Here is a 121,896-nt window from a genome sequence, read left to right as displayed (position 1 = left end):
ATGAAGATGCTTTATCAAGGACCTCCATTACTCTTTTGGTTTGCATAAAAATAATTTTAAAAAATAACTGAATTGTATCACCTGTCCATTGCTTGGTGAATGTGTGAATTTCCATGGATTTTCCACAGTCTGTTCCAGAGCCCCATGGGCAGGATTTGCTTGCCCAACCCTTGTGATACAGCTGAGAGCTGGAGGATGCTTCCAGCTGAGGGGCAAGAAAAAAGCAGTGAGGAACCCCTTGGAGTGAGAGAAGCCCACACCTGAGCGCAGGGAGCCCTTCATAAATTCCCAGGTGGAGCAATTCTTGTAGGAAAGGCCAGTGCTGGAGGGTAGAGCCAACAAAAAGCACATGAAGTCAGACACCCCACACTGCAGCTAATGGCACAGGAGGAGGGAAACCATGGCTTCAGGACAACTCGGGGCTTATGAAAAGAGAGTTTTGGAGGCTCGTTTTGGCAATAGAACAAGGGCAAGCTCAGGAGTGGGGGCACATTGAGACTCCCTGGGCCTTGTGGGGCCTTTGGGTGGAGGGACAGAGCCCACCCAGGTTTGCTGAATTCATGCTCCCCCTCTCCCTGGTTGGAGTCCTTGCCTTGTGGCTCTTTCCTCATTTGGTTTTATTTTATCCCTATAACTTCTCCAATGCAGGTCTCTGCAGAAAATTATGCAAGTCTGTTTGCCAGATTGTTGTCTGGAGGTAAGGGGAGATTATGATTTTTCTCTGGTCATTGGGCTGTTGCTATTGTGGGAGAAATGTATGTGAGGAACAAAATTCTCTGCTAGCAGGTGACTGTGACAGTCACTCCTGTGGTTTGTTGCTCAAAGACAGTGAGGCACCATGGTTCCTGCTGTGACTCAGGATGCAACACTTATGGTTTATGGAGAAAAAATTTGATTTTCACATTTTCTTGAGTACTACATTTACTATTTTTAGTTCCATGCATGATTAAAAAAAAAAAAATTCTAGTGGATGCTTTTTTTAAATTTATTTTTTTTTTAAGTGTCAAGCAACTGGCTACCGCAGAGAAGTAGCAGTTCCCTCAGCTGGAATGGTCTCTGTGGTTGCCATGACAGTGACTGGCAGGATCATAACACAAAGGTGAGGAGCCTGTAAGTTGAAGGAGGCCTCATGTAGGGTTTGATTGATAGAAAAAGTGATTTTTAGCTTGGTAAGAAAGAGTGTGAGCAGCTCTTCCACTTGCCCCTTGCTGGGTTCCCAGGGCCTTAAGCCCTCTAGCAAATAAGGAAGTATTTGCCCAAAAGCTATGAGAACAGAAGCTGATCTAAGAAAAAAAACCAAAAAACCCAAGGAATTCTATTTATTTCTGAAGGACTCAAAACTGGGAAACAAAAAAAAAAAAAAAAGAAAAAAAAAGAGAAAAAAAAAAAAAAGAAAAAGAAAAAAAAAAAAAAGAAAAAGAAAGCAAGCTAAAAATGGGGTCAAGAGGAGCTACTGATTCCAGAGTCTGTGTTATACTGTGGGCAGCTGTAGCTAGGAGGATATGGGGCTACTGACAGATTGGAGCACCCTGACATTTGGGGTTTGGGTAGGATATTTGTCTCTTGGCCAGTTAGTCTGACTGGTTAACTCTACTTTTTACTGTTACTCATTAGAGAGAGCCCTGCAAGACCAGGTTGACGCCACAATATTTCTGTTCTGATTCCCACAGTTGCTTCTTACCCATGTTTTCTAGGGGACTTTCTAAGATACAAAGCTGCTGCACCTATGCCTGCTGTAATTAACAAATCTTAGTTCCCAATTAGTGGCAAAGATTAGTAGACTGGTAAAGTTCACTGGAAATGAAAAATCTCTGACTGAATTTTTATTACTATCACGTTCTAATTGTCAAATCTGCTGAACACATGTATCAACCACTAGTTAGAATATGTTTGTAGGTCTAATATAATATTCCCATTACCAACTAGTGAGTTCTTAGGGGAAAAAAAAAATCAGAGGAGAAACTGGAAGAAATACTTTTATGACGCTTTGTTTATGCTGTGTTTAGGCTGTAACTGGTTGTGTTGTTTCAGGCCTATAAGAATATCTCAGTTCTGTGGGTCAGTAAAATGTGGGGAGAAGAGTGGCAGATATCCTTCTGCTGTCACAGGATCACTTAGGTTGGAAAAGACCTCTGAGTCCAGCCTGTGACCCAACACCACCTCATCAACTAAACCATGGCACTGAGTGCCACATCCAGGCTTTCCTTAAACACCTCCAGGGACAGGGACTTCACCACCTCCCTGGGCCTTCCAAGGTCTAATCACCATTTCTGGGAAGAAATTCTCTCTCATGTCCAGCCTAAACCTCCCTGGAGGCAGCTCAAGGCTCTGTCCTGTTGTCCTGTCCCTGGTGCCTGAGAGGAGAGGCTGCCCCATGGCTACAGCCTCCTTTCAGGCAGGATGTGATTTATATGATGAATAATTAATTAATATGATTTAATATGATTAAATATGTATTTGATAAACAGCTGGAGCCAAGCTATCACTATATTGTACTAATACTCCTCTTTTTATTTGGCAGCAACCAGAAACCCTGGTTTCTAACCATGAATGACCCAAATCACAACATAAGATGTTTTTAACAGGCAAATGAGTGTGATTTCATCAAAAAAGGTGAGGAACAGGGAAAAGCTAAAAGGATTTTTCCACTATTTCCACGATGTAGCTGGAGGTGTCTATGTGTTACACCTGCAGCTGGGATTAGATATTCAGGAGCTCAGCACTCAACAGTGATAAATTGCATTATCAAGTTGTCTGTTCTGCCACTAGAAGCCAACAGCAGGAGAAGCCTTAAAGGCCTCAGATGCCTGCTCTGTTCACTTCTCTGCTGGACTGTCAGTCCAGAGCAAGTAGGAAATGGCCAAAATTAAATGCAAACTGACATTAAATTCACACTTTTAGAATACTGTAGGCTAGGTCCAATTAGTAATTACCACTTATTTATTATGAACAAGTAGAATTCTAATTAGGCTGATTCGAGCCTCAGCTACTCCCTCAGATTGGATTGGCAATTAAGGTACTTCTTGTTCTAGTAATTATGGTTTACCATGAAATTACTCTCCCTTCTACCCCCAAAAAAGCATCGAATTAGCCATGAGTGGAATTATATTTATCACCGGCCCCTGTGCAGTAGAGACATTGCAAATAAATACAAACAATTAGAAAAACCACTCAGAGTGCTGTGCCAGCACAGTAATTAGGGTTTGAAGGCAGGAATTTTTGCGGAAGCCAAACTGGCTGGGTTGTCATTCAAGAGTAGCAGCCCTGAGGGTGTGTCCCAAGCCTCCGGCTCTCCTGGTCCCCTCCCAGGAGCCAACCCAGCAGGAGGAAACATGCAGAGAAGAGAGTGTTCTACCAACATGATCCTGGAGCAAGGAGCAAACTTTGTGAATTCACCAGTCTGGTGTTTTCTGAGATGTCACAGTGACCCCAGTGGGTGCCTGGCAGATGACCAAGCCAGAGCAATACAAGCCTGCTGCAGGGTATTTCAGCAAACACAAGTGTAAACAAAAGGATAGCAAGCATAAGCTAAACCTGAATTCTTCCCTTGTCCAGAGAAAAAAAGAAAACTAACTTCTTTTCTGAATATTTGAATTCTAGTCCCTATAGCTGCAGTTGTTATTTCAGTGACAATTTCGAAGTGTTATGCTCTTGTACAGGCTGATGCATAAATCAGCTTCTGACCTCTTCTCTCCCCTTTCCCTGCAAAAATGCATTTGTTTCTGGCCCCGTAGCCAAAGCGTAGAGTTCTGTGCCCCAGAGCTTTGGACTTTCATAGATGGAATAACTATCCCCCTTCATTATCACATTAACATTGGAAGGCCATCTATAAATCAGTTGGGTTTATGTATCATCAGTAGGGGATCATGGACTAAATCCTAGTCTGTGTAGGTTTTAAGGGCCACTTAATTTTTTTAAAAAACTTTTAAGGTAGTAGCTTTACCTCACCCACTGTGCTGAAATAGTGGACATTTTATGCTTCAATTTGTTTAGCCATCCAAATATGCATGAACATATTGAATTTCTCTTAGAACATGAAGAATTGTTCTTAGTTTAAAGTGTTAAACTTCTTTTAACTACTGAAGCAAAGAAAAAAATCGTCTTTGATTTGTAACTTCTCATACCTTGACCACCTTTAGATCTGTGTTAGCAGGAGTAAGAATTTCCTCTCCCCAAAGGCCATCTCACCACAGGAGTCAGTCCTAGGCCTTCAGATAACTGGGAGGTTGAGGTTTTTCACTAATTATGATATGTAATGATATATTTTCCAATCTCCTAGGCTTCCAGCAGAGTTAATCCTGCACAGGGTCTTTCTTTTATGCAATTTGCTCTCTGCTGCTGTTTCTTCCTAGGCAGTCAGCACACCTAAGGACTCCAGCTCACTTTGGAAGGCAAGTAATTCTTACTATAGTAAGAATTGAGGACTATGTAATAGATTTGAGTAAGAGATTGAGGAATGTTTCAGAGAGAATCCTTCCATAAACTGATTCTCCTGCAATAAAACCCACTGGCACAAGGAAACCTCTTTTTTTCTTTTGTGTCATCTTCCACAGACTTTTGCCTGGCAGCCTCCTTCCATGGGCTTATACCAGCAGGGTGTTCTTACTTGAGAGGCATTTGATTCAATGGTTTTGTGGAGTAAAAATCTATTGCCAAATATAAAGGATAGAAGAAACAAAATTAATAAGAGTCTTACAATAGAAATATTCACATTTGTACCAGTGAAAATCACGTGTACTCCCATCTGTGCATGCCTTAGATTTCATCCAAGAGGAATTATTTCCCCTTTTCTAGAAGGTAGAGAAAAATAGAAAATTAACTTTTGGTACATCTGTCATGTGTAACCACCATTCAGGGATGAGTTACTAATACATTGTTAGCTACTGTTTGCAGGACAAGGAAAAGGAGCTGGAAAATCAGTTATATTACATATAGTCTTCTCTGGTTATTTTCATGATTTTTATCATTTGCCAAATATTGTAAAGTAATCATTAAGGACTGATATTGCAATAAAAGGATTATTTCTCACAGTAATCTGCGGGGTCTTTTTGTCTTGAACACATGTACATAAATTTATTGAAGAGTGAAAACTCTGCACACAAATTGGTCTTCCTGTGCCTTAAAGCATTTAGTTTTCAGAATAAATAACAGGTTTGGAGAAAACACCTGGATCCTCCATTTGCTACCTCTAAAATGAGCACAAGAAAGATAGAATAGAGGCAAAAGAAAGGTTTGCCTGTCCTCCTTATGTCTGCAATACAGTTACTGTGGGTGTCAGGGAAGAAAGGAAGAGTTGTAATGACTCTGTTCTTTCTGCTGCTGAAACATTCAGAGGAGAGCAAAATTTACTGACATATTTTGGCAAAAGAAATGTGTTTCTTTGAAATGGAGGATGAATTATTCTCTCTAAAGTAATGTGAAGTAATGTGGTTTTTTTTTTATTTTTTTAAACTTTTTAATAGCATACTAAGTTCCAATCATGAGTCTAAGGCAACTCTTTTTTCCATTTCACTTAGATGTGATTTTTGATCTTGAAAGGCCTTAATAATACAGTGAGGAATGCGATTCAGAGATAGGCTGTGGAAGTGAGTGGATTCTGAATGGCTGAATGAATAATAAATAAGTTACAATTATTAATAAAAATACTTGCCATTAAAGGAAAATAGACTGAGAATGTCCATAAATTCCCTTCAGCAGACTTATATAATGTACGATTCAAGCTATGTTGACAAAAGAAGGCTCATAATCATTTGTCCACATGTCTGTAAAATATGACATGATAATTCTTCCTATTTCAGTAAGAACAATCTACCATGCAGACAGCACAGAATAGAACATTTGTATCATAGTAACTCAAACTACCAATTTAAGTTAGACAAATGAAAAAAAATAGGCTCCAGCCCACACACTGTGGCCTGGCACAGAGCAGCATCCAAAGATGAATGCAGATGATGAGATTAATTTGTTGGGCCCTTACTTATCACCTAGAGGCTGAGGCTTCGTATATTCTGAGGTAATTTCCTGATGCATGCCCAACGTGCTATTTCAGCTTGGCTCCAGCCAAACAGGGCAATTTACTGCAGCCAGAAGGGGCCAGAATTACCACATCTCACGTTATTAAAATGCACTCACAGTTCAGCTCTTTGACACCTGAGCCTTAGGTCTGCCATGGGCTTCTGCTCAGGCTGCCATGGGAAAGGTCTCTTTCCTTTGGTCCATCTCATGCCTGTTGCTTTTTGTCCCTGTGACAGTTTAGCCAAGAGGATCTCACAAGCTCTGGTGCACCATTTTCTTGTTTGCACTTATCTGTGTGCTGGTGTTTGAGCATGTGTTCTCTTCATGAAAATTTGGTGTGTTGTTTGACACAGACACATTCCCCAGTGCTGCAGAAGCTCTCCTGCACGTAGGGTCAGTCTAAGGGACAGAGCTGATAGGCTCATAATGCCATGTGCCACAATTTTCTTAACTCTTTTCCTGATGAAAGTGTGGCCTGAATCAGCCTGGTGCCTTTAACAAATACCTTAGAGAGTTGCAGCTTAATATGATTCTTTAAAGGCAGCCAGCACTCTTCTTCTGCCTGGGAGGTTCTGCCTGGGAGGTTCTGGCAGTCCCTGCAGGAATCCTTCACTTCCTGCTGCCCTTCAGGAGCCACGGCTGAGGCAGCTCCATCTATCAGCCAGAGGTGCCTGCAGAGTGAAAACAGAGATGCTCCATCATTTGTCTTGGGCAGACACTGGGAGCTCTGTCTGCAATCACAAATTAACATGAAAACCTCTCACAATTCAGTGTATTATTCAGAGTAAACTCTGTATTATGCAGAGTTTGGGGTTATTTTAAACTTAAGTGACACAATCTGTGGGGCTTCTGTTTCCCTGTGTGCAGTCCCTGGCATGCTGTGTCCCTGATGATAGAGTACATCTAATAAACTTTTTATTTTTATTTACCAAAAATGGATTGTGTTTGGAAGTGTGTCTATCACACTACCTCTCTCATTTCAGTTGGAATTGTTTTTTCCTGCAAACTGCTATTAAGAATCAAAGCATTCACAGAGAGAAACTTTTTAAAGCTTGACTTGTTGGAAACAAAATCTTGTCTAGTATTCAGAGCCATTCTGGGTGTTCCTATGTGCAGCATGTGATTCCATAGAAAGATGAGCAATTTACTTACACTGAACTAGTTAGTATTGAGCTTTGTGATATGAAAATAAGATATGGCTCTGATGACATTTGAAGTCAGTGAAAAAGCTTATTTTGACGTCATTGTGGTGTTTCTGCATTTCTTTGCTCATGAAACATTCTTCCATGTTGTACATTTAAAATCTAGTGGTAAATATTTTCTGCTGAACTCAATAATTTAATTCTCCCCAGCAATACTGCTGGTCGTTTATCCACCAGGCTTGCATGTGCTTTTGTTTTACAGGACACAAATAGCTGCCCAGTCCTGGGAGCAAGATAAGATGCAATTCTTTGAACTGCAGGAAGGACAACACGAGTGAGTGACAGCAGCAAACCCGTGAGACTGGGGGAGACAACTTTAATTTATTTGTACAGCATGCACATGGAAGGGTCCTTACCTCCTGTTTGGGTAATGATAAATGACAAGATGTCGACAGTTATTAATTAAACTGCCTGCCATAGCAATGTACATGATGATAAGACCTAAGAAATGTGTAGCATTCCTCCTACCCCATCATGAGAATGAGGCCCCGCCACTGTTCTCTGGCACAGCAGAGATTAGTCTAAAGCATCAATATTCCACTACAAGCTGGCTACCTAGTAACTGCCTGAACACAGGGCCCTAAAAATTGAAACTCTCCCTCATGTGATGTGTAGTAATTAAACTTCAGCATTCTTTCTGCAGGAAATGTTTCTCCTGTGTTGTTCCCACAGATTGTGCTACAACAACAGTTTTTGCCCCATGAACTATTAACCAATTATGAAGGGATTTTCTCAGTCTGCTTTAACTGAGGATCAAAGACAAACCCCATTTTTTTTTGCCAGATATTGTAATTTAGGACACAAAACACCAAGCATGCACGGGACTCAAGGCTTTGGTCAGTCAAACAAAATGGACTTAGTCACTCAGATCCATTTAAACTTTTCTGATTTGCCTCGCCAATATTCCAGCTGCTTTTCTTCCTTTACAAATACATTGCCACGCAATTTCAATGTATTATCCTATTCTACTTCCATTTATTTCTTTCACATCTATATCCTTTATGTGTGTGCTACTTGGAGCTCAGTATGTCTATATACTGCCCAGTAACTCAGAGTGAAATTTTTGAAAATAAACTAATTTTAAATTGCCATGGGCTGCAGATGTAAAGAATCCTTCTGTTATTACTGCTAAATATATTTATTCTGGCTGATTAGTATGGCTTTTTAGCCTTTGATACGTAGATCTTTTTTTAAACTGCATTAATGCAATCTGGGTAATTGTCCTTTAAGTACTGTCTTAGGAGCCAGATATCAAAAATCAGAACAGCTCCACAGAAACCCATATCAGTTGCAGTTATCTCTTGGACATTACTTTCTTCTTACTTAGGTTTTTTTTGTTGTTGTTGTTTGTTTTTTTTTAATTTATTTTTTATTTTTTATTTTTGAAAAAGTTTTCTGAACCAGCCTTTCACCAGACTTGTGTGTGAGGTCTCCCTGAAGAGCCAGGTCCAAATAAGTTTGACCATAACTGTCATTTTCCTAAAGACCACCCATAAAAAACGTTTGCATGAATATCCTTTGGCCTGTGTCATTCTATCTGCACTCTAAATATATATTAGAATTTATATTTCCACTGTTTGCAGAGAAATACAAGTAAATTCAAGGTCCTTTCGTATGTCTATATGTAACACATACTCCAGAATAATAATGGTGTTTTTCAGTAAATACAGGGTGCTTTCACTGCTGACCAAACCAGAATTATAGATTTGAGGGCTGTGTAGCTTAAAAGTAAATTGGATATGGGCTGAGTTTATTGCTCACATGCAAACTGCCAACTCAGACTGTGCTACAAACCAGTTGCACACATCCAATGGTCCCTTTGAGGTTCCAAACCCCCCAAATAATGAAAAACTAGTTCAAATCCTTCCAGGTTAGACGGACAGCACTCCAAATAGAAGAAAGGGATTTGTCTGAGGGGATGATGCTTGGATTCTGAAATTAGGCCAGTTTTCCCACTAAAGATGCCTATTCACTTACTCCTATCAGTGGACAATGCTCTGTTGAATATTTGCATTTTTAACACTTTTCATTCCACAAAGTCCTGTTGTTCACTGCCAGTGCAAGTTCAATCCTTAGACTGATTGTGAGTTCTCAACGCCATAGTAGAGATGTTACTGGAAAAAAAACAGTTCTAGAGAAAAGTATCTTTTCCAATGGGCACATTTTTGACTCCTAGGAGGACTCTGGACACCTCTGATTTAAAGAATAATTGATTTATTTGGAAGCCCATACTAATTGGTGATCAGGCTTAAATACACACGTATTTTCACTGGAAGTCTATTCCATTGTTTGTCCTCTTCCTCCCATCTTCAATAATCTCCTAACAGCACTACTTTTGTTTCTAGACATGCAGAAATTCAACAGGAGTGAAAAGTTTCTGGTTTTGAATGCTACCCTTAACCTGAAGAACAATTTTAGGAGAAAACTATCACTTTTAAAACTAACTTCTCCTGCTAATTTGACTAGGGAAAAAAAATAAGGCCCTGCAAATAGCAAAACTCTCCAAATGGGAAAGTAATTACCTTAAATTAAGCCTTATTTCTGGTTATAAAAAAAACCCCAACAAAACAACAAACCAACAACCACCCAATTCTAAAAGCATGTTGGGCAGACTGGAAGCATTAGAGTTAAACACTGGCCAGTTTATAGTGAAAGGGAAGGAAATAGACAGGAGGAAGGAAGGAAGAAGAGATTAGAGAAATTGAGAGATGTAAATAGTCTCAGAGGAGCCACCGTGTCCCAAAAGCTCTCCTAAGGGAAGTTTTTACACCAAAGAATCTGGAGGTCTGAATGAAGAGTGACATCACTTATTTATTTAGCCAGAGCTGAGCTGTTTTCTTAATTGAAATAACCTCCCGCTGAAAGCATTAAATTGTTGGTGGAGTGATAATGATGTCTGTTTAATTCAGGGGCTTGATAACCATGAAATAAATACTCTGTTATTCCTTGGTTTGAGAGTGTATTTAAATTGCCTGGAAAGCCATGAACTAGAAAGCTCGAGCCTCAGGGTGAATGCCCCAGACAGCCTGATGTGGGAGCCTTCAGTGGGGACATACATGACTTTGGATTTGTGACTCAGTCAAGGGTTTGGGACTCAGGACTCAGTCACGGACTTGGGGCTACTCTCCTTTGAGATGAAAATGATGTAATACCCTTCTGGACACCAATGTGTTCTCAAGTTCATAAGAAAATTCACAATTTCCATGTAAGGTGAGAGCTCCCAAGTGTCATGACAGGCCCACTGGTATCAGCTGTAATCTAAATGGCCAATATAGGGCAAAAAAAAAAGAGATTCAGATCACACAGTGCCTCACCTGGGAGGGCTAAAATGGATGTTTATGGCTCCAGAAGAACTTAGAGCAGACTTCCAACACCTAAATAGGGGCTACAGGAAACGTGGACAGGCTTCTGCATCAGGGATTCTGGGGATAGACTGGGGGTAATGGATTTAAACTGGAAGAGGGTTAGATTTTAGGAAGAAATTCTTTACTGTGGGGGTGGTGAAATTCTTTACTGTGGGAGGTTGTCCAAAGAAACTGCAGCTGCCCCATCCCTGAAAGTGTTCAGTTTATCTGTACACCATGATGTGGTAAAGGTGAGATGTTTGTGTTTGTGTTCTCTTTGTGTTTGTTAGACATTTACTTCAGAATTAACAGGGCATGTGCTGATGAGTTTTACCTCTATTCAGGTTTTAGTGATTAGTTTTATTATCCTCTTTTTACAGTAAGAACTTGTTCTCATAGAAGAACAGTGAAAGCTTTTAGGATTGAAAGAAATAACCAGTTCAGGATATGGCATCAGAAATGGTTAACAGAGACAGAAGAATCAGCATTACTTCCTCCCTTTGGTCTTGAGACACTGTGTCTGTTACACTCTACCCAGAGTAGAATTCACTTTGGTGAATAGTATAAAAGAAACCAGCAAAGCTCCATATTCCCAATTCAATGAAATGGCAACAAGGCACTATGAGCCTTGTCCAGGGAACTCTGCTGCTTGACTCTCCAACACTGAGTGTTAAACACTGCTTCCACAATTCTGGGAAGAGAAATGTCAATCCCTTGAAAAAACTTTGAGTTGAATTGTGCTTTGATGGCTCCAGGACTGCAAGGGGAGCAGCTGCACTGTTTTAATGTAACTAAATGACATTGGCTGCATGTGCTGCAAGTTCTGCAGTTTGTGCTGGCTTTATTTTAAATGCTGAGTTATTTTAGAAGTGGACTTCCATTACTGGCCTGTCAAGGGGAGTTCCAGTTTATCAAATTTCAGGTTTCAGCTGCACAGCATGTTCAATCCAAACTCCAGCTACATATAAATATGTTATATGATAATTTAAGGCTTTCAAGGCTGTTTATTATAGAAAAGTTGTTCTGTGTGCCCATATGCTGCACTAATTTGAGTGAAACAAGCTAATTATAAGTTGATGTCATATGGCTAAAAAAATACATGTTTATTCCTGCCGTATTTCACATTGCTGACTTTCTCAGCCACCCATGTGATGTGTTTTCTGGGCCTAGGACTTCACTGGATAAAGTTATGCTCTTTATTGTGCAATTTCTAATTAAAAAGATGAACCTTGTGCAAAATCTTTGGGGCCTTGTGGGCACCAGCAGGATCCTTCTTCTGCTGGTAGGTTTATTTTTCACTGAATAATAGCAGAATTGTATTTTTGCCAGAAAAAGAAATGAAGTAAGTGACTATTTTAAGCCAGTGAGTGTATTGCAGAGAATGTGCCACGGTCTACACAAATCATTGGAAATAAAAACGAGGGGGAAAAGCAGATTTGGAGAAATATGAATTCTGTCTGAAAAAAAGTGACTTGGCTGCTTTTCTGAGGATTGCCCATTTTGGCATTGCTCAGTTCTGACAGGCAGCTGGCTCCAGCCAAGGGAAGGTAAAAGCCGTGACCTGTTACTACTTCTACCTCACAGCATATAAACAATGCACAGTTGTGCTATTTTATTGCAAAAATGACAATGAAGTCATTCGCTCTTGTTAGAAGAGTTTATGATTTCTAAGAAAAACTATCTAATGCTTTGGTAGAAGGAGCACACAGCAGGTTACTGTCCATTCCTTGAAAAGAACTGAAAGTATGTAATTTTGTGTAAAAGACAAACTCAAATTTCCTACAGACACCTTCTCAAACCCACAGTTAGGGATGCTATCTCCTCTCAGATTATGCACACCTATATTAGAGGTTAAAAAATGGAGGGTGATTGCAAAAGTAAAGGAATAAATGAATAAACAATCCCAAATTCTTCTGAAAAGAACCCACATGGATGTGGGGGTGGAGGAGAATGTGGCAGTCTACCTCTGAAACATCCTATATTATGATTTTTCCAGCTGTTAGTAAAACACTGTTTCCCATTCCTCTGCCGATAACATAAATTGCAAAAGTGGTGGTTGGAGGTGACTCTTTCAGGAGTAAGATTACAGAGGACCAGTCATATCTGCAACTGCTCATCTCACCCACCTTGAAGCTCATTGGTAAAACCAATGAGAAGTCACTGCAAACTGGATGTGTGTTAGCAGGAAATACAGCGGTAAAAGTGCCCCAGGACTCTTCACCCACTGGGATTCTTGTAAAAGCTTTTATAATCTGCAAAGAATGAATCCTTGCATTGTGGGTCAGAGAAATGCAAGATTCTGAGAGGCAGTTTAACAGCAGGAAACGTTGGCACTTTTGGTTGACAAGAACTGTATGGGACAACGTTTTTTGGGGTAAGAGGACCTTTTCTAGGTGAAATATTTGGGAGAAAGACATTACTGGTTCCCCTGAAGCAGGCCTGCTGCTTCTGAATTGCCTGAAATCCAGGATGAAGTCTGAGATGAAGTGGAGCAAGTCTCTTTCACTGGCTAATCACAACCAATATTAAAAAAACAATATTTCATTGACTTTAGATGCTTGAGAGACTGTGGAGCAGCTTTCCAGAGAACTGAACTGCTTTTCTCCCTTCAGCAGTGCTTGCAGGTGCTCATACTGAATTCTGAAAATGAAGCCCCAAGTGTCAAATTCATGAAGTCAGAGATAAGTCTGGAAAATGTTGTCGCAGTTGTGACAATGGTTTATTTTGGGTTTTTATATGATGTATCAAGTAAGGAAATGACAACTTATATACTGTGTGTCTTGAAAAAGCTGCTCATCTTTACATCTGCACTGAAAGACCTGCATGCTATATGCAGCCCAGGCTCAGTTTTCTCTGACTTTATTGGAAAATGTTTCTTAAAGACTAAATGAAAATGAGCATAGGTCTACAGTACCAAACTGTAAAATATTTAAACTGTTGCTTGGCAGCACTTGCAAGGGGATTCCACACTTCTTCTTTTTTCTTTCTTTTTTTTTTAATAAAAGAAATCTGAAGCAATCAGATTTCAATCAAGAACTCTTGATTGACAGGTCACAGATTTACTGTTTGCTTTGGTGGCTTTATCTGGCTGTGAACATACGAATCAGGAAATGCCCAGGGGAAGCAGAAATGAGAATAGGGAAATAATTCTGAGCTACTTATCTGCCCAGGAAGACCTTTTCCATGAGAAACATCCTGTACCAGAGCAAGGAGTTCCAGGATGGAGTTTCTTTAGGGATGTGTAGGTTGTTGGAATTAAGAATCTCAACAGTTTTGACCACAGAGACTGGACTTGGCAACCCTGACTCTTCTGTAGATCCCTGGCTTTGCAGGAGATCAGCTTTATACGGTAGCTGAAAATCAACGAGTCTTTCTATAATTAATCATTGTTTCTACTTTATTAACAATGTATTTAAAATTAAAAATAACAGACTACTATTTTTAAAGCAGTATTACTTCTCGTTCTCTACAAGGTAAAATATTGCATAAATAATTTCTGGAAAAAAATAAATACGTAATTCACTCTCTGAAATGATACCTTTTCTCTCTAGGTTCTGGTCCCACATAAAATAACTGAAAAATCTATCAACATTGCAAATTTCCACAGTTTATATTAATTCAGCATAAATTCTACAGGCTGTATAAAGTATGTGACAATTCACTTTCTAACAATATTCTTTAATGTAAAAACACAAACATTAGTCTGAGTGTTGAGAAGCTAAGTAAAGGAAAGTTTCTGCCAAACAAAAGACTTATCAAAGCTGCATGTCCTAAAGATTTTCCTAGAGGAATTCATGACTTAGCAGAGGCTCACTTTTAATGCAGAACCACCACCTTACTCCCAGAGCTTGGTTTGCACAGTTTTAGTGCTACAGAGTGTGTGGCCAGATAATCCAAACTCTACAGAATAGAAAATGTAAATGGACGTATCTAAGCTGATATTAAAGTCAAACGTGTTCTAGGAAATAAGGAATAATCAGCATCTTCTATGTTAAACTATGTATAATGTTAGCTGTTTACAGGACAAACATCAGTGAGGTTATCTGGTTTGAGAGGAGCATCTTTTTCACAAACCTGCTCCGCTTAGGAGAATTTGTTGAATTGTCCCTAAACCAAATCATTGTTCCTAAGTCAATATGGTTTTAGTTGCCAAATCTCAGTTTTGAATTTGTCGACCCCATAATCTTTGAATTAAAAGTGTGAAATAGATTTGTCACACTTTTACTTCCGTTTGGAGAACACTGGTGTCATATTTTGATTTCTGTGTTTGAGAGGAAACACCTGGTGCATGAGGACATCTGACAGTGTGTTAATTTTCCAACAATTTGACTTCATTCACCATATCTTGAAATCCCTGCTACCCCTAACTTTCTGTGGCTCTCTCAGAGAGTGCTAACTCTCCTGGTGCTTCCCTAATTGCAAGTTTGTCCTGCATCACTGCCTGGGAAAGGGATCTCAGTATTCTTTTCACATAAAGTGAGTGGAATGATTTCTAGCAAAGCGTGATTGTCACCACAACAGCTTCACTTCCCTCTGCCTTCCTACTCGCACAGGACACACAAACTCGCATGGGCCACCAAGGGGTTCCTCAGCCACCTCCAGCTCGCTTTCTCTCATTCTCTTATCAGACCATAAGTGCTATAATCTGATCGATTTTTGCTTATGTGAGCCTTTGACCCAGCTTAGCAGAAGGAATTGGAACCTACTGCAGTCAGAACATCATGCTGTGGCCTCTGAGTGCCTTTTTGATGGTTCAGAAAACATCCAGAGCTGCCAGTCTGTGTCACCCAGAGCCACCTTCTAATAAGCATTTTCCAGCTCGTGCTGGTTGGATTTGGCGCTCCTGGCTCGGGACAGATGCGGCTTCTTGTTCTTCTGGGGCCGGGCGCTTTCCTTGCCGAAGTCCTTGAGCTCGGACTGGTTGTGGTAGCGCGTGTAGCGCTTGCACTTGCAGGACGTGGCCGCTCGGAATTTGTAAGTCCGAGTCTCCTGGTGGGGACAGGCCATCAGGACGCGCTGGGTGCGGGTGTGTGCGGGGATGCAGCGGTAATCCAGCGCGTTCTGCCGCCACCACTTGCCCCTGCCGATGGAGTTGGGCAGGAGGTGCGAGGGCTCGCACTGGCCCGAGCACAGCAGCTCCTTGACCGGCTTCAGGCTGCGGCACGGCCCGTCCGTCACGTAGCGAGTGGTGCGCATCTCCCTGCAGCTGAACTCCGCGGCATCTGCACACGGGGGACAGAGAATTCCTGTTCATTCCTTAATCCCAACCTGCTTTCCTTGCCGGCTTGGAGAAAGCACCCACCAAACCCCCCCGCCCCCCGCCCTGTCTCCCTGCGCTGCCAGTGGGAAGGAGGAACGGGTTGGGGGAATAAAGGTGTTTTAAAGGGCTTATTTTACTTCTCATTATCCTTCTCTGATTTTATTAATGATAAAATCACTGGTGTTTTCAACGGCGTATTTTACGTCTCATTATCTTCCTTTGATTTTGTTAGTAAAAAAGTCACCGGTGTTTTTAAGGGCTTATTTTATTAGTAATAAAGTGACTTGTACCTCTAAGCCAAGCCTGTTTTGCCCTTGGAGTATTTTTCTCCTTCCTTATCTCAACTCATAAACCTCCAAGGGTTTATGAGTTAAGGCAGAAGAAAAACAGCTACCTCCAGCTCAGTTTATCTCATTCTCTTATCAGACCATAAGTGTTAGAATCTGATCGATTTTTTTTACTTTTCCTCTCCTCTGCCCAGCTGTGGCTTTCGTGGGTGTCTGATGCTGGGCCAGTGTCAAACCACGACAGTTCCTGCAGCAGATCTCTCTCTGACCTAGATACAAGCTGAATGTCTTGAACAGCAGATTTTTCAGGGGAAATATTTCAAAAGGCTCACTCATGCAACTCCTGACTATTCAGTTACTCCAGTTGTAAGATCCTTGAATAACAATGTACAAATTAGTGAATAAAATCCACCAGGTACATTTCATGTCAGTGCTGAAATGGAGCTTCTGGAGACCAGCCCCAGCAGCAGCTGGGAATTTTTGGCAATATTTTCCTGGCTTCATTTACCTGTGGGCAGCATCTTCCCCCACTGCTCTAGTTTAACTCTTATTGACTTCAGATGTTGACTCCAGATTTAAATTCTTTTGCAACAAAAAAAGTGTTCCTGAAATGATTTTTAGCTGGCATAATGTGTTCCGGATTAGAGAAATCACAGGTAGCAACAGCACTAAGGAATTCCCACTATTCAGCTTTTCCAAGTTTACTACTCTCTGTAGTAATTCCACATCCCCCATAATTCCCCTCAGAGAGCTAGAGGCATCTTCTGGCTATTAGGAACCTTCCAGATTTTTTCCTCTCCTTTTTTTCAATGGATAACTATAGCCAAATGAAACAATAGAAAATACAAGATTTCTTAGCATTAAGTATTTCAAAACTTTCCATTTGTAGGAAAATAATTTTTCCCAAAAGCGTCTCTTTTCCCAAATGACATCCTTGGTCAATTCACTTGTTGGGAAGATACAAAATTTGATTTTTAAGTGTTTATCAGACTGCTGCATCTAGATAAACACATTAATGTTCTTTTCTTAGTCAAAAGGACCGTTTCAACTCAGGAACACTACTTGTGGTGGAAGCCTTCAAAGGTGAGCTCCCAGAGAAGGCTGTGTCTGTTAGCCCCATTCTCCTCACTGTGTACAAGGTTTAGTTCAGCTAAAAAGAGAATTCTGACCCTGAGACATTAGTGACAGAAAAGTATTTGTACAGACATTTTAATTTTTGGTTTTGCTGTGAAGTACAGAAACAAGACTTTTAGTGCTCAGATTTATATTTGTCAAAGTATATTTATATTTGTCAAAGTACAGCTAGCAAGATTTCATTTTTTAAAACTTTGAAGGACTGCATTAATGAAATTAAGCAGTCCTTGTCAGCTGTGACAAAAATACTGGCAACTGAGCTCTATGTGTACTTTAGTCTAACACTCCCAAGTTCCCCAAGCATCTATGAAAATTATGTCTGTAAATAAATAAATGTGTTCAATAAGGTGTATTGTACCTCCATAATGCACAGACAGTTAAATATCCAGGCATTTGCCTCAGCTCTACAGGTGATATTATGTGCATTTATGTCCCTTCCTGTAAGTGTGCAGGTGCAAAATCCCTCATGGTCTGGTGCATATGTTCCAGAAAGGTCTGGCCACTTTGGATCATAGTTTTGATCCAAAACTGTGTTTTAAAGATGCCACAGTAAGTATGCAAGACCACTGTGTATCTTACACAGCTGCCCAGTCTCCTTCAGTCTTTCATTTCTTAAGTTAATGTGCTTTCCACTTTGAAAAATCTGCCTGTATCAGTGGGGCAGGTTCCCAGCTGATGTCAGAGTAGTAAGAGCTTAAAAACTGAAGGTATTGAGAGGTGAGAGGAAAACCAACCTGCTCTGACCTGGTAGTTGCTGGGGCTGCCTGGGAGGAACAGAGTGCTCCCCCTCTTAGGATTTTAGGAACTCTCAAAGGTCACACTCTCAAAGGCATTACTTTTGTTTTTCTTTCTTTTAAAATATTGTTAACCCTATGGTTTTAAATGCCTTAATGACAGCTGCAGCAGAAATTCACAACTGCCTTCCAGTCGTGCCGAGAAAAAGGAGGCTGGCTAAGATCTGCAATGCACAAAGTGGAAATTCTAGGTTTGATCTGTGGCTGTGTTGCTCTGTGCTTTATGCTGTGTGTCTGGAGGACCAAGCTTGCCCTGTTTTCCAGTGGAAAACTTTTTTAAAGCTACCTTTCTCTGCTTGCTGTTAGCTCTCCATCTTCTGTCTCTCCTCTAAAAGCTGGTGTCTTGCATCACTGCTAAATTAGACTTTTGGTCAATGTATCAGTGACAATGTATCTTGAAGCATTTTTGGCTGCTGGAACCTGACTGAAGATCTGTCTGTTAGCAAAGGACAGCGAGCAGCACACTTCTCATCTAGCTGAACACAACCTCCATGTGCCACTTTTGATGTGTGATCTCAGTCACAACTGGTGTGGATGTTCCTAAATATTACAAATTTATATTATTGTCTCCACTGTCAACTCATTCCCCCATCCTAATATTAAAGAGGGAAAGAGAACTGGTCATACTTCCTCACAAAACACAGAGAAGTCTTAAGTAATATCTGCTACAGGTTTTATTTCTTGGAGCTGTCTGCAGAGAGCAGCTGGGCAGAGTAGCAATGTTCAGCAGAGAGAGATGATGTTTGCATCAGTAAACTCCAATATATTCTTTCTAATGTTTATATTCATACTTCTTCAACAGATACTTCTTCAACATACTTCTTTCAGCAGATGTAAATCCCTATCACTTAAAACAGTTGTGTCACACCCAAAAGTGTTAATAAACAAACATATATGATAACAAGTATTCTTTACCAATTGTCTGCTCCGATCTAAAACAATAATATTTTTCTTACCGTTAAGGTCTGGAGTTTGCTGTATGTGTCTTCCTCCATGTTTTGCCTGATTCATTGTGTTGTTGTTGCTGAAAGTCGGCTCCATCGGGGTTTCTGTATTTTCAGTGATCTCAGGAATGATTTCTGTAGCATCATTTTTAAACATCTGCCAGCCTTGTACAGGCTGAAATGTGATTTGTGTCACGACACAGACAGCACACACAGCCCAGGAGATCTGCATGGTGGCAGCTCACAGATCAGCTTTTCAGCACCCTGACAGTCTCAGATCCCAGGCAAAGGCACATTATTCCCCTTTTTAAAATCCCTTTTAGAACCAAGCCAGCCAATGACTATACAAAGTGGGAAGGGCCAGACAACTCATTCATCTCAGCTTTTGTCAGTGTGAAATAAAATGGGTGTGTGGGGGTGGGTTGGTGACAATATTTTACAACTTTTATGCGAAAACCTCTCATATCTACCTAATTTTTGAGCCTGACAACAAATGGTGATAGACAAGACTACAATGAATAGCAACCTGACAAGCCTTTCTGCAGTTTATTTCTAACAATGGTGTAATTAAAACCTGCTTCTGCCTCCATCCATATTTGAAACTTTGGCTGTCGTCTTTTCCAAGGGTTTTTCAGACTTTTTACATTTTGCTGTCATTATTCCTCTTCCCTTTGCTCACTGTATAAAGTGAGTAAATCCAGAAACTGTAGCTCAGTAGTTCTGCTTTGCAGTCTCTGCAGGGAAATCATTAGGGTTAGGGCAGCTTTTTTCCTCCCCTTTCCAAAACAAGGAGCTCTACATTTTGTTTCACAAATATACTGGAAGAAACAGGGAAGAGCTTCATTTCAATATGAGAAGTTGTTGTGTTTACTTTTTCTTAAATATAGTTTGCTTGGAATAGGTTTTTAGGTTAAACAGCCTGAATGTTGTAAATTATAATTTTTGATGTGCTCCTTCTCACATTTTTAACTCTTGGAAGAACCACCTAACACACGTTTGCATTTGCTTTAAGTTCATTGCATAGTCCTACTTCTGCTGACATTCAGTGAAGTGTTGAATACAGGACATTTGCTCATTTTAAACACAAGAACTTGGCCAGACTGATTTCCAGCCATGATATAATGAACAAAAAGAGAAAAATGATGACTTTAGGTCTAGGGCATTTATACCTAAGATGTATTCATGTATCATGTTTCAAAATCTCATCTATGGTATTCTTCCTTGCAAAAACAAGATGATAATGATGAAAATATCATAATTTCTGTGTCCCAAGACTACATACACTTTCAAGTGATTTGCAAATGGTGTTAGGCTAAATATATTAATCAGAAAACATCTCAGCCTTTAGGAAGGTTAAGATACCACACTGAGCTTGTCACAGCTACTGAAAACAAAATGTTTGCTTAAAGCAGTACAGGGACAAGTGTGTGTTACTGCCATGCTTGTCACAGACTTTCTCCTGAAAATATTTCCTGTGGAGGAGATTCAAAAATGATTCAGTCTGACTTTCCCCAATGACTGTAAGACTTAGAATGGTTTGCATTCCATCCTGGCAATTCCCCTGATGGGGTACAGAAAAGAAGGGTCACCAAATTTAAGGTGTAGGTGTGTTGTCCCTTGGTGTGCCCTGGATGATGAACAGCAGCAAGGACCTGGGGACATTTCACCCCTTCATCCACACACACAGACACACACAGAGAAACACAGACACACACACACAGACACAGACACACAGAGACACACACAGACAGACAGACACTCCCATCAGGTGTACCACGGTACTGGGGCTGAGCTTCAGCTCCCCTGCTCTCTGCAATGGTCCTTCCCTGAAACACTGGCATCTGAAATACATCGTGAGGTGCTTTCCTTCCCAGTCTTTTGCTCAGCCAAAAATTAGGAATCAGCACTCTCAAAAGTGTTCTCCTTTCCAAATACTCCAAGTAATGTCTAAAAGAAATCATGTGTAGTGTTTCATACTACAGTGTGCCCTTATTGTCAGTTCCCTTCCTCCTTTGCTCCAGGCAACACCTTAGGCACCCAACCATCTCAGAAAGTGCTCTGTTTTTATGGAGGAATGCAACACACTCTTTCCTTTCTACAAGATTTTTTGTCTCCTCAGCCAGTCAGAACATATTCTTAACACATTCTTTAATACAGACTGTATTAAAGATACAAAATAATTTGCTTCCAATATGCTGATTATTTTTTCTCTATAATCATCATCATCATCTGTTAAGGGTTGAGTTTGAAACATCATCATAAGTGGCACTGATTATCTTTCATTAACTTCCTCCTTTTGTCAAAGCAGTTAATGATGGCCTCACAAATACAGGAAACCAAACTCCCAACTATTGCAAATGTTCTTCAAAGCATAATTTTGGTTACTTACGTGTAGTAAATCTATTTTTGGCTTAGAGCTAAACTGAACAAGTCGTGAAGGACTTGAAGTCCTGAAGGACCAGGAACTAAACAAAGATTTTGGTATTATTTTTGTCAGATAGGAATAGCACCATGTGTGGCTATTCTCCAGCAGAGCCCTTGTCCTAAGTGACATCACAGCCCGTGGCAGCATGGAGAACAGCTGGAGAGCAGAACAGGAGAGCAGAACAAAGTGCTGGCAATCACTGAATCCTTGTTACCCCTTTCCTGCCCTGTTTAAATGCCTTCAGAATTGTATGTATCCACCAAAGCTCAGTTTCTGTTAATTTCTTTCCATGTAATGTCTGCCTAAAGAATATTTCCAGAAGCTATTGCTGTTGGTGTGAGCCTACTAGGGAGAATCTCATTTAATCAACTGTCACATAAAACACAAAAATCTTCTTGATGAAGCTTCTCTCAAGTACTTAATCTCCTGTATTAACTGTCTTAACATTTATCTGTATAACCTACTTGGAGAAATAACACCAAAACGATTTCTGAATGAAAAAACAGAAGCTATATTTAGCCTGTGGTTTAAAACTTCTTGTCCATAAGCTAGGAGGGCATCCTAACAGATGCCAGGAATGAACCCAGATCTCAGACATTCAGAGTCCTCAACTACAAAATCATTCTTTCACGCACTGGAGCTGCTTGCCTGCTCACAGTCCTTTCAGCAGCAAAGCAGACATAGTCTGTGCTGCAGTTCCCTCCCAAAATTGGATTTTTGTACTGTTAATGAAGCACAGGAGAAAACCAGGAGAGTTATCAAGGATAGAGTGTTGTCAGAATGAACCCTCACTACCAGCGTGGGACTGATACTGGACTCCTCATATTCAGAGCTGAGCTGCTGTTCTCTGAGCTGAGAAATTCCATCCTCAGTCACGAGTTGTGCTTTGCCCATAGCCAGGAGCCAAAATCCCGAGGGTCAGAGCTCATGGGATGAGATAAAGACATTCTTATAGGAAATGCAAAAGCCATGCACGCAAGCAAAGCAGAGAGACGCATGAACTCCTGTGGGCAGTAGGTGTGTTCAGCTGCCTCTGGGACAGCAGGACCCCAGCATGTGGAGCTGTTACTGGGGTAAGTAACACCAGCACTGCAGGCTTTGTGTGCTGAGCCTGCTGCCAAATGGGCTGAACATCCATTTGGCCCCTTGGGCTCAGCTGTCTCAGGGGTCTCCCCAGGGTTTCCCACCCCTCAGCAGAAAAAGCCTCAGCTCTGTGTCAGCCCTGCACAGCAGTAACAAAAACATCTCTGTAACATCATCACCGTGCTCAGCACAAACCTCAAACACAGCCCCCCAGCAGACACTGGGAATAAAGTGGGAATACCTCAGCCCAAAGCAGTGCTCTGTTCTAAGCAGGAATCAGAGACACCAGGGGAGCAGCTACAAGGAGTTAATTGGCAGCTGTTAATTGGCATCTGTCAGGCAGCAACTGACAGAAGGAGAGGATACAGTCTCAAGCTGCACCAAGGGAAATACAGGTTGGATATTAGGAAAAAGTTTTTCATGGAAACAATGATAAAGTACAGGAATGGTCTGCCCGGGGGGGTGCTGGAGTCACCATCCCTGGATGTGTTTAAGACAAGACTGGATGTGGCACTCAAGGACATGGTTTAGTTGAGGTGTTGGGGCTGGGTTGGACTTTATGATCTTTAAGGTCTCTTCCAACCTGGTGATTCTGTGAATTCTGTGACTCTTGTACTTAGCCTGAATCCATTGCTGCTGCTTTCTTAACTCAAATCTCTCTCCTGAAACCCTGGGATTGCAACACTACAATGCAGGTAGACACAACTAAATCAGTTTCTGAAATTGGTTCAGTCACTTCAGCTTCAGGTGCTCTCTGCCCACACCTGGGCCAAAGGGGCTCTGCTCAGCATCCAAGCCCAAAGTTGTACAGGTGCAGTTCCAGCTTCTCTGTGGACACTGCCCAGGAATTCAGTTTTTGACATGATCAAGAACTTTGCTTCTCAAACAGTTGTTTTCTTTTGTTTTCCCATGATGCAGCCTTTCCCAATCAACTTTCAGCTGTCTCAGAAGAATTCTGCAATGTCACATGCTACAGAGTGAATACAACAGTCTGAATGCTGTGGTGTGATCTCCTGCAGGAAGCCAACATAAACGGGTTTTTATTGTTCTCCTATCAGAGACTGATAAATCATTCTGGTGGCTTGTCTTTTTCAATGATAAAAATACCTCGGATTCACACAGCAGCACAGCTCAGGGATTCAGGGATGACTCTCCAGGAAGAATAACAAGCCTACAGCTCCATCTGGTGAGTCAGGCAGCCAGTGACATCAGCACACAGGAAATAAAATCAAAACACCAACACTTGATTATTTCCAGGATTTATTTGCAGAAGAAATTACAGAACACTAATTCTCACCAGCAAATCCTTATGAGATACCTCTCAGGCTTGTTGTATTTCTAGTTTTACTCATTGGTGAAGCCCAGAAAGTAATTTTAGAAGAAACTTTTGTGCTAAACTAAGAAAGATTCCACTAGATAGTCTCTGTGCTAAAAACATCATAGTAAACTAGCAGAACTAATACAAAAAATAATTTTTTTTTCTTTTATTGAATAAAAAATAAAAGTCTTGCTTCTACTTCTGGCATCAGAGATTTAATTAGTTCTGGACAACAGAAGGCAGCTCAGTGAAAGTATCTAAATGATGAAAATAAACATTGCTAATATTCTTTCTGCTGTTGTTCTTTGCTGAGAAGGAGGAGGATGTATTTGACACAAATTTGTTTTTCAGCTCAGAAACATGCATTATTATTATTACACACAGTGCTCTTCATCTCCAAGGCCTTTTATGAAGATGAATTCTCACATCACCAATCATAATTACTGTAAAAGAAAAGGGTGTCCCATTTTAATACAGGCTTAGCACCCAAAAATGGAATTACAATACAATGTTTTGTGGCTGCTAGTTCTGCATTCAGATGCCATTAATTCTAAGCTTGAAATAACTCCATGCAATGTTCCCTTTTCAGCACTGCACCATTCTCTCATGAGGTGTTTCTGGCAGTACCTGTGTGCCAGGTTCAACACTGAGCAACACTGTAGTGTCACTGCAGGGCCTAAGGATGAAGAAAGAACTACAAAAGGTTATGTTTGCTTTTAGTCTTAATTTTCAGTTACAGACTTCTTTCCTGTACTTCTTCATCAGCTAAGAAAGTTTTAATTCAGTGTGAGTAGGTGAATATAGTTTTACATCTACCATCATTTTGTACATCTGGACTTTATCTTTGTTCCCTGTTGTAAAATATGAGTAGCTTCTCACCTTCTCTCTTCGTCCCCTCTCTAACTTCACTAACTCTTAGGAACAAAAACCCCAAAGTCATTGCATTTTCCTTCACTGAACTAGACTTGGCATGGTAGATATCTCTGTTCCATGACAGATGCATATTTTATAGAGACACCATCCTTCTCCACAGTACTACCACACAAAATTTACCACACTCCTATTCAGGATAAACACATTAATGTCAGTCCTGATTAGAGGATATTTTAGTTATGGCCAGGTAGTTTCAACTCCAAAGGCAGAGTGTTGCTGTTTGCAACAAACAGTTCCTTCAAAATGTATCTTCCTAAATTTACATCCTTGTAAGGAAGATCTCACAGCAAAGGGCAGGTGCTCAGCAATTTCCAAGGAATAAAAAGTTCTATTTCTTCCAATACATTCTCAATTTCATATTACATGGAAAGAAAGCTCTCATTCCCATGTTTTATACAATCTTTCCTTCTACAATCAGGAAGAAAAATTTACAAGTATACAGCATATCACTGTGGATTAGAGGCACACAAGATCTTCCTGGCCAGCTAAAATGGGCAGAGGAATTTGCAGCGTAACTGGACTTGGAGAGCAAGAGTGAGAGGAAGGGTATGATCCATTAATGGAGCAGTGATCTGACATTTTAACTATTTTTAGCCTGCTCTAAAAGCAGAAATGGATTCATTGCTGAGTTGCCTATCAGTAATTTTAGATATGATATACTGTCTCACTTTTAAAACCAATTTATAATGTTGTCTTACGCCTCTCCACCCTCATATTAAAAAACATTTGCTAAATCAGCTTTGCTATACTGAGACAAATGGGCCAGAGTAACCAAAAGAGTGAGCAGTGTCCCATGAAGTAAAAGATTATCTTGAATATTAGAACACATTCCCCTCTGTTTTGATTTTCAGTATTTCTTGACACTGACAATTACAGAAACATCACCATAAGGAAAACAGACTCAATTTTAATAAACCATTCTGGTTCCAATCTGACAACTACCAACATTCTTACAACCTACCCAGGAGTAACAAAGGTCTAATGCCCAATGGTTTCTTGCTCTTCAATGGACTGGAATTTTGATTTCCAAGTAACAGGTGAAAGATAAAGTGCATCCATGTGAATTTCCCTTATTTTTCCTTATAGTGCAAATAGGTGTTAAGAGTACACAGTGTGAGACAAGACAAAAAAAAAAATCAATGTTTATAGTAAAAATTTTAAAAGGGTAATTTATAAATTAGACTGCAGTATGAAAAGTCAGCACTGTAGAAAAGGTATTACTATTTCTATAAAGTCATTACTCCTATGTCACACAACATGAAATTATTAACTAGGAATTTTGAAGAAGCAATTAATCTAATCCTGATTAAATGGATCAATGGGAGAAAGCAAACAGGTATGTAATTAGCTAGTGGAAGTGACTACTGCTTATTATAACTGAGCCATCCTGATTCAAAGCAAGCACTGAACACTGACTGACTGTGGAGATGTGACAGGGAACACCAGGCAGAGTGTTCCTCATCTGTCACTTGAAGGACGCAACAGAGAAAAGGCTCCTTGATGTGGCAGTTCCATCCTGTGGAGCTCAAGCAGAATAATCACCTCTGCAGTTTAACTTCAAGAATGTTATCTTGCTATAATGCGCCTCCACCTGCCACTCCCACCTCTCCAAACCACACAACCCCAACAAGAGGAGTACAGCAATGTGTGCATGGCCTTTGGGATTTCTGATCCTGAGTAGACAAACTACATCTGGGATCACACCTGTTACTAATAGTGATTCTGTTTAAAACAGTGTTAAGATTTTTTATTCTAGAGCTACATTAAAGCACAGGTGAGAATGGAACAGTCAGCCTGGTATCTGATGGTTTAATCAGCAATTCCAGTTTGCAGTGGGAGCTCATTTGCATTAACACAGTGCTGTAACTCACAGGTACATTTACACACTAAGTCAGGCAGAGTGCAAACAATGCTCATTTCTCCCAACACTGCAATGACTCATTTAATCTGCAGTAAACAGAATCAAGACATCATTTATTTGAATAGAACATAAATATTTCCTATACAGCGTGGTACATTACAATGCTCATTTCTATTTAATGATACCATGCAAGCAATCCAAGAAGTCAAGAGTGTTCTTCTGCAAACTGCTTTGTAAGCACACCTGTGCTGGAAGTAATGTGCACGTGTGGTCATTCCATTCTGTGCTACTGAACAGTGACAGTAAAGAAGAGGTAAAGACACTGTAATTCCATACAAGTTTTGAAAGCCATTATATTAGGATATTTAGGACTTAATTATACATCCACCACAAGCACTTCTAAATACTAATATTATTTCTTCCTTGTTCAAGTTCTTCCCTCAGCATTTGCTCGACATTTTTTTCTAGCATGATTTCGAAATAAAAATAAAAGAGCATTTGATAACAGACTATATCATGTCCATTGTAACAGCAAGAGATAAAAAGCTATTCTTGGAAACACAGTGTGCATCAAGCATGGGCTCTGAATAGCTTTACTACCACACTGTGTATTGCGTAAATCCACACAAAACACTGCACGCACTTCACTTTCCAAGTGAATGCATCTGTGCATTTGTATATATGCTTCCCATTCCTTAAAGCTCCTACATTCAAACTTTAGGCACCTGAACGCGTGAAAAAGAAGCTTTAGAAATTACAGTGCACTATTAAGAGTGAGTGAAGAGATGTGTGGGGGCTTTTGGGAACTGGTGCTCTGGTGAGATTAAACACAAAGCTTAAATGAATCACAATCAACGTCAACGCAAACCACATATGCTATGGAGTCTGCAGGGGCTCTGAAATACGTGAGAAGACAGCTGTTATCACTGGAGTTATCCCTCCAAAAACATGTTTATGGCAACAGCTCCCAACAACGACACCCTGAAAGACAGTCCCAGAGCTCAAGAAGGATCCTTTCACTCCACAAGCAGGAATTCTGTTTCGCTTTTAGCCTGGTGGTTGCAATTAGAGTCTCTAAAGCATCCTCTGAAGGTCTGAGAATGTCCAAAGCAAACGCCGCAGCGCCGTGTCCTAGGGCTGGAGCTTGCCCTCCTTGAGCAGGCGCTCGTTGAGCTGGCAGAGCTGCCGCAGGAAGCCGTCGTTGGGGCCGATCTCGCGGTTCTGCCGCACGGCGCAGAGCGCGGCGCGCACGCCCATGTGCCGCCGCAGCATCAGGTACGCGATCACCAGCGTGGGCGAGCGGCTGTAGCCCTCCCGGCAGTGCACCAGCACCTGGCCTGCAGGGACACATGGCACAGCTCGGGTGAAAGGCAGGAACAAATAGCTCGGCCTTTGTCTTGGGTTGCAATGCAAGAGGGAACCAAAGTTTGTATTCTATTGCCAGCTGTTGAAACCGGTTGGGGAGGTGTTTTCTTATCTCTCGTATAACCCACTCCTCATCATAACTCCAGGGGTGAGGGGTGGGTGTCTTCTGTTAATGGGCCAGTTTTCCTTATCTCTTCCACAAACTATCCCTCATAACTCTGGGGGCATATCTTCTGTTAAAACCAGCTGGGGCAGTGTTCTTTATCTCTTCCAGGACTTATCCTCCCTCCAGGGGATATTTGCTGTTCATGGGCCATCGAGGCTCACTGCAGGGCTGATATAATTCCATCATCCCATGGGGAGATGCTCCACCCAGGGGGAGGAGCCAAGAATTCCTATCTGGATAAAAATCTGAGATTCAGAATAGCAGCACAGCCTCTTTGCACTGGATTCCCAGAGGAAGACCAGACCCATCTCACCACCACTGGACCCTTCTACAGCATCATCTCTGCTCCAACTGAACCACATCTGTCACTCCAGGAGGACTTGAGTGGACTGCTCCTAAAACCCTGACCAACAGGGTGTCAGGTTGTATTCTGACTCTGTCAGTGTTTTCTTTTTTTTGTTTGTTTGTTTGCTTTTTTGTACTACTACATTTTTATTTTCAATATTCCTAGTAAAGAATTATTATTTCTATTCCCATATCTTTGCCTGAAAGCCCCTTAATTTCAGAATTATAATAACTCAGAGGGAGGAGGTTTACATTCTCCATTCCAAGGGAAGCTCTGGCTTTCCCTGGCAGACACCTGTCTTACCAAACCAGGACAGGCATGAAGTGTATTAATATTGGTCCTTTCACAGCTGGAGAACTGTGAATTCCAAATGCTACATGTTGGAGTTGGAAGAAAGGTACTGTTCACTCTGTTAGTAGCTACACAGTCTGTGACCAAGGATAATGCAAAAGAAAAAACCCAAACAGGTTGCATGTCAAACAACCTCACTAAAACCTATTTCCTACTGTATCCCAAGAGTCAAACTATGTCTGTTTACTGCACTTCTCCAGCCTCTGGTGGTTTTGACAAGCTTTGCCCCTAAAGATGACCAGTACCAGAGAGCAAAAATAAAGGAAGTTTAAAATACCCTGAAAACAAATATGCTGTTTGCCATGTACTGCATCTCTTCAAAGACATCCAGCCTTTCTGCTGCATTGCTGCCAACTGCTACGCTAACTCAATGCTGCAGCATACCTGGCCACTTCTCTGGCTATTTATGAAGCCACATTAACCCTCAAGTAGGTGAAGCTGCCTACTCTGCAGAGACAAGAGGCAGAAATATCTAACCATGCTGTTTGTCAGCACCAATAAAATGCTTCCAGCTGATTGATTAGGGAACTCATTCTACACATTAGGTGGGTTGTATTGAGTTTGCATGGCAACACTTTGGTGGTGGTGGTGGGGGCACAGGGATGTCTTCTGTGAGAAGATGCCAGAGGCATCCCCTGTGTCCAAAGAGCCAGAGCCAACTGGATCCAAGAAGCACTTGCCAAACCCAACAGTGACAGTGGCAGCACCTCTGGCGTAACATGTTTAGGAAGGGGGGAAAAAACCTGCTGAACAACAGCAGGTGAATGAGAGGAACGAGAATATGTGAAAAAAACTCTGCAGACACTCAAGTCAGTGAAGACAGAGGAGGAGAAGGTATTCCAGGCACAGGAAAGAAGATTCCCCTGCAGCCTGTGAGGAAGACCATGGTGAGGCAGGCTGTCCCCTTGCAATCCATGCAGGTGCACAGCAGAGCAGACACCCCCCTGCAGCCCATGGGGGACCCCATGCCAGTGCCAGAGCCAGGGACATGCCCAAAGGAGGCCAGGACCCCATAGGAAGCCATGGAGCAGGGTCCTGGCAGGACCTGTGGCTCCATGAATAGAGAAACATGTGCTGGAACAGGTTTTCAGGCAGGATTTGTGAACATGTGGAAGACCTGCACTAGAGCAAAGTGCTCCTGGAGGACTGTGCCCCATGAAAAAAGGGATCCATGCTGGAGCAGGTAATGCAAAGCTGCAGTCTCTGGGAAGGCTTCACATTGGAGAAGCTCTTGGATAGCTCCTGTGGGTGAGACTGGAGCAGGGGAAGAGAATGAAGAGGAAGGAGCAGCAAAAATGTGTGATGAACTGACTGCAATCCCCATTCCCTGTCCTCTTGTGCTGCTTGGCATGAGGAGGTAGAGAAAACAGGGAATGAAGCTGAACATGGAAAGGAGGGGAAGAGGGAAGGTCTTTTAAGGTTTGGTTTTGTTACTCATTCCCCTACTCTGATTTGACTGGCATTAAGTGAAATTATCTTCCTCAAGTTGAGTCTCTTTTGCCTGTGATGGTAATTGCTGGGTGATCTCCCTGCCCTTATCTTGACCCAGGAGCCTTTTGTTTTATTTTTCTCCCCTGTCCAGCTGAGGAGAGGTTGGGCTGGCACCTGATATCCAGCCAAGGTTAACCCACCATGTGGGTAAATCCTTCAGCAAGGTATCCAAAAATAAAAAAGCAGGCTACTGCTCTCTTTGAGAAATCTAATCTGATTTTATTGTTTCTCAGCTTCTTCCTCTTTGACCTGCTTTTCCAGACACAGAAATTCTCTCCTTTCCAAATGTAGTGGGACATGTGATGCCAGTCTACTCTCCAGAGTAAATTGTTTTTTGAGACAAGAAAACAGCTGAACCACACACACACACACTCTTTCCATAACCACATCTTGCTTTGAATCACACCAACAGAAATCCTGTTATCACATTTGCCTTAAACAGCAAAAGCTTCTCAGCTCAAAGTAAATCACTAGCATGGTAAAAGAGCTAAAACAATTAATTCTCAACATTTCTTGAGAGCCTGTAGTCATAAATTAGCAAAATTTAGAGATTCTTGATTATATACATGGAAGAAAATTGACTTTTCAGCAAAGGGTCCAAAGCAAAAAGGTTTCTTGCCTTTCTCTGTGGAAGGCAGTGTCTGAAGGGCTGCCTTCCAGACCTGCAGGATACCCTTCCAAAACTTCATGCATTGCAACACTAAAATGAAATTGAAGGAGAATACTATCATATTCCTCTTCACTATCCTTACTCAACACTTCAATGTCAAACAAAACTAACAATTTGCAGTAGCCAGTTAATCTTAAAACTGGCTCCAACATCACCCAGCTCCAAAGTTCTTAACTTATCACGTTAAAAAAACACTGGTGGGCGTAGTAGACAACTACTAAGACTGAAAGAATCAGCAAATGGAAGTGCTGCAAATTCAGATTGACTCTGAATTTACAGACCCTGAAACTACTGAGATTAAACTGAGCAGATACAGTCATGGCACAGCAAACCCTTCTCTCCTCTTGCAGCCTGTTTCAGTGGGTCACAATGCTAACTGCAAGAGCTGCATTCAACTTTTAGAATTTTTCATCCTCCACCAAACTGGATGTAGAATTTATTTCCATCTGTCAAAACCCACAGCACAGCTCCAGTACCCCTTTGCCCATTTCAGAGAAAGAACTTCTAGAATTGTGGGAGTTCTCATTCCTCCTATTCAATGCTCAGTCACGAAGCAAGAAAGAAATTAAGCCTGTGTAGAAATAACTGGAATGTTGAAATAGTCAGACAACACAAACACCATCTGGCCCACTCCACTGTGTCCTAGGATTTCTGCTCTGAGGAAACACACTACAGAGAAATGTGGCAATAAACAACATTGCAAATATAACCTTCAACTTTCCTGCAGTCCTAGGAAATGAAGAGGCAACCAACACATAAAATACTGTAATGATTTAATGTAATAAAAACTGTAAGGTGACAGCATCTACCCTTACTGTGCATTTGGAAAAAACCCCTTGTAACAGGTTATGTGACTATTCTTCAGTGCTTGTATTACTTGTATCACTTCTGCCTTTAAACTGTAATTTCTAATGTCCTTAAACAACTTCTAGACCCTTATTTTCTAAAAAATATTTTTAATGTGGCATAACATTTCTAAGGAAAAATAAAAACATTTCTTCCCAGAAAGAAACTATAATAAGATGCAGCAGCTGTTTCCCATTTCAAATCATCCTTACAGTGACAGACTTCCCTTTGCCAAGAATTGGAGATTTACATGTGTAAACATGTACGTGTATAAACACAAGACCAAGCTGTCTCATTGTGTATTCTTGTGTCTTCGATTCAGGGCCTTTATGTGAATTTTCCACTTGGTTGTTCTGTTGATAATATGAGCAAAGAACCATTTTAAACAGCAAACCACTAAGAAACACACGCAGTGCACAGAAAACACGGTAGAAAGGTATTTCAGTTTGCCTTACCATCCTTCTGGGAAAGGGCTTTGTCAATAAAATCAGCTGCCTCCTCAAAATAGCGGCTGAGGTTAAACTCCTGTGTATCGTTAGCTTTAATGCCATGGTATCTGATGCCTGTGCCTTCATAGAACTCTGCATTAGTGTTCACATGCATGAATGATTTCCCCTCTGCTGCATTCAGAACATGGGTTATCCCCAGACGCTGCAGCCTCATAATGTTCTTGGCTATGAACCTGCATGACAGAAAGTGTCAAGAAAATGATTAGAATTTGGTGAATCAGCTCAGTATCTAGGTATTGATAACCAAACCCTTTGATTTTTCTGTTAGTAGATGCCAAATATACTGTGCCCAAAAGTGAATTAGCTACAGGTTATAAATTCACAACAATATTCAGAGCCATGGTCACTACTTGTGCATGAGAGAATGCTGTTTTCTTGGACTGAGGAAAGCACACATGAAAGTGAATCTGCATCTGTTAGACCCTGCTATGGCCTAAAATTGTAACTTTCTGAACATAAAATTCTGACTGAAGTAGGAAAAATATTGGAGATGACAGCACATTAACCTCTAAGATTAACCATTACCCACATAAAATAATTCAAGAACCAGTTATAAAAAGCCTCTGCTGTCAGGTGCCAGTCATGCAGAACTTGATAAGCAGTACTTGCTACTTTAGCAGGCAGACCAGACAAACTGACATTTTAAGGGGCAATTTTAAGCACTGTGAAACAGCCCTGACTTCTTATCAGGCCACAGGAAGAAAGTAACTGAGTAAATGTTCCTGCATCTTCAAAAGACTCATCTGAGGGCTACAAAGAGTCCTATGCCCTGTGCTATTCAGCACCTTTGAAGTCATGGAAAGATCAGTCAAGGCCGTCAGAGGTCAGCAACACAGAGGGTATCATTCAGTCTTTGAGACTCAGTGTTTTCAGCACAAGTGTTACAATTTTCAGTCTTAGCTGCAATCAGTATCTGAATGTGAAAGAATCCAGATGAGTGATGTTTAAGATGCTAAAGTGCTTAAGAAAGCATCCAGTACTGGTCAGCTAAGCCCTTTCCAACTCCTCAGTTTTTCCAAAAATTGTAGCAAAAGCACCAGCTTCCATCTTTAGGTGGCTAAAAGAGTGGTGTACCCTATTAGTGAACAGCCAAGCTGGATGCTACATAATAATCATGCCTTTCAGACTTGATGATGACAATTAATTAGATCCAGTAACAATGCCATAAGCTTTGATAAAAGCTCCAGGATGCAGAATGGCAAACAACCCATCTGCTCAGTAACACAAGTGACCATGCACAAGTCTCTGCTTGTGCCCTGGAATGCAATCTATAGTAAGAGGAGATAACCATTAAGTAATATCAGGAAAGAATTGACTCCTTTTTGCCATAAATCCACTACTTTTCACTCTGACTCTGATTATTTCCTTATTGCAGTTACAATATTTGCCTCACTTTCCTGGGAAGAAAAAAAAACCAAACCAAACCCATATGTTTTATCACACTCTGTGGTCTCCTAGTAAAATCTAAGCCCCACTGGTCAACATCAGCAGAATGTGACAGAAGGTTTTAGCTGAAGGATAACTCAGCTCTTGCACACTTTGTGAAAAGAGACAGCCTAGACAGGTTGTTTTTAAAAGCAGCTTTCAGTATGTGTCTAACTGGATATGGATTTTGGAAAAACTCCCTACAGCTCAACCCATAAATTGCAAATACAAGAAGCCTTAGTATTAAGCTGAACTCCAGATAAGCATTTGTGCAGTATCATTCTGGACAAGTTTTTGTGAGATGGCAATGCATCCAGGGCTTTTGGCTGGACACTTAAACTTAAAATAAACACCCAAATTAGTTGGTTTACATCTATATGCATCTCTGAGTCCATTCACTCACAATTTTGATGTAATTCAAGGTCATGAACATCTTGAGAATTCCTTTCTTCCTGATGACTGCACGCCCTTTAAATTCTAGTGTAAGCAGATGAAGACTTATGCATGACTGAAGCTTTTACATTTTCTGCTGTCTGTGCCGAGCAACTATGGCAATGAACCAAATATTTGTAAGACTTCATTACCCAAACAAATGCTGACAGATTTTCCATCTGGCAGGACATCATCTGTGCCAGGGGAGAAGTTTCAGTGTCTGGAGAATTCTGTTTTCAACACAAAAAATCCTACAGAGCAAGGCCAAACCAAGAGGTGTTAATACAGCAGTGAGTTCCTATGCTTAGTAGGGTGAGAATATGGTTTAATTAATATTATACAGATCAGCATATATCTGACTGTTCAGCATCAACAGGAACTCCCATCCTGAAATCAAGGTGGAATCTGGCAACAGACTGGCTTCCCTGGAGGCAAACTCCTTCCCACTGAATGATCTTTGCAGATTTTACAGATGATTTTCTTACACAGCTAGAGGTGAAAAAGAGAGAATTTGTATGCCATTTGTCTCTCCCTTTCCAAACAGTCCTTGGATCTCTCTCATCCTTAACATTTCATTCCAGCTGCATCATGATGGATGTTGAAATGCTAGCTCCTTCAAATAGCAGAGAGATGCTAACATCAGCTTCATCTGGTTCCTGAAAAAAAACCACAGAATCTTGTCCATTCTCAGTAGGGAAGATTTAGAGCTCCTCATCCTGTGAGTAACACCAGTAAGAAGTGTTTCTTTTGACGTGAGATAAATTATTTTACCAGCCACAAAACACAGGTTTTGGAGAACCATTCATCAGCCATTAAGGATACACGAGGCTATGAACTACTGGCATATGGAATTAGAAGCAAATAAACCAAGTTTTTAAGGGCAAAAAATGCCAGCCTATTAACCCCTTTTAATTTACACTGTCCTGTCCATGCAAAATTGTTTCCTTATCAACACTTCCCTTACAGTCACTAAAGATAACATTGATTTTGGGAGAATGCCTTCCATACTCCTTACACCACACCTGCACTTCTAGCACATTAAGAACAAAGAATTGCTTCATGGGTTACCCACACACATTAAAGCAGACAGAAAAAGTAAGACTGGGCATTAAAAACCAGAACATTTTTACCAAATACTGTTCTGGAGACATGGCCAGAATCGTTACAGGTTTCAGGCATCTGCGAAAAACTCCACAAATAAATTCCCTGGGTCAGCAGGTCAGAAATCCAAGCCTGCTAATTTTCAGGCAAAAACCTGATTTTCACATGGGTGCTCTGGATAAAAAGCCTCCCACCCTCCAGTGTGCTGACTGCTCCCTCTTGTCCCCATTTTTATGTCACCTGCAACCCTGGTAACAATGAATTCTGTCCAACCCTTCTGGTCAGATTCGGATATTACACTGAAACACATCTCCACTTATACAGAACCACAAAATGATGTGCACTTGCAGTGCATCCCAAATTGTTATTTTGTGATTGAAAAATACCAAACTGTGCTAGTTTATCACCTATTTATGATTCTTGTTTTAGGAGCATGACATTTTTACTCATCTTCACAAATTTTGTCTAATCTTCTTGAGAGGTCAGAGTTGCCTATGGTAATATGGAAACCGACAATTTTCAAAATATTTTATCATTTTATCTCTGTATTTTCATTAATTTTGACTTCCATGTATTGCCTGGAAGATCAGTTACTTTGGCTCTGCCTGCAGCTGAAGTCACTTGATGGACAAACTGTTATTCTACACTGTGGCCCAATTTCATCTCATCAGCCTGAATGTCTCCACGTTGTCACTTTTATCTAAAGATGAGTTAGCTACTCTTAAGGAGAGACAGCAGCACTGCTGTGCAAAATATTTTAAAAGGTAACCAACAGAAGTTTCTGAATCTCACTCAGAGGTTTGAATTTTTTCCTGTGAGTTCAGGTTCAAATTCTAATTTTTATATCATATACTGGCATCCCAATGCCCCTCCTCTGGTTGCTCTGTGAATTTTTATTGTAATAAAATCTCTGTTGCTTTTTATCCAAAACGTGACCCTATCCTGCACACAACAGGAGCACAAAAGCAGGACATGAAGCTTGAAATGATGTTAGAGATTCATACCGTTTCAAAATTATTTCTGATTTACAAAAAATCCTCTTAAGAATTAATATTATTTCCAATTTGAGAATATCAAAGTTCACCATGCAGTGACTAAATCTTAATGGAAATCCATCTATTCAACTGGACCTGAGCATTACCTTAACTCTCTATGGATGCTTCAAAGATATTATTGCCTCTTAAGTCTTGACAAATCAAGTAGATTATCTGTTCCAATTGTGAAATAGTTTTTTCAGCTACAAAAGTTTTTCTAGCTGCCCTCCACATTTTCTCATCATTCTTTTAGAAACACTGACAATACAACTGCAAGTTTTCTGTTTGTCCAACTAGCAGCTGAACTGTTCCTATGCTACAAACTGCACTGGTGCTTCAGATATTTTTGGTCACTTATTACATAAAAAGTCCTTCTCAACGGTCAAGATTTCCACTAGACAAAGATTTTCCACTGTGCAACTTATACATTCATTATCTGTTCCTAGACACCCCTGCATTTGAACATATTACAGTCCATACTCTATAATTAAAATAAACTCCCGAACAATGAAAATGACTCTGTAGTAGCTAACTACCTTCAAAGTTACTTTTAAATTATTTACTACACAAATCAGCTTGCAAGCTATGACTTCCTTTTTTTTTTTCCCAGGTAACTGATACAAATCTGAAGGAAATGTGGGCTGTCAGACAGCAGACTGGCTACTGAATGATTTCAGTCCCATCTCTAGACCCGCATGTCCTGCACCAACGGGCAGTAATTGTAAAAAATCCAAACATAATTTGGATTGGTTTAGGAGTAAGTTAGTGACAAGCTGTGATCTTAACTTGTATTACTTTAGGAGGTGCAAGGCTAAAATAGGAACAGGGATCCAGTATACTGCACATGTATAGAAAACCCCCCCCCCAATTTCACTGGGAAAAAGTGTACAAAGATGGACAAAGAGGGGAAAGAGAATCTGCAAGATAGGACAGGACTGGAACAGATAACTGAAATAAGGATGTAGTGCAAAAAAATAAACCCCAGAGGGCCCGCAGAGATGCAGCAGGTCCCGTCCTGCAGCCTGGCCCGAAGCGCCGGGAGCTGCTCGGTGACCGCCCTGAGCCTCAGGCGCGGCCCGGCCCCTCCGGACACGGCACCCGGCCCGGCCCCTCCGGACACCGCATCCCGCCCGGCCCCTCCGGACACCGCACCCGGCCCGGCCCCTCCGGACACCGCATCCCGCCCGGCCCCTCCGGGCACCGCATCCCGCCCGGCCCCTCCGGACACCGCACCCGGCCCGGCCCCTCAGAGCACCGCACCCCGCCCGGCCCCTCCGGGCACCGCACCCGGCCCGGCCCCTCAGAGCACCGCATCCCGCCCGGCCCCTCCGGACACCGCACCCGGCCCGGCCCCTCCGGACACCGCACCCCGCCCGGCCCCTCCGGACACCGCACCCGGCCCGGCCCCTCAGAGCACCGCATCCCGCCCGGCCCCTCCGGACACCGCACCCGGCCCGGCCCCTCCGGACACCGCATCCCGCCCGGCCCCTGCGGACACCGCACCCGGCCCGGCCCCTCCGGACACCGCACCCGGCCCGGCCCCTGCGGACACCGCACCCGGCCCGGCCCCTGCGGACACCGCACCCGGCCCGGCCCCTGCGGACACCGCACCCGGCCCGGCCCCTCCGGACACCGCACCCGGCCCGGCCCGGGCCTGCTCCGAGCCCCCCCCGGCCCCGCTCCGGCGCACTCACGCGTTCCCCACGTGGATGCGCGGCACCACCTCGTTGCTGTGCGCGCTGGGCAGGCTGTAGCAGCCGCTGCTATCAGACAGGAGGTCGTTCAGCTCCTCCACCGAGATCTGGTAGTCACCCATGGCCGAGCCTCCGCCAGCCGGGAGCCCGTCGGCGCTGCGGCTGCAGCCGGGCCCGCTCCCGCCCCGCCCGGCGCCTCAGAGGCGGGGCCGCGTCGGCCGCCGGGGCCGGGCCGCCCAGAGCAGCGGGCGGCTCCGGGGAGCGGCGGTGGCTGCGCGGAGCCTTCACGGCGCGGGATGGAGCCCGCGGGCCTCACCCTGAAGCTGCTGCTGCTCGGAGACAGCGGCGTGGGGAAGTCCAGGTGCCGGGCGGGCCGTGCGGGGCTGGGGGCCGCAGCCCCGGGCTGAGCCCCGGGTTTCTCTCCCCACAGCCTCCTGCGGAGGTTCACGGACGGCGCGTTTGAGCCGCGCCTGAAACCCACCGTCGGTGAGCCCGGATCCACCCGGGGCTGGGCTTGCTCTTGCTGGGCTCCGGAGCCGGAGACGTGGGGGGCGGCAGGAGGCGGCTGCCAGGGCAGGTATCCGGCAGCTCCTTCTGACGAGTCTCCCCTTCTTCCGCCTTAGGTATCGATTTCAAAGTGAAGAAAATGGTGCTGGAGGGCCGTGCAGTAACGCTGGCCATGTGGGTAGGTCTTGTTCCATTCAGATGGGGCGTGTTGGTTTCTGAGAGACGTGCGAGCTTCAAGAGCTCCTTTTTGTGGTTTTCCTGCCACTCCTTAAGCATTTTCTGCTGTTGTTTTCTGACTGCTTTCCTTATTCTCACATCTTAATATTTCATGTATCCTTGCTGCTCAGGATAATTTTAAACTTGCTCATATTGTTTAGTTTAAAATACCTTTTTTGTTGTTGTTGTTCTAAATGTATTTTATGTTGTGTATTTGGGTTTTTTTTCCCCTCCCTCTGTAGGATACAGCAGGACAGGAGCGCTTCAGAACACTGACTCCCAGTTACTACCGAGGAGCTCAGGGAGTTGTTTTAGGTATGAAATAAATAGAAGAATAGCATGATTACAGAAATTGTGGTCTTTATTTCTCCTAAATGTGCATGTCCTTGCAAAAGGAGGTTATCCGAGATAATCAGAGGAGTAATTATGGCTTTTACAACATTACTGCTCATTAGCTCAAACACTGAGTGTGCAAAACCACTGGCAGGAAATACTGCTGCTTCAAAGTATTTTAAATTGAAAAGAGATGTCATGCTGCAAGCTGTTGAGTGGATGAATTATGAGCTTTGTAGTTATTACTTGGGTGGTTTTCTGGTAATAAGGCTAATCAGGGGTTGTGTTGTATTCTTTTCCCCATGATGTTTTTACTTCTTTCTTTCCCTAGAAAGTATTGCTGTGATTATTGTGATTGTGGTAAGACTTGAGGTTTGTACACAGGCAATGGATAGCTGGGCCCTTTCTGTGTGACAGCAGCAATTAGAAAACAAAGGGATTCTTCCTTTCAGGCTTTGTGAAGGCTAATCTTAACTTTGCTGTACAAAATACTCTCTCTATGATTTTTAAGCCTTAGTGATTTATGTAAATGCAGTTACTGAGTTACAGCGCCCAAAATTAGCTTTAAACTCAGTCCATGTTTTTAGCAGCAGTGTGTGCATATACTTATAAATAAATTTAGGTGACAAAATACCTGTTTTAAAATATTCTGTGTGGCCCAATTCAGCACAACCAACAGGTAGAATATTTCTTGTTGGTAAATCTGATTTTCACTGACAGAGCTGCTTGTGTCCAGTAATCCTGAAGTGACTTTGGGTGAGCACAGCCCAGTGTGTTCCAGCTCTGGGAGGAGTGTGTGGTTGATGCCTCTTTCTATAGTTCCCTAATACCATTTATTTTTTCCAGGCAGTAGTTAGGAAGTGTGAACTAAGTTCTGTCACAATGAAGGAAATGCTGTCCAAGGCTGTTAAACTCCTTTTCCTCTGTTCTCAGTGTATGATGTTACAAGAAAAGACACTTTCACAGGACTGGGAAAATGGCTGAATGAGCTGGAAATGCACACCACCACCAGCAGCACTGTGAAGATGTTGGTTGGCAATAAAACTGATAAGGTCAGTTTGGGAGTGTATTTACATTCATTAAATGCATTTATTTTTACATTCTTCCCTGGATTATTTATTTATCACCATGTGTAAATGTGAGGTAGGTGCTGTAAGTAATACAGCTGTTGTGTCAGGAGGTAATTTCCTCTGCAACTGAGTTGGGAAGGCTCCCCTTCTGTCATTTTAGAGTCAGATACTGTTGAAGATTTTAACAAAAGCTTTCCTGGAGAGGCGCAACTGATGATATTCCATTAAGATGGTGCAAGGGTCTGCCCAAAAACTGCTAACACTGAATTTACCTGCAGCACAGCTGCTGCTTTCTTTCTGACCAGACTCTGTTTGCCAGCTGCCGGGGAAGGGGAGCTCAGCTCTTTGGATGGCTGCAGAGTGTGCATCATCCCTGTGGCTGTGAGGTGCACTGCTGGCTGTTTCTGGGCTGCTCTGACACATTTAGATGCCTTTTGCATAGTGAGGTGCTTTGCTCTTGCCTTGCAATGAGAGACTCAGTGTGTCTCTCCTGAGCTGGGTTCTCCTGCCCCTTCCCAGTGTGCCCAGTTTCAGAACCTTGGACGGGGTTTTGATTGACTGCTGGGCCTTTCTGCTGTGGATCTTGTTTCTGGTTGATTCAGAACACAGCAGCACGTTCATTTCCTGCTGATTTGGCACATGGAATGGTTCTTGGGGCTGTGTTGGACTTTGATGATCCTGGTGGGTTCCTTCCAGTTCAGGAGATTCTGTGATTCTGTGCTTTGATGTTGCTGCTGTTGAGTTTGACCCCCTAACAGCCAGCCTGGCAGTGAGCTACAGAGTGGGAAAATCCAGTTGATTAATACATATTACAGACATTTTTCCTTTCAACAAAACCTCTTTTCTGTAGTGGGGCTTTTCTGGGTACTTTTTAAAAGTGGCTTATTAAGTGTAGCTTATTTCAGTCACGTTCTTCATTTGTCTCTGCAGCCTGACCGTGAAGTAGAGAGAAAAGAAGGGCTGCAGCTTGCTAGGAAACACTCACTGCTTTTTATAGGTATGGGACAAAAACTTCTGTTTTCAAATGTTTATTTTGGTATTGCCAAGCATGAATGTACAATTGTATTTCAGGTTGATGGGTTGCTACCTTTTTTTTAATGTCTAATTAATATTCCTTTTGCTGTAATTCATATTCAGGGATGTAGGTTTCACCTTCTGCATTGACTGCAACTAGAAGCACTTTTCTCTGAAACAGATTTACTGCATATACTGTACAGGCATGAATTCTATATTCTCTTGAAACCAGCAGGATTTTTTAATTCAGAGCCCAGAAGACTGAAATTTTCCTCCTTTCTGATGGCTGCAAGGACCTTGGCTGATCTTTCATTTCCAAGTTTCTGTTGCAGCCACATAAAAGACAATATTCTTAGAGTAACAGTAAAATGTGCAATGTGAAGATATAAAGGTGGGGAACAAACTGAATTTCTAAAGAGAAAGCTTCTTGAAGATTTCTGGGAGAAACTGAAACACTCAGGGGACAACATGCAATTCCCTTTGAATTCTTTCTCAGCTTTGTTATGGAATAATTATCTTCTAGATTTACTGTCACAACTTGAGAACAATTTCTTTTTCTCCATTATGGAGAAAATGGGGAACTGTGGATTTCTTTTTAGGCGGAAAAATGTGATAGTTCAGACTGGGATGTATTTCTGTTTATCCTATTCAACTTAAGTGCACCTTTAAGAGAGAATGGAGCGGAGGTTCACTCATTAAAAAACCTCCCATCTTCTCTCTGGTCCCAAAATCAATTTTTACTAAGTAGAATATACTCCCTGCAAATAAGATAAAATAATATTTTCCCCCTTCCTCCAGAGACCAGTGCCAAGACAGAGGATGGAGTGCAGCAGGCCTTTGAGGAGCTGGTAATAAAGATCCTGCAGACTCCAGGTCTTTGGGAGAAGAGCACGTTCAGGAAGGGAATCCAGCTCATGGACTCTTCAGCACAGCAGAATAAAGGGTTATGTAGTGCCCACTGTGTTCTTATTTAAATGTACAGGTGGCTGTCCTGCCTGACTGGAGGGGACTTGGACCAAGAAAGGGGTGGGATTCCAAACACCAATCTGTGCCATGTTTGATGTGCCATCAGTTGTGCAGATCCAAAACACAAAGTCATTAGCAAAATACATTTTTATTCATTAACAAAATACAGTTTCTCCTTCCCTTTTGCACATCTGCTGTCTGCAGGTATTTTTCTGGCTCTCAGATTGTTCACTATTAAATCATAATGCTGCTTAGAGTATTGTGCTCTTGCTGTTTGACATTCAACATGGACTGTTGCTGGAATTCCTGCCTGAGCATAAATAAGGTGGCATTCAATTCTGGAATATTACTGAGAAGCTTCTCTTCCTTGGGATGGCCTGGGAGGCTTTTAGGCACCCAAATCACCTTAATGTAGTTACTCATCAGGAGTTAACCTGAGCAGTGGACAAAGTTTCCTGATTTTGGATGGTTTTAAAAAGTCAAAATTGCTCCATGTCCCCAGACAGTGAGCTGGGTCACTAGTTAATTTCAGGGTTGAAGAGGATGCATCTTTTAACACCTGTCAGGAAAACCCCCAGTTCCTCTGCAGGACACTGTAGGTGACCCTGTGCTGTTCTCTTTGCACTGAGGATCAGGGAGGAAATGCACTTACCATTTTGGGTGCCCCACACCCTGGCTGTGGTTTTGCAGTCACTGCGGTTCTCTGCAAACCCACAGCCTCATCCTCTTCCAGCAACCACAGTGATAAAACTCAATGTCATAGGAAATGTGCTGCCTGTGGGAGACTTTCCACTAGGGTGAGTCTGTCACCAGTCCCACTGTGAAGTTGCCTTTTTGTCTTTTACACTTTTAATGGCAATACTGTATTTTGCTAACTTATATTAAAATAACTACAAATTTAAGGTGTACCTTGTATGTAATTTGTGCCTTGCTTTTGTTAATGCCTATTTCTACTATTAGAGTATGTCAGATCATAAAGCAAACATACAGCTTTATTTACTGCTAGTCATTCAAAATATTGTAAGATGGTACGATAGCAACCTTGTTTAAATAAATCCTGACCCTTAGCCTTTTAACTTCTGAATCTGAATCTTCTAAATGTATTTATGTCTTGCAGACTATAAAAATCTGTTTGTAACCTGAAATACAGACCTAGGGTGAGATCAATCTGGCCATTTATTATTTTCATTAAATGACTTAGTTTGAAATGCTGTGAAATAGTTTTTAAAATATTTCACTCAGTTTTTCCTGGGATCACGGTATATCTGTCACAGGTTGCCTCTCCAAGAAGCCAAATCCCTTTCGGTGGCTGTGCTGGCACATGGTTACAGAGGTGACAGCCCATTGCATGTGGAGGAGTCCTTGTGCATTTGCTGAGGCCACCAGGCTGCAGCACTGACAGTGCAGGGACCTGACTGGGTAAAGTTCTTGTTTTTGTAGCAGTGGGAACAGAACCTCAATTTCCATAGGCAGGACCAGACATGAAAATTGCCATTTGGTAAGGATGGGTGGGAATGATTATTCCACACAACCTTTTGGTCTTGACGTAATGTAGATACAGTAACACTGGTATGTAAGAAATGTGCTTTTAATATGCAACTTTTAGTTCTGCTAAATGTCATGGAACAAGAATAACATTATAGTGTTTAGATATAAGGAACAAGAATGGTACACCAAAAGGTCTTGTTTAAAGGGCACAATACACAGGAAATATTAAACCTCAGCAGGCAAGTGAAAACAGGAACTGGTTACAGCTAACATGCACCTGTACAATGCTCTCCCCTTAAATGCCCCAAGTATAAAGCACAGCTACTTCCAGAATCATCTCTGCATCTTCCTAAGACCCACTCAAAAATACTGTATATTCAAGTCTCCTCAAATATATACAGAGTCATTTATCTATTAGTTTTCTTCTTCAGGCCTGTCAGATGCTCTGGAAATCTTTACCAGATTTGGAGCAGAAGTAGTCACAAATGCTGGAAGGATGATGATTTTGACCTGTAGCTCCTCCTTTTAGTGCCCTTTTTGGAGCTGTTCCATTGGTGTCAAGGCTGTGTCCTACCAGGTAGCACAGGCAGAGATGTTTTGCAGAAACAAAGCAGCTTCGCTGTCCTTTTAGAACCCTATGCAGCCGTTTTCATACACATAAAAATCTATGTTTTATGAGCTGGCCAGTCATACAGGTCCACTCACGGGTTGTTTAGCATTTCTGACTGGGAAGTGTGCATAAGCTGCATAAGCTGTGGATGAGCAGAATAATACCTGTGACCTGTGCAAGACAACTTGGAGTGCTGGGGAATGTGATGGACATACAAAACCCCCTTCTAGAGCTGGCCTAGTTTTTACTGCCTAACAGGAAAGGATTTGCAATTAATGCTTCTGTGCGAAGGGAAGCATGTTTTGCTGGCCAGGCAGCCAGATGAATTTCTGAGTCACTGGCATGGTGTAACCACCCTCCAAAGAACACTTCTCACCCAGCTGAAGGAGCCTGTTCCCAACTTCATTCTGAGGTTTTAACTCCAGCCACAAAATCTGTGGCTAGAATTGTGGCCAAAGGGCAAACCTTCCATCTTGTCAGTGTGTCAGCACAAAATGCTTTGGAAGTGTGGGACCCTCTGTGAAACATCACTGTAAGGAAATGCACTATTTCCAGTCTAAAGATCAGTAAAAGACTGGACTGGCTTATTCAGTCTGAGTATTGACTTTAAATGACAGCTGCTATTCAAAATTTTGACTCAGAAAGGCAGTGTCAGCTTGTGACTTTGTTTAATCTTTCCTCATACAGTCTTTATTGCCTTCTAGGTAAGACCTGCAGTTCTGAAGCAAATTCAACATTGTTCCCTTTTCTAATTCACTTATTTACAAAACATTTTTATACAGTCTTTCCCTTAAACATGGCAACAAGCTATGACCTAACCCAGCTGACTGGCACCCAAAATGAATCCTTGTTTAGTTTATCTAACACAGTCTTCAGCTCATTACAGGCACTCTGGAGATCTTCTTTCACCAGTACAGTGTCAATTAAATGGCCATACTGCTCTTCAATGAATGCTGCTGAATTAATAATTTCCTGCTGTTCTTCATCCTGCTGATCAACACAAGATGTTGGTATGAAATTTACAGCATGTCCTTCTGGTTACCAGCACTTTAAAATATATTAGTACAATGAGTCATTGCTGTGAGAACATGTAACAAAAGCTCTATCATTAGGAAAAGGTATAGAGGATATTAAAACTGAGCTCAAGGAGCAGAGTGCTACTGGCAGCTGTTCCAAAAAATGCAAGGGGCCTCAGGGAAGGGGGAAAATATGTTACAGGAGGGACATAAAATGGTGATACTTCATTTTATGTAGTTAGAGTTGCTGTCTAACCCATGATATGGGAACCACACCCCTCAAAAACTCAAAAAGGAATGCTGCATACACTGTCCCAAGTTCAGTATTCTTGGGGGCTTACACAAAAACCAAGTGAACTAAGTTCTGTAATATAAATTTAAGTTTGGGTTACCGAAAGTAATGACATTATGCACTCTGTTCAGATTTACACATCACCAGTCTGCAGCTGATCTAGGTTTGATCCCCATAAGACATCCACATAGTGTATTTTGTGTGTACACCATTAAAACACTGGCTGACACTGGTGTGGGAGTCACTTTGGGGAGATAAGAAATAGCTGGCTGCCATTACCATTTGATCGGGCTGCTCATCAGAAATGTGAAATGATTATTGGTTTATCTGAGTTCAGATCATCAGAGTATCATCATCAATGATGTACCCGGATCCATATGGAAGACTGGCACTTGGCTTCATGTTATTTTAAAACTTGACTTTATAAGGAATCAAAAATTCCATTCTGAAGTTCCATCTGAAAGGCTACAGGACCTACTTAGTGCCCCACTTTAACTCTTGTTATGGATGAGGAGCTCTTTCATGTAATAGAACTGCTAGCTCAAATACTTCTTTCATGTCTAAAAAGAAGAGGTTAGAAGCTGGAATACTTACAAGAGGGGATGAGATTTCTTCTGACATGTGAGATTTTAAGACATGTTTTTTCTTTTCTGAAATAAGAGGCTTCACAAAGATAACATAAGGCTTAAACTCAGGAGTCCTCAAGTGCTTTACTGCCTGTGAACAGATGATTTTTGTTATCAGACTTCTTTTCGCTACAAGTCAGTGGTAGACTCAAACTGGTTTCAGTAGTTCCACTGGTACAGACTGACACACTGTGAAGTCCTGTGTCCTACGCATCTGACCACAGCAAACTTTTGCTCTACAAACAAAGGCTCATGCCTGTGTCCTGCCCAGCATACAGGAGTGCCTGGAGCACAGCCTGAATAGCACTGTGATTCCAAGCGGCAAGGACATGGCAAAAAATACTGAGGAAAGTATAAAAATCCCCTGACTCCATGGGCAAGTTATGGTTTGCTTCGCCTAAGCAGCCAAACACTGCAAGTTTCAAACTTGGAATTCATCTGAGGTAGTGCCACAAGCCTTTTCCTAGCCCAGTTACAAAATCTGGATCAAATTTTCAAGTATTAACTCACAACATGGAGGTAAATAAGAGCAGGTCTACTGGCACTGCTCACAATGCTCCTGTCCTGGGGTGATTCATGGTGTTACTGTATTCTGTATCTGCACCCCAAAATTGGTACTGTATTTCTGAGATCCTACAAATGACAGCCTTGGGTGGGTGTGGGTGTGCTATGGTCAGGGCTTTTAGAATCAGAACTAGAGTGAAAAAACCAACTCTGTTCTAAGTATTCTCTCTAGGACTTGAGCAGGCTGGGACAGGGATGCATATTAGTCCTACAGCAAGGGAGAAGTCCCACAGTGAGGATTTCTAATGAGACATCCAGGCTGTACCAGCTGGACACGTAGGATGCTTTCCCAAGAGCCCTATTCTGCTCAGGCAGCAGTAAATCATATTTCCATTCTTAAAAATAAGCTGCAGAACTTACTTCAGGTACCACATCCACCAAACAAACCTTCTTTTTGGCCATCACAGACCGGATTGCCTCCAGGCTTGTACCGTACAAGTTTTCTTTGTATTCCCCGTGTTCCACAAATCTGAAAAGTCAATACATTTTTAAATACCATCTACAAAAAATATTAAGAATATTTAACTTAGAACACTTGACAGCTGTTTCCTGAAGTCACTGCAGTCAAAGAGGGAGGAGAGAAGCAGAAAACCAGGGGTGGGTGGGGAGGGATTTCATTTTTTCCACTTTTTTTTCCGTCCTTGCTTAGTAGCAATTCTTCATATATCATGAATAGCTAATCAACACCACTGACAAAAAGGGGAAGAAGAAAGGATATTTTTCACAGAAAATAGAACAAAGCTGGCAAGGAAATGGACTGCAATTCTCCCATCTTTTGGGAGACTAGTAAAGATCTGAACTTTGAGGAAATGTGCTCGGGCTCACAGAAAGTCTCGTAGTACCACAGGTTCACTCTAGCACACACTTTCAAGGAGACTTGTGAATAAAACTTTTAACCCATCATATTATACAGAGTGAGCAGGCCCAACTAAGTATCTGTTACTCTCACTAGATTAAATTCTGACCAATCATAAGACTTATGCAGGTTTAAATCCTAACTTAAGATCCTCCTAGTAATCTTATTCCTAAATTGCTTCCAGCTAAATGTTTGAGTTTGCTCTTAGTGTCCAGGCTCAATAAAGAGCTTTTTACTTAGAAAGCTGAATCCTTCTACTACGCCTTGTCCAACTTGCCACCTGATTTTGTCTCTCATGTGATGTAAAAATGAACAAGCAATCTATTTAAATAGTCAATTATACTAGTATTTTAGAATTAACTCACTTGTTTTGCTGCACATCTGTCTCAAATGATTGCTTAGAAACAAAATTGTATTCTACTCCCTCTCTCTCATGACTTTTCCTTGACCTTGTGGTATCTAGAAGAAAAGGAAAGCAAGACATGGGAGACATATCAGCCTTTGAAAACGTTTTCTCCACTTCGTTCCAGTCACATTTTCACAACTTTTTTTTTTTTTTAACTGCAGCTGTAATGCTGTTCTCAAGAAAAATCACCCTCTTTTTAACACACCATGTTTTGGCTGACTTTTAAGATACTAGTTTATCACACCAGCTCTCTTTACTACTCACATTCCATTTTTTCTTCCTGTATTAAGTTTTTCTTTTAACAGACACTGAGAAAATGCAAGCTGCACATTCAGGAAAACACAATTAAAAAAAAACCCCACTGAGCTGACAGAGTTCTAAAATGCAGATGTGCCAAGTTACATAATGATCTATTCACATATTAATGGCAAACATAGCATATTACAAGATAAAAAATTCAAAGTACTTCAGAAATATGCATATAAGCAATAGTCAGAACACAAATTATCATTAGTGCAGATGGCACAACTGCACTAATTTATTCCATTTATGGAACAAAGATGCAACAAACACAAGTCAGTAAATTTTACTTACGTGGAACTGCAACACCATACTCCTGGGGGTTCTCTGACACAACTTTCTGCTTCAGCTCACTTAACTTGGCCCCCAGACAACCTAATAAAATAAAATAAAATTAAAAAAAAAAAAAGACTGATAGGTTTCTGTGTGAAATGAAATACTGCAGAAAATAAATACATCAGTTTCACGAAAAGAATATGGTTCAGGAGTGTGCTCGAAGAAGGCTCTTCATGAGAAAACTCATGACCTGTTCTGACAAATTCTGCTTTGAAGATCACCAGGAACAAATTTAATTCTTTGAACAACTGCTGGACAATCACCTGGCAGACACTAAATCAGAAAACCTGTGATCTCAGCAGTCAGTTCTGTGAGATACCCTTGAATTTTAGGGCATCCTGAGAAACTGGCTTAGCACAAGGCTGATAAGCTGAACTAAAATTGCATGCAAAATCTTGTTAGATAATTCTAACATCAGCCTCTTCATCAATAGTTCTGACAGCCTAAGTAAACACTGGAGTAAAACCCAAAGGAAAGTGAATCAGAAAAATGAGCACTAGTCCTGCATCATTATTTTTAGAAGGACTTCATGAGTTTGTTATTTTCCTTGGTTTTTTTTTTCATGTAATTTAGAAGAGTGAGTTCTGACAAAACCCAGAAAAACAAAAACCCACCAGAACCACAAAACCCCCCAAACCAAACATCTAAAGAAAGCCTCTGGAAGTGCAGGACGAAGAAAGAAGGAGAAATGTGAAAAATTTTGAACCAACTGGGTACCTTACCAATCAAAACCACCAGCCTCTGCTGTTCACCAGGCTGTTGCTGATATTTTGTGACTTCTTCATATGTCAGGAACTCCGCTGCATCTGCCTGCTCTGCTTGCTTGCCTTCATTCCCATTGTTCTCCTTCTCTTTACGACTTAACCTAAAGCTCCTGCGTAACCCAGCTGTGCAGGAAACAAAATACACTGACATGTTCCCTCTTCTCCGGGTTTTCAAGCTTTTCAAGCTACAAGTTATTGTCTTCAAATGTGAGTTATTCCCACAAATTTTGTTTAGAGTCAAATCAGTGTATTTATGCTCAGATTACAGGAGAAATGTTTGCCTATGGGATAGAAAACCTAACACCCAATTTATAATTAAATCCCCCTCACATAACTTGAGCTGCCAAGCATTGGTTATGCCAAAGTCAGGTAAGGCCTCTTCACAGAGATAATCTAGTTTATGAATGTATGGGAAATTAATTTAAATAGTCCAGTTTTGATTTTTTAATGTGGAGGTGGGGTTTTTGAGGGGGTTTTATTTGGTGGGGGTGTTTTGTTTTCATTTTGGTTCTGTGTTTGTTTGGGTTGGGTGTGCTAGGGTAGAGGAAAAGGGTTTTGGTTACTCACCTATGTAGTGTCCATTGAAATATCCTTCACAGTCACAGTCTTCTGTAAATTAAAAAGCAAGGAAGTGGGGGTAGGGCACAGGGGAAAGGAGAGTGAGAGGGAGGAAGGAAATATCTTAGACAATGTGTGTGATACAAGTCTGGCTCATTGGCAAGGAAAGAAATCTTATATCCTGCATTGTTTGCACGTACATAATCATTGCTGATACAAAAAAAAAATACTTGCCTTGGCTAGTGGTTTATATTTGAAAAAAATCCTTGACTTTGATATTGAACTAAAGAATTTTATATCTTGGTATTTACAGTTCCAAGAGTTTTTCCGCATTCATGACATTTGATTTGTGCTGCTGGTAAAAGTATAATACTCGGGCTTAAGTAAAAAAAGAAGACTCCACAAACACAGAGCTCTTTTTTTTGAATGAATAACTTTATAAATGAGTATGATTATGCAGGAAAATTGCCTGTTCTGATATTTCATTACCATTTGGGCTTGAAAAAAGGGGATCAAAAATTACAAAGATGAACCCTAACCCCCTACATTTTGACCAAGTTAAATTATTCACTGCTTATTAATTCTTTATTAAAAAACAAAGTGAGTTAGGAGAGCACCTACCTTTGTCAGAAGACTGATCATCTATAGTTAGCATGAAAGGCAGAGTTGGGATGATATTAAAATATGAACAAAGCATTGAGCAAAATTAGAGAAAATGGAAAGGAAGGTTCTTCTGGTTTAATTTGCTTAACAGGCTTTTCTATCTTAAAAAAGTACTGCAACACAATACCCTTATCAACTGATTAAAGAAATTTGGGATGAAGTGTAGTTATTATGATAACCAGTTATCAGCTTAATTGTCTCAAAAACATCTGAGATAAAGCTTAAACAGCACTCCTCATTACATGCCTCCACTCCTAATTGGAGTGTAATGGAAACTAATTTGGAAAAGCTTCATTTAAATCAGTAATGCTATTTTATAACTTGATTGAGCATCTTCCCTCCTTGTAGCACAAGAATACCTGTATCTCATCATGCATCAAGGTCAGAAATTCTATGACTCAAAAGGAACCATTTCCAGAATCTCTGTCTACACGCGGGTGGCAGACCCAGCACAATCCTGCCTGCACAGACACAGTGCCTGTCCTCAAGTACCCAAGAGCAACAGAAACACATTTTGGGATAAGCACAACATCTTCTGCTTTCCTGCATTTCCTAGCAATTTCCTCACAAGCAGAGATTGTGTGAATAATTCAGTGACAGAGACTTCAGAGCTGTAAACAACAATCACTCTGAAGTCTACTTAAGACCACCCCTGTAACATTGAGCCTGACATACAGATTGTATTTCCAGCTCCAGTGATTTTTATCCTCCTTAAAGCTACACTTTATTTTCATACTAGTTTAGTTTCATGCATTCATATAAGAATTTTGAGAAGTATGCATTAGGTTATTTTTGCAGCTTTCAAGTTTCAAACCATAGAAAAAGTGTGAACACTAGCAAATTTAAAGGCATCAAGTATGTAAAGCCTCGTGTTTCTCAGAGCAGGAAGAGAGGGTCAGCTATGATTTTTGAAAACCACAGGCACTAGCAACACTGGATAAAGCTCAAACCCAAATCCTCCCGTGGCAGCTTGTGTCCATGCGTATCAACCAATGGCAGATTGTATTCCAAATATCAATCAGTGGTGAAACTCACCCAAACACATCATTATTGAAATAACAGAAAAATACTGAGAACTCAGTACCAATTAAAACATCACTGAAAGAACAGAACAGACTTACATAATGGTTTCTTCAGAGTTCTGGCATTCTGCAGAGTGCCTGTTGTTCTCCTGTAAGTCAGTCGTCTGAACAGAAAATAATTCTATTTTAGATATGTAAACTCAGAATTAAAGAGAATTTGTAGCATGTTATACACATAGCATGGAGAATAAAAAAATGAAGCAGTGTTTTTTCTTAAAATATTTAAAATGTCTCTGATTCAACTATTGAAAAGGCTTTATTTAAAACTATGACAGTCTCAGATTGTTACTGGTAAGGGAACGAAAAGAAGATTCTAGAACATTTTATGCTTTCATATATCAGAGCATAGAAATCAATAGTTAATTAATCTGGTTTTTTTCCTATTCCTCTTTTGCCCACATAACCTTTTTTTGCAACATTAAGAAAAGTAGATAACCTTTGACCAAAGCAGTCATTGCAGCTATGCATATGTAGAAATTATCCACCTTTTCCTAGATCAATTTGAAGTTCTCCGTTATTTACTAGTAAACAAACCAAATTACTCAGCTTGTGTGAAAGTAAGAACTTGTAACCTTGTAAGAACAAAGTATCAAGTAAAATTTTCTTCAGTGTTAAAATCACAAACCAGATTACAATTCCTATTTGCTCAACACCTGTGTAAAAGCATTTATACAGTCACTCAGAGCAAACAGACACTGAAGCAATTTTTATATTCCTATGTACATCTTTTTACATGTTTACAATGTCTAAAAAATTAAAAAGACTGCAGTGCAGCAGCATTTTTTGACATATATGCATGCCCAGGGAGAAGGAAACAGCTTTTGAGGCAGAATTTGCCTGATGTTTCAAAGGAGCTTACATAGTGGAGCCAAGACCTCCATTAGAAACCTTATGGAAATCATGCAGGCCAGCAGCAGCATCAGACCTGTTCAACTGTTAGATATCCCCCCGTAACACCTACAATCCAAAGATATTTATAGTGATTTGCTGCAAGAATCACAAAGTGAGACCAGTGGCTTAAAACAGATTCCTTCTCAAATACAGGAGTTCTGTACTGTAAAGACAAGAACTGAGGGATATTTCTGCTTTAGAACGTACATCTGTCTTGCTGTGAAAACAGAGAAACTTCAAGCTCTAGAAGGTATCCCAGTCTCCAAGCTAAATACTCTCTTATGAGCCAGAAAAAAGATTAGATATTATGTGCATAAATTCAAAATAATAAGTATTTGGAAGTACAAGACTGAAATACAGTCAAGATGGTTAAGAGACTGATATTCCGCATTTCATTTCATACATGTTTGTTTAATAAGTGCTTCTGTCCTCATGCTACAAAGCATTAAGACAATACAAAATACCCAAATCAAGCCAGGAAGTTTATTATATCATTGGAGAAGATGGAGCTCTTTTAGCACTTTCCCCTGAGCAGCTGTATTTACCCTGGCATGACTGTGCCCTTCATTTCCTGTGGGAAAAAACCCAGCATAAAATCAATATATCAATATAGTGACACAGTAACACACGTGAAAGAAAAATAAAATCTGTAATCTTTGCTGACAAACCTTTCTTGGAACTGTTTGGAGGGGATCAAGCCTGCTCTGAGGTTGGTGTCCCCAACACGCTTGGCTTGCCACCAGGTGGGGTCATCCTGGCTGACAACCTCCAGCACGTGGCGTCGTTTAAAGGGCAGCCCGGCCTCCTGGCAGGGAATGGCTCTGTCTTCTTTGGGGTTATAGCAGAAAAGTGCCCTCATAAACACCTTTAAAACAAAGTTAACATGTCATTTCTTCCTGTCCTATCTGGAATTTCAAATATTTGCCTTTAAAAGGCTTTGCCCAATGCTAACAGTGCTAACTACATATACACGTTATCTCTCCTTCAAGCACTCAAAAATACAGACATCTAGCAGCTTATGCAGAAGAATAAATTAACTTTCAAGGGTTATATATATATATATATATATATATATATATATATAAAATACACAATATACTCTGTATATATAAAATATATATATTTTATATATATATTATCTATCTATCTATCTATCTATCTATCTACCTATCTATATCTTTCCAGCACATACTCAGTAATTATATATTAGAATTGTGGAACATGAGACTCAAATGACAAAAGTTCCAAGAAACACAGATCACAATCTACATTAAGTACAAAATGCAATAAAGAACGGTTGAACAAAAAATAAAGGGAGAAAACAATAAAAATATTTTAAAATGAAAAGGATTTATGGCGAAGTTGCCCAGTTGTAAAGGCTGTCCTTAAAATGTTCCTTTAATGCATCAAAATCTTCTATTCAACTTTGGATTTGTATCTTAACACTATTTAACACATAACAGCAGAACCACTTCAGGAAGTGATTTGTGGGCTTCAAGGAAAAATTCAGAAACCAAAAGCAGGGAAGCAGAGACTGAGAGAGGAATCTTATGAGGGACCAGTCGAGCATTAAGTTATTTCAGATCAGGTAGGGCAGATGAAGTGGGCTGATGGGGTCACATGGGGAATGCAGCTCTGTAGAGAGGTCCATTTTCACTCAAGTGAGTGGCAAAATGCCCAGAGATAATGGACAGATTGCAGCTGCCATGGTGAGAGGAGACAGCAGAACACTAGATTTAATTACACGAACCAAAAAGAAGAGGCAGGATTTCAGAAATGCTATAAAAGAACATGTGCCAAGGTGGAGAGGAGAAGAGTCATGCAAGTAATTCTATTGAACAGAAGGGTACTGCACAAGAAAGCACTCTCATATCTTTGCAGCTCAATTCTGTGTCTGTGGCACTTCCCTTTGGAACAGCAGGAATGCTGCATTTACAGAGATGTAAAGATGTGCTCCAGCACATACCTTGCTGTCTTTTAGACGATCTTCTTCTTTGATGGCTGGAATTATCTTTAATGTTATCGACCCTCGAGACTGAGCCTGAGGAAAACAGAAAAGGTTTTTTACTTTGACAGCAGGACAAGGATACAATGCAGACTGTTCAAGCTCCAGTTAAGCAGCTTGCAGCTGTCTCCTTCTCAGAACTCTAACACACCTAGCTAATCCACTATTTAACTGCAGTACAGAGAATATCAGGATGTTCCAGGACTCCACAACAGTGTCTTGCTCATGGAGAGATCCACAGTAACTACTTGGCTAAAATACATTATGACCTGAATAAAAATTCCTTCGTTTGCTTTTAGCAATTGCATTAATTTCTGGGCTACAGTTCACAAGACATTAAATACTTCTGAGGCTTTCAGTAAAACACTTTAATTTTTGCAGACTAATCATTTTAAAGTGCTGCTTTGAAAAATACTGCTGTGTTTTCTCCATATAGTGGCTAACTTGTTTAGAGTCAAATGTAAGCATCTACAAAATAAACACCTACTTTCACTCTAGAAATCTTTTCTAGGAAATTCCAATTATTAGTTACAGTAAACTAAAAAGCACTTCTGGGTCTTTCAGAAATCTAGAATGGGTTTATCTTATCTGTTTTAGATGCCTTATTTTGCATGAGATGAACTGTCGTAGAGACGCCTGCAATTTTGCACAGATTAAAAAGCAAACATAGACAAACATTTGTAGCTTTTCTACAAAAAATAAACTATGAAAAGGAAAGTGTTATACTTCAGGCCTTAGCTCACATGGGACATATGTAATAAGAAATTACACAGGACAGATAAATAGCAACCCAAAATCCCAATGAATAAAACTTTACACACTATTTCAAAGTGGTTTTGACACCCCCAGGACCCCCAAGTTAAAAGCAGTCATGGGCATTACTTGGGATTATTTGAGCTAAATTGAAATTAGGTGATGGAAGCAATGCCAGGCTCCTTAAGAGTCCCTAACTCCACTCCACACCGAGACAAGGGGAAACCACGCCACAAGAGGGAAGTCAGGGATAAAGAAGCATAAGAGCTACAACACTTTCTACCAAGATTTGTGGGTATTCATGTTAGAGAAGCCTGAAGCAAGGAATTGCTCATGTCACCAGGAATCTGCTGGTAAAGAACAGGCTGACAGCTCTACTGAATACAGGGACAAGACTCTCTTCAGCTTCCTAACACACCAGATTATGAATCATCTTCTAGGAATGCATTTATAATTTGCAGTTTGCTTGTCATAAACAAAGCATTAAAGGGAAGTTCTTGACAGAGCAACATGTTAACTTTGTATTTGTATCTTACTTGGTACCAATCCAGTTCGCAGAAGTTTCTGAAGTCAAAAGGAGAAGACTAATCCACTGGGAGAAGAAAAACTCTTAATGCAAAGACAAGCAGGGATTGCATCTCTTAGCTCTATATTTTAAACTCATGGTTAAATGTCATCATCTACTGTAATTACTAGATCACCAAACAGAAAAAGATCTTGAAATGAAAATCAGTGCAGACCAAAATCTGACTTATTTCTTCTGGCCGTTTGTGAAGCACAGTAATACCATTGACTTCTCTTAGTTCATCTCCAACATGGACAAGACCTGAAAAGATGGTAAGGAAATTAAAATAGGTCTGGAGACTGGAAAGCACCACTCCTCTGATATCCAGCCTAAGTCATTAGCATGTACTTCCTCGCCTCCCTCATCCAGACTGATGGATTTAGTACCAAAGCCAAATGACTTTGTTGGAAATGTGCCTCAGAGCCTCCTGCCTTTATCCCTTATGGCACTTTTTTTCCATGCAGCACACTCTCAAGGGAGAGCAGCACACAGGCAGGCAACTTGTGGCAAGGTACTCTGGAAAAACACTATTTGGATCAGTATTAAGTATGCAAAACTGAAATAATTTCATGAGTGTGACCAAATCTTATGAAGTCAGGAGACACACTGCTGACTGTAAAGGCAGGGATGACATGTCTGTCAACTGATATCAAAACTTCATACTCAAAAAAAGAATGCTAAACTATTTTTTCTTTTAACAAGCCATAAAGAGGCTCTACAAGATTTAGGTTTGTTTACCCAGTTCAATAAGAAATGTTTTACTTGTCAATACATAGCTACTGTTAGCTGACATAAAAGAATTTCTCAGTAAAGCAAAGAGAAAAAAACCCACATGATACACTGAATAAACCAAGCTACTAATTAAAGGTAAAAAACATTCTTTGGTTTCTTCTGAAGCTCAAACATACCTCTTCCATCTCTGTTTTCATTTTTTCCTAATGGCTATTTTAAGAAAAACCATGTGTAACTAGATTAGCAGATTACTGATGTAGTTCAGAAATGCTACGAGCATGCTTAGGAAACTTCAGAGGTTTACAAAATGTAGAAATGTGCTACTGCAATCATACCACTGCGATCAGCTGCACCACCCCTCATGATCCTTGCTACTATCACAGCTCCTGTATGTTCATCTCTTCTGATGGTAGCTCCCTGAAATAAAACATACCCCCCACCCCAAAAAAATGTAAGAAATTTGCCCTGAATTCAGCAACCAGTGAAATAACATGTATGCTATTATGTCTTTTAAACTGGAATTAATTTGTTCTATGGATTTCCTCTTTCTCCTTGATGATTTCCACCATTATTCAAGTTTTGCCCATGCCAAGTGAATATGGGAAGGTGCACCCACCTTCCTTTCTGCTGACTTTGCTAAGTGCTCACACTTCCTGCATTATTGTGGTCATCAGGTCACTCAAGTGTGCAAAACAGCTTATTGAAACAAATTCTTCCCCTTCTGAATCTTTGTACAATACAGTCAGCATTTTTATATGTAAAAACAACAGAAGCCAAGTAATTAAGATTTTTTTTTCCCTCCTCCTACCTCTCTGCTGGCAAGACAAAGCTTTAATCAGGAATTCTGTCACTGCTCCCTTCTACTACTGTGATACAAAAAAGCAGATTTATTTCCCAATACAACTGTTTTTCCTTAGGAAATCAATTCTTCCATTTCCATTTTTATAAAATTAGCACCTTGACAATATAATGATTACATACAGGTATCAAACATACTCTTACCATACATCACTGACTTTCATGCAAGTGAATACATTAAGTCATTGAATGTTAGCTACAGTATAAAAATAATTATTACCTATCATCAGCATAATTGCTTCAGCATATACAGTTTCTTCACTGTTTCCTGTGCTAACTGGCATTATAAACTATGCCCATAAAGCATCTAAATGCAAAATTGTGAAGCTTCATTTATGATTTACCAAATTGTTTTTTATGTTACTTTACAAGCATCAGAACACTCCAAGTTTCTGAAGGCTATTTGATGACATCTTCAAGTATCTCCTCCATACTCACAATAACACTCTTGCACTACAAAGTTTTATGACTAGAGATGGGTGATCTAATATGTACCAAAGGTTCTTTATTTTTCACTAGCCGAACAATTTTCACTGATTCCTCATCAAAATCATCATCAAAATTATCAGGTAGAGGTGGAAGAGCTGGGTCAAAGTTCTTCTGTGCTACAGTGTCATGTACTACAAGCATTGCCTGCATAAAGGAAATAAAAACCAGTAATTAAGTGGAGTAATACTACAAATCCCATTCTTATGTTTCCAGTATTACAGAAAAATTAAACTTCCCCCTTTTTACCCTCAACACAAATCCTCCCAAAAATATTTAGCAATTACCTTACCCATCATGTAAACTATATACTGGTATATGTCAATATTTAAAATAAATCCAAGCAACAACAAAGCTCAGCCTAAAAAAACCTTAAGTGGACTAGGAAAAGCAAGAAGGTATCCTTTTCTCTTTTTCTTTTTGGGTCCCTCAGAAAACAGGAAGGAGGGGAGGAATGGAAGACAGCATGGTGCATTATGCAGGAAAGCTGTCTCCTTTCAATTTCCTTCACATCCTAAAGTCTGTGCAGGAAATCCCAGTGAAATAGAAGTTTGGAGGAGGTTTTTCCTTTCTCCTAATGAGGCTTCTATATAACTTTTGTGTTACAAAATGTTCTATTACAGTTCTGCAAAGGCATTTTGTTACGGTCCCCCATGTGGTTTTTACCCTGAGATGTGGTGTTGACAACAACTGAAGCAGCTCCTTTTCTTCATTATTCACTGGTGCTGTCTGCAACTCTTCTATTACCTTTAAAATAAAAATTCACAACCTCAAAATTAAAGGAGTCTGCCAAACAAGATCATGTATTTACATTTCTGTTGAGTGTTTGCTAACATCTATCATCCATCAAATAGTCTGTATAGATCAAAACTGATCCCAGTCCATAGCGCACAAAACCTGAAAGAAACCAAAGTTTCTTCAGCTATTTTTATTAGATAGTACAGAAGACAGCATTAGGAATCAGAATCATAATCCCTAAATAAACATTTTAAGAATTATTCCATCAATATAATTTCAGGAGCGAGTTCTGAAATTTTAATTTCTATATGGAATATGTAAATGATGCCTGAAACAGCACTCTTGTCCTTGTATTATTTGATAAAAGACTTTGCAATTATCTAATATTACCTGTGTGAAATACGCAACATAACTTCCCTCGCTCCCCTGCAAAACCTCGCCACCAAAACATGCCTTGGAGTCTCAGGCCTTTTAAACAAAAGATTAGAGAAATAATGGAGGCACTTCTGCACTGGGCTGATCGGGTGGGATGAGAGATAAAGCAAGTGAGGGAGGGAGGAGGAAGGGAAAATGGGTTGAGGCAAAAGAGATGTCCTTACCCTCTTAAGGGTTCTAAACAGGGAAGACATACAGTTCTATAAAAAAACTTCTCTGCTGTTCTTTAGATGGAAATTTTGTATGACTTGACAGGTAGCAAGGCTGAAACTTTAGTGGAGGTGGTACAGTGTGTGTGGGAACAGGGAGAGGGGGTGTGCTGCAGGTTAAGGTGGGGCACTGGGATCTCCTGACTTTGAAAAGGGAGATATTCCAGCTACCAAACCTTCCAGTGCCCCTTCCTATACTATGGTAGAGAACAGCTGCACGTAAAGAGCCAGCAAATGCAGAGGAAATTTCACTTCACAGGCATATGGCATTGTGTCACACACAAACCTAAGACACAACTCTGCTCTGTGAACAGACTGGGGGATGAACTGATTGAGAGCAGTCCTTAGGAGAACGACCTGAGGATCCTGGTAGATGAAACACCAGCTACATGATGGCAACGTGTGGGTTGCAGTGAGAAAGACAACTGTGTCCCAGGCTGCAGGAAGAGAAGCAGGGGCAGCAGGGCAGGGAAGGTGATCCTCTCCCTCCTCCTGCTCTCATGAGACCCCCTCACCTAGAGCAGTGTCCAGCTCCAGAGTCCCCAGGGCACAGACCTGTCCTAGTGCATCCACAGGAGGATCACGAAAATGCTCAGAGGGCTGGAACACCTCTCCTATGAGGAAAGGATGAGACAGATGGGATTGTTCAGCTTGGAGAAGACAGGGCTTGGGGGAGGCTTTACTGCTGTCATTCAGCACATAAAGGAAGCTTGAAGAGAGAGAAAAGCTCTTCACCAAGGCTTGCAGTGACAGGAAACAGGGCAGCAGTTTTAAATTGAAAGAGAGCAGATTTAGACTGGATGTAAGGAAGATTTTTTTTTTATGATGAGGCTGGTGAGATGCTAGAACATCTGCATGGTGAGATGCTGGAAACAAGGCTGCCAAGAGAAGTTTGGGATGCCCCACCACTGGGAATGTTCAAAATCAGGATAAACAGGGCTGTGAGCAATGTGACCAGGGGAAGGTGAGCCTACCTGTGGTGGTTAGATGAGATCACCTTTCAAGGTCCCTCCAACCCAAACCACGCTGTGTCAACAGCAAAGCTGCCTGGGCTTTAAGTCTGAATATAAGACTGAATGCTCAGCTGGGATAGACTATTGTCAAGACAGGACTGAATGCTTTTTGCAGCCCCTCCCTTAGGAAGGCCATTAATAATATCCTTTCCTTCTACCTGAAAGTGTCCATCTTCACTAGACATTTAATGACTTGGTATTTCTGAGCTCACATTTCCTTGATTAATCATGGCCAACAGATTAGAGAGACAGTTGGGGAAGATGAGAAATGTGCTCACATGTAGTACAATTGCAAAGCTTTGATCTGTTAGAAAAGCAGGCATAAATAATAGAAAAATTATGAGACAAGAATTTTTACTCACATCTTCAACTAATCCTGCTGCACTATGTAGAACAGGAGTTGGACTCTGTCTTTCATAATGACGAAGTTTTTCATGAATCTGAAAAAAGATTATTCAGGGATATTTCTACAGAGAGATACAAAACTTTCTAAACATAGCTACACTGGAGTATTTTTATATTTAAGGAACATAATTTATCTGAGATGTGTCAAAAAAATAACCACTCTTAGGGTTATTTTTGTTTTGTTTATGAATCTTTTAGTTTTCTTTTTGCTCATGGTAGTTTCAGTCAGTCAGAAAACCTGTAAAGACTTTAGGAGCATAATGGAAAAAATGGAAGTCATTTCACACTACTTTTTAGCTATGGGGCACTGTATCTTCATTTTAGCAAGAAGAACAGAAAAATTTGTTTCTGAGCAAAATATGCTTTGGTCAGTACAGAATTCTTTAAAAAGTTTGGCAAAGTAAGTGATTGATAAATCAAAGGAACAGAGAAAAAGTAAGCTGTAAGGAGAACGTACATAAATAAATATAAACTTTTACCTTCATCAGGTAGCTGAGACTCCTTTCACTGAAGACATCCCTAAGGAATCCCATTTCCTCTTTATGATTTGAATCAGGTCTTAGCTGAGATGTCAAAAGGGCCAAAGTTTCATGCAAGCCTATATTTAGATCCAGGACAGAACAAAAACATTGTACACAGCATTTCTCATGGGACCTTCTACTACAGACTTAACAGTCACTGCATTTACTTGGGTACCACATTGGTGATCATCAAGTTTGCAGAGAGACTCGTGTTTATCTTGTGTTTATCCACCACTCATTTTGCAACACTCCATAAGCAGCAAACACAGCATCATATTAAGGCAAAAGCTAACAAAGCAATATATATATTTTTTAAAAAATTACCTTTTACATGTCCCACTTCATGTTTATTACACTTTGTTTCCAGAACCCTTTGTTTCCCTCTCACAAACTCTGAAGTTTTAGTGCCAAAGCAGACTCTCAGAAAGACTGAATGTCCTCCTTTGTTGCACAGGTAGCAGCTCTACTTCCCCAGCAACTTTGCTTACAGGTGTTACCCTGCCCTTCTACCTCTGAGGCACATATAAGAAGCCAGGTCTGACTAGAGGAGAAAGGACAGGTGGAGATTTCCATTGTGGTGGAATCAAAGCTTGTGGCCACTATTCTAGAAAGTGTTTAAATCACCAATATCCAAATTTTCCAGTACACAGGGCCAGACAAACACCAGATTTCTCCTGGTGAACCATGCTGGGGAAGACAAGACCAAAACAAAACATGAAAATAAAAAAAAAAAAGAATAAAAAAAGGGAGGGGGTTCAGATCTATTCCTGTGGCTATTCTCTCCATGAACCTTAGAGAAGATTTGGATCCAGAAGACTCAGACTCCTGTTTAACACTAAGCATCATTTAGAATGCTTAGTTTACTTTAGAAGCTAGTAAAGTAGCCTTGAACAAAGTCACTTCTTTTAAGTTAAAAGGAAGAATATTACCAAAGTTTACCAACCCCTGTTCAGAAAACATTAAGGAGTGACACAGCAAGCAGCAGATCTATATCGGATGATCTTTAATAAACACTGTTACACTGAGAGGTCCAACTCTGCCTACAGGAGCCTTTCAGAATATATTCAGGTCTATCAGAATGTATTGAGGTGCTCAAGGGTTCTTAAGAAACTGTTTCCTGACAAATTTTATTAACTTTCACCTTTTACACTCCACCTTCCTTCTTGCAGGTAATCGCTAAAAAACTCCAGTAGAATTATCTTAATTCTATTACATTTTACTCCAATTTGAATTAATTCTATGTGTGAAGCACCTATGATGAGATTTCAGTCAGAGTTCTGCTGAAAGCATGCAGCTGAGTTACCTGAGTCTTCTGAAAGCACTGGCATGGCTCTGTTCTCACTCTCGGGGACAAATGTTCAATTTAAACCAACAGGATTGGTTCTTCTTTCTGGACTGTGATTCAGAGGCAGGCCTGAAATGAGCAAACACAATACCTAAGCTCAAGCATGCAAGAAAAATGTCAGACATGTAAAAATAGCAATTTTTCACGTCTTCAGTTTAACCTGAATCGAGCAGAGTTCTGCAGTTATTGTGCTATGCAAGTAACAAAATGAAAAATACAAGGTTATGTAACAACCATACTGTGTCTTGGATAAAGCTGAGGCTAAAAAGATTATCTGTCAAGATAGATAGTTTTAACAGTCTGAATAACTGTCTGAAATAACAGAAGAGATGTTTAATAGCGCTGGAAAATATCTCATGCAGAAATAGAGCATGCAGGAAGATGCCACATCACAAGATGTTCTGGGGCTTCCTAAAGGGACATCTCAAAGAAATGTCCATGTCCTGGGATCCTCAGGAATCCCATGCTACAGCTCCATGCAGCTCATTAAAGCTGGCAGCACCGTCACTCTACCAACCTTGGTCACAGGTACTAAGGATGTTATAAAAAATAAAGCTACTTCCACTGCTCAGAAATTGCTTTAGATATTTCTCTTGCAGATTTCTCTCCTCACTGAGAGCAAATTACTCCAGAGCAATTTTTAAAAAAATTTTTTTAAAAATAAAATAGAATCAATGCATATAATTGCCAGTCCAAGATGAAACATTGTGTTTCAGGGCACTTATAACCTTGTTCATGCTTATAAAATTCACTGGACTAATATTTGCATAAAAATAAACTTCCATAACAGCACACATACTCCAACTCTTAGCTGAATACAAAAAAAGAGGGATGCTCCTAGTGTTTCTATTTGTAGGGAAGTCTCTGATATTTTGATTGTATGAAACAAGTTTGATGGTCTTCCAATTCAAATTTTCTTGACTAGCTGCCTGAAAATGCCATAGTACTGCATGGCAAATTAGCATTTACTTATTTAGAATTTTCTAGATTCCTGAGTTTCCCTACACAACATAGTGAGATACTAAGCTCAATGGTCACCTGTGTTTTACACCCTGTATTTTCTACCACTACAATTAATTAATCCATCCGGGCATCAAAACGTAGCTGGAGTTCTCCAAGTAAATGAACTGAGTGCTGAAATTTCACTCTAATCCATGGGTTGTGCTCCAGTGCAATACTATAACTTTATTTAAACACTTTTATTACCTATTGCTTAGAAGAAATAAACATTTCACTCACAAACACACACTTCATGCCAAAAGAAATTTACGGGCAATTCATTCAACTGCTTTGGTTCCTTGACTATGGCATTTCATTTGACACATTTTAAAATCTCCTCAAATTATTAAGAAACAACTTTAATTGCATTCTTCATCTTTGCAACCATGTGTACTTCCTATGTCAAACCTATTTCGCATCAAACCCCATGATAAGCCAAGTTATTTTCCAGATTCTTAGTGAAAAAACAGCCCACCCGGGAATCTGGAAAACACACATTTCAGCATCTTAAAAACCTGACAGCAAACTCAGGAGCATCAGAATTAGTCGAGTTAGGCACAGCAATCAAAATGGAGGCTTCCCCTAGAGGCACCTTCCATGCTCTGTAAAAACCCCGTTACACAAAACTGCTTGGAATGAACACTCCAAAGAATGAAAAGCATTCCATACCCAGGGCTGGCTCTCAGAGGTATTAAAATCAGCTCCAGTACGCGATATTTTGTAAGATGGGTCTCAAAACCATGAATCTGTCCTCTCATTGTTGTAGTATCAATGGGCTCAAATATACTTTTCCTCTTGAAGAATATCTACCTAAACCTTAGTTCGTTTTTCACACATATCCTTTTGCCCAGCTGCTCCCAAGACTGAATGCCTGAAGCACCTTTCTTACCTAGAAAAAGGGCTGTTAATATTTGGAAAGGGCTAAATAAACTGAACTGATGCTCGCCATGGGGTCAAAGTAGGAGACAGAACAGAAGCTAATGTGACTTGGCATATCCCCATTAACTTGCAGAATAAACCTATTGTGGTTCACAGCCTAACACAACATAAAGCTTCTGTAATCAGATTGTATCATTCAAAGCTGTAGCTGCTTTAAAGAAAGCAACCGCGGTTTAACATTTTACATCGTCCTGGCGATTCGGTCAGAAGACACATCATTACTCGGGCCATAGGTGAGAGCTGATGGCCACACAGGATTTCTCCTCCTGTCTAAACCTGAGTGAAGCTCTTCCGCGGGGTACCGAACCTACCCTAGAGCACGGCAAAGGACACTGCTCTGGTGGCTGAGCGAAGGAAGCACAGACAAAACCGCACATCGTTCCCTGCTGGGCACCACGGGGCCGGACAGCTCCCGGCGCGGCGCTCGGGCCCCGCACAGCCCGGGCAACCCTCGGGCTCCGTGGGCGCCCGCCTGACACCCCCCGGGCAGAGCATCGGCAATCCCGGCAAAGGCTGTCCCGCCCCGGAGAGAGCTTTATGTGAGCTCCACCGAACCCGGCAGCCGGTGATTCTGCCGGAGGTGATACTTGCGGGCCCAGACCTCCTCAGAGCTCCAGCGCGTACACAGCGAGGTTCCGTTCCGCACCCCCGACCCGCCAGCAGAGACAGAGTCCCGCCTGACCTGCTTCCCGAGCCGCGCTCGGCGAGCACACTGCGGGCCCGCATCCCACGGGGCCGGCCGGGAGCCCGGAGCTCGCAGCGGGCCCCCCGGCACACCCGGCACAGCCGCGGGCTCCCTCACGCCGGGCCGCGCCTCGAAGGCAGCACCGGAGCCCGGCCCGCTCTGCCGCAAAATGGCGGCGCCGCGGCCGCCCCTCAGCCCCCGCCCCGCGCCGCGGGCTCGGCGCTGCCCCGGGCCCCCGATACCTGCGGGAGCGGCCCGGGCTGGGCTCCTGCGGCGCTGGAGGCTGCCCCGCCGGCCGCGGAGCTCCCGCAGCCTGGTGCGCACCTCGCTCATGCGCCCTCAGAGCAGTTCTACGCACGCCTCCCTCCCTGCCTCCCTCCCTCCCCGGAGCTGCCGTGGCCTGCGGAGCGGCCGGGCTCGCTGGGGCCACCGGAAAGCGGCTGGATCGTCCCCGAGTGGCGGCTCGCGGGGAAAATCGGGTGGTCAGCGCACCGCCACGGTTAGCGCGTTCCCCCAGCGCTGCCGGCTCCGGACGCCGCTTTCCCGGCGGAGCTCCGGGCGGAGCTGGGCGCTGCCTCGGCCCGGCCTCCAGAGACCCCTCATTGAAGTCACCCTTGGGGACTGCCGGGAAAACCCAAAACGCCAGAGGCTTATGTCCAAAAAGGACTCCGAAGAGGAGGAGTTCTACTTTATTCGAATAAAGGGAGAGAGGCCACCGGGGCGCACGCCCGCGGGGTTTTCCCTCTCGGGGTTTCAGGGCTCAGGCTCCCTTTATCCACGCGTTGCTCTCTTCCATCTCCCCTTGCTGAGGTACCAGGGAGGTGCTGCCTTCCCGAACCGCCTGCCCCAAATCCTCCTTTGAACCTGGGCATTTTGCCCCAAAATTCAGAAGATCAGCCTTATGCTTGCCCTTGTCTATCTCAAATTCAAGCTGTCTGGGCCTGGTAACAAATCTGGTGCCCAAAGTTAGTAGAGACATTAAGACCCATTCCAAAGGGTCTTAACATGGGTTAACACCCATCCCTTCATCAACCATCAAATTATTTGTAAAGACATTGGCACACACCTTTCCTCTCAGGGCCGTTCGCAGCCTCTGGTGCCCTGGCTGGCAGTTTCCAGGGGTGCCGTGGCATTGCAAGACTCGGAGGACACTGCACAGAATTTCCGATGGTTTTTTTTAGGAGGATTCATCCCAAGAGGGCACAGCCTTGAAGCGTGCACAAAAATACCGTGCGGCTAATCGCGCTGGTGGATGTTTGGTGCTCAGGAATCGAGGGAGCAGAACAGGCTGACGGCACAGGACATGCTCGAGAAGCCATCCAGACCTTAAAGGTGGAGACAAAAATCTGCACTCAATGAAGGGGCTAACCAGCAGACAGACAGAAAGTGAGGGTCACTAAAAATCACAGTGTGGCAGAAAATCTGCTAGACTCTACAGAGGTAGGTAGGGGTGGGGTTTTTTTGTTTTGTTTTGGTGGGTTTTTGTGTGTGTGTGTGTTTTTGTTTTGTTTTGGCAATACTAAGTAATAATTTTAAAGTATAGCTACACTGGACAGTCAAGCTCTTAGGAGTAAAACATCCTTTAAAAATATATATGTGTATGAAGACTAGTCTGCAGCACAGAACATTACTCTGAAAAGAACAACCAAGCTATTCATCAAAGTATTCACTAAACGTGATGATTTTGTGCTCTGCAGAATAGGTAAATAATATTTTCTCCCAGGTTATTCATAAGTGATGCATCACTATGGTGATAAATGTCATTATTAAAGACAAAGTAGAAATGGTTCCCAGTATTCTAAGGTTTACCTGAACAAAAAATTATGTGAAAGAAAATAATATTTTCCATCTTCCAAGATATAAACAGAGGTGCTTTCATCTGCATCAATCACTGCTGTGACTGTAAAAGTATAGGAAAATTGCTAAATATGTCAAAATAGAGTGACAAAGACATACAGAGACTTGTCACCAGGCACCTTGGATCATTGCTAAATAACTTTTCATTTAATTTGTAAAAATTCATATATGAATACAATTTCTTTAGTCAAGTCACAGTTACACAAGTAATTGCTATTTCTTCTTGGAGTTGCCAGTTCTACTTCTTGACATTGCAGTTCTTCACTGCAAATGGTTTAAGGTTTTACCATGGGTGGTGTTGCAGGTACAGTGGCTGCAATATTACTAAATGCATATAGGATCAGCTGTCAAATGAAGTTGATCATTGCAAAAACAGCCAGTAATACTTTACCAATCTGCTGCAATTACCAGAAGAAAATCTAGCAAGCTATTTCTTGTGTCCTTTGACTTTTTAAAATTGTGGCAACTTCTATGTATTAGTTTACAAGTTAACAAAAAAGAAACAACGACAAGAAGGAAAATCCCATGAAACCTAAAGTCTGGAAATCAGTTTTCACTTCCGTGCACTTAGAGATTTAAATTTACTCTCCTGTGCTCTGATGGCATCATTGAATGCAAATGCAGTTCTGTAACACTGAAGACCATTTTCATTGCATTGCAGTTGGGGGGTTATTTAAAAGACCATCTTGAAATTGGGGTACTGCCTTTGTGATTTGTCAGTCATGCAGAATAACCCTATTTTCTTACAAAAATGGAGAACATAAAATTCTGTAGGTGAATGTGTTACCCTTTCAGAGGCTGCGCTTTCTCATGACAACTAGCCTTGCAAGCAGAAAGTACACAAATATTTCCCAGGTAAAAGCATGTCTTTTGTCTGAAAGTTAAAAAAAATCCAGTTTCGGAAAGAAAACCTGTCTAAAATCTAGGAGATAAAAATCTCTGAATCTATGATTGTGTTTTCCAACTCTACCATCAGGCTGAAAAGGATCCAAAACTCACAATCAGGCAGATGAGAAGGGGGGAGGGAAGGGAAGGGAAGGGAAGGGAAGGGAAGGGAAGGGAAGGGAAGGGAAGGGAAGGGAAGGGAAGGGAAGGGAAGGGAAGGGAAGGGAAGGGAAGGGAAGGGAAGGGAAGGGAAGGGAAGGGAAGGGAAGGGAAGGGAAGGGAAGGGAAGGGAAGGGAAGGGAAGGGAAGGGAAGGGAAGGGAAGGGAAGGGAAGGGAAGGGAAGGGAAGGGAAGGGAAGGGAAGTTAGTTTCCAGCTAAATCACAACACTATCAAGTACAAACTGCAGTGAGAGCAAGGCAAAATGCAGGAGTTCAAAGATTCAAGTTTTAGCTTTGGTACCCATGGCCTTTTATGAATATAACCCTTAATCTCTCAGTAAACTCCATCAGCTTTGTTCAGCTTGTCTGAAAGGCGCCTAGTTAAACTGAGATTTATGCCACTGACAGAAAATAAACCCCAAAATATTACCCTCTCCATATGTACTTAAAAATGCTTGTTTATACTTTAGCATTTGGTGAAAATACTGAAATTAAACTTCAGGCAGATGAATATTTTGTTCAGTTCCCAGTCTAGGACTTGAAGCAAAACACAGTTGCCATCTACTGCAGACTCGTCTTCTAAAATCTCAGTAACTGCAGGCTCTGGTTTTGTAATGAAAGTGCTCTGCTGAAAATCAGGAGTTGAAATTACTGACCTGAATGATAATACTGTTCATCTACAGCTGAGAATTAAAATACTAATTATTTTTGAGAGACATTGAAAATAATAAATGTGGTGGAGGGGAAAATTAACAGCATAGCCCCATTTTGAGGTTGTAATGCCTTTAAAATTTAACACTGCTGTAATATGTCTACCAAAAACAGGAGAGCTGCATTGTAGTCGCTTAAGCTTCCAGGAAAGGGTCCTTGGAACAGCTTCTCTGTGTTAAGCAGGAATGCCTACACATAATTACAGTCTAAATCCGATGGACCGGGCTTTCCTATGGTAAAGGCTATGGTTTACTTGGAATACTTATTTTACGTGAAGTGCGGACTGAGGATTAGGATCTTTGCATTTCTTTGTGCCAGAGATGACCTGCCGCACGATTTCCTTTTCAAGTTCCTCCTCTCAGCGGAGGGCTCGGTGCCTCGCACATTGTCACTGTCACCTCCGGCAGCCCAAATGCGCTGCCGGGCGTCGGGGTGTCCCGACCTGTGCACGGCGACCCTTCGGCCTCGCCGAGGGTCCCTGAGGCGGAACGAGGCGTTGACGGCACACGGCTGGCAGCAAAAAGCCGCCGGCGATCCATCCCCGGACCCACGGCTGTGCCCCCTCCGGGCCCCGCCACCCGGACCACCGAAACCCGGCTCGGCCAGACACCCCCGACGCTGGACCCGCCCCAGCCCGGCTCATCCCCCGCCCCAGCCCGGCTCATCCCCCGCCCCACCCGGCTCATCCCCCGCCCCAGCCCGGCTCATCCCCCGCCCCACCCGGCTCATCCCCCGCCCCAGCCCGGCTCATCCCCCGCCCCACCCGGCTCATCCCCCGCCCCGCTCCAGCCCCATCCCTTCTCTCCCCGCCCCGAGCCCCGACTCTCCCCGCCCCAGCCCCGTTCACTCCACCCCAGCCCCGTTCACTCCACCCCAGCCCCTCTCTCCCCGCCCCCGCCCCAGCCCCAGCCCAGCCCAGCTCTCCCCGCCCCAGCCCAGCCCGGTTCTCCCCGCCGGCTGCTCGGTCCTCCCGCCGTCTGTCTGCCCGTTCAGGCCGCGGCTGCTCCGGCCCTTCCCCTGCCCTGCTGGCGATCGAGCAGCGCTGGCAGCTCCGCTCCCGCTCCGGCCCCGCGGGCATCCCGGTGCTCCCCGAGCCCTGGGGGCTGCTGCGCTCCGGCAGCGAGGTGCGCTCACCCTCCCGCCCCGCCGCATCCCCGGCGTGCCCGCGGAGCCTCCGGGCAGCCGGCAGCATGTCAGCCGTGCGCAGGAAGTTTGGGGACGAGTACCAGGCCGTGGGCCTCGCTCGCTGCAGCGCCCGCAGAGAGCGGCAGCGCTTCGTGGACAAGAACGGGCGCTGCAACGTGCAGCACGGTAACCTGGGCGGCGAGAGCAGCCGCTACCTCTCCGACTTCTTCACCACGCTGGTGGATCTCAAGTGGCGCTGGAACCTGCTCATCTTCCTGCTGACCTACACGGTGGCCTGGCTCGTGATGGCCTCCATGTGGTGGGGCATCGCCTACCTGCGCGGTGACCTGCACCAGGCGCACGGTGACACCTACAGCCCGTGTGTGGCCAACGTGTACAACTTCCCCTCCGCCTTCCTCTTCTTCATCGAGACCGAGGCCACCATCGGCTACGGGCACCGCTACATCACGGAGCGCTGCCCCGAGGGCATCGTGCTCTTCCTCTTCCAGTCGCTGCTGGGCTCCGTTGTGGACGCGTTCCTCATCGGCTGCATGTTCATCAAGATGTCCCAGCCCAAGAAGCGAGCCGAGACCCTCATGTTCAGCCGCGCCGCGGTCATCTCGCAGCGGGATGCCAAGCTCTGCCTCATGTTTCGTGTAGGCAACCTCCGCAACAGCCACATGGTGTCTGCCCAGATCCGCTGCAAGCTGATCAAGGTGAGACCGCCGCAGTGGGTGGCACAGGGCACCTGGGTGGCGGTGGGTGACACGGGCAGGGGTGGGCATAGAGGGCAGGTAGCGTGGGGATTCCCCTCTGCAGCCGCTGCTGCTGTTGCCAGCGGGCAGCTCTGCCCTGCCCTGCCCCGGGGACAGCCGTGCTGTCCCTTGGCACAGAGTGCCGGGATGTCACTGGGGCAGTGAGAAGGACTGTGGAAGATTTTGGTGGAGCTGTCCGCAGCAGGAGCCATGGAAGAGCCAAGCAGGCTCGATGTCTCATCAGAGACCTCCCAGGGGGCATTTGAGTGCATTGTGAGGCTGGCAGAAACCCAGTTTGGTCGGGATGGATGGATGTGTCAGGGTGCAGGACAGCTGCAAGGAGGGGAACTGAGGCATGCTGCTTAGGAGATGAGGGATGAAGCATGAAGCAGTAGGTGATGGGGCAGTGGTAAATATGAAAAGCTGTTTTCTTTCTGTTCTGTGCCAAATGCTAGACCGAGCTGTTAATTTTTCTTGCTACAGAATACTACTTAAAATGGAGAATCTGCTAAGATTTAAAAAGAAGTTGTATATATATATATATATATATATATATGGGAAATATATGGGAACAAGCTGTGAGGAGTTACACTGGAGCAATTTGTGTAGGAATTGGAAAGCCAGCTGAAGCATGGTTTTTGTTGCTTTCTAGCAGAAATTTCCTCTAAAGTATTTAATTCTGTCATTCAGAATGGAATGCAGGTCGAAGTGGAATAAAAGTGGGGTCACATTGTGTTTTTACAGAGAGGGCAACTCATTTTCTTTTGAAATAAGACACCGAATATACAACCTGATGTCCTTTCTGCTGACAATTCTATTGTTACACAGATGACTGGGACAGAAAACTGAAGGACATTTGATGGACCTGCATGACCATTGTGTCTTAGGGTAACTGTTTTGTAGGTCAGACAACAAATCAGTGAGCAATTCTTTGATTTTTTTTTGTATGATCATCATGCCCATGTGTTGTCTTCAAGCTGCTTTGTGACCTCTGACAAACACAAGCTATGAAGAGAAGAAGATTTAAAATCGAATGTGCAGTAGCTGCCCCCTCAGCCCTCATTGAAAGGCATGGTATTAGTTCCCAGGTCTTTCTGTAAATCCTTGTCACTGAACTGGACACACCATTCTAGGAGCCAGTGCTGCCTGTTCAGATCACCCTTGAATTTCCATCAGCTGCTTTGAAGTAACTGTGTATCCTATAAACTCAGGTTGAGTGTGCCAGAATTTGCTTGCTGTCTTCAGCAAAACCTCTTTGTGCTTTGAGCTCTGGCCTCTGTACCTCCCTGCAGTGCTGCCAACAGCTGATCTTGCTGCACTTTTGCACCTGATCAGGGAGCCAGAATTTTCTTTTGTGCTGGTGTCACAGTGAAGGAATGTGAAGAAACACATCACATTTTTGTACTTGAGCTAGGAAATACATTTAGCAGTGAGCGTGGTGTTTTGCTCAGACCAATGGAGCTCCGAGGATTTACCTTTGTAAAGTACACTAATCTAAGTTTGTCTGAGCAGCATTTACTGACAGTGTGACACATGCCCTGATGCATTCAGTAGACTATAATGGTGCTGCCACACTGGGCTGGCTTTTCTTTGGCTCCAGGGGCTGTGCAGCAGCATGGCAAAGTGATACATGCAAAAGTCTGAGCCTCTTTTTGGACTGAGTTGTGGAGAGTTTGGAAAACAGTTACAAGACTAATTGTGTGTGTTTCAGCAAAAAACTCTTCCAGAAACCCAAGTCTTTCTAGTTTACATTGAGTGCTACAGAAGCTGGATAAAGCAAAATCCTGGGGCAAGAAATAGAAAAAACCAATTTGGAACTAGCTGCTGAAAATGTGCAATTTCAGGTCCTGGACTTTTTCACGGTGAACTGTATTTTTCTGCCTGTTGATTCCTGGACCTTTCTAGTGTGCCTAAGGCAGCAGCCACCAGCATGACAATCAGTATTGATTTTATAAAACTCAATCACAGTACATATTTGTACCTTCTCTTGATGTCATTGATAAACGTGATGGTGTTGGTGTGTAAAGTCATCTATACAGTGTTTCAGCTGACATAGGACATTTTGATTCAGAAAGCTGAGGAATGTAAAATCATCATAACCTGTTTTCAACATGTTTCAGCCTGTTTTCAACAATAGTTTTAAAAATAGAGTTGTGAAGCATGATAGCAGTGCACTTCGGGTTAGAACCAGCAGGCATCTGTTCTTTAGGCTGGACTTACTTTGAATAAGCTGAAAACAAACAAAATTGTAACAGAAAGTTTGCAGATAGCAGGTGACAGGCATTGGAAATAAGTAAGAAATCTGTGAGTTCACTAAACTGATAAGTAGGACAGAAAGTGCCCAAAACTACATTTTTAATATTACAGAATTGTTCAGATTGGAAGGAACTTGAGGAAGTTCGTGGTCCAACCTTCTGCTGAAAGTATGGTGAGCTAGGAGATCAGATCAGGTTACTCTGGGCTTTTTCCAATATAGTTTTGGAAACCTCTAAGAAAAAAATCAGCACAGCCTTGCTGGGCAAGCTTTTCCACTGCTTAACTGTCCTCATGATGAAAATGTTTTTCTTCAATCCAAACTTCCCTTGTCTAGGCTTACAACTGTTGTCTCTCATGTGAAAAGCTTGGGTCTGTTTTCTTGATCGCGTTCCTGTCAGGTTTTGGAATGTTTCTGTTTAGATCCCCCTAAGCCTTCTCTTCTCTGGTCTGAACAAGCCCAGCTCACACAGGTTATATTTACAACATGGGCCAAGTCGACTAAAATAAAAAGTAGCAGTGATCCTAGGAATTATCTGTGGTAGAGCTCCAGGTATAGTGTCACAACCGAAAAACTCCACACAAATCTTCAACAAAGACATCAAAGTAACAAGATCATATTATTCCAGTAATATAAAATCTAATAACACTCCTTGCAAGCTGATAGTCTGAGTGTGGGGGAGAAGCAATGAGCGTGTACCAGTTCAGCCTTTTCTAGATTTATACATTTCTCTACAATGTACTGCAATATTAAGCTTGAGGGTGCTGCATCTTTTGAATCCCACTTTTTTTGCTCCAGTGCTTAATTAGTCCACCTGGATATCAAAACATAATTATGTGAGGTTTCTAATGAGTGAACTAACAGAGGGTTAATAATAATAAAACTGCATCATGTCCAGTTAAAGGGAGATATGCATGTTTATGTATAAACAGGGTTTTAGAAAAGCAAGGATAATGAATAAAGGATAGGAGTGAAGATTTGAAGAGCATGATGTATTTGTTGAGACACTAAAACAGATTAAGTGGTGATGCATGGAAGTCTGCCTTGTAATAAAAACCAAAACAAAGATCCAGTGGCAGAAAGTTAAAAACCCAGGAGTCTTTTCTACCTTTTTTCTTTTCCCCTTGGCTGTGAAGCAATTAACCTTTGGAGAAATTCTATAGACCTTTAGATTATCCATCTCTGACCACATTTAAACTGCAAGCTAGGGCATTTCTAAGTAATTGTGCCCTTGTTCAACATGTATTAATCTGCAAAATTTACTTGTCTTTGTGTTATGTGGATGGTCAAAATAAAGAATCACGAGTGTTCCCTCCAGGCTTATTCCTGACATTTTATAGTCCTCTGTCTTGATTTGTGATCATTTGAGTAAAGCTGTATATGTAAAAACAAAGGTCACTGGCTAGGAGGCTGAATCTGTTAGGGCTATCAAGCTCTCTTTATTCAGGTTAACTTATTTTTATTCAACAAACAAGTTTCTTTTAAAATTCCTCCATGCCCTGCCTAAATCAATCCTGTATGTAAGATACTGAATACCTCAAACACAACCTTCTGCTTTCTCCCAGATCTGTTCCCTCTAATCATCCTCGCTGGATTTGTTTACTATTGAATGGATTTGATCGAAGACTCTTCCACAGAGAAAAATGGTGTGTAGATCAAACAGTTCTCGAGTCAGTCAGGCAACAGTTTGTGCAGAAGTGCACATTTTTGTCTAGGTAAATGTATTTGATGAAGCTTTGGGACAAAATGAGATTTAGATGTTGGTTCATACAGGTTTGTTACCCTGGAGCAAAGATCCTACCTGGGCAATCAATCTGTGCACCCACTGCAAGAACAGCAGCCTGGCAACAAAAGCAGTGCCACAGTCTGCAGCTTAGCTCTGCAGGAAAAGAGAAAAGATGTTTTTGCAGTAGGCTGATTCCACCTTTGCATATGACAGAGACTGTCATGACTGGTATGCAGCAGCAGTGTTGATTGCTTTTATCTCATAGCACTTTTATGTTTCAAATCATAAATAATTTGTGAAAATGCTTTCACACGCAATCAGCTGAGATTTTCTCTGTAAAGGAGAGGGAGATTTTTCATCAGTAATGGAGAAAAATGACTCTTGTGCTCCTGTGAAGGGGGGAACTTTGTTACTTAGACAGGAAGAATGTTTCTTCCTCAGTGGCAAAACAAACAAGTAGCACGTAGCTGAAATCATGGATTGGATTTAATAACGAGCTGCACTCCAGCTGCTGCCCAGGTTATGTAATCTCCAGTAAATACCAGGCACTTATAAAGGCAGCACTTTTAAGGTACATGTGAAGAGGGAGACAATATGAAGATAGACTATTTGCTTGGGGATTTTCTTTAAAGACAGAAACTTTTTTAAAAGAACACCAGTCAGATCTATGGGCTTGCTCTCAATGAACAGTGTTTCCAAGCAATGGAACCAGTACGTTTGTCAATACAAACGCAATGCAATTAAAATGATTTATTGATTCATTTGTGATAGTATAACTTATAATAATATTTATTTATTTATAAACAGTAGTCATCTTCTTGAAGATTTAAGTGCTTTCCAATCAAACAATAAGCAGAAAAGATTAAAATAGGATTTATATCAGCTGTGTAAAGCTTTTAATTTTGGTGGGCAATTTCCACCAGAGACCTTCAAAGCGGTCAGGTGAGGAGCTGCCTGGCCAACTGATGTGATTTTTAGTTGGACTTTGAATACCAGGAGAGTTTGGAGTGAGCCCTAGGGTGCAGGGAAGCTACCATATCAATATTTTTGCTGGACCCGTGAAATGATGGGAAGAAAAATGAGGCACTTAGCTTAATAATAAGTTCATTGTTAAGGTCATTGTGCAGTAATTGTTACATGCAAGGGATGACAGCATCATCACTATCCATTCAGGTGGTTTTGTGAAAATGCCACTTACCAGATGTACTGTACAATTATCCTGGCATTTACCTTAGAGTTAGTATGTCACAAAAGTTAGTTTGGCAAAACAAAAATAATGGAATGTGAATTCAAACAACAGAATAAAATGCACCCAGCTTGCAGATTTTGGTCTTGTTAACAGGAACTTTTGCCACAGGATATTCATGTTGAACATCCATTACAAGGCATCTAGTGTGTGGTACACGACATTTTTTCAAAGTGTGTAAATATATATATATATATATATATATATATATGTATATGTATGTATGTATATGTATATGTCACAGTAAAATTTGTAAGTGGTGATGAGATCTACTGGCATAATAAGAAAAGTCAAAATTGGTCTTGCACAGCAGCCTCAGAGTATTTAGCATTACTTACATCTCCCTTGTGAAGCCCCCAGACCTAATACATGGAGCTGATAATGTCATGGAAGAGGCAGGTTTAAATTTGACTGCACTGATTCTGTTTTGCCTCACACAGTGATTATTAAATCATCTTTTTATCTTTAGTCCAGGCAGACGCCGGAGGGAGAATTTCTGCCACTAGACCAGTGTGAACTGGATGTTGGATTTGGAACTGGAGCCGACCAGCTGTTTTTAGTTTCCCCTTTAACCATCTGTCATGAAATTAACTCAGAGAGCCCCTTTTTCTGCCTCTCACAAAGATCACTGAGGAGTGAGCAGTTTGAAATAGTTGTCATCCTCGAAGGAATTGTTGAGACTACCGGTAAGACTTGAGAATAATCTGCATAATCTCTGATTTTCAGTCTTTGTTTTCAGTACCGATATTTTTAGCAGGGCAGCTGTTGGTCCTGGATGCTCCAGCATATCCTGCCATATGCTGCAGAGCTTCAGTGGCTCTCCCCAGCCAATAGAGACCTCCCTTCCCCACAGGGCTCTGCATTGCCAATTCCCAAAGTGGCCAGCAAGAGACACAGCCTGGCACACTTTGTGGAACAGCTCAACATTCATGTGAGGCTTCTGTTATAAGGAGCACCACTCTGAAAGAAAGATGAACTTCAAAAGTTGCCAGTGCTGCAGTTCCTTTCAGCCTAGCTTGCACTGAATTGAATTCAGAATAAGAAATCCAGTTTTTACAGCACAAATACAGACCTCATGGTCACAAAGATTGTAGGCATACATGGTTATTGACAAATATGAGAAGGGTTTTGTTTCTTTTTTTAAATTGGGGTATGATTTTGTCCAGATGACAGCTGATTTTGTGGCCTTTTGAGGACTCAATTCTTTTATGAATCCCATGAAAATGGGTTCCAGTTGTATAAGGAGCTCTTCATCAACAATCCATGAGTACTGTTCAAGTCCAAATCATTCAGTACAGTCATCAGCATTCTGATATTCTTCTTCCTTCTTTTTGAGCATTTGTTAAACTTTGATTAATCAGAGAGCTTTCTTATTCTTTCCACAAGATGAGCAGCTGCCTCATTCCTGCCTTGGAAAAGTGTTGCAGTGCACCCCCACACTCGAGCAGGTGTTCCCATAGTAGGAAATGAGTTTCAGTTCCACCCCTGGAACTTTTAAGGAAGAAGAACCAGAAATTTCTCTGCTTTTCTCACCCAGTAATTGGCCCAGTGCCAGGACAAAGGCACCAGTTTGGACCCTTGAGCTGTTCCTCAAGGAATGTGGCTGTTTTCTATTGGGCAGCAAGCAAAAAGCCCCTCCTAAATCACTGAATATTTATGAGAGAGCACGGAGATTCTCAGGGCTTTTGTGGGTGTCTTGGCAGGTACAAGGGCCTTCCCTGCACTGTGCATGGCTTTTATTCTTTTGTTCTGTGTAGTTTGTTATTTTCTTCTTTAATTAAACCTTTTTGCTTTTTCAAAACACCCCTGATCAGCCATCTCACTAATTGTTCTTAAGCCATTTCTGGGAGGTTGCTAGTCAACCCTCAGAGTTTGATACACCTTTGTGGGGCTAAAACCACACTGGCCTCACACAGAATGTGTCAGAAAAGTGATAAAAAAGTGTCCCTTTGGCACCAAAAGTGTCCCTTCGGTGCAGCCATGTGCATTCATCTCTGACTGACTGCTCTCCACTCACTGGCCCCAAACAGACACACAATCCACTGGGGCAGAATGCTCTTTCACACTGAGTAGGACATCTTTAGATCCCTGCAGAGGCCTCATCTTACCCTGCAACTGAACCATTTATTTTACATAAGCATGCATTCATAACCTCCCTTAATGCAATTACCTCTCTAGATATTTAAAGGGAGACATTTTTACATTTGAGAATCCATGTGGCAGTAACCAGAGAATTTGGGCTTACTAACTGCTAATTCTGCCTCTGGAGAATTACCATGACAGGAAGTGTTCAAGTTCTGCTCACCTGAGATATTTGTATAAATAACTGTGAGTGCTGTTGTGGTGAGATGGTAACGGATTTGCCAGTTTGGTTAGAACACATTTTAGCTGTGAGTTCACACATGTAAATACTACCAGTGATGTACTTTGCACTAAGTGGAACAAAGTGAGTTTACAATCCCACCTGTGTCTGAGCATGGAAAAGCTTCAGTGTCTCTGCACAGCTTTTGCCTTGACATACTGTTTGGAGAAAAAGTTACACAGCCTACAGAAGAAATGCAAGGTTACATTTTTTATTTGGCCTTGTCTCCCCCAACACCTGATCCTTGCCAAAGGATTCTGTAAGCCTGTGCCAAGCAATAGAGCTTTCTTCCAAGAAACAGTATTACTCTCTCAAGGCTGAATTGGGATTGCTCAGCCTAGAAAAGGGAAGCTTTGGGATGACCTAATTACAGGCTTCCAGTACGAGACACAGTGAAGAAAATTATTCTGTCCCAGCTGAAACTAGCACACAGGGCTAATACTGTTTTAATTTTACATTTTGCTTTGGCTTGGTTGCAAGTCTGTGATATTTGCATAAAAATCTAGTTGGTCAATTAGAGGCACTCCACTACCTGTCAGAAGATTGTCTAGGAACAATTGCCCCATTTTATCATCCATAAAATTGGTGGCTTGCTGCCTGCAACTGATTTTCATCTGTCAGCCTTGTCGTGTATTTTTTGTTCCTTGTGCCAGTCTGCTTGCTCACATTGAAATGTTCTTGTCCATTTCCACAGGAATGACGTGCCAGGCCAGGACCTCATACACAGAAGATGAAGTCCTTTGGGGGCACAGGTTCCTCCCAGTAATGTCTCTGGAGGATGGCTTCTTCCGTGTCGATTATTCTCAGTTTCACGCCACCTTTGAAGTCCCCACTCCTCCTTACAGTGTTAAAGAGCAAGAAGAAAACCTGGCCCAGTCATCACTCTTGAGTAGTCCTATTGATAAGAAAACCAGAAGAGAACAGGTTTGTCCACTTGACTGTGCTGATATTACAGGAGAGAAGAACAAGCTCCCTGCTAAACTTCAGAAGATCAGCTCGAGGAAGGAAGGCCTTCCACCAAGAGCCCTGAGAATGAGCTCCAATAACACAGAGAAGACTTTCAGTGCTGGAGACCTCTTGAAAATTCAAGAAACAAGTCCCATCTCTGATGGTGAAGACAATGATAACAGGATGCAGCTGAAAGCCTTAAAAATAAATGCCGAGGCTCTGACTCAGTCTACCAGCGAGCTGGAGTTACAGAAAGATTTTCCAGGTCTGGGCATTCTAGAGATGGAATTGGAAGATAATTTTCCTGCCAAACTCTGAAAAACGAACTCTGATCACTTCTTTTAAGAGCTGAAGAAGCAGGAGTTTTTGCAGATAAACTGCATTTGAGACTGCTGCCCTGAAAGAGTTGTTTCACAGGAAAGTCACAGCTTGGCTTTGCTACTTTCAGGAAGAGTGATCCTTTTTGTATAATTGTTTTGTACAGATCCAGTTTAGGTAGCATAACAGGACTTGGAGGGGCAGTAAGGCCACCCTGTCATGCCAAAGAGATTCCTGCCCTGATGATGTTTATCAGCATGCTCATTGCAAATCTACCCTGTCTTCCATGTGTGCAGATGCTTTTTCACAAAGCAAGGATCAGATCCTTAGTCACAGAGGTGGAACCAAGAAGGGTGCAACAGCAGCTAAAGCTGGCTTTGTGGAGCTCAGCTCCTGGATTGCTCCTGATGTACAGAACAGCAGAACACAAGAGGAATATGTGACACTAGTTCAGTTCTCTCTGTGACCTCTTTGGAATGAGGCCTTCCTGGTACATCCTTCTTTCCCAGTGCCTGTGGAACTCTGTGCTCCCAGTGTCTCATCCATGAACATTCAGGTAGAGGAAGCAGTGTGCACAAACCATTTGGGTCATTTGACCCACATGAGCTCTCGTAAGCATGAGGATCATTTATCCTGTCCAAAATTAGACCTCAGCATTTGATTTGGTGGATCACATGCTGAATTTTAATGACCATATCACCACTCACTGTGAAGGAAACTTGAGATAGGTAGCTCAGCTTCATGGCATGTTTTATACTGCAAGTAAATGAAATTTCAGTTTGGAGACATCCTAAGTAGATAAAAAAAAGCAAAGTGCTATATAATGCTCCATCATTACACATCTCAGAGTTTTACTAATGAATGGTAGTCTTTGATGTTGCTAATTTTCATTTTGTTACATTTGCCTTCTCCATTTATATACGATTCTCCGTAATTTGGTAGATTTGATATTTATTGCTATTCACCTTAATCCACCTCTGTCTGTGAGAGAGGCTTTTTCTTTCCTGGTTGGTGGTAATTATAAACACACCCTGCTGTTTTGTAGGCAGTGCTCAGTGGCTCAGCATACAGGGTGCTCATCACCAGAGCACCAGCAAAGCAGTGTCCAATAGAAGGATCAAATTCTGCTCTTGTTACATGGACTAATTCAGTCAAATTTCCAAGGGCTGGCAGTGGCCATAATGTTTGGCAATGCATTCCTTGATGCTAAAGTGATGTATCCAAGCTAGGAATAGCTTGGCTTGCAGGACTCACTGTTTCTTGCTTTTGATCTGTCTGAAGTGTGAAACTAGAAAATGCCGTTTTATGCAGGGATAGGATGTGCTGCTTGTCGTTGTTTATCTGTTCTCAACATGAGTTTCAACAATATATATGTGCTAAAATCTGTATTTTCATTTATCAACTGTATTTGTATGGAGTATTTAGATGACAGCATGAAGTCTTCAATGATGATGACTCCCTACTCTCCAGAACTGCCAAAATTAGTATAAAATAAAATTACATCCACCTTGGGTCTCAAGCATTCTTTACTCAAATATGTGTGTTGACAGCAGAGCAGGTTCAGGAGATGAGGCCCCTTCCTTGGGCACATTCCCCCTCTGCTGTGGGGCAGGAACTGGGGGGGGCCTTCACCTGCTTGGGGGCTTCCCTGCCTCTGTGGGGCTGGGGCACGTACAGATATAAATGGCCTTATTAGATTGGATTATTAGATTATTAGATAAGCAAGGTGCTGCCCGGGGCAGTTTAATTCGTTTTGTGCCTTCTTTTTGGGGTGAGTAGAAATGGGGGGGGCTGGGGAAGCCTGGGAGGGTGATGGGATCGCCCCAGTGTCAGCGGGACAATGATGATGTGGTGGGGGAGCAGGTGTTTGGGGTTAGTTAAAGGTTATGGTTTAGGATTGGGGTTAGCATTAGGCCTGGGGGCTTGGTTGAGGGTTAGGGTAAATTACAGTATGGGTTTGTGAGCACTGAACCTATCCAGGGTGACAGTGCTTGTGGGCACAGGGGAGCAGAGGGTGACAGACTCTGGCACTGCAGGTTGGATTTGTCATTCCTGCATGCATTCAATACTGGAGGTGCTACCCACCTTTCTGTTGGTAACTTCCTGAAAGAGGGTGTCAGTGTTTTGTGAATAGGAAGGAAAGGAGCTAGCCCCAGTGTTTCAGGTGCAGATAAGAAGGTCCCCAATGCCATATGGCAGCAGCAACTTTCTATCCTCTGCTGTAGCCCCCTGTGATCTGTGTTCCCTTCTCCCATCACGGCTTTGTTTTGCTGGTGCCTGGCTTGGGACTCCTTGCCTTGCACAGAAGACTGGACTGCAACACATGCTAACAGTGGCAATGGGCAACTTTATTTCCACAACTAAATCAATTTCAGCATTTGTGTGCACGCAGAGGAGGAAGACAGACAGGGCAGAGGATACCTTTGACCCTGAGGCTGCCTTTGGATCAGCAGGCACTGCCCCAGTATGAAATGGTCATAGTCCACTGCAGTCTGCACCGGATCCTGTTCATCCTGCTGCTCGTGTCCTTTTCCCCATGAGGTTCAGCAGCATCTGGTGCACCTGAGTTAAGAATCGCACCAATATCTGGTACAGGTGTGGAGCAGGCAAGAGAGGTGGTGTTGGCACTGGCTGCTCAGAGGGGGCTGAGGTCAAGTCTGGCTCTGGCTCTGGCTCTGGCTCTGGCTCTGGCATGGTTGTCACACTTGGGTGATGAGGAGTGGGTGTAGAGCAGCCTGACTCCGTTGGTGTTGGTACTGGCTGCTCAGGGGGGGTTGAGCTGGAGGTTGGCTCTGCTGTTGGAGTTGACTGTGAATAGGGAGTGGGAATAGAACATCCTGACTCTGTTGGTGTTGGCTCTGGCAGCTCAAAAGAGGTTGAGATGCAGGGTGACTCTGGTGCTGCAGTGGCTGTTACAGGTGGGCACAGGCCCATCTGGAGCAGAATCCAGTTGTAGAAGTGCTGAGTGGAGGTGTAGACTCCTGGCCGTTTTGCTCTGCCACAGCCTGTTCCCCAGCTGGTCACTCCAACAAGCCAGAAGTAGCTGGCACTGTTATCTTTGCACACCAGAGGCCCTCCACTGTCGCCCTGCAGCAGAGGAAAGAGGATTAGGGTGCTGTTGGGTGGCTGCTGTCAGCACTAGAGGCTTGGTCCTCTCTTGCAGCCCCTGCCACAGCTGTGTTCCTGGCACAAAAAGGCTCTGTTCAGGTGCTGGAGTCTCCAGAACCTTAGCTGGGAATAGGGTGGGTGTCTGTGAACGTCTCCTCTTGCACAGTGATCCTGGGTGGGCAGAGCATGGATGATCCAGAATCTGGACCTTTGGGCTGCTCAGAGCACTGTATGGGCTTTCTGTACAGAGGGGCAGGCCTGGGGAACAGGGGCACTTGGCAAGGAAACTCCACCAGGGGAGGGGACCCAGGGGTCGAAGTGATTTTCCAGGCAAAGCAGATGGTGATGGGGTACAGTCAGTAAAGACTGCAGGGGGCCGGTGCCAGCATTCCTACCTGGCAGGTGTCCATGCCACCCCAAGAGTAGCCAGCACACAGGTTGTGGGTGTGGATGGTGCCGGCGTACCAGCGGCTGCTGTTGACCAGCTGGATGTCCAGCAGATGGACCTTGGCCTCCTGCAGGACATCACTGGAACCCTGAGCTGGGAGCACAGCAAGGAATGAGCACCCAGCAGCTCCTTCCCAGTTCCACTCCCCTGTCTGGGGGTGAAGTCCTTCCCTAGGGTTTGGCTTTGCCCCTGGAGCAGCTGTTGAAGTGCTGTGTCCTTTCTGTCTGCCTTTAGGGAGCAGGCCAGGTGTTGGATTTGCCCTTTTTCTGACCCAGAGACAGGGCTCTGAAGAGGTGTTTTAAAGACTTTCATTCCATTTTCAGTCTCATGTGAAGGGTGAGACAGTACAGATGTTTCAATTCACACCATCACAATCAGAAGCCAAACTATTTCCTAATTACAATACCTTATAAGCATTTTTTGTCCTATCAGCTTTTGCCACACAATGCTGCTAATACTTTTAACCTAACCATCTAAAAAAACCCCTTGTGGGTTCTACTAGAATGCATCTTTCATAATTCTATTTCTCAAAAATATCTAGGCTATTTGCAAGGTCATCATTTAAAACTTATTTCTAGTTCAATTTCTCTCTCAACAATGTCTGTCCTACTCCATGGCATTCCTAAGTCAGCATATTTTATCTCAGAGTTGGCATACAGATCCAGCCTATGTGAGCCTTCTGTCAGGCTTTGAGAATTCCCTACAAATCCATTTCCCACCGCCAGGCCCATCTCTCCAGAGGCATACACCCTACAGCCTGACTTTAGTCTGTGCTGCCAGGATCCCATTTCTCTGCTGTGCCCAGCTCATCCTCAAGACCCCTTTTTTTGGGAACTGACCTTTCGCACTGGCAGAGCCCCAGCCAGCGATGTAGCAGGCTTTCAGCTCTGACACAGTGAGGGAGGCGTTGGGCACGCAGGCCAGCTGCAGGTAGTCACTGCACTCCACGGGCTTGTCCAGCTCCAGCAGGGCGATGTCGTTCTGCTGCGAGTCTGCCGCATACTCCTGGTGGGCCAGCAGCCGCTGGACATGCCGCACCTGCGCCTCGGGGCCCGGCTGGGTCAGCCGGGTGGCCCCGATCAGCACCCGCCACATGGTGACGTTCCTGCAAGGCACAGGGGTGAGAGGGAGCTGAGCCCTCTGCTCGTGATGCCTCGGGGTTTGAGCTTTTCTGTTTTTCATCTATTTGTAATCCTGAGATTGTTTAGTGGAGAACTCTAAACTCCATAATACAGCGTTAGCTGCTGCTTTCCCATCCTGGTCAGACGCAACAATTCCTCTCCAGGCCTGGCAATCAAGGACACCTCACTGCCTCAGGCCTCAGAGATGTGAACAAAAGCGAGTTGGAGGGAGTAAACTGGGGGTAAATTACTTCATTACCTGAAGATGTAATTGGAAGATTAACCCCCAGTATGCAAATGGACCAAACTTATAAAAGTGTGAAAACCCGCGGCCGTGGTCCATTTTTGGGTGAAGCCCTTGGGGGCTTCAGTTGCACAAAATGTACCTGAAGGCCTTTCAATAAATAGAACAGCTTTTTATTCCCTTAATTGTGTCTGGCTTCTGTTTTTAGGTAGTCCTGAAAAGGCATCACTGTGGCAGCTCAGCACTTCCCTGCCTTCTGCTTCCCAAGGCAGAGAGGAAAGCAGAGCAGTGAGGAAGGAGTGTGACCGCCCTAGCATGCCTTAGGCTCCAGGAATGCCAGGCTGGAGGCTGCTGGGCAGCAGTGGCACAAGCCCAGCCTTCTGAGCAGTCTCTGTTGGGCTCTGCAGTGCCGAGGCACTGGGCACATTGCAAGGAAACAGGAGGGGAGCAGCATGTGGTGCCGCATGCTGGGTAACTGTTTGTGTGGTGGGCATCCCCTCACTCCTTGCTCCTCCTTACTTGGCCTGGAGGAAGCAGTGGGCTGCTGTGAGGACCCACTGTGGGCTGATGAGGGATCCTCCACACGTGTGGCCCGTGCCTATTTTCCCGGGGTCCTGGATGCTGACAATCCAGGGCCAGGCCCCTGGCAGGGCACCCATGCCAGCCATGATTCTGTACTCAGCAGCCAGGGAGTTGTAGTCAGGAGCCATGGGCCGGAGCCCACAGGACCCTCTGGAAGCGCAAAGTCATTACTGCCCTGCCCAGTAACTGCTCCTTCTGCCCCAGAACCTGGGTGCTGCCAAGGAGGCTCCCACATGGGGCTTGGGGTGTGACAACCATTCCCCCAGAGCCTGGGGCTGTACCTGCAGGTGTCCCAGGTGCCATGTGCAGGCCTGTACACAGCCAGCAGGATGAAGAGGTACAGCAGATTCATCACTGTCAGCAGCATCTGTCAGCTGAAAGAGAAAAAAAGCTTGTCTCTTCCAGTGCAGCCACTGACCCGAGTGCCTGCAGCCGCTGCATTGCCCGTGGCACCTGCAGCCCTGGGGCTGGTGTAACAGTGGGTGGTTCCAGGTTCTGGGCATGGTGTCACAGGGCTGATGGCACAGAGTGGTGGCTCCAGGATCTGGGCACGGTGTCCTCAGAGGGCAGGGAAGGTCACAGCCTCAGAGAACCACAGAATGGTTTGGGTTGGAAGGGACCTTGAAGGTCATGCAAGGCAAAAGGGGTCCTGTTCCCGGCACCTGCGAAATGGCACTGTGGGCAGACAAATCTGGCACAAAGGGAAAGTCACTCCAAAGGCAGTGTTTGGTCAGAGAGGGTGCTCAGAGCCATCACAGGATGGAGAAAACTGGCACACCAAAGCTGGGAGGAGAACAGGAAGGAACAATACGATGTGCCAGCTTGGGGGGATGCATCGAGGTGCACAAGCCTTAGCGAATGGAACAAACCTGGGAAACTCCTGAGTGTTGCATGAGGAATTGTTGACCATGGCAGAGAGTGTGAGAAGCTGACAGGAGCTTCAATGCCACGAGGAAGCCCTTCTGAGCCTGTTTATGCATTTTTCATGTCTGGAGCAGGGTGAGTACTGTAAATACCTCAGTGCTGCCTCTTGCTTTGGAGGCTGGTGTTGGAGGTTGTGGCTGCAGAACATGAGGGGCTGAGATGGAGAGTGTTCATGCACTCACTGTTATGGTTTGGGAATGGTATTCCCCAGTCTCGTGTTCCCACTGGAACACTGCAAACCACTGCTCCTCACTCCCCTCTCCCTCTCCTCTCCCTCCTCTGGTGGGCTTGAGAGAAGCGGAGGTACAAAAGGTAAAGATCATGGGTTGAGACAAGAACAATACACTGGAAACAACAATGAAATAAGAAAATGAACAGTAACAGCAACAGTGTTAGTAACAGAGTGTACAAGGGAGTGGGACAATTCACACACAGTCATCCACCCCATGGAGCCTGGCAATACCCAACCGTGCATGTCACCCAGAGGGGACTTCTTCCCCTGGCCCTGGAAAATGGTGGGAGGTGGTTCAGAACAACCTCCAGATCCAAACAATGCCCCGTCCTGGCTACGGCAAAAATTTGCCCCATTTTGGCCAGAAGCAGGACATTGACCCTCATGCTCTGGCACACAACTTTGGGATCTGTGCCAGAGGCACTGCACCCCTGCATGCCAGGGATTGGCAGACTCTGGAAACTCCTCACCCCTTACTCTGCCCCCCCCCCCCCCACCCCCATTTCCCTTGTTTTGTGGAATGGAAGAACACATGTCCAACTCCTCCCAGTGTCTTCTTCACTGGAAATCCTCTGTGCTTGGATTCCTTCTCTGACATCCCCCTGCATCTGGGAAAAGTCCAGGCCCTGTGTGAAGCTCCCTCCTACATCCCTTTACCTGCAAGGCACGCAGGAAGGCTGGGCTGTGGCAGCAGTGCTGCCCTGGCTCCACCACACCTCATCCAAAATACCTGGAAGCTCTTCCCTCCCCATTCACACACTCCCCTGGCCTGTCCTCCACCCCCCACACGGATGCACAGAGGTGACACCACTGTGCTGACTGGAATGGGGTGAGCCTGGGCCAGTTTTGGCCTGCATCAGCTCCACGTCCTGCCTCAGGACACCCAGGCTCTGCGCTGACATCTGGGCTCACCTCTGCAGCTTTCCTGTCCTCCCCAGGGAGTTTGCTGAATAAAATAATCCTCGAGAAAGGACATATGACACAAGCCTAGGAGTCAGCAGCACCCCAGGAGAGTTCAGCAAGGTGCTGGGTAGGGGATTAGGTGAGGGGAAGAACTGAAATAAAATGCGCGTTTTTGCCTGGATTTGCGAAAGACAACAAGAAAGAAATACAGGACCCCGAAATGCAAACCCACTTGATGGGAGAGGCAGGTGAGCATCTCTGCTTCAGGAATTACACAATGCACTCCACTGCAGCTTGCAGACAAGGATCCTGGCACTTGATCCCAGCATCCTCCACCCTCTGCCCCATGGATTTACACAGGCCCAAAGCCCCAGTGGTCACTGAAAACATCCAGCTGTCCACACTTTGCAACCTGCTCCTGGGTTCTGCAGCCTGTGGAGAAATTCCCGCTCTAGAAAAAGAGGCAGATCTGAGCTGGGCTTTCTCAAAGCACACTGAAGGCAGAGGTGGGTTTCTCTGTGCTGTTTGGGAAGTGGCACAAGAGCCACAAGGGAATCAGAGAGAGATTCTCAACTCCAGAGGCACTGCTGAGTGCAGCCTCTCCTGACAGCAGCTAGGCTCCAGCCCCTGAGGTGCCCTGTGCCTCCAAACAGAGGTGCCCGAGCCTCTGACCTGCACTGACCAGGCCTGCCACAGCTCCGTGTCACACCGACCACTGCAGTGTCCAGCCTTGCCCTCCTCCAGCCAGTCCCTTTTACAGCCTGCTCCAACCTCCACCTTACATCAAACCCCACTGATGACACCCACTGCTCCCTCTGACCTGCAGGGGGAGGAACATTTCCTCATTTGCTCTTGTGGCCAGTGGCACCTCTGTAGCAGATTTTGTGTCCTGCTCAGTGCCCCTGAGCTGGCTTTGTGCTGCTGGACCTGTCCCAGTCCCCAAAGCAAGGCTCTGGCTGAGTCTCCAAAACAGCCCTGATATGGGGGACGTTTATGGATATGAAAAGACGAGATTTTAGAAGCAGCTTTTGGTGATTTTGTAGAAGTAGAGAAACAGCCTGTACTGAGGACACATAGAAGATCAGCTATTAAGCTTGGTTGTTAGGTAGTTACTAGGTAGAAGTCATATAGGTAAGATGTATATTGGTGAAACTCAGCAAAGCGGGACCTAGGTATTTATCAAAAATTGATAAAGCAGAACTTTGTGGCTTGAATCCAACAAAATCAAGCTCTTCATCTTTGGCAAGAGCAAAGTGACCTGAAAAATAGCCAAACCTCCAGTGCGCCTGCCCAGAAGTGAAGATCAACCTGAAGAAGACGTTGGCCTTCCTCCCGAGACCCCAAGTCACAACCGCCAGGAGGTGTGACAGCTAATCAGAATAGGAAATGAGAAAAGGCGGGAAATGGGCAGGTGCGGAGGTGTGGGTTTGTGGGATCAATGTGTATTTAAACCTGGAGCTTTTCCTCACCAGGTACGCAGACGTTGGAGGAGATATCCCCCAGTGTGTCCCAGCTGGAAATAAAACATTACTGCTTTACAATTTTCTAATGGTGAAGTCCTTCTTCTACGATTCAGCCCCAATTCCCCAGAAGAGCCTGGCGCTCCTGCAGCAGTCTGGCTGGGGAAGGTCAAAGCCACACCAAGGAATGGCTTGGCCTGGGACGGGAGCACCGCCCGGCCCGCCCCACGCAGAGCCCCAGGGACAGCTCTGGGAGCGCGTGGGCTGGGGAGGGAAGAGGGCAGGGAGAGAGAGAAAACTCCCAGCACTTTGGGTCTGGAGCAGGCAGGGGAACTCCAAGGCCTCCCGAGCCTCCCTGCAAGTGACCAAAATGTCCCCAAGCCGCCCCAAAGCAGCTCCCAGCTGTTTTGGGAGTAAAAAGCTGTTCTATCTATTGAAAGGCCTTCAGGTACATGTAGGGCAGAAAAAGGCCCCCAAGGGCTACACCCAAAAATGGACCCCGGGTCACGGGTTTTCACACTTTTATGAGGTTGGTCCGTTTGCATATCGGGGCTCAATCTTCCTCTTCCAGCTTCGGGTAATGAAGTTACTCCCAGTTTGCTCCCCCCAACTGACTTTTGTTTCCATTTCTCAGGGCCTGAGGCAGTGAGGTGTCCTTGATTGCCAGGCCTGGAGAGGAATTGTTGTGTCTGACCAAAATGGGGAGACAGCAGCCCACACTGTATATGGAGTTTAGAGTTCTACACTACAGAATTGCAGGATTACAAATTTATGAAAAAAGCGAAAATCTTAAGGCATCAGGGGTGAATAGCAACCAGCTGCCTGCCTCCTTGGAGCACGAGGAACACCAACTGCCTGCTGCACAGGCCAAAACCAGGCGGGTCAAGTGCAGCAGGAACAGAACTGCCTCCAAGCACCCTGAGTGGGAACCTGGCTAAAGCTGTGTCTGATGAAACCCAGCCTAAGCAGGCCTGGAGGAAGGAGGGAATGTGAAGCTGCTAAAAAGCTGCCCAGGAGAGGCAGCAACTGGGTGTGGGCCTGGCAGCCAAGGCTCACCCAACACAGCCTCTGGAGGTGCCAGTCCAGTGTCAGGCCATGGGTGTACCTTGAGGGCAGATAAAATTCACTGGGAATGACCCTGTGACAGCTTGGGTGAGCCTCAGAGGCACAGGAGTGTGCCTGGGAGGAGTGGAACAGAAATCCCCAGCAGCCTGCGTGCCAGAGAGAGCTGTGATCGGCCTTGTGCCAGCTCTGGGCAGGCCTGCACTGTGTGGGCTCTGTGCTTTGGGGGAGGAGTCACAGAATCACAGAATCATTAGGTTGGGAGAGACCTCCAAGACCATCAAGTCCAATCCAACGCTAACCTCAACTAAACCATGGCACCAAGTGTCACATCCAGTCTTTTCTTAAACGCATCTTTTCTTAATCCACCACCTCCCCAGGTAGACCACTGCAATACTTTATTATCCTTTCTGTAAAAACTTTTTTCCTAATATCCAGCCTGTATTTCCCTTGGTGAAGCTTAAGACTGTGTCCTCTTGTTCTGTCAGTTGCTGCCTGGAGAAAGAGACCAACCACCACCTGACTACAGCCACCTTTCAGGGAGTTGTAGAGAGTGATGAGGTCACCTCTGAGTCTCCTTTTCTCCAGGCTAAACATCCCCAGCTCCCTCAGTCATTCCTCACAGGGTTTGTGTTCCAGACCCCTCACCAGCCTCATTGCCTCCTCTGGATGTGCTCAAGCGTCTCCACGTCCTAAACTGAGGGGCCAGAACTGGACACAGCACTCGAGGTGCTGCCTCCCCAATGCTGAGTACAAGGGAAGAATGACCTCCCTGCTCCTGCTGGCCACACCATTCCTGATCCAGGCCAGGAGCCATTGGCCTTCTTGGCCACCTGGGCACACTGCTGGCTCATGTTCAGTCAGCTGTGTACCAGAACCCCCAGGGCCCTTTCTGCCTGGGCACTGTCCAGCCACACCGTCCCCAGCCTATAACGTTGCAGGGGGTTTTTGTGGCCAGAATGCAGGACTCGGTACTTGGATTTATTAAACTTCACCCTGTTGGATGAAGGAGTGGCAGCACTGCCAGCCTGTCAATGAAATTAACTCCCCCCTTCATCAGCAGGTGTCTCAGTGACTTCCACCTGTGACAGGAACCGTGTGAGTTCCTGTGCCCAGGAACCACGTGGCTCGGTGGTCTCCATGGGCCTCATCCCTGTGTGGCCCTGTGTCACAGAGGGGCAGAGATGTGACACCTCTGCAGTGATTGTGACCTCACCTGCCCAATGACTCCACCTGAGCCCACTTACCTCAGGGTTGGTATCCTGAAAGCAGGCTAACAAAAGAGCTGGCCTTCAGGATAACTCAGCATCGGTTTTCGCTACTGACGTGGCAGTCTATTGAAGAAATTTGTTTACTTTTGACCAGTATTGTTTACTGTTGTCTTCAGCTTTCATCCTGTCAAAGGTAATCATGATTTGACTCTTGGGATAGATGGCGGAAGGAGGTATGGGATGAAAGTCTAGGCTGGTTTATACCTTCCTAGCTGAAGGCTGAGCTGTCACGCCTTCGTAGGCTACCCAGATACAGCCTAGGCTAGAATTCTTATTTGCTGATTCTCTTTTCTTTACTATAGTCTAGGATAGCTAATTAGGGGGTGACTGTAGTGTGTAGGGTGCAGCATGGCAAAAAGCCCACCTTGGCTGCTGCAGGGGGGAGGGAGGCAGAAAAGGCGGAAAAAGGAGAGCAGCAAAGGCAGGAGTTAAGTCAGTGGCTGAAAGCTGGTCACTCCTGCAGAGGAGGTGGGAAAGCCACAGAGAGTCTGCTGTTGATGCTGTGACAGCAGCAGCAGGGCCTCTTCAGAGAAGGTAACCTGCACTGGGGCACTTCAGAAGGAGCCTTGAACCTCCTGTGCCCTGGGGCTCTGACACTGATCACAAAGGTGTGAGCCTGCAGTTCAGCAGCTGGTACAAGCATCACTGAAAGTCTTGATGGCAAATGCTGTTCTATAGGTTGTATTTCTTTGGGGTTTTTATACTTTTGGTGAGCTGCAGTAATTTCTTTGCAATCAGGTGACAGGATTGACACTGATCTCTTTCTGGAGCACGTCCTGATCTCCTTGGTCATCGAGAGCCGTGCCCTCTGTTCCTGAGAGAGGAGGCAATGACCACACCAGGGAACAATTCCTGTGAGTAACAGCCTCACTGGCAGGTTTGGACTTTGGGAATCCCACAGGCAACTGACATGACTGGTGGTCAGATCCCAGAGTGATGTGCACACATCCTAGAGTGAACTCTGGGATGTTTCCTGAGAGCAGCCAGACTGAGCCAGGTGCTTATGATTAGTCACAGGAAAACACCTTTTGTCTCTCCTGTGTCACTATGTACAGGCCTCTGAAGCATCGTTGCTCACAGAGAGGTCTGACATCCTGGAGTTACCTTTTGTGATCAGCACTTGCTCGTTTTCAAGAAGTTACAATCAGTTGCAATCTGGGAAAGCAATGCAATCTGCAACTCTGGTGAGAAAGGGAGGTACCCTGAGGCCCAGAAATCAGAGCTGGGGTTTGTTGGACTCTTGGCAAAGTAAGCAGGGGACCAGACTTTTCCCAACCAGTAAATTTCAATGGCAGTGCTAGGCTTCCCCTGATACGGAGTTGAAGGTTTGAGCTGGTTGTCCTGACTGCTTGTGTAGAAAATTCAAAGTTTAAATGTGCTTTTGTTCCTCCCCTCATCTCCTTTCAAATGGCGTTTCTCTGCAGTCGTTGCTGAGGGAATGGCTCCTCCAGAAAGGATCCTCTTTCCACCGGAGAAGATTTGCATGGTCTGGCAGCAGAGTCAGAGGGCTGGAACAGGGCTCCTCAATGTGGGCAACACGTGCTTCCTCAACTCTGTCCTGCAGTGCCTGACCTACACCCCCCCACTGGCCAACTACCTGCTGTCCCGAGAGCACAGCCGGACCTGTGAGTGCTTTTGGAACATCTCCTGAAAACCTCTGAATCAAATACCAAAGATTCCCAGAACCTGGAATCCCATTTGGGAGAACAGCAGCCCTTTGTCAGCCCCATGAGTTTATGTTCATTGAACACTCTAGCCTAGAAGCCACTTGTCCTGCCCAGCTGTCTTAGCCTTCACAAAGACACCTCTTTCTAGCTCCAAGTCTTTATTCCTGCAAGTTAAACCCTCTTGGCTTATTGCACAGAAAACTGTCAGTTTAGCATCTCTCTCAAGAACATCTCCTGCCCACTAAAATGCCCTGGGATCGTTGGGATATTGGGAGGAGTGGAGTATTGCACTGGGGCGGGAGTGGAAGAGAAGGAGTATCCCACTGCGCGGATATTTTGCTAACCCGAGGACCTTCCCTGTGTCCCTCTTCAGGTCACCAGAAGGGTTTCTGCATGCTGTGCATCATGGAAGCCCACGTTAACCAGGTCATGCATTCCCCTGTCAGTGTCATCCTGCCTCTGACTGTCCTCAGGGTTTTGACACGTAAGTCATGCCAGCTGCTTAGACAGGTTTTCTTCCCTTCTTGTGTGAGAGAACTGCAAACTTCTTCTTTCTTAGGCATTGGAGAACATTTTGAGCCTGGCAGGGAGGAAGACGCCCATGATTTCTTCTGCTGTACTGTCAATGCCATGCAGACAGCTTGTCTGAGTGGATTCAGCAAGTAAGCACAAGCAAATCACTCTCACAAAGCTCTGAACCCTTTGGACTGCTTGATGTGCTCCCCTCAAGGGAAAACCTAAACCCTGGGCTTTCAGGCCAAGCAAAACCCTTTGAGGAGATAATGCTCTGTCTTACTTCTTGTTTCCAGCTTGGACCTCTCTTCTCAATCCACTACCCTTGTCCATCAGATATTTGGGGGCTTTCTGAGATCCAGAGGTACGTTTCCACAACTCTTGCTCTCTTTGACATTGCTTGTGCCCTTCTGTCTGCCTGTGCCTGACAGTTGGTCCTGGGGCTGGTGGGACAAGGTACAATGTGTAAATGGGCAATGGCCAGTCAGCTTCCCATTGCTCAGCATTTGAATTTTTCCTTGCAGTCATCTGCTCCAACTGCAAAGCCATTTCTGACTCCTATGAGCCCTTCCTGGATGTCCCTTTGGATATCAAGGTAAGAGGCTCTGCAGTTGTGCTTGAAGACATTCCCAAGGCCCCTGCAGCTTTCCAGAGTCAACACATTTATTTCCCTTAAAAACGTAGACTGCGAACACCAAGAGATCTGGGGGGTGGGTGGGAAGGGGAATGGATGGCCTCCTGCAGAGGCTGTGGCACTGGTCTCTCTGTAGGTGCTGTTTTGAAGCTGGACAAGCAGCATTATCCTCTCTGCGCCCTTGATATATCCTCGTCCCTCTTCCCTTTGCCCTCCCATGACACCTGCCTGGCTCCCAGGCTGATGGCTTGGATTGTTGGCACCACTGCTGCCCCTGCACACTGTCATTAGTTGGAAGGAGTGGTGGTACAGGAAGGGTGCACTTGATGGCTCCAGGAGCTGCTGGGACACAGGGAGATGTTCAGCATCATCCTCTCTTTCTGCCTCCTTCTGGATGGGTTCATGGTGGATCTCTTCAGCATCAGCTGCAGGGGTTTTCTTGTCAGCTCCTGGGAAATGTTTGGGTGAGGGAATTTCCTGCAGCTCAGCATGCTCATTTCTTACTCCCCCAGGCAGCCTTGTCCCTCGGTGCAGCCCTGGAGGACTTTGTGACACCCGAGCACCTGGACGGTGAAAACTGCTTTCAATGTAGCCAGTAAGATGATTACTGAGAACATATTAACAGCAGATCCTGTGTCAGGGGGCTGCATGTCATTGAGCAGAAGTCATCTTCTGCTGGAGGTTTACTGCACACGGATGAGATGCAGCTTTTTAAAAAATATGGCAGTGAATAGCCTTAAAATAACAACAGCTGTGTGAGACAGGAGAGCTTGCCTGTCCAGCTTGGGGTAGAACTGGGTGCATTTCAGCACTGGGCTCTGTGCTTGGTTTCAAGGTGTAAGAAGTATGCTGCTGCTTCCAAGACGTTCACAGTCCACTGCGCACCCAAGGTTCTCACGGTGTGTCTGAAAAGGTTTGACTGTTTCACCGGCGGGAAGATCCACAAGGTGTGTACACAACTGCTGGGCAGCTTTCTCCTCCTGGAACAGATTTCCCAGAGCTTGTCACGAGCCACTCGTGTTGGCTTAGTCATGTTCCCTTCTGGGGAGAGGATTCCCTTAGGAAGACAGGCAAGCTGTCTTCTCCAACAGAGCCGCTTTGGCCAAGAGCAGTTTCCGGCCACCCGAACCATGACATGTCGCTTTATGGAAAACCAGCTGTTCATGAGCCCCTAGGATGTATTTCCACACCTGTGGAGCCTGGATGTGGCAGGGTGTTCTGTGCCACAGATCAGGGTCACTTGTGAGCCCTCTTGGTGTCTCTACAGATTGTGGAGTACCCCGAGTACCTGGACCTTCGCCCGTACATGTCCCAGGCGGAGGGAGAAGCCGTCCTTTACTCCTTGTATGCTGTCCTGGTGCACAGTGGGGTCAGCTGCCATGAAGGACACTATTTCTGCTACACAAAGGTAAAGAGCAACTTCCTTCCTTCCCAATGCGGAGAATGTGTGTTGGGGAAAAGAAACTTTCCCGTCAGTGCTACTGACAGCCAAGGTTTTGGGGCAGAAGATCTCTTTAGGTGCTGGACTGGTGTTTTTTTGACCTACAATTTGTTTTAGTTTTCTGCCAGTGTTTTTGGACAGAAACCATGAGGAAATCCTTGCCTTGTTTTCACAGGCCAGCAATGGGCTGTGGTACCAGATGAACGATGAGTCTGTGGAGCTTTGTTGCCTTGACACAGCTCTCCGGCAGCAAGCCTACCTGCTCTTTTATGCCAGGTAACAACCAGGATCAGATGTGTTCAGAAGGCATTTCCTTTTCCCTGTTCATTGTTTTGCTTCTCATACTCCAGAGTGTTTTTGTCACTGAATGCAATCACTACCTGCATCATTCAGTGCTATGAAACCTCTACTACCCCATGTCTCTCCTTCAGGCTGCTGCCCTGATGTAACTTGTCTGCTCTCTGATGCTGGACTTATGTAGAGAAGAGCAAGAGAATTAAAAGGGGCCTTCCAGGGAAGATGGGGAGGGACTCTTCATCAGGGAGGGTTGGACAGGATGAAGGGTATCAGTTTTCAGCTGACCCAGGGCAGGTTTACGTTAGATATTAGGAAGAAATGCTTCAGTGTGAGGGTGATGAGACAGTGGAAGGGGCTGCCCAAAGAAGTTGTGGGTGCCCCATCCCTGGAAGTGCTCAAGGCCAGGTTGGACAGGGCATGGAGAAGCCTGGTCCACTGTAAGGCATTCCTGCCCATGTCAGGGGGGTGGAACAAAATGAGCCTTAAGGTCCCTTCCCGCCCAAGCAAGTCTGTGAATTTATGAAACGGAGGCTGTGGAAGGTATAAAGGTGAGGATTTGCTGTGACAGGAGCAGACTGGGTGGGAAGGCTCTAGCTGAACTTGCCAGCAGTGGCCTTGGTTAAGTCTTCTGTGACAGAAACCTCTGCAAGAAAACGACTGAACCCCAGAGGAGGCTGCGCCAACAGCCCTAAACTGAGATGACCCTTTTTTTCTCCAGATGCTCTGATCTGAAGATTGTAGAGAAGGCTTCTTCCTCACAGGCACCACCATATGCCACTCCCTTCCTCAGCCACTGGGCAGCAGCCAGCAGCAAGCAGGCGGCTTCTGTTGGCCCACAGGGGCTGCTGGGCACGATAAAGGTAACTCTGGGATGGAGGGCCAGGGCACCAGAGGAGCAGTGGATTTCTTGCTAGGATCGCAGCATTTTTCCTTTTCCCCGTCCCACCCTGCAGCATTCTTCTCAGCCATAATGCTGCTTCCTCTCAAAGCATCCCACCTGGATTCATCCCATCTGGATCCATCCCATGTGTGGGCCTTTGGCCCTTCGGCCTTGTCAGCCCTCCAGAAGAGCCTTTGTGAGGCTCGGAAATGTCCCCTCCCAGAACTTGTGGGGGTTCCCCACTGACTGTGGCCCTTTCAGGAGGGAAGGGCAGCAACTCTCCACTGTTCTCTTTCCAGGACATGCTGGTGGCTGTGGAAGAGCTTGGCAGGGAGCAGGCCTGGAGCAGATCCCCGCTGTGGGGCAGGGACAGCCACAGCTGCTCTGTGGACACCATGGACTGTGAGCACCCTGCAGAGAGAAGGGACCCTGCAAGCTGTGACCACGCTTCTGGGAACGGGGCAGCTTCAGGACCTTCCAGCAGGAGCTTGTGGTGCGCTGGTGCCCCCAGGGCTGCTGAGGAGCAAACCCCGCTGTGGCCCAGAGACACGAGCGGATCCGTGCTGGGCAGCTACGACCTCCGCAGCCGCTTTGTGCAGCACACTGACCACGAGTCCCTGCCGAGGAAGAGGAGGAGGCAGACTACAGATCCTCCACATTGTCACCAAAGCCTTGTTGAGAGTGCAGTGCTAGGCTTGAGGCAGTCTCCAGTGCTCGGGGCTGCTCAGGAGCCATCCGGGCCCAGGCTGAGTGAGCTGGGCTATGACCTCCGCAGCCGCTTTGTGCAGTGCAGAGCCCAGCTCCCTGCGGCAAGGAAGAGGAGGCTTTCCATGCCCCAGTGACGCCTTTCAAAGTCAGGGCGCCCCGGGGCTGGTGCAGGCAGATTGTGGCCTTGGCTGAAGCAGAATGGAAGATCACGTAATAGATACGTAGCATTAAATGCATGGATTAAAGTTGTGTGTATTAAAACTTTACAGTGTAATGTAAAAACCCCTGAATTCCTGGAAACAGTTCCAGGGCATCTCTTTCCACACCACAGTCTTTTCACAGTCCAAAGGTGTTACCTCGACATCTGCCAGAGACATAACCGGGAAACGACCCATTAATCGCGGGCTGACCACATCTTCACAGTTCATCAGGAGATCCCATACCAATCTGGGTGGAGGGCGGCAGAAACCTCCCGACAGAAGATTCGGAGACTTTTTCATTCAGACATCTTTTTAATTTCTCAGGAAACTCTTTCAGATATTCCTTGTGGGATACCGGACATTCCAATGATTGTATTATGTATATGATGTCATATTCTTCGGGTTCGTTACCGTCTTGTTTACGCCTCAGGGTAGAAAAATGGTCTAAAACACCTCCCCTGAGACCCCGAATGCGTGGGCAGTACTCTGGAGAAGCACCCTTTGCTGCTCCTGGATTGTTCACCCAACATTCGATCGATGTTGTCCCCGAAATTGCTTTTCAAATTTGTTAACTAAATCTTTGATTTTGGAAATTGGCTCTGATCATTTAAAACAAATTGGTGCCGTGACTCGGATACAATATCGGTGCTGCGGAACCCCTTTGCGTGGGAAGGCGCCTCTGCCGATTTTTTTTCGGCGGCCCCCGCAAAACGGGAAACCCCGTGGTAGCTATTGTATCACGAACAAATTTAGGTTGAACAAATTTAGGTTGAACGCCACGATGAAAGGAGGTTCTGGATCCAGAAATATCAGGGAACTCAGGAAGGACCAGGGAAGGTCCTTCGGAGCCGCGGCTAAAACTTTCACTCGTAAAATTCTCCGTGCACGAAGACTCCACGCAGGAAAATAGCTGCAAGTATTGCGGGTGGAGTGAGTGTGTTTGGGTGAGTGAGTGAGACGTGGCTTTGTCACGAACCGGGTGTGGGCCTGCGCGCTGCATTTCCAATCTCCCGCGAGGGACTTGGTCGGCAAACAGGGAAGGGAAACGGGAAAACTCATTTTGCTCATAAAACCCGGATTCAAGGGGAATCCGGGGGACCGATCACGGGAAAGCTAAAAGGGAAGGTTACGTTCCTTTGAGTTCGGGAAATCGGTAAACCTTTTGCCTAGGGGCTTGGTAAGAGGCCAGGACACAAGGCAGAGGACCGTCGCTGGTGGAAAAAGCCCTCAGCTCAGCTCACCGAAAGGGTAAGTAAACCTGCTCAGAAAGTGGGACCCGGTGTGTGTGGAAACACCTTGGAGAGGAAACCGGCTCTTAGCGAAAAGCTAAGAAAACACCTCTGAAAAGGTGAGCTGCCCTTGGAAAATGGGACAGAAAAAGAGTAAGTTCCAGAAAGAAGCCAAAGAAAAACAAGGTTCAGAATCAGAGGATAAATCCCTCGAGATCCCACGGGAAAGTCCATTGGGATGGATGCTAGAACATTGGGAGGAATGTTCTAAAAGGAAAGGTAAGTCCAAGGAAAAAATGATTTATTTTTGCATAGAGGTTTGGGGAGGAAAAGGGTTAAGGAATCATGTAATTTGGCCCACTTTTGGCACATTTGAAAAACGGACTTGCAAGGCTTTATGTAACTATGTGGCTAATAAAGAACCACAAGACCATGAGGAAAAAATGTATGCAAAATTGCGGGTAGGATCCAGGACGGGATTGTTTACTCTAAGATCCAAGAGGGGTGTCTCAGCTCCGGGTGACACATGGGATCCCCCTGACTATCTCCCACCTCCATACCTAAGACCCACACCTCCGCCTGTACCGGCTCAGGCGTCCCCCTCGGCACCTCCGGGACCTTTAATACAGCCAGCACCGGCTCCGGGCCCCTCACAAGGAATCCCGATGGCGGGACCGGACCAAAACCTTACATACCTTAACGCCACAGGACTCAAAAACAACTCCATTGCCCCCCGCCACTTTTGCCCCTACCTCCCGACACACCTTCTAATCATACACCTCTTCTCACAACTCTGAAAGACACACCAGAACCCCCGGCGCTGCCTCCTCCAACCCTAGAGGCACAACACCCGCAGGCTCAGGGACTACAAGTGCCACAAGCCCCTTCACAGAACCCATCCCCATTTCCCTCACAGCCATCGGAAGGATCACGTCCCTTGGCACAGCCTCTGATTTCACCGCAGCCATTCTTCCCTCCTCCACCAGCCCCGCAACCCACGGGAGTCAGAAAACTGACTCCAGTGGATCTCCCCCCCTGCTAGCCGAACCCGACGAAAGGCGAAGCAAGCGAACGAGGAAGGAAGCGAGAATGAGGAGGAAAAGCACCATCTCTTCCCTCTAAGGGAAGTGCCCACGGCCCCTGGGATTATTGGTTTTGTAAATGTTCCAGTCAATACCGGGGATGTAAGGGCTTTCAAAAAGGAGATGGGCAGGTTATTGGATGATCCTTTTGGGGTGGCTGAAAGATTCGATGATTTTCTGGGAGGTAGCATTTACACTTACGAAGACCTCATGTCCAGTTTAAGATCACAGTTTAACCCCGAAGAAAGGGACATGATCCGACAGGCGGGGATCTGAGATTGGGATCGCTGCAACCCCCAGGGTGCTCCCGGGGACCTGAAATGGCCTAGCCTAAGTCCGGGATGGAATTCTCAGACCGAGGAAGGTGGGCGAAATATGATAGACTTTAGGAGTATCATGATTCAGGGCATAAGGGAAGCAGTACCAAGGGGGCAAAACATCAGTAAAGTGTTTGGAGAATGTCAGGGAAAGGAAGAATCCCCATCCGTTTGGTTGGACCGACTCCGGAAAAGTTTACAGGTATATTCCGGAGCGGATCCCAATTCCCTTATCGGGGAAGTCTTAAAAACACAATTCGTTGCAAAATCTTGGGAGGACATAAGGAGGAAATTGGAAAAAATGGATAATTGGCAGGAGAAAACCTTGCAGGAATTATTGAGGGAAGCCCAAAAGATATACATGAGGAGGGATGAAGAAAAGCAAAAGGTACAGGCTAAGGTATTGGTAGCAGCTGTAAAGGAGGTGCAAAAACAAGAACGTTATCGAGATAAGGTAAGAAGAACGCAGAGAAAACCCACAAATCCTTCAGATAAGGATTCCAGATCAAAAAGGGAGCCCCCTGAATGTTTTTACTGCAAAAAGAAGGGGCACCTAAAGAAGGATTGCAGAAAAAGAATAAAGGATGAAAAGGTTTTTCAAGAAGATTAGGGGTGTCGGGGGCTTTTCATTTTGGGGACCAAGACATGGAATGAGCCCTTGGGAAAGCTAAAGGTAGGTCCCCAGAAAAAAATAATAACATTTTGTCTTGGTTTGGGAAGACAGGTATTTGCTAGGTAATAAAAAAAAAAAAAAAAAAAAACTGGAGTTTCCTTTGGAATGGAGAGTGTAAACCCCCCCTCCACCTTTTTTTTTTTTCTTTTTCAATTATAAATTTACAATCAGAGGCTCTTAGGCAAAGATTTGGGAAATAGGAATAGCAGTTCTTTACTAGTATGTATTACAAAGCAAACAAACACAAAAAATCCCCCCACCAAACATCTACAGCATTAATAACAAACGAAAACAGTACCAAGAACCTTGAGGGCTTTGTTTCACAAAACCCAGGGCAGTTCGGTCTCGGTGTCCCTGCAGGATCCTCAGAGCACCAAGCTGAAACAGTGGAAAAGTCCCGGGCTGGTAGCTGGGATGGCAGGGTGTCCCGGCAGGCAGGGGCAGGATGTCCCGGCAGCGCAGGGGGTGCAGGGTCACGCTGCAGCAAGAGGAGCAGCGCCGAAGAAGCCGAAGGCGAGGCAGGGCCTGGACCAGCTCCTGCAGGTGGCCGGGAAAACTCAGGATTTAGGCCAAACTGGTGATAGTAGATTTTCCAGGACTGGATCCCTTTGGCCACAGTGAAACTCTTCCAGCCAGCAACAGCCGTTCTCTCCCTCCCCGAACGCCGGAAAAAGATGGGCCCGCAGCTGCCTCAAGCTTTGTCTTTCACCTGGTTATCTCCCCCTTCCACCTCTGTCCACCTCTTTGTTTCGGTTAAGTACTCTCAAGTATCCAACACTTGGTCTCCTTGGTAACTTATGGGGAAAAAATTCTTTAGAGAAAGAAGGAACAAACCTAACCCCCAACATTATCCACCCCGAATTTTTTTCCCATACCAACATATTACATTGAGTTGAAACTGTTAAAATATATATCTATCTCTACATACATGCAAATATGGATACAGCCACATTGTCATGGGTAGTTCACCCCAAAACAAGGTCCCTTTGAGGTATGCATCGGGTCTCTCCATCCTTTTGCATCACCCACCAGGTGCAACCTGGTTCCTGAGCGAAGACAACCCCACGGATGGGATTGTCTTTGCTGGAGGCAGGATTAATCCAAACAGTTTTTCCCAGCATACCTCTCATGTGTACCACTGGAACCTTATCTCCCTCTGTCGTTTGCAAGGGCTCAGATTGGGCAGGACCTGCTCGGTTGGTGGAACCTCGAGTGTTCACCAACCAGGTGGCCTTTGCTAAATTAATATCCCAATTCTTGAAGGTTCCCCCACCCAGTGCCTTCAAGGTAGTTTTAAGCAGGCCATTGCACCGTTCAACTTTCCCGGCCGCTGGTGCATGATAAGGAATATGTCTTTATTATATTTCTGTTTACATAAACAAAGATACTGCACTTTCAAGCTTTCACTTACCATAGAGAAGACACCTACATCACATTAGGTGGTTCTTCCCTACAAAATCACTTTCTGCTGTTCACAGGATATGCCTGTGATGCAGAGGTCACCCTACAGTCAATGACTGAGGATAAAAGTGGGGAAAGACAGTCCTACAGTCAGAGCAGAAAGGATCAGACCGAATGAGACGTCTTAACACCGGAAATGTGAGTATCAGCCAGAAATTCAACCTTTAATCAATCTCTTTGGCATTGAAAGGGGCATTGTGGTGAGAGAGGTGATGTGGGGTTGCTGATGGATCTGAATAAGAGACCACATAATAAACCAAACAACGGCTAAATAAAAAAAGATCTTTAAATAGGATACAATAAAAATTAAGATTGGTAATGAGTGAATCTTTTGTCCCTTATCCCCAAACAAATATAGACTGCATCTTTGCTTCACCTTCAAATTTTGTTGAGAAAACTGTGTGGCAACTCTGTCATTAATCTGGCTGCGTTATGAAGTAATAGTAATTACTGAAAAGTAAAACCAGACCTTGTATTTCTGTAGGATATCTGGGTTTATACAGAAATGCTTTCCAAGTTATGTAAAACTAGAGGTGGCTGTGAGTCAACTCATACATATGCATCATATTTATCCAACAGCTCTTCCTTATTGCTCCAATCAGCACTAGCCAGTCTCGGTGGACTTTATAAATACATACAAATAGTATAAAGAGCTGTGGAAAAGCCTCTCTTCTACTTCACTGCAGAGTGCTCAGAGTTGAAAGCTTTTCTGGAGACCTCATAATTTAGGGGTTTTTTCCCTTCCTCTTCTTCCGCAACACTCCCCAACAGGTAACAGAGAAATTACCTTTGTTATATTCAAATGTTGCTACTGATGATTTTGGGACTTGAACTGGTTAGTCCATAAAAAGATATCTGCCATGTTTTTTTTTCTTTTTCTACAGGGTAAAAGTGATAGCTGAGCATTTGAAGACAGTACTGAATATGCAAACTTTGACGGCAGTGCTATGAAAGAAGAATCAGTCAAAAATAAACACATAAGACTGTCTTATTTTCTTTAGAAACATTTTATAATCTGTTCAGAAGATCTTTTCAAAATCTGTTCAGTTTCTAAATTCTAGTCATCCTTTTGTCTTTTCAAGCAGCCAGTTGTGTTTTGATTGCAGATTTGCCTGGCTGTTTGCAGCTTCATCAGCTGCTGAGCACTAAAACGAAGCGCGTTCTACAAAGCACCAAAGAAGGATGATCATTGGGAACCTCAGTGGATTGAGTGAATTCAGACTCCTGGGTTTTCCTGAAATCTCTCATTTGCACCCTTTGCTCTTTGTAGTTTTATTATCTCTTTATATCCTCACCTTGATGGCTAACACAGTGATAGTTTTCATTATAAACAGTGACAATACCCTTCATACCCCCATGTACTTCTTCCTCACTCAGCTGTCCTGTTTGGATATCTGCTATTTATCAGTCATTATCCCAACTATTCTGGAGAACCTGCTGGTGGGAACAGTAAGTATTTCCCAGACAAGATGTGCACTGCAAATGTTTTTCTTCCTTTTCTTTGGAGTTGCTGAATGTTTTCTCTTGGCTGCCATGTCCCTGGATCGTTATTTTGCCATTTGCTACCCCTTGCATTACACAATCATCATGAGCAGCAGGGTCTGCAGGAGCCTGGTGGCTGGGAGTTACATCTGTGGAGCTGCTGTGGCCTTGGTTCACACCCTCACAACGTTCAGCTCACCCCTGTGTGGCTCTACCATCGACCGCTTCTTCTGTGAGATTCAGCCTTTCCTGGACCTGCACTGTGGCAACACTTTCCAAAGAGAAATCCAAGTCATTGTGGTGGCTGTCTTTGCTATTCTCAGCCCTTTCTTACTGATCATTTATTCCTATATTCGTATAATCTCCACAAGTCTTCACATGGCATCAGCTGAGAGCCGACAGAAAGCGTTTTCCACTTGCTCCTCACACCTCTTGGTTGTGGCTCTTTTTTATGGCACTGCAAGCTCCATGTACCTGCCTGGGCCAGTTTTGGCCTGCATCAGCTCCACGTCCTGCCTCAGGACACCCAGGCTCTGCGCTGACATCTGGGCTCACCTCTGCAGCTTTCCTGTCCTCCCCAGGGAGTTTGCTGAATAAAATAATCCTCGAGAAAGGACATATGACACAAGCCTAGGAGTCAGCAGCACCCCAGGAGAGTTCAGCAAGGTGCTGGGTAGGGGATTAGGTGAGGGGAAGAACTGAAATAAAATGCGCATTTTTGCCTGGATTTGCGAAAGACAACAAGAAAGAAATACAGGACCTCGAAATGCAAACCCACTTGATGGGAGAGGCAGGTGAGCATCTCTGCTTCAGGAATTACACAATGCACTCCACTGCAGCTTGCAGACAAGGATCCTGGCACTTGATCCCAGCATCCTCCACCCTCTGCCCCATGGATTTACACAGGCCCAAAGCCCCAGTGGTCACTGAAAACATCCAGCTGTCCACACTTTGCAACCTGCTCCTGGGTTCTGCAGCCTGTGGAGAAAGAGAAATTCCCGCTCTAGAAAAAGAGGCAGATCTGAGCTGGGCTTTCTCAAAGCACACTGAAGGCAGAGGTGGGTTTCTCTGTGCTGTTTGGGAAGTGGCACAAGAGCCACGAGGGAATCAGAGAGAGATTCTCAACTCCAGAGGCACTGCTGAGTGCAGCCTCTCCTGACAGCAGCTAGGCTCCAGCCCCTGAGGTGCCCTGTGCCTCCAAACAGAGGTGCCCGAGCCTCTGACCTGCACTGACCAGGCCTGCCACAGCTCCGTGTCACACCGACCACTGCAGTGTCCAGCCTTGCCCTCCTCCAGCCAGTCCCTTTTACAGCCTGCTCCAACCTCCACCTTACATCAAACCCCACTGATGACACCCACTGCTCCCTCTGACCTGCAGGGGGAGGAACATTTCCTCATTTGCTCTTGGGGCCAGTGGCACCTCTGTAGCAGATTTTGTGTCCTGCTCAGTGCCCCTGAGCTGGCTTTGTGCTGCTGGACCTGTCCCAGTCCCCAAAGCAAGGCTCTGGCTGAGTCTCCAAAACAGCCCTGATATGGGGGACGTTTATGGATATGAAAAGACGAGATTTTAGAAGCAGCTTTTGGTGATTTTGTAGAAGTAGAGAAACAGCCTGTACTGAGGACACATAGAAGATCAGCTATTAAGCTTGGTTGTTAGGTAGTTACTAGGTAGAAGTCATATAGGTAAGATGTATATTGGTGAAACTCAGCAAAGCGGGACCTAGGTGTTTATCAAAAATTGATAAAGCAGAACTTTGTGGCTTGAATCCAACAAAATCAAGCTCTTCATCTTTGGCAAGAGCAAAGTGACCTGAAAAATAGCCAAACCTCCAGTGCGCCTGCCCAGAAGTGAAGATCAACCTGAAGAAGACGTTGGCCTTCCTCCCGAGACCCCAAGTCACAACCGCCAGGAGGTGTGACAGCTAATCAGAATAGGAAATGAGAAAAGGCGGGAAATGGGCAGGTGCGGAGGTGTGGGTTTGTGGGACCAATGTGTATTTAAACCTGGAGCTTTTCCTCACCAGGTACGCAGACGTTGGAGGAGATATCCCCCAGTGTGTCCCAGCTGGAAATAAAACATTACTGCTTTACAATTTTCTAATGGTGAAGTCCTTCTTCTACGATTCAGCCCCAATTCCCCAGAAGAGCCTGGCGCTCCTGCAGCAGTCTGGCTGGGGAAGGTCAAAGCCACACCAAGGAATGGCTTGGCCTGGGACGGGAGCACCGCCCGGCCCGCCCCACGCAGAGCCCCAGGGACAGCTCTGGGAGCGCGTGGGCTGGGGAGGGAAGAGGGCAGGGAGAGAGAGAAAACTCCCAGCACTTTGGGTCTGGAGCAGGCAGGGGAACTCCAAGGCCTCCCGAGCCTCCCTGCAAGTGACCAAAATGTCCCCAAGCCGCCCCAAAGCAGCTCCCAGCTGTTTTGGGAGTAAAAAGCTGTTCTATCTATTGAAAGGCCTTCAGGTACATGTAGGGCAGAAAAAGGCCCCCAAGGGCTACACCCAATAATGGACCCCGGGTCACGGGTTTTCACACTTTTATGAGGTTGGTCCATTTGCATATCGGGGCTTAATCTTCCTCTTCCAGCTTCGGGTAATGAAGTTACTCCCAGTTTGCTCCCCCCAACTGACTTTTGTTTCCATTTCTCAGGGCCTGAGGCAGTGAGGTGTCCTTGATTGCCAGGCCTGGAGAGGAATTGTTGTGTCTGACCAAAATGGGGAGACAGCAGCCCACACTGTATATGGAGTTTAGAGTTCTACACTACAGAATTGCAGGATTACAAATTTATGAAAAAAGCGAAAATCTTAAGGCATCAGGGGTGAATAGCAACCAGCTGCCTGCCTCCTTGGAGCACGAGGAACACCAACTGCCTGCTGCACAGGCCAAAACCAGGCGGGTCAAGTGCAGCAGGAACAGAACTGCCTCCAAGCACCCTGAGTGGGAACCTGGCTAAAGCTGTGTCTGATGAAACCCAGCCTAAGCAGGCCTGGAGGAAGGAGGGAATGTGAAGCTGCTAAAAAGCTGCCCAGGAGAGGCAGCAACTGGGTGTGGGCCTGGCAGCCAAGGCTCACCCAACACAGCCTCTGGAGGTGCCAGTCCAGTGTCAGGCCATGGGTGTACCTTGAGGGCAGATAAAATTCACTGGGAATGACCCTGTGACAGCTTGGGTGAGCCTCAGAGGCACAGGAGTGTGCCTGGGAGGAGTGGAACAGAAATCCCCAGCAGCCTGCATGCCAGAGAGAGCTGTGATCGGCCTTGTGCCAGCTCTGGGCAGGCCTGCACTGTGTGGGCTCTGTGCTTTGGGGGAGGAGTCACAGAATCACAGAATCATTAGGTTGGGAGAGACCTCCAAGACCATCAAGTCCAATCCAACGCTAACCTCAACTAAACCATGGCACCAAGTGTCACATCCAGTCTTTTCTTAAACGCATCTTTTCTTAATCCACCACCTCCCCAGGTAGACCACTGCAATACTTTATTATCCTTTCTGTAAAAACTTTTTTCCTAATATCCAGCCTGTATTTCCCTTGGTGAAGCTTAAGACTGTGTCCTCTTGTTCTGTCAGTTGCTGCCTGGAGAAAGAGACCAACCACCACCTGACTACAGCCACCTTTCAGGGAGTTGTAGAGAGTGATGAGGTCACCTCTGAGTCTCCTTTTCTCCAGGCTAAACATCCCCAGCTCCCTCAGTCATTCCTCACAGGGTTTGTGTTCCAGACCCCTCACCAGCCTCATTGCCTCCTCTGGATGTGCTCAAGCGTCTCCACGTCCTAAACTGAGGGGCCAGAACTGGACACAGCACTCGAGGTGCTGCCTCCCCAATGCTGAGTACAAGGGAAGAATGACCTCCCTGCTCCTGCTGGCCACACCATTCCTGATCCAGGCCAGGAGCCATTGGCCTTCTTGGCCACCTGGGCACACTGCTGGCTCATGTTCAGTCAGCTGTGTACCAGAACCCCCAGGGCCCTTTCTGCCTGGGCACTGTCCAGCCACACCGTCCCCAGCCTATAACGTTGCAGGGGGTTTTTGTGGCCAGAATGCAGGACTCGGTACTTGGATTTATTAAACTTCACCCTATTGGATGAAGGAGTGGCAGCACTGCCAGCCTGTCAATGAAATTAACTCCCCCCTTCATCAGCAGGTGTCTCAGTGACTTCCACCTGTGACAGGAACCGTGTGAGTTCCTGTGCCCAGGAACCACGTGGCTCGGTGGTCTCCATGGGCCTCATCCCTGTGTGGCCCCGTGTCACAGAGGGGCAGAGATGTGACACCTCTGCAGTGATTGTGACCTCACCTGCCCAATGACTCCACCTGAGCCCACTTACCTCAGGGTTGGTATCCTGAAAGCAGGCTAACAAAAGAGCTGGCCTTCAGGATAACTCAGCATCGGTTTTCGCTACTGACGTGGCAGTCTATTGAAGAAATTTGTTTACTTTTGACCAGTATTGTTTACTGTTGTCTTCAGCTTTCATCCTGTCAAAGGTAATCATGATTTGACTCTTGGGATAGATGGCGGAAGGAGGTATGGGATGAAAGTCTAGGCTGGTTTATACCTTCCTAGCTGAAGGCTGAGCTGTCACGCCTTCGTAGGCTACCCAGATACAGCCTAGGCTAGAATCCTTATTTGCTGATTCTCTTTTCTTTACTATAGTCTAGGATAGCTAATTAGGGGGTGACTGTAGTGTGTAGTGTGCAGCATGGCAAAAAGCCCACCTTGGCTGCTGCAGGGGGGAGGGAGGCAGAAAAGGCGGAAAAAGGAGAGCAGCAAAGGCAGGAGTTAAGTCAGTGGCTGAAAGCTGGTCACTCCTGCAGAGGAGGTGGGAAAGCCACAGAGAGTCTGCTGTTGATGCTGTGACAGCAGCAGCAGGGCCTCTTCAGAGAAGGTAACCTGCACTGGGGCACTTCAGAAGGAGCCTTGAACCTCCTGTGCCCTGGGGCTCTGACACTGATCACAAAGGTGTGAGCCTGCAGTTCAGCAGCTGGTACAAGCATCACTGAAAGTCTTGATGGCAAATGCTGTTCCATAGGTTGTATTTCTTTGGGGTTTTTATACTTTTGGTGAGCTGCAGTAATTTCTTTGCAATCAGGTGACAGGATTGACACTGATCTCTTTCTGGAGCACGTCCTGATCTCCTTGGTCATCGAGAGCCGTGCCCTGTGTTCCTGAGAGAGGAGGCAATGACCACACCAGGGAACAATTCCTGTGAGTAACAGCCTCACTGGCAGGTTTGGACTTTGTGAATCCCACAGGCAAGTGACATGACTGGTGGTCAGATCCCAGAGTGATGTGCACACATCCTAGAGTGAACTCTGGGATGTTTCCTGAGAGCAGCCAGACTGAGCCAGGTGCTTATGATTAGTCACAGGAAAACACCTTTTGTCTCTCCTGTGTCACTATGTACAGGCCTCTGAAGCATCGTTGCTCACAGAGAGGTCTGACATCCTGGAGTTACCTTTTGTGATCAGCACTTGCTCGTTTTCAATAAGTTACAATCAGTTGCAATCTGGGAAAGCAATGCAATCTGCAACTCTGGTGAGAAAGGGAGGTACCCTGAGGCCCAGAAATCAGAGTTGGGGTTTGTTGGACTCTTGGCAAAGTAAGCAGGGGACCAGACTTTTCCCAACCAGTAAATTTCAATGGCAGTGCTAGGCTTCCCCTGATACGGAGTTGAAGGTTTGAGCTGGTTGTCCTGACTGCTTGTGTAGAAAATTCAAAGTTTAAATGTGCTTTTGTTCCTCCCCTCATCTCCTTTCAAATGGCGTTTCTCTGCAGTCGTTGCTGAGGGAATGGCTCCTCCAGAAAGGATCCTCTTTCCACCGGAGAAGATTTGCATGGTCTGGCAGCAGAGTCAGAGGGCTGGAACAGGGCTCCTCAATGTGGGCAACACGTGCTTCCTCAACTCTGTCCTGCAGTGCCTGACCTACACCCCCCCACTGGCCAACTACCTGCTGTCCCGAGAGCACAGCCGGACCTGTGAGTGCTTTTGGAACATCTCCTGAAAACCTCTGAATCAAATACCAAAGATTCCCAGAACCTGGAATCCCATTTGGGAGAACAGCAGCCCTTTGTCAGCCCCATGAGTTTATGTTCATTGAACACTCTAGCCTAGAAGCCACTTGTCCTGCCCAGCTGTCTTAGCCTTCACAAAGACACCTCTTTCTAGCTCCAAGTCTTTATTCCTGCAAGTTAAACCCTCTTGGCTTATTGCACAGAAAACTGTCAGTTTAGCATCTCTCTCAAGAACATCTCCTGCCCACTAAAATGCCCTGGGATCGTTGGGATATTGGGAGGAGTGGAGTATTGCACTGGGGTGGGAGTGGAAGAGAAGGAGTATCCCACTGCGCGGATATTTTGCTAACCCGAGGACCTTCCCTGTGTCCCTCTTCAGGTCACCAGAAGGGTTTCTGCATGCTGTGCATCATGGAAGCCCACGTTAACCAGGTCATGCATTCCCCTGTCAGTGTCATCCTGCCTCTGACTGTCCTCAGGGTTTTGACACGTAAGTCATGCCAGCTGCTTAGACAGGTTTTCTTCCCTTCTTGTGAGAGAGAACTGCAAACTTCTTCTTTCTTAGGCATTGGAGAACATTTTGAGCCTGGCAGGGAGGAAGACGCCCATGATTTCTTCTGCTGTACTGTCAATGCCATGCAGACAGCTTGTCTGAGTGGATTCAGCAAGTAAGCACAAGCAAATCACTCTCACAAAGTTCTGAACCCTTTGGACTGCTTGATGTGCTCCCCTCAAGGGAAAACCTAAACCCTGGGCTTTCAGGCCAAGCAAAACCCTTTGAGGAGATAATGCTCTGTCTTACTTCTTGTTTCCAGCTTGGACCTCTCTTCTCAATCCACTACCCTTGTCCATCAGATATTTGGGGGCTTTCTGAGATCCAGAGGTACGTTTCCACAACTCTTGCTCTCTTTGACATTGCTTGTGCCCTTCTGTCTGCCTGTGCCTGACAGTTGGTCCTGGGGCTGGTGGGACAAGGTACAATGTGTAAATGGGCAATGGCCAGTCAGCTTCCCATTGCTCAGCATTTGAATTTTTCCTTGCAGTCATCTGCTCCAACTGCAAAGCCATTTCTGACTCCTATGAGCCCTTCCTGGATGTCCCTTTGGATATCAAGGTAAGAGGCTCTGCAGTTGTGCTTGAAGACATTCCCAAGGCCCCTGCAGCTTTCCAGAGTCAACACATTTATTTCCCTTAAAAATGTAGACTGCGAACACCAAGAGATCTGGGGGGTGGGTGGGAAGGGGAATGGATGGCCTCCTGCAGAGGCCGTGGCACTGGTCTCTCTGTAGGTGCTGTTTTGAAGCTGGACAAGCAGCATTATCCTCTCTGCGCCCTTGATATATCCTCGTCCCTCTTCCCTTTGCCCTCCCATGACACCTGTCTGGCTCCCAGGCTGATGGCTTGGATTGTTGGCACCACTGCTGCCCCTGCACACTGTCATTAGTTGGAAGGAGTGGTGGTACAGGAAGGGTGCTCTTGATGGCTCCAGGAGCTGCTGGGACACAGGGAGATGTTCAGCATCATCCTCTCTTTCTGCCTCCTTCTGGATGGGTTCATGGTGGATCTCTTCAGCATCAGCTGCAGGGCTTTTCTTGTCAGCTCCTGGGAAATGTTTGGGTGAGGGAATTTCCTGCAGCTCAGCATGCTCATTTCTTACTCCCCCAGGCAGCCTTGTCCCTCGGTGCAGCCCTGGAGGACTTTGTGACACCCGAGCACCTGGACGGTGAAAACTGCTTTCAATGTAGCCAGTAAGATGATTACTGAGAACATATTAACACCAGATCCTGTGTCAGGGGGCTGCATGTCATTGAGCAGAAGTCATCTTCTGCTGGAGGTTTACTGCACACGGATGAGATGCAGCTTTTTAAAAAATATGGCAGTGAATAGCCTTAAAATAACAAAAGCTGTGTGAGACAGGAGAGCTTGCCTGTCCAGCTTGGGGTAGAACTGGGTGCATTTCAGCACTGGGCTCTGTGCTTGGTTTCAAGGTGTAAGAAGTATGCTGCTGCTTCCAAGACGTTCACAGTCCACTGCGCACCCAAGGTTCTCACGGTGTGTCTGAAAAGGTTTGACTGTTTCACCGGCGGGAAGATCCACAAGGTGTGTACACAACTGCTGGGCAGCTTTCTCCTTCTGGAACAGATTTCCCAGAGCTTGTCACGAGCCACTCGTGTTGGCTTAGTCATGTTCCCTTCTGGGGAGAGGATTCCCTTAGGAAGACAGGCAAGCTGTCTTCTCCAACAGAGCCGCTTTGGCCAAGAGCAGTTTCCGGCCACCCGAACCACGACATGTCGCTTTATGGAAAACCAGCTGTTCATGAGCCCCTAGGATGTATTTCCACACCTGTGGAGCCTGGATGTGGTAGGCTGTTCTGTGCCACAGATCAGGGTCACTTGTGAGCCCTCTTGGTGTCTCTACAGATTGTGGAGTACCCCGAGTACCTGGACCTTCGCCCGTACATGTCCCAGGCGGAGGGAGAAGCCGTCCTTTACTCCTTGTATGCTGTCCTGGTGCACAGTGGGGTCAGCTGCCATGAAGGACACTATTTCTGCTACACAAAGGTAAAGAGCAACTTCCTTCCTTCCCAATGTGGAGAATGTGTGTTGGGGAAAAGAAACTTTCCCGTCAGTGCTACTGACAGCCAAGGTTTTGGGGCAGAAGATCTCTTTAGGTGCTGGACTGGTGTTTTTTTGACGTACAATTTGTTTTAGTTTTCTGCCAGTGTTTTTGGACAGAAACCATGAGGAAATCCTTGCCTTGTTTTCACAGGCCAGCAATGGGCTGTGGTACCAGATGAACGATGAGTCTGTGGAGCTTTGTTGCCTTGACACAGCTCTCCGGCAGCAAGCCTACCTGCTCTTTTATGCCAGGTAACAACCAGGATCAGATGTGCTCAGAAGGCATTTCCTTTTCCCTCTTCATTGTTTTGCTTCTCATACTCCAGAGTGTTTTTGTCACTGAATGCAATCACTACCTGCATCATTCAGTGCTATGAAACCTCTACTACCCCATGTCTCTCCTTCAGGCTGCTGCCCTGATGGAACTTGTCTGCTCTCTGATGCTGGACTTATGTAGAGAAGAGCAAGAGAATTAAAAGGGGCCTTCCAGGGAAGATGGGGAGGGACTCTTCATCAGGGAGGGTTGGACAGGATGAAGGGTATCAGTTTTCAGCTGACCCAGGGCAGGTTTACGTTAGATATTAGGAAGAAATGCTTCAGTGTGAGGGTGATGAGACAGTGGAAGGGGCTGCCCAAAGAAGTTGTGGGTGCCCCATCCCTGGAAGTGCTCAAGGCCAGGTTGGACAGGGCATGGAGAAGACTGGTCCACTGTAAGGCATTCCTGCCCATGTCAGGGGGGTGGAACAAAATGAGCCTTAAGGTCCCTTCCCGCCCAAGCAAGTCTGTGAATTTATGAAACGGAGGCTGTGGAAGGTATAAAGGTGAGGATTTGCTGTGACAGGAGCAGACTGGGTGGGAAGGCTCTAGCTGAACTTGCCAGCAGTGGCCTTGGTTAAGTCTTCTGTCACAGAAACCTCTGCAAGAAAACGACTGAACCCCAGAGGAGGCTGCGCCAACAGCCCTAAACTGAGATGACCCTTTTTTTCTCCAGATGCTCTGATCTGAAGATTGTAGAGAAGGCTTCTTCCTCACAGGCACCACCATATGCCACTCCCTTCCTCAGCCACTGGGCAGCAGCCAGCAGCAAGCAGGCGGCTTCTGTTGGCCCACAGGGGCTGCTGGGCACGATAAAGGTAACTCTGGGATGGAGGGCCAGGGCACCAGAGGAGCAGTGGATTTCTTGCTAGGATCGCAGCATTTTTCCTTTTCCCCGTCCCACCCTGCAGCATTCTTCTCAGCCATAATGCTGCTTCCTCTCAAAGCATCCCACCTGGATTCATCCCATCTGGATCCATCCCATGTGTGGGCCTTTGGCCCTTCGGCCTTGTCAGCCCTCCAGAAGAGCCTTTGTGAGGCTCGGAAATGTCCCCTCCCAGAACTTGTGGGGGTTCCCCACTGACTGTGGCCCTTTCAGGAGGGAAGGGCAGCAACTCTCCACTGTTCTCTTTCCAGGACATGCTGGTGGCTGTGGAAGAGCTTGGCAGGGAGCAGGCCTGGAGCAGATCCCCGCTGTGGGGCAGGGACAGCCACAGCTGCTCTGTGGACACCATGGACTGTGAGCACCCTGCAGAGAGAAGGGACCCTGCAAGCTGTGACCACGCTTCTGGGAACGGGGCAGCTTCAGGACCTTCCAGCAGGAGCTTGTGGTGCGCTGGTGCCCCCAGGGCTGCTGAGGAGCAAACCCCGCTGTGGCCCAGAGACACGAGCGGATCCGTGCTGGGCAGCTACGACCTCCGCAGCCGCTTTGTGCAGCACACTGACCACGAGTCCCTGCCGAGGAAGAGGAGGAGGCAGACTACAGATCCTCCACATTGTCACCAAAGCCTTGTTGAGAGTGCAGTGCTAGGCTTGAGGCAGTCTCCAGTGCTCGGGGCTGCTCAGGAGCCATCCGGGCCCAGGCTGAGTGAGCTGGGCTATGACCTCCGCAGCCGCTTTGTGCAGTGCAGAGCCCAGCTCCCTGCGGCAAGGAAGAGGAGGCTTTCCATGCCCCAGTGACGCCTTTCAAAGTCAGGGCGCCCCGGGGCTGGTGCAGGCAGATTGTGGCCTTGGCTGAAGCAGAATGGAAGATCATGTAATAGATACATAGCATTAAATGCATGGATTAAAGTTGTGTGTATTAAAACTTTACAGTGTAATGTAAAAACCCCTGAATTCCTGGAAACAGTTCCAGGGCATCTCTTTCCACACCACGGTCTTTTCACAGTCCAAAGGTGTTACCTCGACATCTGCCAGAGACATAACCGGGAAACGACCCATTAATCGCGGGCTGACCACATCTTCACAGTTCATCAGGAGATCCCATACCAATCTGGGTGGAGGGCGGCAGAAACCTCCCGACAGAAGATTCGGAGACTTTTTCATTCAGACATCTTTTTAATTTCTCAGGAAACTCTTTCAGATATTCCTTGTGGGATACCGGACATTCCAATGATTGTATTATGTATATGATGTCATATTCTTCGGGTTCGTTACCGTCTTGTTTACGCCTCAGGGTAGAAAAATGGTCTAAAACACCTCCCCTGAGACCCCGAATGCGTGGGCAGTACTCTGGAGAAGCACCCTTTGCTGCTCCTGGATTGTTCACCCAACATTCGATCGATGTTGTCCCCGAAATTGCTTTTCAAATTTGTTAACTAAATCTTTGATTTTGGAAATTGGCTCTGATCATTTAAAACAAACTGGTGCCGTGACTCGGATACAATATCGGTGCTGCGGAACCCCTTTGCGTGGGAAGGCGCCTCTGCCGATTTTTTTTCGGCGGCCCCCGCAAAACGGGAAACCCCGTGGTAGCTATTGTATCACGAACAAATTTAGGTTGAACAAATTTAGGTTGAACGCCACGATGAAAGGAGGTTCTGGATCCAGAAATATCAGGGAACTCAGGAAGGACCAGGGAAGGTCCTTCGGAGCCGCGGCTAAAACTTTCACTCGTAAAATTCTCCGTGCACGAAGACTCCACGCAGGAAAATAGCTGCAAGTATTGCGGGTGGAGTGAGTGTGTTTGGGTGAGTGAGTGAGACGTGGCTTTGTCACGAACCGGGTGTGGGCCTGCGCGCTGCATTTCCAATCTCCCGCGAGGGACTTGGTCGGCAAACAGGGAAGCGAAACGGGAAAACTCATTTTGCTCATAAAACCCGGATTCAAGGGGAATCCGGGGGACCGATCACGGGAAAGCTAAAAGGGAAGGTTACGTTCCTTTGAGTTCGGGAAATCGGTAAACCTTTTGCCTAGGGGCTTGGTAAGAGGCCAGGACACAAGGCAGAGGACCGTCGCTGGTGGAAAAAGCCCTCAGCTCAGCTCACCGAAAGGGTAAGTAAACCTGCTCAGAAAGTGGGACCCGGTGTGTGTGGAAACACCTTGGAGAGGAAACCGGCTCTTAGCGAAAAGCTAAGAAAACACCTCTGAAAAGGTGAGCTGCCCTTGGAAAAGGGGACAGAAAAAGAGTAAGTTCCAGAAAGAAGCCAAAGAAAAACAAGGTTCAGAATCAGAGGATAAATCCCTCGAGATCCCACGGGAAAGTCCATTGGGATGGATGCTAGAACATTGGGAGGAATGTTCTAAAAGGAAAGGTAAGTCCAAGGAAAAAATGATTTATTTTTGCATAGAGGTTTGGGGAGGAAAAGGGTTAAGGAATCATGTAATTTGGCCCACTTTTGGCACATTTGAAAAATGGACTTGCAAGGCTTTATGTAACTATGTGGCTAATAAAGAACCACAAGACCATGAGGAAAAAATGTGTGCAAAATTGCGGGTAGGATCCAGGACGGGATTGTTTACTCTAAGATCCAAGAGGGGTGTCTCAGCTCCGGGTGACACATGGGATCCCCTGACTATCTCCCACCTCCATACCTAAGACCCACACCTCCGCCTGTACCGGCTCAGGCGTCCCCCTCGGCACCTCCGGGACCTTTAATACAGCCAGCACCGGCTCCGGGCCCCTCACAAGGAATCCCGATGGCGGGACCGGACCAAAACCTTACATACCTTAACGCCACAGGACTCAAAAACAACTCCATTGCCCCCCGCCACTTTTGCCCCTACCTCCCGACACACCTTCTAATCATACACCTCTTCTCACAACTCTGAAAGACACACCAGAACCCCCGGCGCTGCCTCCTCCAACCCTAGAGGCACAACACCCGCAGGCTCAGGGACTACAAGTGCCACAAGCCCCTTCACAGAACCCATCCCCATTTCCCTCACAGCCATCGGAAGGATCACGTCCCTTGGCACAGCCTCTGATTTCACCGCAGCCATTCTTCCCTCCTCCACCAGCCCCGCAACCCACGGGAGTCAGAAAACTGACTCCAGTGGATCTCCCCCCCCTGCTAGCCGAACGCGACGAAAGGCGAAGCAAGCGAACGAGGAAGGAAGCGAGAATGAGGAGGAAAAGCACCATCTCTTCCCTCTAAGGGAAGTGCCCACGGCCCCTGGGATTATTGGTTTTGTAAATGTTCCAGTCAATACCGGGGATGTAAGGGCTTTCAAAAAGGAGATGGGCAGGTTATTGGATGATCCTTTTGGGGTGGCTGAAAGATTCGATGATTTTCTGGGAGGTAGCATTTACACTTACGAAGACCTCATGTCCAGTTTAAGATCACAGTTTAACCCCGAAGAAAGGGACATGATCCGACAGGCGGGGATCTGAGATTGGGATCGCCGCAACCCCCAGGGTGCTCCCGGGGACCTGAAATGGCCTAGCCTAAGTCCGGGATGGAATTCTCAGACCGAGGAAGGTGGGCGAAATATGATAGACTTTAGGAGTATCATGATTCAGGGCATAAGGGAAGCAGTACCAAGGGGGCAAAACATCAGTAAAGTGTTTGGAGAATGTCAGGGAAAGGAAGAATCCCCATCCGTTTGGTTGGACCGACTCCGGAAAAGTTTACAGGTATATTCCGGAGCGGATCCCAATTCCCTTATCGGGGAAGTGTTAAAAACACAATTCGTTGCAAAATCTTGGGAGGACATAAGGAGGAAATTGGAAAAAATGGATAATTGGCAGGAGAAAACCTTGCAGGAATTATTGAGGGAAGCCCAAAAGATATACATGAGGAGGGATGAAGAAAAGCAAAAGGTACAGGCTAAGGTATTGGTAGCAGCTGTAAAGGAGGTGCAAAAACAAGAACGTTATCGAGATAAGGTAAGAAGAACGCAGAGAAAACCCACAAATCCTTCAGATAAGGATTTCAGATCAAAAAGGGAGCCCCCTGAATGTTTTTACTGCAAAAAGAAGGGGCACCTAAAGAAGGATTGCAGAAAAAGAATAAAGGATGAAAAGGTTTTTCAAGAAGATTAGGGGTGTCGGGGGCTTTTCATTTTGGGGACCAAGACATGGAATGAGCCCTTGGGAAAGCTAAAGGTAGGTCCCCAGAAAAAAATAATAACATTTTGTCTTGGTTTGGGAAGACAGGTATTTGCTAGGTAATAAAAAAAAAAAAAAAAAAAACAACTGGAGTTTCCTTTGGAATGGAGAGTGTAAACCCCCCCTCCACCTTTTTTTTTTTCTTTTTCAATTATAAATTTACAATCAGAGGCTCTTAGGCAAAGATTTGGGAAATAGGAATAGCAGTTCTTTACTAGTATGTATTACAAAGCAAACAAACACAAAAAATCCCCCCCCCCAAACATCTACAGCATTAATAACAAACGAAAACAGTACCAAGAACCTTGAGGGCTTTGTTTCACAAAACCCAGGGCAGTTCGGTCTCGGTGTCCCTGCAGGATCCTCAGAGCACCAAGCTGAAACAGTGGAAAAGTCCCGGGCTGGTAGCTGGGATGGCAGGGTGTCCCGGCAGGCAGGGGCAGGATGTCCCGGCAGCGCAGGGGGTGCAGGGTCACGCTGCAGCAAGAGGAGCAGCGCCGAAGAAGCCAAAGGCGAGGCAGGGCCTGGACCAGCTCCTGCAGGTGGTCGGGAAAACTCAGGATTTAGGCCAAACTGGTGATAGTAGATTTTCCAGGACTGGATCCCTTTGGCCACAGTGAAACTCTTCCAGCCAGCAACAGCCGTTCTCTCCCTCCCCGAACGCTGGAAAAAGAAGAGCCCTCAGCTGCCTCAAGCTTTGTCTTTCACCTGGTTATCTCCCCCTTCCAGCTTTGTCCACCTCTTTGTTTCGGTTAAGTACTCTCAAGTATCCAACACTTGGTCTCCTTGGTAACTTATGGGGAAAAAATTCTTTAGAGAAAGAAGGAACAAACCTAACCCCCAACATTATCCACCCCGAATTCTTTTCCCATACCAACATATTACATTGAGTTTAAACTGTTAATATATATATACATATATATACATACATGCAAATATGGATACAGCCACATTGTCATGGGTAGTTCACCCCAAAACAAGGTCCCTTTGAGGTATGCATCGGGTCTCTCCATCCTTTTGCATCACCCACCAGGTGCAACCTGGTTCCTGAGCGAAGACAACCCCACGGATGGGATTGTCTTTGCTGGAGGCAGGATTAATCCAAACAGTTTTTCCCAGCATACCTCTCATGTGTACCACTGGAACCTTATCTCCCTCTGTCGTTTGCAAGGGCTCAGATTGGGCAGGACCTGCTCGGTTGGTGGAACCTCGAGTGTTCACCAACCAGGTGGCCTTTGCTAAATTAATATCCCAATTCTTGAAGGTTCCCCCACCCAGTGCCTTCAAGGTAGTTTTAAGCAGGCCATTGCACCGTTCAACTTTCCCGGCTGCTGGTGCATAATAAGGAATATGTCTTTATTATATTTCTGTTTACATAAACAAAGATACTGCACTTTCAAGCTTTCACTTACCATAGAGAAGACACCTACATCACATTAGGTGGTTCTTCCCTACAAAATCACTTTCTGCTGTTCACAGGATATGACTGTGATGCAGAGGTCACCCTACAGTCAATGACTGAGGATAAAAGTGGGGAAAGACAGTCCTACAGTCAGAGCAGAAAGGATCAGACCGAATGAGACGTCTTAACACCGGAAATGTGAGTATCAGCCAGAAATTCAACCTTTAATCAATCTCTTTGGCATTGAAAGGGGCATTGTGGTGAGAGAGGTGATGTGGGGTTGCTGATGGATCTGAATAAGAGACCACATAATAAACCAAACAACGGCTAAATAAAAAAAGATCTTTAAATAGGATACAATAAAAATTAAGATTGGTAATGAGTGAATCTTTTGTCCCTTATCCCCAAACAAATATAGACTGCATCTTTGCTTCACCTTCAAATTTTGTTGAGAAAACTGTGTGGCAACTCTGTCATTAATCTGGCTGCGTTATGAAGTAATAGTAATTACTGAAAAGTAAAACCAGACCTTGTATTTCTGTAGGATATCTGGGTTTATACAGAAATGCTTTCCAAGTTATGTAAAACTAGAGGTGGCTGTGAGTCAACTCATACATATGCATCATATTTATCCAACAGCTCTTCCTTATTGCTCCAATCAGCACTAGCCAGTCTCGGTGGACTTTATAAATACATACAAATAGTATAAAGAGCTGTGGAAAAGCCCCTCTTCTACTTCACTGCAGAGTGCTCAGAGTTGAAAGCTTTTCTGGAGACCTCATAATTTAGGGGTTTTTTCCCTTCCTCTTCTTCCACAACACTCCCCAACAGGTAACAGAGAAATTACCTTTGTTATATTCAAATGTTGCTACTGATGATTTTGGGACTTGAACTGGTTAGTCCATAAAAAGATATCTGCCATGTTTTTTTTTCTTTTTCTACAGGGTAAAAGTGATAGCTGAGCATTTGAAGACAGTACTGAATATGCAAACTTTGACGGCAGTGCTATGAAAGAAGAATCAGTCAAAAATAAACACATAAGACTGTCTTATTTTCTTTAGAAACATTTTATAATCTGTTCAGAAGATCTTTTCAAAATCTGTTCAGTTTCTAAATTCTAGTCATCCTTTTGTCTTTTCAAGCAGCCAGTTGTGTTTTGATTGCAGATTTGCCTGGCTGTTTGCAGCTTCATCAGCTGCTGAACACTAAAACGAAGTGAGTTCTACAAAGCACCAAAGAAGGATGATCATTGGGAACCTCAGTGGATTGAGTGAATTCAGACTCCTGGGTTTTCCTGAAATCTCTCATTTGCACCCTTTGCTCTTTGTAGTTTTATTATCTCTTTATATCCTCACCTTGATGGCTAACACAGTGATAGTTTTCATTATAAACAGTGACAATACCCTTCATACCCCCATGTACTTCTTCCTCACCCAGCTGTCCTGTTTGGATATCTGCTATTTATCAGTCATTATCCCAACTATTCTGGAGAACCTGCTGGTGGGAACAGTAAGTATTTCCCAGACAAGATGTGCACTGCAAATGTTTTTCTTCCTTTTCTTTGGAGTTGCTGAATGTTTTCTCTTGGCTGCCATGTCCCTGGATCGTTATTTTGCCATTTGCTACCCCTTGCATTACACAATCATCATGAGCAGCAGGGTCTGCAGGAGCCTGGTGGCTGGGAGTTACATCTGTGGAGCTGCTGTGGCCTTGGTTCACACCCTCACAACGTTCAGCTCACCCCTGTGTGGCTCTACCATCGACCGCTTCTTCTGTGAGATTCAGCCTTTCCTGGACCTGCACTGTGGCAACACTTTCCAAAGAGAAATCCAAGTCATTGTGGTGGCTGTCTTTGCTATTCTCAGCCCTTTCTTACTGATCATTTATTCCTATATTCGTATAATCTCCACAAGTCTTCACATGGCATCAGCTGAGAGCCGACAGAAAGCGTTTTCCACTTGCTCCTCACACCTCTTGGTTGTGGCTCTTTTTTATGGCACTGCAAGCTCCATGTACCTGCCTGGGCCAGTTTTGGCCTGCATCAGCTCCACGTCCTGCCTCAGGACACCCAGGCTCTGCGCTGACATCTGGGCTCACCTCTGCAGCTTTCCTGTCCTCCCCAGGGAGTTTGCTGAATAAAATAATCCTCGAGAAAGGACATATGACACAAGCCTAGGAGTCAGCAGCACCCCAGGAGAGTTCAGCAAGGTGCTGGGTAGGGGATTAGGTGAGGGGAAGAACTGAAATAAAATGCGCGTTTTTGCCTGGATTTGCGAAAGACAACAAGAAAGAAATACAGGACCCCGAAATGCAAACCCACTTGACGGGAGAGGCAGGTGAGCATCTCTGCTTCAGGAATTACACAATGCACTCCACTGCAGCTTGCAGACAAGAATCCTGGCACTTGATCCCAGCATCCTCCACCCTCTGCCCCATGGATTTACACAGGCCCAAAGCCCCAGTGGTCACTGAAAACATCCAGCTGTCCACACTTTGCAACCTGCTCCTGGGTTCTGCAGCCTGTGGAGAAAGAGAAATTCCCGCTCTAGGAAAAGAGGCAGATCTGAGCTGGGCTTTCTCAAAGCACACTGAAGGCAGAGGTGGGTTTCTCTGTGCTGTTTGGGAAGTAGCACAAGAGCCACAAGGGAATCAGAGAGAGATTCTCAACTCCAGAGGCACTGCTGAGTGCAGCCTCTCCTGACAGCAGCTAGGCTCCAGCCCCTGAGGTGCCCTGTGCCTCCAAACAGAGGTGCCCGAGCCTCTGACCTGCACTGACCAGGCCTGCCACAGCTCCGTGTCACACCGACCACTGCAGTGTCCAGCCTTGCCCTCCTCCAGCCAGTCCCTTTTACAGCCTGCTCCAACCTCCACCTTACATCAAACCCCACTGATGACACCCACTGCTCCCTCTGACCTGCAGGGGGAGGAACATTTCCTCATTTG

The 121,896-nt window shown here is 44.8% G+C and overlaps 9 protein-coding genes and 1 long non-coding RNA gene across 19 annotated transcripts; 6 read left to right on the top strand and 4 right to left on the bottom strand.

Annotated features, from left to right (window-relative positions):
* Positions 1–333: 333 nt before the first annotated feature.
* Positions 334–2,607, top strand: LOC136301850 (uncharacterized). Of its 2 annotated transcripts, none has more exons than XR_010723946.1 (4): positions 334–547; positions 649–697; positions 1,002–1,099; positions 2,522–2,607. It is a non-coding gene; the product is annotated as an uncharacterized lncRNA (long non-coding RNA). The 2 variants fall into 2 exon arrangements; XR_010723945.1 differs by lacking the exon at positions 2,522–2,607 and adding an exon at positions 2,032–2,389.
* An 11,254-nt stretch (positions 2,608–13,861) lies between these two features.
* On the bottom strand, positions 13,862–19,699 carry SOST (sclerostin). The gene is made up of 2 exons (XM_066204961.1): positions 18,993–19,699; positions 13,862–15,783 (listed from the first exon to the last, which is right to left on the bottom strand). Exons 1-2 carry the CDS (start codon positions 19,210–19,212, stop codon positions 15,362–15,364), a joined length of 642 nt encoding a protein of 213 aa, XP_066061058.1. The 5' UTR covers positions 19,213–19,699; the 3' UTR covers positions 13,862–15,361.
* A 4,041-nt stretch (positions 19,700–23,740) lies between these two features.
* On the bottom strand, positions 23,741–38,528 carry DUSP3 (dual specificity phosphatase 3). 5 transcript variants are annotated; one of them, XM_066205153.1, is made up of 4 exons: positions 38,512–38,528; positions 34,687–34,857; positions 32,291–32,517; positions 23,741–27,937 (listed from the first exon to the last, which is right to left on the bottom strand). In XM_066205153.1, the coding sequence occupies exons 2-4, from the start codon at positions 34,770–34,772 to the stop codon at positions 27,732–27,734; spliced, it is 519 nt and encodes a 172-aa protein (XP_066061250.1). In that variant the 5' UTR covers positions 34,773–34,857; positions 38,512–38,528; the 3' UTR covers positions 23,741–27,731. The 5 variants fall into 5 exon arrangements, with proteins under 5 accessions (XP_066061250.1, XP_066061249.1, XP_066061248.1 ...); XM_066205152.1 differs by lacking the exon at positions 38,512–38,528 and adding an exon at positions 38,060–38,124; XM_066205151.1 differs by lacking the exon at positions 38,512–38,528 and adding an exon at positions 38,031–38,118.
* Positions 38,259–43,038, top strand: LOC136301905 (ras-related protein Rab-18-B-like). The gene is made up of 7 exons (XM_066205149.1): positions 38,259–38,391; positions 38,461–38,516; positions 38,654–38,715; positions 38,996–39,068; positions 40,020–40,138; positions 41,087–41,153; positions 41,969–43,038. The coding sequence occupies exons 1-7, from the start codon at positions 38,327–38,329 to the stop codon at positions 42,142–42,144; spliced, it is 618 nt and encodes a 205-aa protein (XP_066061246.1). The 5' UTR covers positions 38,259–38,326; the 3' UTR covers positions 42,145–43,038.
* A 94-nt stretch (positions 43,039–43,132) lies between these two features.
* Positions 43,133–65,607, bottom strand: MPP3 (MAGUK p55 scaffold protein 3). 5 transcript variants are annotated; one of them, XM_066205142.1, is made up of 19 exons: positions 65,519–65,607; positions 62,612–62,722; positions 61,267–61,385; positions 60,745–60,822; positions 58,654–58,734; positions 57,997–58,134; positions 56,979–57,060; positions 56,087–56,172; positions 54,555–54,629; positions 53,257–53,453; positions 51,737–51,801; positions 50,574–50,594; positions 49,962–50,003; positions 49,353–49,517; positions 48,589–48,669; positions 47,954–48,047; positions 47,093–47,201; positions 46,137–46,259; positions 43,133–45,224 (listed from the first exon to the last, which is right to left on the bottom strand). In XM_066205142.1, exons 2-19 carry the CDS (start codon positions 62,634–62,636, stop codon positions 45,042–45,044), a joined length of 1,764 nt encoding a protein of 587 aa, XP_066061239.1. In that variant the 5' UTR covers positions 62,637–62,722; positions 65,519–65,607; the 3' UTR covers positions 43,133–45,041. The 5 variants fall into 5 exon arrangements, with proteins under 5 accessions (XP_066061239.1, XP_066061241.1, XP_066061245.1 ...); XM_066205144.1 differs by having other exon boundaries at positions 43,133–45,221; XM_066205148.1 differs by having other exon boundaries at positions 47,120–47,201.
* Positions 65,608–70,079: 4,472 nt separating this feature from the next.
* Positions 70,080–81,135, top strand: LOC136301757 (G protein-activated inward rectifier potassium channel 1-like). Its single transcript, XM_066204955.1, has 3 exons — positions 70,080–70,730; positions 76,465–76,681; positions 79,052–81,135. Exons 1-3 carry the CDS (start codon positions 70,080–70,082, stop codon positions 79,621–79,623), a joined length of 1,440 nt encoding a protein of 479 aa, XP_066061052.1. The 3' UTR covers positions 79,624–81,135.
* Positions 81,136–82,131: 996 nt separating this feature from the next.
* On the bottom strand, positions 82,132–85,478 carry LOC136301671 (acrosin-like). The gene is made up of 5 exons (XM_066204794.1): positions 85,408–85,478; positions 85,064–85,276; positions 84,019–84,284; positions 83,127–83,272; positions 82,132–82,710 (listed from the first exon to the last, which is right to left on the bottom strand). The coding sequence occupies exons 1-5, from the start codon at positions 85,476–85,478 to the stop codon at positions 82,132–82,134; spliced, it is 1,275 nt and encodes a 424-aa protein (XP_066060891.1).
* Positions 85,479–92,416: 6,938 nt separating this feature from the next.
* LOC136301670 (ubiquitin carboxyl-terminal hydrolase 42-like) lies at positions 92,417–97,332 on the top strand. The gene is made up of 11 exons (XM_066204793.1): positions 92,417–92,603; positions 93,019–93,129; positions 93,214–93,307; positions 93,455–93,522; positions 93,683–93,753; positions 94,305–94,387; positions 94,628–94,739; positions 95,060–95,200; positions 95,409–95,509; positions 96,249–96,390; positions 97,186–97,332. The coding sequence occupies exons 1-11, from the start codon at positions 92,417–92,419 to the stop codon at positions 97,330–97,332; spliced, it is 1,257 nt and encodes a 418-aa protein (XP_066060890.1).
* A 5,930-nt stretch (positions 97,333–103,262) lies between these two features.
* LOC136301669 (olfactory receptor 10C1-like) lies at positions 103,263–104,159 on the top strand. Its single transcript, XM_066204792.1, has one exon. It carries the CDS (start codon positions 103,263–103,265, stop codon positions 104,157–104,159), a length of 897 nt encoding a protein of 298 aa, XP_066060889.1.
* A 16,036-nt stretch (positions 104,160–120,195) lies between these two features.
* LOC136301668 (olfactory receptor 10C1-like) lies at positions 120,196–121,092 on the top strand. The gene has a single exon (XM_066204791.1). It carries the CDS (start codon positions 120,196–120,198, stop codon positions 121,090–121,092), a length of 897 nt encoding a protein of 298 aa, XP_066060888.1.
* Positions 121,093–121,896: the final 804 nt, after the last annotated feature.

This window comes from Chamaea fasciata, unplaced genomic scaffold, assembly GCF_029207755.1.
Source record: "Chamaea fasciata isolate MVZ Bird 193981 ecotype frontalis unplaced genomic scaffold, bChaFas1.0.hap1 SCAF_27, whole genome shotgun sequence".
NCBI classification, from domain to species: Eukaryota; Metazoa; Chordata; class Aves; order Passeriformes; family Sylviidae; genus Chamaea; species Chamaea fasciata.
The sequence above is the reverse complement of the archived record's forward strand: the minus strand, read 5'-3'. Positions and strand labels throughout refer to the sequence as shown.

Coding starts and splice junctions, on each gene's coding strand:
- LOC136301668 (XM_066204791.1), top strand. CDS start 120,196: ATGATCATTGGGAACCTCAGTGGATTGAGTGAATTCAGACTCCTGGGT.
- LOC136301670 (XM_066204793.1), top strand. CDS start 92,417: ATGGCTCCTCCAGAAAGGATCCTCTTTCCACCGGAGAAGATTTGCATG. Junction 93,130..93,213: donor TGTCCTCAGGGTTTTGACAC/GTAAGTCATGCC, acceptor TAGGCATTGGAG/AACATTTTGAGCCTGGCAGG. Junction 94,388..94,627: donor AACTGCTTTCAATGTAGCCA/GTAAGATGATTA, acceptor CTTGGTTTCAAG/GTGTAAGAAGTATGCTGCTG.
- LOC136301757 (XM_066204955.1), top strand. CDS start 70,080: ATGTCAGCCGTGCGCAGGAAGTTTGGGGACGAGTACCAGGCCGTGGGC. Junction 70,731..76,464: donor TCCGCTGCAAGCTGATCAAG/GTGAGACCGCCG, acceptor TTTTATCTTTAG/TCCAGGCAGACGCCGGAGGG. Junction 76,682..79,051: donor AGGAATTGTTGAGACTACCG/GTAAGACTTGAG, acceptor CCATTTCCACAG/GAATGACGTGCCAGGCCAGG.
- MPP3 (XM_066205142.1), bottom strand. CDS start 62,636: ATGCCAGTGCTTTCAGAAGACTCAG. Junction 54,630..56,086: donor AAGAAATAAGTCAGATTTTG/GTCTGCACTGAT, acceptor TGTTTTCCTCAG/GCTCAGTCTCGAGGGTCGAT. Junction 47,202..47,953: donor ACAGATGTGCAGCAAAACAA/GTGAGTTAATTC, acceptor TTGACTTTTCAG/ATTTGTGGAACACGGGGAAT.
- DUSP3 (XM_066205150.1), bottom strand. CDS start 38,152: ATGGGTGACTACCAGATCTCGGTGGAGGAGCTGAACGACCTCCTGTCT. Junction 32,518..38,030: donor CGCATCCACGTGGGGAACGC/GTGAGTGCGCCG, acceptor TCTGTCATGCAG/GTTCATAGCCAAGAACATTA. Junction 27,938..32,290: donor AGCCCTTTCCCAGAAGGATG/GTAAGGCAAACT, acceptor GTGTCCCTGCAG/GCCAGGTGCTGGTGCACTGC.
- LOC136301905 (XM_066205149.1), top strand. CDS start 38,327: ATGGAGCCCGCGGGCCTCACCCTGAAGCTGCTGCTGCTCGGAGACAGC. Junction 38,392..38,460: donor AGCGGCGTGGGGAAGTCCAG/GTGCCGGGCGGG, acceptor CTCTCCCCACAG/CCTCCTGCGGAGGTTCACGG. Junction 39,069..40,019: donor AGCTCAGGGAGTTGTTTTAG/GTATGAAATAAA, acceptor CTCTGTTCTCAG/TGTATGATGTTACAAGAAAA.
- LOC136301671 (XM_066204794.1), bottom strand. CDS start 85,478: ATGAATCTGCTGTACCTCTTCATCCTGCTGGCTGTGTACAGGCCTGCA. Junction 84,285..85,063: donor CACTGCTTCCTCCAGGCCAA/GTAAGGAGGAGC, acceptor TGTGCCTTGCAG/GAACGTCACCATGTGGCGGG. Junction 83,273..84,018: donor GGGCTCTGCCAGTGCGAAAG/GTCAGTTCCCAA, acceptor CTGTGCTCCCAG/CTCAGGGTTCCAGTGATGTC.
- SOST (XM_066204961.1), bottom strand. CDS start 19,212: ATGCAGATCTCCTGGGCTGTGTGTGCTGTCTGTGTCGTGACACAAATC. Junction 15,784..18,992: donor GCAAACTCCAGACCTTAACG/GTAAGAAAAATA, acceptor CCCCGTGTGCAG/ATGCCGCGGAGTTCAGCTGC.
- LOC136301669 (XM_066204792.1), top strand. CDS start 103,263: ATGATCATTGGGAACCTCAGTGGATTGAGTGAATTCAGACTCCTGGGT.